The sequence below is a fragment of the Pseudopipra pipra genome, chromosome 1, assembly GCF_036250125.1.
Source record: "Pseudopipra pipra isolate bDixPip1 chromosome 1, bDixPip1.hap1, whole genome shotgun sequence".
Lineage (NCBI taxonomy): Eukaryota > Metazoa > Chordata > Aves > Passeriformes > Pipridae > Pseudopipra > Pseudopipra pipra.
In genome coordinates, this window is record NC_087549.1 from 87,867,204 (window position 1) to 88,011,382 (window position 144,179).

At 41.5% G+C, this 144,179-nt stretch overlaps 3 protein-coding genes across 4 annotated transcripts in view; 1 reads left to right on the forward strand and 2 right to left on the reverse strand.

The window, feature by feature from the left end:
- Window positions 1-3,085: 3,085 nt before the first annotated feature.
- BMP6 (bone morphogenetic protein 6) lies at window positions 3,086-89,464 on the forward strand. The gene is made up of 7 exons (XM_064663971.1): window positions 3,086-4,138; window positions 64,087-64,279; window positions 76,982-77,130; window positions 78,011-78,208; window positions 85,550-85,626; window positions 87,855-87,965; window positions 88,057-89,464. The coding sequence occupies exons 1-7, from the start codon at window positions 3,709-3,711 to the stop codon at window positions 88,204-88,206; spliced, it is 1,308 nt and encodes a 435-aa protein (XP_064520041.1). The 5' UTR covers window positions 3,086-3,708; the 3' UTR covers window positions 88,207-89,464.
- Window positions 89,465-90,859: 1,395 nt separating this feature from the next.
- On the reverse strand, window positions 90,860-113,598 carry TXNDC5 (thioredoxin domain containing 5). Its single transcript, XM_064663985.1, has 10 exons — window positions 113,345-113,598; window positions 108,922-109,071; window positions 106,136-106,241; window positions 104,743-104,839; window positions 102,755-102,870; window positions 100,467-100,553; window positions 97,404-97,544; window positions 94,525-94,607; window positions 91,580-91,709; window positions 90,860-91,003 (listed from the first exon to the last, which is right to left on the reverse strand). The coding sequence occupies exons 1-10, from the start codon at window positions 113,554-113,556 to the stop codon at window positions 90,881-90,883; spliced, it is 1,245 nt and encodes a 414-aa protein (XP_064520055.1). The 5' UTR covers window positions 113,557-113,598; the 3' UTR covers window positions 90,860-90,880.
- A 29,706-nt stretch (window positions 113,599-143,304) lies between these two features.
- Window positions 143,305-144,179, reverse strand: part of BLOC1S5 (biogenesis of lysosomal organelles complex 1 subunit 5) — a 17,089-nt gene continuing 16,214 nt past the window's right edge. For both annotated transcript variants that reach the window (XM_064664006.1, XM_064664005.1), the window contains exon 5: window positions 143,305-144,179. This exon is cut by the window's right edge and continues 1,195 nt beyond it. The gene's annotated coding sequence lies outside the window, so the exon portion shown is untranslated.

Here is a 144,179-nt window from a genome sequence, read left to right on the forward strand (position 1 = left end):
TATTATCATGTTAAGCCCCCAAGACTCTTAAATAAGCGCTTCGAGTGTTCAATAAAGATTCCGGTTTTTACCCCCATATCTGGGATCATGTTAGCTTTATTGGACCCTTACACCCAGCGAATCCTTCTTGACTGGAATTAGGCAGTCCAGCCTTTAATTGCATACAACCTAAACACTGTCACTGCTGAAAAACTTAACTGCTGCAGTTAATCCTTGCAAGCACTTGGAATGGGTGTACTGTGGGGTACAGGCTCTGTTCAGGGTCACGTGTACAAGACGTTCTTCACAAAGCACTTAGCAGGTGCGGTGTTTTGAATACAGACTAAAGGTTGGCTTAGGGGCAGAAAATGAAATAAGGATTGTTCTGGGTGAGGTAGGAGACCTGTTTGCATTATATAGGGGTTTGTTTGTTTATGTTTGGTTTTGGGGTGAGGTTTTTGCTTGTTTTCGTTTGGGTTTTTTTTTTTAAATTGTTTGTTTGTTTGTTTTGAGAGCGAGAGAGAAAGAAAAAAATGTCTTATTGCTAACTTGCCAATGAAGGAAACTTCTAGGAACAGACCCCAGTTTCTCCACTTTGCCACCAGATGTCCGTCATGAGCAGGGAAAACTGATGTCCTGAGCGATATCCAGAAGCCTGTATTCGCAGCATTTTTGAAGATATGACAGTGAAAGAAAGTTCGAGGGAAATTACATGTTACCACTGAGATGGCAGATACGCTACGGAGGCTTCTTGGCAAGCAAAAAATCCTACCAGTAGCGCTATAATATGTGTGTAACTAACTCTTAAAACGTGTCTCAGCCTGCAGCAGTTGTCAAATACACATCCTTTTTTTGCTCTCCTCCAGAGAATTAGGCATGCAGCTCTTATCCCAAGTCTTAAAATCCTTTGGAGAAACTAGTCCTTTCAGATGGCAGAAATATTTGAAAGCTGTCACTGCAGGTGATGTCTCTAAGAAGACTTTAGTTCTTTTCACCCTCAGTGAGCTGCTGAGTTGATGCTATAACTTTCCTAGGTCTGATAGCGCTAGCTGAATCCCACAGTGAAGCATTCACATCTACAGGCAAGAGGTATTTCCAAGCATAAATAAGGTACAACTCTCTAAAGCACCGCTAAAAAAAAAAAAAGTGAAAGACTTAAATTAAACTTAACAAAAGGTGCAATGACTTCATAAGGAGGGTACTAGCTTCCTAGTTACACAAGGGAACTTACCTCAAGAATAAGGTAACTTAACAGGGAAGTACTGGAAGGTTTGCTGTGTGTCCCTGTATGCAGACAGCATCAAAATTAGGTGCCCAAATGCTGCCAACTGTTATCACAGCTGCTGTTTATTGCACTAATCCCTATGCAAATGGCAATATTTCAAATGTTTTTCTTTCAGATTAAAAATGTAAGGGTGATACACACTTGAGCATCAGAGAAGCAGGAACACCCAAGTGCTGCCCTGGAGTTTAACACTGTCTATTGCTAGATGTGCATCATCTCTTCCTGACTTCAAGAGGAGCAGGGGACACTTCAGATGGAAGGCTTCAGCCCTCAGCGATAACCGTACAATGGGGCACTTCCCTCTCTTGCTGTCCAAACAGAAAGTGGAGGCTACAAAGCTCTTCTGGAGACAGCAACGTGAACTACAGCCTAATAGGCTCAGAGATTGGGAAGCGAATGGCTGTGGGAAGTGGCTGCTCTCATCTCTCACCACCTGCAGGGTAATTACCTGCCTGGGAAATAACCCTCACTGTCAGGGCTCCTGCACTTCCTCCCAGCCTCCAAATGTCCCTCCTAAGAGGCTACAAACTGTTCTCCATCCCTCTTGGCCCATCAAGGGGACAGCTTGTGCAACAGGCTCTCCTCCTGGGATCCTGGGTTTTCCCAGCAGGATCCCACACTATCTTGCCGAAGGAGAGTTGTGTTGCTCACCTTCTCTCCGGGAGTGAGCCCTCATCTCTCCATTTAATAAAACCAACCTCATTGCTCTATGCTGAGCAAAGTGGATAAATGAATAACCAGTGCGAAGGTTTCCATAGACATTGCCTTCCTGAGTCCCTGGTGGGTGACACAGACCTCTTTCACGAAGGTAATGGGATCCACTATAGCAAAAGGACCATGCTGAGTCTGTGCTGGCACATACACCCGCATTTTCAAATTCTGAGTGTCTTCACAAACTGAAAAAAGAGTAGTTGCAAAAGTAACTTCCATACTCTTCCCTCCCACTCCGTCCCCTTTAAGATGCCTTTTTTCCTTCCAAAACAAGCTTTAAAATACCCCGTATTACAGTGTTCCTTGACTGGTGCAGTTAAAACAAACATCTGTAACCTTGCTTTCACAGAACTGAACACTCAGTGTAACCTCCACTTTTGAAAATAACATATTCTGTCTTGAATATTCTCAGCTGTGTCTCTGGGAAGCTGAATATGAGCTTATTGCCAGATTCTGATTCTAATAAATTTAATGGAAATTTTGCCAGTAACTTCAAATGGTCCAGATATTATTCTCAGGGCCAACTCCTCTGAAATTATCCCAGTTCAAACCTAGAGCAATTGCACTGATTTCAGCGAGACTAGTCTGGATTTAGTCATCCAACCTGAGTGAGATCCATGAAGTCAGAGATCAGGATATGGAAGAGCTGCTTCTCGCTCAACCAAACTGCTCTTATTATAGCATTGGGTGACAAGTTTGTTCCCCACCCCAACCCCTTTGATTGAAGTAATGATATCAGAGTTGCAACCCTACTGTAGAAACGGGTATGTTCTTTTATGGCAGTATAACCTGCCCCACAGTATGCAGACAGGTACTCCATCGATCAGGGCTGTCAGGGGGTACCTGTGCCTAGCCATTTACCAATATTCCATGATCAGTTCTGCAAGATACTCCAGAAAAAGCTGTGTGGGATGCTGTAACCTGTTAAAGAGAACCGTAACGCTTCTTCAGATTTAGAACAGGTAGCACTCCACCTATTTTCAGGACAAATAGCCAACACCCGCTATATACATATAGCCAACACCCTGGGGCCAGGAGGGGTGGCCGAAATCCTCCCTTTAACAAGAAACAAGCCGCCAGAGTCGCACGGCAGAGGCGGCTGGTGCCGCTGTTCGGCGGAGCGCCGCTCCAGCGCAGCAAACCGATGACAACCGACGGGGCCGTCGCTCCTGAACCTGCTCCGCCGCCGCCCGCCCCGCCCGGCCGCCCCCGCGGGGCCGCGCTACCTGCGCCCGCTCCCCGCCCCGGAGGAGCGGCCGCCCGCCCCGCCGAGAGGCGGGCGCGCTGGTGATTTGCCTTCGCCGCCAGCAGCCGCGCTCCGGCCAGCCCGCGGGGACCGGGGCTGCAGCCGCAGGAGCCGCTCGCTCGCTCTGCTCCCTGGCAGCGGGAAAAGTTTGCAGCTCTTCACCCTGCTCCTTCTCCCCCCACACGCAGCGCCCGCGGCCCGGCGCGGATCCCCCGGGCAGGGGCATGGCGAACTGAGCGCCCGGACCGGGCCGGGGGCGGCCCCGCCGCACCTGAGCGGCGGCAGCGGCGGCAGGGGGGTCCGCACCGCGGTGCTCCGCGGGCGGCCATGCGCGGCGGGGGCGAGCGCTGAGCCCCCTTGGCCTGGCCGCCCCCCGCCGGCCCGGGCGATCCCCGCTGCCGCGGGGGGGCAGGGCTGGAGGGCGCTGGGCAGCCCCCGGGGAGAGCGGGGAGCGGGGACCTTGGCTGCCTGCGCCCGGCCGAGCGCCATGCCGCGGCGGCTGGCCTGGCTGTGCTGCTGCTGGGCGCTGCTGAGCGGCGCCTGCCGCCCCGCCGAGCCCGCGCTGCCTGCGGAGGGCGGGGAGCCACCGCCGCCCGCCGCCGCCTCGGGCTTCCTCTACCGGCGGCTGAAGTCGCACGAGAAGCGGGAGATGCAGCGGGAGATCCTGTCGGTGCTGGGGCTGCCCCACCGCCCCCGGCCGCTGCCGCGGGAGCCGCCGGCCCCGCCGCCGGGACGGCTGACGGCGGCACCGCGCTTCATGCTGGACCTCTACCACTCCTTGGCCGAGGGCGCGGAGGGCAGCACGGGCACCGAGCGGGGCGGCCGTCCGCCGCCCCCCGCCCCGCCGCCGCTGCCCAGCCCGCAGGACAGCGCCTTCCTCAACGACGCCGACATGGTCATGAGCTTCGTCAACCTGGGTGAGTGAGTGAGTAAGTGCCGGGCTGCCTGGAGCCCACCCAGCCACCCACCCGACCGCCCGTCCCGCCGACACCCCTGTCCCGGCGAGAGGGGGCGGGCGGCTGTTCCCTGGTGGGGCGCGGCGGGGTCGGGGGTTTGCTGGTCGGGCAAACCCACCTTGTGCTGCACGGGTTTCGGCCAGGAGGGCAGCTCACTTAGGGGAAGGGCAAAACCTCTCGCAAACAGTAAAAAAAAAAAAAAAAAAAAAAAAAAAAGCCCCAGCATACAAAACCTTGAAGGGAGGGGGAGGGTGGAATGGAAGAGAAAATAATAATTATTTTTTTAATAGTCTCTTTGACCCTGTTCTGATTGTAGTGGTCAGAGTACGCCGTTCAGACTTAAACTCACCTTGCTCTGGTTCCTGGGCAGTAGAGCTGGGGTCATGCCAGAGCGCAGGTTGGGCTCGCTCTGTGCAAAGTCCAGCAGCGCAGAGATGCCTTTGTGGCTTGAACAAAGTACGTGTACCCTACTCCACGATGTCCTCATCTTCTCTTTTTTGTTTTCTTTTTAAGGGGTTCAGAGCTAGTGTGGCGATGAGTATGTGACTCGGTGTAGGTTATTCTGGTGAGTGAGCCCAGGAACATGATAAAATTTGTATCATGTGGAAATCTTGAAATAAGTTCTGTTAGACTTCAACCTGCTCTTCAAAACATCCTGTCAGCGAGATACTGATGTGAAGGGCTCCAGGGTGGGCATTTCAGTAGGAAAGCCATTAAGCTTTTTACTTAGAGGAGCCCTTAATACTATGCAATTGTAAGGAAGCAGTGTAATTAGATTCAGCCTAATGTGGAGAATGAAAATATTTCAGTTGGCAAATTGCAGTTCTTTTTTTTTTTTAGGGAATTCCTGTGAAGCTCAAATGTCTTAGCTGGTCAGCTGAAAACCGCCTTTTCACCAGTGCTGCCAGAGCTGTGTGCCAGAATGACACCACCTGTGAACAGCTTGTCTCGTTTTAAAAAAAATACAATTTGTTGTGTGTTTACTCATTTTGAGCAGGGATATGGGACTGTAGCAGGAAATTTCTTTGAGCTCCCAGCATGGGTACATGTGTTCAAAAACTTTGTGAGTGCTGTATGTATCTAGAACGAGCTGGTTGATTTTTTTACCTGATGGAAAGTAGGTCAGAAGTGCTACGAATAGTTGTTGAAGGATTTGTCTACATTGAAACCGAGGTGATTGCAACTCGTGTGGGCACAGCTGAACTGTCTTAGGTGCTCAGCCCTTACAGGAGTGCAAAGCCCTGTTGGCACCACATAATGCGGGTGTGTACCTGTCAGGGTCTCAGTTGCCTTGTTTAAAGTTAGTTTGGGTATGTTTAGGTGGTGCTGACATCTCAGAGCTCTGGTGCTTTTGAAAGAGACATCCTGAAATCATCCATCAATGAAGCCAGCGTGGTCTATGCTTAGCTCAGAACCTGAGAATATTGTACAGGTTTCAAGTCCAAAGGACACCTGCCTCTATTCTTTTCCTCTCCCAACTTCATCAAACCTCTCTGTCCTTTAAATACACAGAGCTGTTGCTGCTGTCTCTGTTCTTTGCCTTGGGGACTTTTAGTACCTATACTTGGAGCTGTGAATTTAAGAAGTGTGGTGCTGGCTGTAGCTGTCTGTAAGCAACCCCCACAGCATGTTTTATTTGAGGGATGTGAAACAAGGTGCTTGCAAGGGGCTAGCTGGTTCCCAGAAGAGCTGATTTCAGGGAGAAGTGTGAGCATGTGGTGTTTCAGAAGGTATTTAGCTGTCTATAAAGTGCCAGGAGAGTAGTATTAGATGGTAGACCTAAAAGTATGTGTTTCTTTTGAAAATACACCCCCCCATATGATTCAAATCAGTTCTGATAGTTTGGATCTAGACACTTATGTAACAACAAGGAAAATTTTTTGTGTAATGTAGTAAAATAGTGTAATTGAAATGCTAGTTATGAGTCTCAGGAAGCATGAATCAACTGCAGAAATTTCTCATCAAACTTCCAAATTCCAAGTCATAAACCATAATGTCATTTAGTGTGATTGTTTGTTACCAGAGTGTTGGCAAATTGATGGGCTGAGACTGAACAGCTGTTTGTCTGTTTTCTGTAGCTTCTCTGACATGTCAGGGATTTTTTGGGGTCTTTCACTTGTGTATTGACATTTATTCTTCTATTAAACAATAATTCATGTCAGGAAACTAGAGGAAGCCTAAGGTTATATTCCAGTATAGAAACCGAAGTTGTGATGGGAGAAAGCCAGCCTGCGATCTGTCAAAGTAGCTTATTAGATGAAGTCAGAAATGCAGCAAAAGATGGTGGGATCACAGCAGACAGGGAAGACTTCCTGATCTTGAGTACACTGACTATTCCCATGAAGTATAGGTCAAGCAACTCTGAAAACCCACAGCTGGGGTCTGCTTATAAGCAGACCTTCCAGAATTATTTTAGTTGAGGTTTTCTGCACGTGGCCATTCCTATAGTTATTTCTGTTCATTTCAAACTGACTTCTGAAGAACTTCTGTTTCCATTACTGTTCTCTCAGGATGAGGAGTGTGTGGTATTACCTGGGTATATCAGGTGCAGGTGTATGAGGCTGTGTAGGTGTTAAGTCAGTGTGGGTGACCTGGCCTTCAGGTACTGATACTGCTTCTGCAGCACAGACTCAGACAAAAGTTTGATCCATCTCGTTGCACTGGAAAGCCATCATCTAGGTCAGCTGTGCGGAGAAGTCCTACTTAGTCATGAAAGTTTGCAGGTGTTGATGTTCTTTAATTTTTCCGGCCCCGTAGCCCAAAAGGAATCACTAGCTTGTAGTCACAGCTGATCTTAAATGCACAGTGCTCCAGCCCTTCCTGACCAACATACATCCTTCAGTCTGGGGCTGCAGCAGATGTGTTTTCTGGCTGGGGAAGGCTATATTTCGTTATATGCTCAAGGTATGAGTCCTGTTTGTCAAGGTCTTGCAAAGCTGAGGGACTTTAGTGAGGTCTTGAATTATTCAGGCTGTGCAGGCTTGTCTCGGTCTCAAAGATGGTGATGTCCTTGGAGAGAAAATACAGTCTGTCCTTGGTAACCTGGTCCCTATTTTGGGAAGATGATCCTAGAAGTGTCTGTTTTGTGTATTTTCACTAGGATGAGGCACCTAAAAAGTGCCTGTTCCTTTTCATTTATCACATAGAAAGTCTGGATAGCTAGGACAGATGGAAACATCTGCATGTTAGATCTCTTTAGTTGATATTCATTGACCAAACAGGGTACCAAGCTTCTGTGTCATGGCAATGGCTTTATGGCAGGGTTGTGGGGCTAAGGGCAGGAGGCAGGGGAGTGCACTGTGGGCCAGCAGGTGTTTTTGTGAAACTCTTCAGCTCTCCTTGTAGGAACAGCCTTGGTATAAATGTGTGGCATGTCTTGACGCAGTACTATAAGTGTTTCCTGTTTGGATAAGGTACCTTCCTCATGGCACCAGACAGGGTTATCTCCTCTTGGTGAAACAACCCAGGGTCAGTATGGAGATCCCTCTTGAGGCGGTGATGCTGGATTGGCAGATGGATTGTCAAGCATCCTTATATTTTACTACCATTTTAGTGAGAGACGTATCAAATTCCTCACAACCACCTTTCCAGGGAGGTGAGGTTAAACCCAACTGCAGACTAGGGTCAGGGGCTGTGGCAGATCTAAAGTCTCCCTGGTCTTCTTAGGCACATCAGTGCTGATATGAAGGGGATTTGCCCTTCATCCTCTGTTTTGCTGGCTGATGTCTTCAGAGTAGTGCATGCCATGGGTAGCAGCAGAAAATAAGACTCTCTAAGACTTTGCTACTTTAACTGTATCCAGAATTATTCTTGTATAATTAAAGGTGCTGTTGAACAATTGTGCGTCAAAACGGGGAAGAACCTGTTCTGGTCCTCACCCATGCCTTCCTCTCCTGGCATCCACACTGAGGGGGAAAAAAAGCCATGTGCTTCCCACAATCAAAAATGAGGAATTCAATGGCAGTCTTTGGGGGTTTCTGCCATGACTGAAATCTGGGGCTGTTGGCAGCTGGATAGCTGTGCAGGAAAAGTCTGAACCCATCAAACCCTCCAGAGATAAGGATCGTAAAAAGTGTGCTTTTGGGGTGTGGTGCTTAGTTATTCAACCGAGTACCTTTTTGCAGGAGACTAATAGCGTGGATTCACTGTATCTCTGTACTTTTGGAGAGAGAGTATTCCTTTTTATCATAAGACCCACAGGTCTCTTGGGAGGACTTCATGCAAAAGGTTGAGGGGAAGCTCACCTGTTTGCCACAGCCCTGTAGTGAGCCCTGAAGCTTTTCCACAAGATTTGAGTTGGGGCCATGGTGAAAAGCCTCTTTTATTTTTGAATTTCCAAACTTTAGGCAATCACTATCTTCTCTGCAAGACTTCAAGTGTCTGCTGGGGCATGGGTGCTCCCTTTCAGTGCAAGGGAGCTGCTTGGAGGTAAATGTAGGACTTGCTGTACAAATACTCTCTCTCCCTTTGCCTATAAAGGGGCACCTCATGGATATGATGTCTTCCAAACAGGCTTTTCATCTTTTTGGCAGCTGTCACCTACCAGATTTTCCTCTAGGAATGATCTTGCACAAATCCGTAGCACCTTAGGCGCAAGCAATAAGCCTTTGTTCTGCATGGCTTTTCACAGGAGGGAAGAAGTGCTTCAGGATCCTGACATGCATTTCTAAAGCAGGTGAATTTTTTCACCTGAAGGATTTGATTGGCCACCTGTCTTTTTCTGGGTACAATGCTTGTTGTTGGAGGATATGAAATTAGGTGACCAAGATGTATCAGGGACGTTGCATGATTAGATTGATGGGACCGTACCATTCATACTGTCATCCCATCTGTTTATACTCTTGGCCACGTGTTGTAAAGGTCAAGACATCTACTCACAGGGAATAACCAGAGTGTGTGATGCTGCAGATCTGGCTGTGCTGCCAGCTGGCTGTGTACAGCCTCGCTTGCTCGGCATGTGAGCAGCATCCTCCGCATGTGTCCAGAGCAGGCCAGTATTAGAAATCATGAAGCTGATGATGGGAATGAGTTTTACTGACTTCTGCAAAACTGTGTAGAGTAGGCTTCAATGCCAAGACAGATTCCCAAGTGTCAAAGAGCAGCCTTACTTTTGCTGTTCAGCTGATGCAGCTTGAGGTCTTTGTTTATGTCATCTCCTTGAAGTAGTTGTTGCTTGTGAGCTGCCTGATGACACAATTTAAAAAAAGGGAAAATGGTCTTTTGGAAGTCCTCAGCTCCTCTGGACTTGGAATTTGGGGGACTATGGTCATCCTTCTGCCTTTGGCCAGCTGCCCTGGAAGATTTGTGGCTCCTGGAGAAGCTGCTCTTCAAAACCTATACTGTTGAAATGAGTGGAGGGTCATGTTTGTGTAAGCAATGTATCCAGGTCTGACTGCCATCTGGACTAAGCTACTGGAACCAGACTGTGTGGCATTAGTAGGAGTATTCTCTGTCTTGTGAAAGCTTTTCAGAGCTTGAAAATTTACAGTATTAAATTTGTGTGAAATGTTCAAGTCTTTCTTACAGCAACAACAACAAAAATTTATTGTAATTGTAAAAAGCTGGTATTGCCAAACTAGTCTTGATTAATTCAAGCTGATTTTTTTATCTGTAAATAACTGAAAAGTTGCATTTTGAATTCGAAACCCAGGTGTGTTGTTTTTTTTTTTTTAAATATGAGCAGAACTTCCTAGTTCTTTTCCTCAAACAAAATTGAAATTAAGTCACTTCTTTTAAAAAGGTTTTCTTTTGGCAATTTTCTTCCAGCTCAACACAGCTTTAGCAGAAAATCCCTTGGGCAGCTGTCATGGATGTCTTGTGCTGAGCTCCTGCTGACACTGCTTGCTGCAGGTTTGTACCTCTGCCAAGGAGCTGCGGATCCTTGCTGGGTCTAGCCTGGTGCATTGCAGCGATGACACTCTCATAGTTTTAAATATAAACTTTTAAGTGGTGTTTGTGATTTAGGAGGAAGGAAGGTGGTGTTTAGACTTTCCATGCCCCAGAGGCATGATTCTTTTTAGGTCATCTTGCCTCATTGCTAACTTGTGGTGGGTTAAAGGAAGGTATGAGTTACTTGGGATGTAAACAGTCCCATTGTGTGTTTCTGCTGTATCCCGGCAGATGCTCAGTTATGCAGTGAAATACTGTCCCCCTACTAATCATTTAGCATTTATGTCTGACCATTCATATAGCAGTGGGAAACAGAGAGAAAATGCTATCGCCCCAACGAAAAAATGGCTCATGGTTGAGAGATTCCCATTTCTTTTAGCAAGCATCAGACCTCAGAGCCTGGGAGATGGAGGACTGGGAAGTTGTCTTCTGTGCACCTGATTCTTGGAGGCTGGTGTTGGGTCACAACTGTTTGATGAGGCAACAGTTTCATACTGAAAGAGGGTAAGTTTAGATTGGATATAAGGAAGAAATTTTTTACAACAGGAGTGGTGGGATACTGGAACGTGTTGCCCAGACAAGCTGCGGATGCCCCATTTCTTGGAGGTGTTCAAAGTCAGGTTGGATGGGGCTTTGAGTAACCTGGTCTACAGCTCATGGCAGAGTTTCAACTGGATGATTTTTGAAGGTCCCTTTCAGCCCAACCCACCTGTGATTCTAGTGTCGTTAGGGCACTTGGGACAGGAATTCTGTAGAAATGATATGCTGAGAGTGAGGAGATGTGCCTGAAAACCCTTCAGCAGGTTGTTTCTTTTCTCCTTTTTTCCAGCCATGGTTGTCAGAGGATGAGGAGTGTTGCCTTCTGTGGGGCTGCAGGACATGCAGTAGGGGTGGCTGGCAGCAGCACCTCCAAGAGGCACCTGTGGCCCCGTGCTTTGCACCTGGAGAAGGCTCCCAAGGCAGTGGCTTTGGGAAGGGCATGGGGCTGCAGCTGCCACAGGGCTGTTTGAGGAGAAAAAAAACTTAATTAAAGGAACTGAGTCCCTGTGGGATTGCAGGGGTGTTTAATACCTCGTAATGCACTTTGATTCCTAAAACCTGCAATGGATTGGGACTGGCATTTCCTGAACTTTCAGTTACTTAAGAAACAGTCTCGTAGTGTTGGGTAGAGTTTTGGAGTGGCTTTTCTTGTTTGTTTGTTTTTTGGGTTGGTTGGGGATTTTTTTGGTGATGTAATGAGATTTTTTTGTTTTGTTGTTAAGGGCACAAAGATTTTGACAGTGCTGCCTTCAGCTCTTTTTATTTTATGTTGCAGTGTTCATCATAGTACAATGACAGAATTGAATCAGTGCTAGCAACAGTGGGAACTTTTGGCAAAAAAAGGATAATGTAGACAGAGCCGAAGTGTTCTGCTAACTAAAATAGTAGCTGTATTTTCAGAGACCTAGACATGACTGTTTTGATCCAATGTGGTGTTAATCACAAGAATACATAACTGCTTTCCTGTGAACTTTCCCCTTAAAAATATCCAATGATATCACCTGATGTTTTGCACGAATGCTCAGTATAACCAGAATTTAGAACAGCTGGCTCCATATAAACTTGGAACATTCATAGGTCAAATATTAGTGTATAAATAAAAACGTTTTGAAAATGAAAACAGAAGCACAGTATTTGAAATATACTCGATGTGCAGATGTACTTCATGGCTTGAATAGCTTTACAAATTAATCAAGACTGTGTTAACACTTGTTCTGAAGAGTCGAATTTCCTGATAGTAAATGAGTCTTTTTCAAACAGTATTCCAAAGATGTGTTATTCTGTGTATTTTAATGGTTGTGTGCAGTATGAGAAATGTATGAATCGACTATTTGAAGCCCTCTTTTAAAGAATATATATATATATATTTGATCAACCCAAAATCTTGTCAAATAGAGAGCCACAACTTCCTTTATCAAGTGCAGGCTGTAAAATATGCCATGTTGAAAGCATTCACACAGATGTTCATGGTGAGGTACTACTGTATGCAGTGTTCTTATCTTGTCGCTTACTGTGTTGTGTTCATGTGGTGTATGTGGTCAAGGTATTAGACACTCTGTTTGTACAAGGGCTAAGGGGTGACATAATGTCTATTGAAGCACAAGTGTTTAGCTCCACACTAGGCAACAAAGAGCACTTAAAAAAATGAGAACTGTTTAGAGCGCATGGGCAGGTTGTGATAGTTGGACCCATAAGCCAAGAGGTATTGGAGGGAGGAAAGAGTCAGCAGCTTTGGTGTGAAACAGATGTGTCTTCTTGCATCCTTGAATCTCCTGGTCTTTCCAAACCATTTGAGAGAGAAAGATTGAAGAGTAAAGCTGTTAGCAGTCAATTCCAGTCCTTTTACAAGGAATAAAATTCTCCAAATAATGTTGAACCTGTAACAAGCACGTACAAGATGCAAAATATTTGTTTGCCTCTGTCTTTGTAAGCCCTATAATAATACAAAGTTGTTCAGACATGAACACTTACTGCAGCCTAACTTCCATATTTTTCAAACTGTGTTAAAAGTGTCTGGATTAGGGTTCTGTATCAGGGAGTAGAGAAGTGGTCAGAGCTTTAATTCCTCGTGTCACAGAGGCGCAAGCTCCCTCCGGCCAAATCCAGATGAGCAGAGGTCGAATCACCAGATGCTCTGCAAGAAAAAAGGAGAAAGCATTTGCTCTATCACTTACCACCATTTCTTTGCATCTTATGCCCACACTGGTGGTGTGGTCCAGATCAGCTGTGATAAACACACTTCTTGATGCAGGAAGAGGCCTTTTAAGTTTTTAATGTAGCTGAATCTTCATCACAATGCCTTGCCTGGTTCCTTAAAACATTTGCCTGCAAGCAGTGAGAGGCTTCTCTGTGAGCCTTGACTTGTGTGCATGATTTTGATGCAAAAATAGTAGGAGCATAGTTCTAAAATTTAAGCCTGGTTTGAAGTTCATATTTTGATATCTGCACAAATATTTGATCCGCAAGTACAGACTCCAGGTGCTCATCTTAAATGATGAATCTTGGCAAAAAACCCTTCATTTTAGAGAAACAGCAGCCTCTCTTGCCCACAAACTGTCATCCTGAGACAGTATTTCAAGCATGCAGACCCTTTTGCTTAATTATTGTAACATCAAACATCTTTGACATGAAAGGGACCAAGCAGTGGCTATGCAAGATAATGACTTGTTTATAAGAATAATTTAAACAGCATATGAAAAGGATAAACATGCATGTCCTGCCAAAATTCACTGTACGTTCTGCAGGCTTTGGTGATTGTGAATCTCTTGGCTTGCTCTTTCTTTTTCTTTTTTTTTTTTTTTTTGTAACCCACAAAGGAAAAAAGGCAGAGGGGGAAGGGATTGAAGAGAAAAGAAGGAAGACTGGAAAAAAAAAGTTCTCATATTTTAAGAAAGTTCCAACTTATTATATTATGGAAGATAGCTGGAGAGAAAATACATTTGTTTAACACATTACAATAGATTTTTGCTTTGCAATGTCTGTGTCTTGTCTCTTGCATCTGATAGTTTTTACACTTTAATGATTGTAGCAGCTGTCCTGTCCAAAAATGTTCCATTCTGGAGGATGTGTAATGCTCGTTACTTGCTAGACTACATAAAGATACTACCCTGTCTCTTATTCAGAACCTCAGAACACTTCATAAGTGTTGAAGTCTCCCAGCATGCTCTGATGAACGTGAAACACTATTATACTCATTTTCCAAATAACTAAGCTGAGGCTCGGAGGGCATGACAGGATCTGAAATTCTTGCTTCCAGTCCTGCAATCTAACCGTGAAACTGTGTGCTTTGTTACTGACCTGGCAGGTCCTCCAGTGGTTTGTGGAGTTGGTGAAACAGGAGGGTCTTATTGGTTGAAACCTGTCTGTTTTCAGGTTGCAGTGTGAATCAGCTGGAGACTATAGGTTCTCACCTTCTGCGACCATGCTCCATTAGGGATTTGGCTCTTCAGACATGCTTGTGAGCAGCTGAACGTCAGTAATGCCTCTATCTCTGTGGGTGCTGTCTGAACACGAATAACCACCAGACATCCATTTCTGTATGATGTCCACTGCATCCTCTAAATTATGGCTTTTGCAGCTCTTCTTTTTGGGTCTCCGACTGAATGGCATAAGAGACACCCAGGTGCAGTAGTATGAGCATGTGCACAGGCTCTGGTTTTAATATGTGTGTTGAAGTGTGCCTCTTGTACATGCCTGTGAGCTGGCATCCATGAGGACCTGAATAGGAAAAATGAAAGTGGTCACAGGCTAGCACATTTCACTTGAAACTATGGGACAGCCTAGTAAAGGTTTGGTTGACTTTTGGTAATGTCCGTGCTGCAGGAAAGCTACTAGTAGATGTTCTTTTGAGTTAACTGATAGTTTTGTTGAGAAGCCCCCAATAAAAATGCAGTGTAAGGGCTGAAGTTGGTATAATGACTCCTTTATGTTTCATGAGCTATTGGGATTGGGTCTGCCTGATACTTTTGCTATCTCTAGTCTCAGTAAAAACAATTTTATGGGGTCCCAAAACAGTCTGTTGCTTCTGGCAGCCAGAGAGCTGGCAGCTCTGATGCACTGAGGCTTGAAGAGATAGTTCATTAATTCATGGCACTTTCCAGAATAAACATGGCAAACCTCCTCTGAAATAACAAATGGTAAATCCTTCTTGTCACTCAAGACGGCACATTTGTCTTCAGAAAGGGGTCATGAAAGAAGCTGTCCGTCTCCTAACGAATGAGAAAATAAATAGAAGAAGAATTGTGCATTGTGTCGTACTTGACATGGCAAAGCTTTGGGGTGGAATAGCAACAAATTATTCCTCCCATCTCAGTCTTGTAAATTGTGGACCTAAACCAAGCAATGCCCACCGGGCAGACTATCAGATGCTGTAAAGTATCATACCTCTTTGTCGGGGATCCTTGGTGGGAATGACAGCCTCCTTTACTCCTTCTTTGACTCTTTTTGGGAACATAAATGTTAACACCTCTCAGCTTCAGATCCTCAGGGGCAGGAGGACCCTCTGGTTTCTCTGTGCTGTGAGGCTTGTGAAGGTTGCTACAAGCTGGAGTTGCTCAGAGCGCACAGATGTTTTGTGCAGCTTGTTATTTTCTATGTTGGAGGTTATGAGTCAGATTACTGTTACCAAAATGTTTATGTGAAATCATTTCTGAGTCATATATTTGCATCATATACAACCTGTCTGACAATCAAAACATTCAGTGCTTTGCTAATGATTATACTAAGTTTTCCAACACTCTGCTCCAGCATAACATAATTACATGGCAAAGTGCAATATATTACTTTGACAGGGTTCTTCATGCGTCTTGTGATGTCAGAATATCATCATCACTATTATTTTAAATTATCAGAGTTCACTGCTCAAAACAAAGTTAAAAGTAGTGAGAGGCAGTCCCTTGGAACCAAAATGTCCTGTGGATGTTCTCGGGCTTTTTCAATCCCCAATAAAATGTGTAGTTTAAGAAGTTCCATAGTACTTTTAACTTGATTTTCTCTAGAGAGGTACTTGATCAGAGCTTATTGGTTTAATTGACAGAATAGTTGTGATATTTGCCTGAAGAGATTGTTTGGTGCCCAGGAGACTGTTTGGTAGCTTTTCTATAATACTTTTTTAAAGATAGAACCAGTGTATGTTTAGCAGTGGGGAAGACATAAACAGTCTCTAAACTACAACTTAATGCATGCTGTGTTTATCTCTTGTGTGAGTTCTAGCATAAATAGGGGTCGCTTACAAAAGTATTCTGAATAACTAGGGCAAACATTTAAAATTATGCTTACCTTCAGGTGTGTGAGAACTCGGGCAGGAGTGTTTGCTGCCATGTCCCAGTGAATTCAGTAACTTCGCTTTAATTGTTTAGTCTAGATCAAACCAAAGAATGCCCCAATGCTGTGCTAAGGAAACGGTCAAGGAGATGAAAAGTTCATAGGGGCATAGGGCTGCTCTTTTGTTGGTTTTAAATACCTGCCTATGAAAAAGCATATGAATGTTGAAATGGAAAATGATATTAGGGCTGACTTGCCTGAATTTGGTTTACAGTCTTTTGGAATTGGCTTTGGGAGCTTGATTACAAGTGTGAAGGGCACTGGCAGGTCCCTTAAATATAAAATATCATTGCATTTCATCACTCTTACTGAACTGGCAGGGTGCAAAGTGCAGGATGGATTATGATGACATTCCTTATGTTCCTAGTGAAAAAAGTATGGACAATACAGTAGTGGACTTTGCTGGCTACAAGCATCTGAACTGTGCTTAGTTATTAGGGAGCCTGTGTTTGGAGCAATAAAAAAGTATCCCTGTGCAGTATTAGTGAGTGCCATCTTTGCTTATGCACTCTCCTTGGTCAGCGTCAGTGGCAAATACATAAGTGGTCTATAAGGACCAATATATTGTCAAATGCAGTGGAAAATGCCAAAATAAAATTTCAGTTGGATGAAGTCCATTTGTCCTGTGCTAATTTCTAGCCCTGTAAACAAACACAGCTGCTGAACATAGAATCAGTGCTCAGAGTGGTTAAAAACAGTGATGCATTGCTGGTGAGATCACGGCAGAAAAAAATATGTAACATATGAGGCTGCAATAAGGATCAAGTCTATCCTCAGCTCTGATTAATTGTTTCTGTTTATATATTTTCATCTATTAATGATGTCGTAGGGTAAGTAGAATGTAAAGATTGCTTTTTGATTGCCAGACCGTTCAGCTGAGACAGAGTATTAATGAGCCAGTTGTCATGAACTTTTTCAAAAAGGTCTGAATCAGTGACCAAAGGCTTGATGAATATATATGTATTGCATATATTTTATATTTCTCTTTTTCATACCGATGTGTCATTGATTTGGTCATCTGGGCTTTGTTGTTATGCCTTTATATATATAAGGGATTCATGCAGGCAGGTTTGCCTGTCGCTTCATCTTAATTAAAATGTCTTTAGAAGTACTGCAATACTGAACAAGGAACGTGAGACTGCAAACATTAGAAATCTTGGGGCCAAGCCTGTTAGGTCATTGGCAAAGTAGCAGCACTTATGCTGTAATTTGTCTTGTGGCCCGGTTATGTGTTTTGACATCCCTGAGCTGACTAATTGCTCTGGGGAAAAAAAGAAGTAAAGAACGATCTTGGTTACTGTAGTAGAAAAGATGGTTTCCAACCTCTTCTGTCCATCGCATCCATTATTTTGTTACTGCTGTGTGGTCATCCCTGGAGCTAGCAGAGCAGGGCTCCTATGGCTTGCCACAACGCTGCTGAGTAATGCACTTGACATCGTACTGTGCATCACCTGTCCAAGGGTTAAAGAGATTTCTTTTTCCACTTTGGCTCTGACAAAAGAGAAGGCTAAAGGTGCTAGATAGTTCAGGTGGAAGATAGTGGAGAATAGATGAGACAGAATATTAATCACCATGAATGTCTGATCAGAGGAGTTGTTGTTAGGGAACCTTCCAGTGTGACATGCTTGTAACGTATGTAGTGCACTGAGGAGAGCTGAGACAGCGGGGTCTACACGCTCCGTGTGAGGGTTCACTTCTGACAATGCTGTGAAGGCTTTTTGCCAAGCGATTTGCTTGGTCCTTGGCCAGCTTGGTTGCACATGTGTTGCTGGGAGGTTATGACACCAACACAGACAACCTGGCTTCTCTGCAGTTACAAGGCACGTTTCCATGAGCTCCTGGCTCTCTGCCACTCGTCCTGTCCCAGGGGCCTTGACAAGCTGCCTAGAAGCTCTGAGAGGTAATCTACATCTGCTGTGTAATATAAAATTTTTCTATGAGATAGAACCAATTTTTCTATTGGTCTTTTGAACAGCTTCAGCTTGAAAGTTTTGGATGTTTTGTAGCCATCTGGGGCTTTGAGTTGTGGTAGGTGCTTCACTCTGTGCTCTCGGGCAGCTCATGTTTGTGCCACCCTCTTCAGAAGCCTCTTGGGGCTTGAAAAATGATTGGGTGTTCATGTTACCGTGTACTGGACTAGTGCCATCATGGATTTTGTCGTGTCTGCAGGGCACAACCAGGGTCCATCAGTGGCCCAGATTCTGGAAACTCTCCTAGTCCCTACCCCAGCTCAACTCTCGCTGGCATGGAGAGTTTAAATCTCAAACTGTCAGTCTGGCATGTTCCATAAACACTAAATTGACTCAGAGTGGCTAGGTCTAGTGCTATAAAACATATCGTTCAGGTATTATTGCCAAGAAAAAAAAGTTACCTGTAAATTGCAGACTTACAGCATAGGGGCTTATTTCTGTGCTTATGCTTTTTACATTTCCATTTTTGCACCAGCTTGGCAAGAAGTTAACTTAAATGTCAAAACTATTTTTATGTAAATATATGCATTATTGAATCTCTTACTCATAATGCAAATAGTACTTTAAACCCACACAAAACAGTTGAAGCTATATATATTTTCTCACTACTGAATTTGGCTTTTAATAACTTGTAGTGAACTGTCCAAAATAAAGTTAGGAATCAAGGGCACTTTATTTTCCAGCTAGCAACATATGTATTCTTGGCTTTGGACTGTACCAGTTTGAGATGGAAGAAAACCTGGATTTGTACTACAGATCCTCCCAGCAGTTAAGGAGAGAAATATCATAGTAAAATAAACATATTATTTTGAAATTAACAACTTTTCTAAAACTCTACAAAGCTACCAAAAAAAAAAGAAACTGTTAAGAAACTGTGAAGGCTTTGATATCAAACAGTGGCTTTCTAATGTGTTTCTCCTGCTGGAAGTGCCGCCTTGTGCCAGATTCAGAGGCAACAGTTATCTAGAGAAAAGGCTGTAGTCTGCAGAGTCCCATAGATTTCACTGATGCTATTTGAGGAGTAAGGACAGCAAAACCTGCCCTTAGCATGTATAAACAAAACCACAGCTGAGTTTAGGGACTGTGTACTGAGCCCGGGTCACAGTGGCCTGGAAGGAGATGCTCAGTCTCTCCTTCCTCGGATTCATGGTTTGTCTCCACGTCACACATTTTCTTGCCCTGCTGCCCTCCTGCCTGTGGGAAGTTACGTGAGGTTGGTATCAATTCCCAAAGATAAGGTGGGAAGAGTCACTTCAGAAAATCATGGAAACAAGAGCTTGTTGCTGAAGAATACTTTACCAGTGCTCTGCCACAATCTTCTGATGGGATTCTCCTTATTGCTGTCTTACCACTATCTGCCATGTGCTCAGTGTAGGAGCTGTCACAGCAGAGGTGTCCATTGATTTTGCCTTGCCCTCTGCTGCAGGCAGGGCTCCTCTGAGCATGTGGGTGTGTTCAGGCTAATTGAGATGCAAAGAAGCAAGATAAAGAGGGGAATCCGCATCAGAATTGCATGCGTTCTGCCATCCCAGGTTTCAGTTCAAGATTTTAAGTCAATTGTCCAGCAACTCAGACCATCTTCGGCTGGGTTGCAGGGTGTTTGCCTGCCACTGTATGTAGCATTAAGGGCACACATTGCTGCCACTGTATCTAGCATTAAGGGCACACATTGCTACTTCTGCCCTTTCTGCTTGAATAAACCCAAGCTGTACTTGAGGACAAAAAAACCATGGGAGTGCTTTCTGAGGCAGCTGGGCTGTGGAAGCTGCCTTGATTATGTGAGGCTGAAGTTCATGTGAAGCACAACTGGGGAAGACCCCTGAAAAAAGCCAACTCTTAAAATGTTGGATACAATCACAAGCAAATTTTGGAAGACCCCACCAGTGCTGTAGCAAATGCAGCAGTTGATCACAGGTGGGTCACATCCAGCCAATCCCTAAACACACCTGACTTCATGGGCATGAAGGAGAGGAGAAACACTGGGGAAGGAGGAATGAACTGCACTAGGGAGAGGGTCCTGGCTCTCGCCTGTGCAGGCAGGTGAATTTGAACGGTGATGACTAAGAGATTCTAGTTTTGTAAAAATAATGCTAACAGCTGACTGAAACCACAGCTCTTGCTGATGCAGCTCTTGATTATTTTACCTCTTATTCCATCTTGCCTAGTTTGCATGATTCAGACTTATGTAAACACTAGTAATGGTGCCTCGTTGCTGTGAGAGTGGAGCTGTGTGGATGTACGTATGCTGTGCTCACACTCTCTTCCCCTCCTGCTCAACAACATCAGCTTTCTATTATGAAAATCTAAAGTTTGCAGTACGAAGGTGTTGGAGATAGCTTGTGAGAGATGCAAAACACAGGTACTGTGTATTGGCTGAAAAAGAAAGGATCTGCTTTTGTCTTTCTGGTCTGACTTGTGACCTTTATATTGGTATAAAATATGTGCATTAATATTTGTTGAAGCAGTGACTCAACGTCATTGTTCAGTGAACATCCTGAATGTGACTGTTGGTTTAGATGAAGTTTGACTTTATATCCTTATTATGTATATAATGGAGAACGGACTCAAGGATCTCCAAATCCATGCAAATTATTTCAAGTGGTATGTGGCCCTGTGTAAGTGTAACTGGTGTAATTGGGATGTTTTTCAAGAAAATGAGACAGTTTCATGATAGCAGGGAAAAAACCCCTGGAGTTTAACTGAAACAGCATTAACAGATTGTCTCTTGGAATGCAATCAGCAAGCAGTGAGGATTGTTAAACAGATACAAAATTTAAGTGACTCTTAATAAAGAAACAGCTAAATAAATATTGCAGGAAAACAGTGAATTCAAATTGCAATAAATTTTATTATTTAGTGCACTTTTAAGGCCCCAGGATAGGAATATATCTGCATTCAGGAAAGCACTTAAACATGTGCTTTCCTGAATAGGGGCAGTCTAAGGCTTATACTTAAGTGCTTTCCTGACTGTGGGCCAAAACCTACTAAGAGTTTATTTTAAAGACACTCTTCCCTTAATTAAAAGACGTGGTTGAATTTAACAGTTAGGTGTCAGCTTGCTTACTGTCACACAGCAGCTTTCTGTAACAGCAGGCGGTAGCCCTATACAATGACTGAGGTCAGGAAGCGAAGACTACTTCATCACTTGACAATATGAGAGGAAACTCAATTTTTATGGGCCTCTCAATAGTTCCCTCTGGCGAGTGCCAGTTGTTTACAATAAATTGAAGAGTTCTGCCAAGAAGTGGCCCAAAACTATTTACAGGGTCTGTATTAGAACCAGCCTGAGCTTGAGGCTTCTCCCCACTGCAGCAGTGCTGAGCAGCACTGGAGCTCTTGCTGGTACCCATCAGTACGTGTGGCCGGACCACAGTCGTTCTGCCAGATGTTCTGTTCTGTTTATTCAGACATTAAATTTTTATTTGATCATTCCTCGTCAGCATCCAGTTGCTCTTTTTTTCACTTTGGTGGCTGGGAGCCAGTTGTGCTAATGGCACTATCAGATGTTCTGGAGAAAATGGAGTCATTGCAATGCTCCTTCTCCCCTGATCCAGGGTCCTGGCTGGTCTCTGTGGCTCTGAAATGTGGAGCAGTGATGGCTCCTCCTGCCCTTCTCTGCATTTAGTGTTTGCTGCTTCCTACCTGGAGGAGCAAGAGTTGCCAAAGCAGTTAGGAAGTTGTTTTGCTGCGAGGCAGAGGTAGGACTCGGTCACACTAGTAATGGTGAAAATGAAGTTGTTCTGGAACGTGTTGCCAAAAAGTCCTTGTTCCCTGAGGAGGTGACCTTCAAACATCTCCTGCCGTGCCAGGAAACTTAGAAAAGTGAGGGGTTTATTCCAGCACCACAGGCAGACAAGGAACTTTGATGAGAGGGTTTCTATAGAGTCCACCTGAGGTCCTAGGCTTTGGGGATGCCTGTCCAGAAGTCATGTTGGTGTAGTGATGGAAGTGGTATTTAATTCCTACCTTGTAGCAGCCTCAGCTGTCCTATAGAGGAAGAAATTCACTCTTTGGTTTTCCTGAGGAATTGGACTTTAAACGAGGTGTATGTGGTTTGAAAGCCTGTTGCATTTTCTTTCTTTCCTCTTAGGTTTAGTGTGCCTGACCTTTGCCTCATAATGAAAGCAGTTCAGTGTGTTCCCCACTTCTGCTGCCTGGACTTGGCTCTGTTGTTCGCATGGTTGTCCTGTCTCACTTACTTTTATATTCTTTGCTCCATAAATTGTAATCTGTAATTGTAGGATAGCTCACAGCAATCTAAGCCATTGCCTTTTTGTGTGTAGTTCCTCTCAGGGACCCCTGCATAGGATATTCCTCAGGTTTCAATAACCTTGATTTTTAAATTAGCATTTAATTTCTGGAGTTCACAGGTGTTAGCTGTGGCCAGGATTTTAAAGGTGAGGTGAGAGCAAGTCCATGCCACATTCAAAACTACTACTAAAAGATTTTGCCATACAAAGCCTCGCATACGGTTGTCTACTCCTTGTCATTTTGGATGTGGTTTCTACTCGAGCTTGGGAGGACCTAAGGTTGCTCTTGGCTTGTCCTGGCAAGGAGGCAAGGAATGAAGGAGAAGGAGGAGGTATTTTTTTGTGGGAAAAGGTGAAGAAGGATGTAAGGTTTGGTAAGGAACGACTGTAAATTACACCCCTGATAAGTTGAACTTTCCATTTGATGGAGAATGTGCCAAAACACTACAATAAAATACATAATGTGTTTCCTTTGCCTTCCCATTGTAAAACTTGAGAGTCATGGCATATTAACCAAAACCAGATACATCCATTGAGTTTCCATATTCTGAAGCAGTATAGGGTGGGGTAAAGCTGGTATTAATAGGTCTATTCATCACAATAAATGTTCCTGGTAGATGTGGGTGGTTTAGACTCAGTGAAGAAATGGCTCAGAAGTGATCAGTCTCCACCCAGAGAAGCAGGAATTTGTAGCAGGGAGTGTCCTACATACCGGTAATAAAAAAAATGATGGCTAACTAAAGAGTCTTTTCTTGAAGGGTTTTATTTTAAGTTCAGGTGAGCTGAGGTTTCGTTAGCACCAAGACTCATTTTGTTTCCCCAGCTGTTTTCTAATGTAACTTGCTAATTATTGGTCTGTGCTCCATAGGTAAATCTGCATTTGGTTAAGAGCTGGCTTTAAGCTGTCATCTTCTCACTTCTGTCCCAGCGCACCATAAAAAGCCCTATAAAATATGGAGGTTCTCAAGGGAGTTGGTGTCTGTAGTGCTGACTGACACGAAACCAGCATTTTTGTGAATCTGTGTCATTATGTAAGTTGTATATTCTCTTCAGAAATTTATCTGTTTATTCGTGGGTTTAATTGCTATTTCTTTTAGAGCAGGGCTGGGAGTTCGTAATGAGAAGTCTGTGTTGGGCGTTGTACCAATACATAACAGAGAAGGCAGCTCTGCCCTTCAATGCTAAGAGGACATGACAGGATGACAGGAATAACAAAAGGGGTGGAGGACAGAGAAACAAAATGCACAGAGATTACCAGAAAAATATGTGGCTACCCACATTAAGTAAGTAATTTAGAATACAGTGTGTTGTGCTTCAATTATGCAGGAATATGCATTTGACAGAATTTCAGATCGCATTTAGGGATCTATATGGGTTTTTTTCCTCTTGTAGGAAAAGAGTTGGACAAAGTTTATTTGTGTATATACGGAATAGTCTTCTGTACCTAATCTTGCTTCCATGTCCCTGGAAGGCATGTGTACATGGAAATAATTTCTAGGTTGGTGAAACTGAAAAGTAAAATGAGACATTGGTGATGTCTGGGTTTAGAACTTGGATATCTGCTCATGAATGGATGTTTTAAACTCTCTGCTCAGTGGAGAACAGAGGGATCGTTTCTGTTGTCAGTTGATGGACTGGTACAGATGGTTGATCTCAGCAGAATACACAGCATGACTCCACATTTTGGAGAGCATGGGGGTAGGGGATCCAGTTGGTCAGCTGAAGGGGAGAAGAGCAAGGAAATCTTATTTCAGTGCAGAGCCCAAACATGGGCAGAAAGGAACCTTTCCCCTTAAAGTTATTTTTTTGGGAGGATGACAAGAGTTCATGTGGGGTTTGTGACATGGAGTCACTGAGGTGAAGGTAACCTGTCATTTCCTGCCCACAGTGTTTACTGTGGCCATCTTCAGAGGCTGTAGGGATGGCTTTGCATTTGGTGGTATATTCTGCAGGGGAGCTTATGGACTCCCTGCAGGTGAAAGGAGCACATTCTTCCCTCATCTGCTAGATGGGCTTTCTGTCCTTCCTCCTATGAATAGTCATTTTGATGTCCATACTGTGAAGTCACTGAGACCACGTGGATTGAACAATGGACAAAAGTTGCCTGAGAAGCCTGGAAATGAAAATGCATTTCCATTTCTTAGAGTAATTCTGATGTTTGTCTCAGCTCCGGGTTTCTTTGCTGAGGGCTTTCTGCAGCAATTGAAGACAGTCTGTGCCTTAGTGGAGGAACATTGTCTGTTCAGCAATGCAAGGGCTTGTAATTTGATCAACTAATTCTACGATGGTTGTGTTTTTGTGGACGAGTGTGGGAGGTTGTGTGCCACGTCACATCCTTACTGTCTTGGGTTTTGCCATTTAAGCCTCCTGTTTGCTGATTACGTAAATGCTGAGGTTTCATTCTGAGGCTTTGTTTTTGGATCCTCCTGTTCTTAACTTTGAAGAAAGCAGTTCATCTCCACCACAGTCCAGCCAATGTTCACAATGTGCCTTCTCGGTTAGCTTCGTACACACTGTGGTTCGCACTGATGAACTGCTAGCCGTCATGGGTGAGAGATGGAAGGTGCCAGGGCAAGCGTGGATGCTTGTAGATTCCTCTGAAATACGTGGCAGTGAGAACTCAGATGGTAAATCACATTTATGTTTGGTGCTGATGAGAGTAGACCAGTGGTAAGCCAGGCTGGAGTGGGGAAGGTGGCCAGAGTCTGGGGCCAGGACCCTGGATCGGTCGAGGATGGAGGGAAGAGAAATGTGGGGCTGGTGAAACAGGTGAGTCAGATAACAGTAGGTGGGAATATTTCTGCACAGATTCCTGGGTGGATGGGATGAATTGGGTGCCAGTGTGGTCCCCTCCCCTTCCCAGCAGCAGCCTGAGCATCCCTGCCATGGATATAGAATTATCCAGCTGCAGCAGGTGGATAGAGGGCAAGGGCTGGGCTTGACCTTTCCTTACCTCCTCTTCTCCTGGAAGTGCTGGGAGCCACCAGCTTGGAGTCTGAGTTAGCAGTAGCTACCAGCAGTAAGCAGATGCAATTTGGCTTCAAAATAACCCTCCTCCTTCTAACTTTTAGAGGTGAGAGGTGTCTTTTTGATTAGTTCTGATAAATAACAATTTTGGTATTGCGTGAGTATGACTTGTCATGAGTTGCATTGCTGAGTTTCAGCATTATTGTTTATCAGTCTTTTTTAAAAAATTAACATTTTAGTTTTTTAACAAAAGAGCTAAAGTCCTATGGTTTGGACTTTTTAAGGACATTTATTCTTCTTTCTATTGAAATAGAAATGAAAAATGGAAGAGGAAGAAAATTAAAGAATAAATTGTCTTTTCCATTAAGATTCTTTTTTCCATCCTTTTACTGGCATATGTGGTGGATATTTGTAAAAGTTTCTTTCATTTTTTAAGAGCCCCCAGACATTTTTGCTTGAAGAAAATGTTTTAAATGTGGAAAATCTCCTTTTTCATTAACTTCATTTTGGAGGTGTTTTCTTGCTGTGAGATCAGCTTACCAATTGGAGCTACCTAGTTGGTCTCTCGAATCCATTTTTTGTCAGTGGATTTCTGCATAATCGTTGCCCACTTCTTTTTTTGTGAGAGTAGGATTATAATGAAAGAACCAGAGTGGGCATAAATTAAACTGTTTAGTCCAGATAAATTATGCAGAAAACATGCATCTCATGCACTTTGAATAATATCAGGGGTAAAAAATGTCATCTTTTGAAGGTTAGCTTGTAGAGTGCAAAGGAAATAACCAGACTGTAGTACTTCGGAGCAAATTTTAGAAAATAATAGAAAAATCAGTTCTTTTCATGCAGTTGTGCGTAAGTATTTTATGTTGCTGACCTTGCCTTTTCATAACTTTTTCTTGCACAGTTCTTCAAAAAATTCCTTCACTGTCTTTCTCAGATTTTATCTCAGAACATGTTTTTGTCATTAATTTCATTCTTATGCATTCATTGTTTTACCAACTTTTTGTTGACTTTCGGTCTATCTGTGTGTGTCTTATTATCAGTCCCCATTCTGTTTGTCCTATAAGTGTGATTTCTTCCCCCTCCCTTCCTCCCTGTTTTCCCCCCCAAGACTCCCTCTGTAGTACATCAGTGTTGTATTATTGAAGCCATTGCCAAAGGATTTTATGGAGGCCAGAGGGATGAATGATTTGAAAGAGGATGGAGGTAATACATCTGTTGGTAACTGATAAATGTCATGTTCTGCGTTGCCCAGGAAGCTGCTGTGTTTCTGATGGCTGGATGACTGCGTGACAGGGCAGATCCTTCCGTGTTGTCTCTCGTCTTATGTTTGTCCCTAAACAGTTCTTACTTGCCACCTTTGGAGACAAGATGCTGGGTTGCCTGAGTCTTTGGTCTGGTCTATTAAAGCTGTTTCTGTGGTCTCATGAATCTGACTCTGTCTGGTTAGGGCTCTCCAGTTTGTGGTGCAAGCAGCATGTATCTGATCAACAATATGATGGTGGAAACCCCTGGGGAAATGCTGCTCATCCCTTGGCTTCGTGACAGCGGGGTTCATACGTTTAAAAGCTGAGGAACAGAGGTAACCACAGGTGAAAGGAATGATGGTTTTCAACCTAGAGTAGGCTCTGAGATTACACCTAAAAGGACATCTGCTTGCGTCCAGGATGAGCTCCTGAGTGAATTCATCATGCAGACGAGCATGTAGGTACCATTAACTGCTATTCAGTTGGGCAGATACTCAAGTGGTAAACTACAGACCTGTAATAAAAGTAGACCTGTTATCAATATGGGCTTTAAGTTATGAGAGCACAGACAAGGGGTAACCTTTTGAGGCAAGGTTGTTTGATTTGGACATACCTACAATTGGGGGGGCGGGGAGTGCAAACATCTGTTTCAAGGTTTTCTTTTGTTTTGAATAAAAGTATCCAGTCCTAGTTCAGGGTTTTTTTATGCCAAGTTCTGGTTCAAGGCCGGAGGGAGATCTTACAACTGACTTAGAAAGTCCTGAAATGACTCAGAAAGCAACTGCCAGCATAGACTGTAATAATACCCACGGTCATCAGTGACCCATGGATGCAGGGCAGACAGAGGAGCTGAGCACCTGGCTGCACCATGCAGTCCTGACACCTTTGCGAAGAAGTGGTCCTGCAGTGGGGCTGCTTTGACTGACACTGGTCCATGCACTGTGCCTTGTATTTTGGGGGGTAATGCTATGTTTCTGTGTGCTTTTTAAATCCTGCAAGAATTTACTTGGTTTGTGGGGATTTTTTTTGTTTGTTTTTCTTTTTTTTTTTTTTTTGGTTTTTGCAGTCAACTGAGTAGACAAATTGGGAATCTACTTACATGAGAGACAGATACTGAAACTGGCATTGCTGGGACCTGGATTCTAAATATTTGGAAAATCTGAATCATGTTGATGCATGCTATTACTAATAGAAGTGCTTTTTAATTATGTTGACAAATTAAATAGAAGGATGTGGAGTTGATAAAAGGAAAAAAAGTTTCACAGATACTTGTTCTTATAAAATAAATTTGTTTGACTGTATTTCTGCCTCCTTTTAAAGTGTTGTCCGCAAACAAGTGAGTACATTGGCAGGATATTGGTGAAAGGGTTAAAACTTGACTGAGTATGGGATAATGAAAGGGAAATTTGAATTAGAAAGTATTTGTATTGGAAAACTGATAGACAAAAACACGAGAGAGAAACAACCCTATCCATTAGCCTATAAAATGTCCATGTTGCTGATGCTAAGCCTAAGAGGCACAAGATTTTAGTAGAGTTGTATATGTGAATGAAATTGAGCTGCAGATTTAGTGTCCATTGAACAAATCAATGGGATGGCAGTGAACTGCTGCTGTGAACTGCCTGTTTGCAGCTGATAGGCCTTGGAAATTAATTGCAGAAAAGAGTGGAGTCAGTTATTCCAATTAGCACATCTGGGGCATTCACAAGCTACTCATTGACGACTGAAAAATGGAGTAACGTTGGCTAGTTGAATCCTTGAAGGATGACTAACGCTGAGAACCACCGGGCACTTCTTGGGTGGGGGAGTACTTCAGCCTAAATAAAGAGCATTAGTTCAAGAGGTTTTTGTTGTTTTTCTTCCTTTCATTAGTTGAAAATTGGAAAGACACCTTTCATAGCAACTGTCAGGAAAAGAGAGTGTGATATGGATTGCCTTCACTCTCTCTGGTTCACCTTGGAGCTGTCTGCAACATATCATTCCTCTTTACTCACTGGGTGGATGGGATTCCAAGGTAGAGGATTTACTTCTTCCATACACACTTCTCTTAGATACTTCTGACAGTTTATCTTGGACTCTGAGTTTTGTTTTGACTGTTTATTACTTCTGTGTGTTCAAAACATAGATGATACAAGTTTGGTTTGCAGTTTATGGGATGTGAAAGGCACTTTGGAGAGAGCTCAGCAGAGCCCTCTGCTCTATTCAGGACAGCAGGACTTTATGTATGGATAAATTCTCTGTCAATCAGGTGTATTAGCTGGAGGAAATACTTGCCAGGAGCAAGGAGGACTTGCCAGTTAGCTGACACTAAATTGTTTTACTTGAAATATCTTGGGCTGCTGAGCTGCTGCTAAATCTAGAGTCCAGGCGAAATGTGTTGTATGGGGCAGCTCTCCCCCATGGCAGGATGTGCTGGGACTGTTGGTGTTCCCAGTTCCAGCACAGGTATTGCTGGAGGATCTTAACCATGAACACCAGCTACAGAAAAAGTACATCCACTTTAGCCCAAAACCATGCTCAAAAGAAATGAAAATTTCCTGACAACTGGAAATCCTGTTTTTCTGCCAGCTCTGTACCTGGCTCCAATTTCATCTCCTAATGGAAACAACCTGCAAGATCCTAATTACTGGTTGACAGCTTGGGACAGAAGAGGTAATGGTACTGTTAAATGCAGGAAGGAGATTTCATCGAGGCTTTGTGAACTGTCCTGCCTGCTCATTTATGTGAGGCAATGACTCAGCTGTGGATCTGTGGTCTGACCCCAGGTCCCTGTCTCAGACCGGATCACTCTGCAGTATGGATGTGATCTGGATCAGCTGTGAACAGATGACATGGGACTTAATTCTACCTCGGTGCTTTTATGTTGGCCTTATGTTGCCTGTGGGAGGCATAGACTGACAGATGACTTGGCCAGTTGCCTGCCAGTACAAAGTAGAATAGGTAGCAAGGAGTGGAGCAAGCTTAAACCATCAGAGGAAATTTTTTCTGTATCTTGGTTCTTTATCACATTTTTTTTTATATGGTAGTAGGAGTTTTAAAGCTGGATTCACCATACTGGAAATCCACAGCATCAGCATTAATACTGATTTTCAACCTTTTTCCTTCTGTTTTATTAGCTAGATCATTTTGCAGATCTGACCTGGAGCTTGGCTTCACAGACACTTCACTCAGCACAATGAGGGGCCAACAACAGCCACTGAGGATGTGATATCTAGAATGACATACTGGAAGCAGAAAGGCAGACAGCAACTTCTAAATTCTCTTCCACCAAAGGATACAGGTTGTGAGACTCCCTGTCAGAGCTAGGATGGCTTCAGAGGTTCTTCTGGTGCTGCCTGTCATTCCCTTCAAAGTATGGCTTGTCTTTCCTCTTCTTCTTTTTTTTTTTTTTTTTTTTTGTAATTTTTTTCCTTTAGATGCTTAAAAACAATTTTGTGTGTTTTATTTCTTGGTGGAATTCTTGACAGTTTATCATTAGTCACAAATTACGTATTTGGTTTGAAGCCCAGCCTATGGATCCTTTCTTGTTCTAGTGAACTTAAAAGTTAGCAGAAGCAATTTAGTAGTATGATGTAGAACTTTTAAGTGTTTTTTTTAAATGCTAAAATGTGTTCATAAACAGTAGCCCAAAATGTTCTCTATTAAATCTGTGCCCCAGAAAATGGTAGGAGGGGTTTGCCTTGCCCTTGCCAGAACTCTCCATCCCTGCCTGTATGTACACAGGTATACAGTCTACTGATGTGCCTAGTTTGTGTGGCAGACAAACGGTTACATGATTTCATTCCAGCTTGTGTAAGATGACTTGTCTCTCTTGCTTTCTGCATTGCCAGAAAACTTTGGTTTTGTATTTTAAGATTAAATGTAGGTAGACCTAATGTAGATATTGCACATGAGAATGCATATGAATGCATGTATATATAGAAAAAGGAATGAAGTACAGCTGTGCAGAAGGCAGAGCATTGGTTTTTTTCTGTTGAAAGGAACACTACAGTATCGATACATTAAAAAAAAAAAGAGAGAAAGAGAAAAAGAAAAAATCCCACAACAACAACAAAATCCTAAATCCTCTCAATCTTCTATGCTGTGAAGACCCTCTGGGTTTCGGTCAATTCTCACCTTCAGGTCTGAGTGAGAACTGGCTCAGAGATTTGTTGTCTCTTAACTTCTTTTAAGAGGGTTTCCTTTAAAAATCTGTTTATGGTTGGGGAGGACATGCCTGAAAAAATATTTGCACATAAAACAGCTGTTAAGTGAATCTCCACACACTGAGATCAAGAGAACGTGAAGAAATATGTACTTCCACAGACCTCTCTGCCAACTTGGAGCCTCCTTCAGAAAATAAATACAATCTCCCTACAAGTCTCTGGTAACTTAGTTACTGAAAAATAAATTGAGCTACTTAGACCCTTGAACCTTCTTAGTTTTTTTTCTCCCCCTCTGGCTAAGTCTGAAGCAAATGCATAAAATTGTGTTGGAATGATATGCACCAAAGCCAAATAGATTGATTTTAATGTTTCTTTGGTATGTTGTCAGCTAGTCAAGTGCAGGCAGCGAAGTTCATCTCTGTGTGAACTAACCACTTCCAGTAGTGCAGCTGCCAGCCTTCCAGCAGCAGATTAAAACATTGCAAAGCCCTCTTTAAATCTCCTCTTGATGCCACTCGCCGAAAAGATCATCACCTGCGAGGGGCTGTTGGAGGTGTAGTACAGTGTTATTAAGGACTTTTCCTTATTTTTATTTGAACTCCTCTTTCCTTCTTTTGCCTAGCCCTGAAAGCAGAGGGCTCACATGGTGGCACAGCTCTATTTTCCTCTGTTTCTGTTTGTTTGGGGGTGCCGTTTGGTGCTGGTGTGCATCTGCTTGGGCTGCCTAGTCCTACTCCTCAGTGCAACTTCATGGCCCTTTAAAACCCTCTGCGGCTAAAGCCAGAAGCGGTCGGTGGTGCACTACAGATGTTTTTACAGTTCGTTTCCCAACAGCTGCTTTTCCCTTCTTTCGTCTGTTTTTCCTTTATTTATCAAGTCCCTGAGGAAGGCTGCCGGCTCACAACCCTGGCAGGGACTCCCTTGGTAACAGCCATTGCACGGAGCCCTGGGCAGACCCCCGGGCAGCACCTGCTACTGCACAGGGGGGCTCACTTCAACAGGTTGCAGCAAGCCTGGGCATGGGGCCCTGGAGGCTTGGCTATGAGTGGACAAGCCAATGTACCTGCAGCTTCTCCTAAAATGATCTGGGAATAAGATGGAAAAGCACTTGAGACAAGGGTCAGTCATGCCAGGGTCCCTCTGTGGTGGCTGGAGCCATGCTCTGCCTTGAGCGCATGCCATCTGAATAGCTTTTGTCCAACTAGAGGTCTTTAAGTGAGCTCCCCAGATTAAAACATCGAGGCACATACCCTGTCTGCCATCCCAGAGAGCAGTGCACACTTGCTGCTGCCGTCCACCCCTGGTGTTCCCTGGTGTGCTGAGATTTGTCCTCTACTGAAGTAAAACCTTTTGACTGCAGGTAGTGGGAAGAAGGAAGAATGAAAACAAGCCAAAGTGGCCTATTTGGCCAGCTGACAAAAATCCCCAGGTGTTTGCAACCAATCCTTGACTCAGAAGCCGGGCATTTTCCCATGCATGTTCCCTTTCAGCAGACAGATTTCTGTGGATTGTTTCGGGGTGGAAAGTCCAAAGATGAATCCTTTCTCCACTTGCTCTCTAACAAAGTTGTTTGTTTCTTAACTTGTTCACAAAACCATTAATATGTTCCATCTGCTGCTTTGTCTTTTAATTTTTCTTTATGGCAGTTCCTTTCTTTGTAGGAGTGCAGGGCAAGCGAATGCTGCCAGTGGCCCTCTAGGGTTGTTACAGCCCTGTTTGCTTCAGTTGTGTGAGGCCAGTAAATGCAGGGCTGCCTGTTTTCTGAATGCTGTTTCGAGTTTTATAACAGCAGGTTTCAGATGGCTCCTGGACGTGGGAATGCTTTGGGAGTTGGTTGGTTGAGGGTCGGGCCTGGCTTCGTTAACCTGGGGTCCTGTCAGCTCTTTCGTCATCGTTTTGTCAAGTCTGGGCTGGGTAGATAATTGCTTGTGACAACTTTACAGCTCTGAGAAATAAGTTTAAGTTTTTTCAGTGCAGGCTCTCAGAGCAGCAGCTGGAAGGTTGGATGCCAAACCAAAGGGTTTGCTGGATAAAGAGATAAGTGATAAAACGATTTTGTATTTTGTGCGATTCTTTTGTAAAAGGGCTCAACTGGTTGCCCCTAATGCTGAGTTAAATTAACTGTGTGGTCTTGCAAAGTAAATACCCACCGTGCTCTGGCTTCTTGTTGAACATGTGGAGTGGGGGCAGCTCTGGCATGGAAGTAAGAAGCACTGAGAAACCAAATTTGAATAGAGTGGATTTTATGCAAGCTCACAGGGAGCTCTGTGTCCTGGAGAGAAGTGACAGGGAGCCTGAAGGGTAGTCTTCTGCTTTGGCTTATTTCTGGAAATCCTCAGCAGAGGGTGCGGCAGAGGTTGCCGTGCCTTGTGGCAGAGGAGCAGCAGGGCCAGAGGGCAGCACCACTGCTGGCGGTCCTGCCTGTCTAGGGGCAGGGGTGAAACGAGTGGAGTGGAATGAGTTGGGTTGGTTTGCCATCAAATGTGTGTGTGTACTTGTGCAGCAGGGGAGTCAGAGGATTGCAAGGATCTCTGATAGGAGGGTCGAGGCAGGAATGTGGTGGCACCCACCCTCTAGTCTGGGGTCAGAGTGCCTGTGAAAGAGAATGATGTGTAAGTAGTCATTGTGGAGACATCCACATCTTTCCTCCATGCCTGCTGTCCAGTTTCCTCACACAGTTGGATCAGAGATGGACCCTTCCTCTCTTTCACTTGTTGAGCAGGCTGCTGCTTTGCAAGTGGTTGGGGGTGATTTCTCATGTGAAATATCTTTCCTCTAAGCTGTCAAAAATGAAAGTCGCTTTTTCTTGGCAGTGGAGATGCATCACTTCTGTTAGGGCTCCCCTTTCGATGTCACTGTCAGTGACTCCCATGCAGTATTAAGTGGATTCAAGCTGAACATGACAGAATTGCATGGTGTCATGCAAAATGAAATGCCATTACTTTGCCTGCTGAGTCTAGAGGGCCAAGAACAGGGATGGCATTTGCTAGTTAACTCATACTTTGGATATTTGGCAGTAGCTTTGAGCTCTTTTCTGTTTCTACTGTAGCAGTTGGTTTGTTTCATAGCTTATCTGTTGTTGAAGTAAACTCTTCAGAGTTAGCATGGTGAGAGGCAGTTTGGCAACAACAAATAAGTTATGCAGCATGTTTTTCCTGTAATTTCTTCACTATTACAGCATTTGCAGTAATGTGACAAGAAAAACATTATAAGGCTAGAAAGGTGTGTTTGGCTTTCACATTTGTAAAGATGTTCTTTAGGACAAAACTGCTTTTTAAGGTTTATTAAACACTAAGAGTTGGAATTTTTTTATATCCTAAAGTGAGACACCTTTATTCCTAATAAATAAGAGATCTGATTTCTTTTTTGAGTTCATGTAGACTTACGAGTCCTGCCCAGATGCTAACTTAGATAGAGAGCTACTCTTTGTCTTGGAAACCTACTTGCTTCTGATTTAGGTTTGAATTCCATAAAACCTACGTACTTGGGAAAGACTTGTTGAAATTTGAGTGGAATGTATACAAGTTGAAAAACCATGCATGTGAATACCATTTTGGAGGATTGACGCATTCATGGACTGATGAAGCATTTAGGTTCAACTGGATGAGAGCGCTGCTCTGTTCTCTTTAGCTTGAGAAGCATAACCATGCATCTTCCTGAGAGCCTCTTTCTGCAACCTCCCCTCTTACAGAATTGTTACTGCTGACTTCAGTGAAATATCTGCACTAAGAAACTTTGTCGACCACGATGGTTGTGTTTCAGTGACTATTTAAAAATACTGTATGGAACTTCACCCTTAGAGAAGATGATGGGAAAGCAATTGTTTTCACTTCTGTTTAGGATTATTTTTGGCCAAGGTTTTTTACCAAAAAGGGCTTAGTTTCAGAATACTAAATGTGAAAATCTGTGCTGAATGACTTCGTTATTAACAACAGAAGAACTGTCCCATATGCTTTACTGGCAGAGAAAACATATTTTTACATAATAGAATTAGAGCAGAAAATATTGTTCCCTCTTGGAAACATTATAGCATATTAAATATGAACTTGGAAGCTACATTTCCAAACAGTTTGATTCCAAAAGCTTATTAAAGCTTGATGTGTGCTCTAGTATCTTTCATTTATGTTGGTTGTATGCATCCTAATTAGCTAAGAAAATTAAGTGTATCTTGCCACTTCTGCGTCATCAAGCAATTCTCAGGGAGTACCTTCGCTTTTATGGGCTTAAAACTGGAAGTGCAGTTTTCCTGGCTAAATAGATGAAAAAAGTGCATACACAACTGACCTTTTACCCCTTAAGAGCTACTCCAAGCATTGACATTTATGAACATATCGTTTTGTTTGGTTTATGTGACATCTGGAAGCCTTGATCTGAATTGGTCCTCTCCTGTTGTGCAGGGCACTCTACGTAAGGATCAATCCTTGCCTAGGAGAGTTTACCATCTAATTAAAAGTAGATACAATAAGTAGCTTTACCTAAAAGTCAAGAGGAAATGGGAAGATGGAGATGGTAAAGTGCAGTGGGTTCTGTTGTCTCTGGATTCACATTAAAAAAAACCCCAAATTCATAGAAAAACTGTGAAAGCAGTATTTTAAACTATAAAATTTGTTGTTTTGCTGCTACACTTTGTATTTTTTCACAGTTGGATTTGTACAACTATGTTCAGATGAAGGTTACAATGGTAGAAAAATCTCCTGGTGACAGCCTGTACAAGTGCAGAGCTCCTGGAGAGATGTCTGATGGAGTCTTGGACCTAAATGCTGCAGCCTCAACTGTCAGCGGCTCAGTCTGCAAAGAAACATAGGCAGACCACTAATAAAAAAATTTCTGCATTATTAACGCTCCCACTAGGCATCTTTGACCAGACTTAATATATATGCTTTGACCTGTTGATGATTCCAGGTTGCTACTGGACCTCCCTCTGCCTTTGATTAAAAGCAAGTTACAACTTATGTCGCTGGCAGGAGTGAGCCCTGTAGGAAAAATGAAGGTGTTGTGTTGTAATACAGGAGTGTTACACCACTACCTGGTCCTCTTTAGCAGTCCTGTGAGACAGATTTGGAATGAGCAACAGAAATGCACACTTTGCTGTGCTGTTCCTGTCTCCACCTGAGAAGATGATGGCTGCACCCCTGCTGTCTATTTAGGAGCCTTTCCTCTGGGGCTGGCAAGAAGGGACTCCTTCTGAGATGGCTTCCAGTTATTGAGTTTCTTCCAGAACCTGAACTGGGAACAACCACTTCCCTTCCCATCACTGTCCCTCTTGAGAATGAATAAACTCCTGATGAAATGTTTGTAACCATTCAGGGCATGCTTCAGCACAGCAGTACCAGTAAGGAGAAATCTTTGTGGAAACTGCTGGAAATGCATACCTGCATCATAATGAAGTTACTGTCATTAAGAAAAGGAAGAAAGTTTTTGCAACTCTGGATGTATGAACTAAATCTTACATTCAGTTTTTATATTTAAAACCCCACTATTTTTAACATAGAGTATTACTGGAGATGGGGAGGAAAGAACTCTTCAGAGAGATGCCTCCAGGCAGTAATGGGAGATCAGCAAAAATATTTAAAAACTGGCATAAGCACATTTTAACAATGCTAAAAGAAACCAAAGCAAAACTCATGGTGTTTCTTTTGTGACTGCCTTTTTTTATTGGTGTGTTAAGTGAGCTTTTTCTATCATCCTGATTGTCCGGTCAGAGAACGTTTTATATACACATTCATCAGGCAGAGCAAGTTGGAATATTATTTTTTTTACTCTCTGTGTTGCACTGTGTGTGAAATGTGCATGTGCTTTCATGAACATCGAAGACAGTATCTTGGGTCACAAGTAAAGTAGGATTTGAATTACGATTTTTGACATAGAACATGCACAGGTGAGAACTAATGAGTGCTTTTGTCAACTGGGATTGCAGAGACCTCATTGGAAAGGCTTCAGGTGTTCTTAAAAATCCCACCCATAAATAATCCTGCAAAATACCTCTTCCCTCCACCTGTAACAGAAATCTAGAAAGTGGTGTGGTTTGTCTTGGAGCTATTTCAGTCACAGGCTCTCTGTGACAGCAGCCAGCTTGCAGGCAGGTGGGTGCTCCTTTGCTTTGCTTCACTTACCCAGACTTCAAATGAGAACCTTTGTAGAGTGAGATTTAAGAGAACCAGAAACTGAGCCCATGTGGCTTGACTTGGAGGTACTGGGTTCCTGTGATCATCCTTGGTGGCAGGGGTCTTGCAAGTGGCGAGGTAGGGAGACACCCCAGGCGTGCGTAACTCAGCCCTCGCTAAGGCTGCCATCAGCATCTTTGTCCAGCAAAACTTCTGTTCATTTTCTTGGCCTTTGGGTTAGACCCAGTGTTTTGCAGCCTCTACTTAATCATGCTGTCACTGAAGGACAGCACATTTGTTCTTACCAGTCTTCCCATTACCCATGTTTATGGACTGTCAGCAAGTGCCGTAGGCTGTCAGCTGCCTCTCTGTGCCCACGCTGTCTTCATAACCAGATATTTCCACAACAGAAAAGGGGATTAGTCACAGGAGGAAGCAGGTGTGTCACGTATAGGAAAGAGCATGATTAAACAGTGGTATTTTCTGCTTAGGCTTCTCCAGTGAACTGAAGGAGTCATTCTCAGCACAGCATTCCCCGCGGTTCAGGTGCAAGGCTCGGGGAAAGGAATACCACCAGGCTAACACCTGCCTTTTGTGCAGGAACATGCTGCCTTTAACTAACCTGTAGGAAGTTGTCTCATTTCTGCTTATGAGCCTTTGGAGGAGGAGGAAAATAAAAGACTTCTTCAACTCACAATAAATATGCTGTGGTATATTTATGTGTTATATTTATATATTTTTGGTCCTTCTTTAGCTAAAAGGTTTTTCATGCCTTTCTCAATGAAACTGTTGGTTTTACTTTTTTTGCTAAGTTTTGCCACCCCCATGATCTGTGGGGATCTGAACACCCTTGTCTGAAGATAGTGGTGTGAGGGGAAGAGGAGAAGTTTGGATTTGCTGCTGTTGGTACCACCAAGAGCAAGTGGAAAGGTGTGCTGCTCCTGCTGCTCTCCTGTGCCTACGCTGTTTGTTCCTTAACTGTCTTGTTGGGACAATAGCCAAATCTGGGGTTCCAGAGAGATGCTGTAGTTAATGGGGTCATTTTTCCTTTGCCTTAACTGTAGCAGGCCCTTTTTTTAGCAATAGTTTTCCTCATAGGTCAAACTGCCCCCACTTGCAGAAGAAAGGTGTGTACCTTGACTAAGGCTTCACCTTGTCATCCTTCTTACTTTACCTATATCAGAATGGCCAGATGTTTGTGCTTTTCAAACCTAGGTTGCAGTTCCTATGGAATGCTTTGGTTTTGTTTTCTTACATCCCTAAAAGCTTTGGTTTTGATTGTTATGTTGCTAGACCTAAGTTGAGCTCTTTGTCATTGGTTTTTGAGATGTTGAAACCTGTTAGGGAGAAACCTGTGAGAACTCACACTGTGAAACTGGTTTTTACCTAGTTGGGTCTGAGTGCTTCTTGAGAAGAAGCAAATCTAGATGAAGGGAAAATTGTTTCCCCTTCACCAACATTTTAGGAGTAAATTTCACCTTCAGATGCACCTGCACAACTACCCCCGCGGCAAAGAGGGACAGAATTTGGGCTTTGATGCTCTGATCTACTATGATTAAATACTGAGACAAGGTACAAATGGATTTTGCCCAGCCACAGGTTGCCTACATATTTATTTTTCTAACATACTTGCTGATAGTTTTAAGAAATGTCTGAAAAGGTCCAGCACAAAGCCAGAATGTAAATTTATTGTTACGCTACTGTTGTTCAGGCGATTTAGAGTAAAACATTACATGTATTTTGGAAGAGACAAAATAAATATTAGGACTTTGTACCTCACTTCCCTTCCACAGCTGCTCTGTATATCAACAACAGTAATGAAGGAATAACACAAAAATAGTCACCTCCCTGGAGTGGCTTCTAGCATGCAAACAGAATTTATGGATGTGCATTGTTCAGGAAACTTTTTCTCTGTGGCAGATACTGGAACCAAGTTATGAAATGGTGATATGTTGCTGAAAAATAATCCCTATGTATTTTGACAGCAGCTTCCGAAAACCCCGATCTAGTTTGAGGATTATCTTAATCTGGATCAAGAGATACTGATGAGAACTTGCAGGAGACAAAAGCATTTGGGGGGGGGCTTTATTTGCTTCAGGCAGCTAAAGAGAGGTCATGGACAAATTTTGCTGATAGCCTAATTACAGAGGGTATCCAAACCGAGTAAGTGCAGATGCTGTGTTTGGACAATGTACTGGATCCTCTGACACGCATGGACGTTGCTAATAGGGTCACTCTTCTTCCTGGTGGTCATCCTGGGAGCACTCTGCCATGCACATGAGGAAAGAAAATGGTGATAGAAACAACAGAGAATCACAGAATCACAGAATATGCTGAGTTGGAAGGGATCCACAAGGATCATCGAGACCAACCCTAAGCCCTGCCACCAATCTCCACTCACAAGACCTGCTCTGTTAACAAGCAGAAGATCAAGGAGGGCATCTTTCCTAGGTGGCTGTTTTAGAACCTGTTCCATAAAGTTGTCATCCAGGTTTTTTAGGAATCTTTTCGCCTGGGAAGCAGCACCTGGGGATGGAATTATGTTGGGAGGTGTAATTCTTGTTTAGAGGAGGTGTGGGAACGTGGTGCGTTCAGAGACCTACATGTTGCTGCTGTCTCTAACCCCCGTGGTTCAGAGATCGTATCATGAAGATGTGGCCAAAATATTAGGTCATTGGTAAATGAAAGATGATTGTGAGAAGTGCATGGCAAGACACAAACCATGTGGGGAGGTTCCGATGTGAGTAGCCTTTCAGATGCTAGTACAAACTGGGGGATTTGGTTCATACGCAGGATTTTGTTCATAAAGCATAGTCAGTCAGCAAGTGGGATGGATGACTTTCAAGGATGCTCTTGAAGTAATTTTATATTCTTTCTGTCAGGGGCAGAAAGGAGACCTTCTCTGTCAGTAAATTTTTATTCAAGAAAGAAGAGCCTTGTTCCAACTGGTGAAAGGGTCAGCATCATCCCTCAAGTAATTGTACCCACTACAAAAGGTTTTTTTGTGTTGAAGGAGCCTAACCTGATTCATCAGGTGGGTGAGGGGCTCCTTTAATTAGCGTGAAATGATGATTTCAGTGATAGACATGGAGAACAATGATGTTAGGCTTGGCTAATTGGAGGCTTTCTGAGCAGCAATTAACATGTCAGAAATGTAGTTATACTTGAAGGAAATGCTGAAACTTTCCTTGCCTCCTATTAAAAAAAAACAAAAAAACAAAACCATCACAAAACCACAAATGGCAGTCTCCTGTAAACTAATGCAAACAATCTGGTATTGCTTCGGGAACCTGTTTGTCAGTGGTTTGTCAGTTGCTGGTCGGGTGATGGCTGTAAAGTGGGGCTGCCAGCAGCTCTAGCTTTGCGTTTGCTGAAAGTGGAGACGATCACGCTGTGTGTATGAGCCTTGTTAATACCCCTGGCAGCTGTAAGAACTGCCAAGTCTATAAAAGCTGCTTATCTCCTGAGGAGGAGAGCCGCCTCACCAACCCCCTCCAAAAATTAGACAGATTAACTTCCTAAGACATGGAGAGTTATTCCACCCCAAACCTACGCTGCTCATTCAAACTAATCTCTGGAGAGCTGAAAGGCCTCTTGTCTGTGATTGGAATCATATGATAAAGCCTTACTTGCTTTCTCTTTCATTGTGCCAAAAAGTTTGTCTTGCTTTTGATCTAGCTGAGAGCTGAAGTGGCATTTAGTGTGTTTATATGTCATGTGGAGCATTTTGAGACAAGAACTTTGGGTCTTGTCTCTGGGCTTCTGGCACGGTATCTCCTCATACCCCATGTGGTGCTCTCTGCAGGCATCAGCTGTACCTTCCCCTTCCTAGTAATGGTTAAGAGCACATCCTGGGGGGGCTTTTCCTCTAAAGTGGTAGGATCTTTCAGACCTGGGGCAGAATATAGGCTAAACAGGGGGTAAAGCTGTTTCCATTTGCCGTTTATATTCTGCAGATTGAGAAGGAGAGAATGCGGCAATACACCATGGTCACACCTCCTCTCCTGTGTCCTGGCCCCATGCTGGGGAATGACACCTGTGTCTTCTGCTGTACTCAGGCATGACCTCTAAAAATACTATTAATAAACACTGAATTGTACTAGCTGCATAGTAATCAAGAGATGTAATGAATAATCTTTGCCCCACTCTTCCCTATAATCTCCTAATCCTTGACTGATGGACATGGAGTTTACTTCTGAAGAGGTCTAGCTTTGACACAGATGTGTGAAGGCCATAAATGTTGTGGTTTTTTCTCCCAAAAAGACTAACTTTCCACTTTATTAAATGCTCAAGAGTCTTTTACATCAAAAATCTGTTACAGATTTTTTCCTAAGAACAAGCACTCTTTCCTCCTCCCACACAAAAAGTCCCAAGGAAAAAAAGAAATCTTTCCAATTTTCAATACATCAGGGTTGTAAAAAGGCAACTAGCCCTCAGCACATGGGTCACTTTTATGCTCCTCAGGACTGGTACTCATTGCTCTGCAGAGCTATAGCACACATGCTTTGCTTGGACATGCTAAGATCACATTTCAAAAGGAGGAGGACTTCCTCCACACCATGTTTTCAGTGCTGATGCCAGATGCTGATGTTGAGGTATCCCCTGTACTGCTGTAGCTGTAGGTGTCTGTTACAACCTGTCTTCCCATTTTGGCATGAAGAGCTTAGGTGGTGGGTTTATAGCAGAGCCTGAGTACGCTAATGTTAGGCTGGTGCTGGGGGAAGCTTAAGGTCATGATGTGGGCTACAGACTACCCTCATAGCTGGTTACTCTGTGCTTTCCCAGGGTGCAATAGATTGGTACCACTCCTGCTTTGTTTATTGATGGCTGGGATTGAGGTTCCTGGAAAAACTTGTCGCTGAAGGGAGGAGGAAAAGAGAAATTGTGGGACATGTGGTTAGTTGAGCACTTTTTAATTTGGGAACATCAAGGCAGACTCCCAAGCTTTCTTCTGATAAGATGAAACACTCTAAACTGTGTCAAAAAAGGAGGCTTCCAGAAAAACATCTGAATTTGGATTGTGGCTCAGACCTTGGCTTCCCTTTTGACCTTAATGTAAATCATATAATCTCCCCTAAGAAACATAGGGGACCTTGCCCTTTGAACCTGTGGTTCTTGGCTCATCCCTCTTCTGGCTTTCCTGTTGAACTCCTAGAAGCCATATCTGTTTGCTATCAGGTTGGGGAGCTGACTGCTCTGTCTTCTGAGTGTTTCACAGAACAATAGGCAAAGATTCATTAATTCATCTGAAAGATAGTTCTTGTTTCTGTCACAACAAAATTTTTGCCTTCCTCCTTTTTTTGGTCTGCCTTGCTGGTTTAAACTCTGAATGACAATTCTAAGCCTGCTTAGCTAACGTTGTGTGAAGCAGGGAACATTTTGGAGTAATGGAGGGAGGATTGGCAGTGTTTTCCCAAACTCTGGGAAAATGTGTGATTTTCAGGGCAGGGGAGCCTGCTATCACCCACTGAACATCCTGAAACTCCTCTCTGGATCAGGAGAAGAGCCTCGCTCGCTTCATTTTAAAGAAACAAAAATACAATGGAAACCTTGTCCCGCACAGACTGTATTATGCCACATGCACCTATTTGTAACATTCAAAAGCACTGTTTTTTAAAAATATTCACTGTTTTCAATTAATTGATCAGAAATCTGTTAATCAGCTTCACTCGCACTGGGTTTTTCTTCCTCCATCACTTCTGTGTAGGCCAACGTGGATACTATAGTGATTGTGTTAGTGAAAGCTGTCACGGAGGGCTTCTTTTTTTTTCTTTCTGTGATGATTATAAAAACTTCACGTTTCTTAAACCATCCATGGCATTTAGTGCCCTATTATTTTCCTGCTTTGCAAGCAGGAAGGGAGAAGTGTATATTTTCCTTTACAACAAACCAACCTTTGTCAGATGCTGACTCACTTTGCCTTGGTGTGCCGGACTGCTACAAATGAGTTCATTGTAAATGTCTCTAACAATGTGTAGTTCATGCCTCATGTTTTTTGGATTATGAAATCATATACTGATATACAGGTATGAGAAAGGCTCTGGATCCATTCAGCAGATGAGATAATTATCTATGCAGTAATTAGCTTGAAAAGGAGACTGGGCATAACTGTTTCCCTGTGATAACTTTACATAGTTCAGACATTGAGATGCTAATGTTTTTTTGCATTACACAGGTTCCTTCTCTTCTCATAGCTTATCTCTGTTTTAAATGGTTCAAAATAGATGGCATTTTAATTGTGCAGATGCATCAGATGCTCTGGAATGAAACCAGATCTTTCCCACTGAGGGTCATGCTGAAGTTTTCATGTAATGAGAATGAGTATGAATCAATTACTTGAGACTTCATTATGACGAAAGAAAACAAACACGGCATCAACAGCGAGTTTAGCAGTCTTTGTTTCAAAAAGGAATTTGCAGAACCATTTAAGGCAAAATAAAATCCCAGAGAGAATCATCAAAGGGTTCAAATGAGAGCATAAAATACTGTACAATGAAAAATGTCACAAGAGCTTCAATGCCTAAGATATGTATGTGAAAAATTCCAGGCTGAGCCTTCCCACACTATGGGAGGTCATCAAGTAAAGCAGAGTTAGCTCTGTTTGTCTCCAGTCAAAGCGACACATGACTTCATTTGGGTTTTAGTCTCATTACTGCTGAAGTGTGAAGTGTCAGGTTAAAAAGACTACACGCTTTTCACCCATAGGGATTGCTCTGTTTTAATGGGTCAGGTCAGCGCTATGGCTCAAAACATTGCAAGCCCTTAATGTTTAATACTTTTTAAATTGAAGTCCTTGAGAATACAAAATTAACCCTGTGGATGTCTGTAACTGGGACTTCTTGATATTCAGCCATTTCAAGGAATACAGTGGGCCATTACTGCTGGTGATGGAGAGCTCAAAAAAACCCCAGAAGAACATATTTTTCTCAAATGCTGTTGTTCTTTACAAAGTGGTCCTGGCAGTCTGTGCTCTTGCATCCTCAAAGGTTGTCAAGTTGAATTATATTACACAAACATGTCAGTCTTGGGCTATGAGAGGAGAGCAAGTGTCCAATTTAAGTCAGGCAAGAAAGTGCTGCTACTTTTCCCCCAGGAACTTCCCATTTCTGACTACCTTCTACATTCCTCCTATCCTATACTGAAACTGAAAAAAACCCATTAAACAAAAGCAAAAAAACCCCAACCCAAACAAAAAACCCCCCAAAACCAACAAAAACCTCCAAACCAAACCCCTCAATAGCCCTTACCCAGAAGGATGGAGATTTCTACCCCATATTATTGCAATTTTAGTGGCAAAAATAGCAGACAGAGTGCACCCCTAATGCCCACAGTTTAAAAACCCTTCGTGAGCTTCTCAACATACCACACAGCTTCTCTGGTGACTTTTGGCATTGGTGGATGTCTAAAATGTATCACTAAAAGAAATTGGTGTCTTCTTCTATATTGTCAGCAATGTTACTTTTGTAAGGGTCTATCATGCCTTCTTGACTCTTAATAATTCAGAAAAGACTGGCTAAGTAACTGCTTAATATACTGCCTTTTTTGGAGTGGCATGAGCACAACTTGCCTTAGTCATAATTTTAAAGGAATGCAATAGTCTCTGCAGTATAAAATCTTAAGAGGAACAAATTTTTATGATTTTAACATTCTTCATTTTTTTAACCTGGAGTACTGGCACATTTATTTCAGAAAAGCATAGATTATGTCTGCGTTGAGTTTGTGGCTGTATAAAACAGTGGGAAGATGAGTTAAATTGGTGTATACTGCTTTGTGGCTTACTTTTTAAATGATTTAGTAAAAGGAAGCACAGTTAATTAAATGTCTTAAGATTTAAGATCAGTGTTCTTCTAGATGTATCGTCTGTTGAGGTCCTGTCATGGTTTTTGTTGTTGAATGTCAAAGGAAGTATTCTGATCAGCAAGGCTTAATGGAGGAATGTTTCTAAAACACGATTATGAATGTTGTAAATCTTTATTTTGGATCTTTTCAGTGTCTTGAAGCTTAAGAGAGTGTGTCACAATCTTTTACTCTGAACTCAGTACAACAAATACCTCAGCTGAGACTCTGGGTTTGAATTTTATTTCTTTGTAATTGAACATTGGTTCTTAGGAAACAGAAAGACTAAGAAAGACGTTGATATTTCCCCCTCACCACCAACACTAGAGTTGTCTATTTTTATTTACTTTGGGAGACAGGGGAAATTGGACAATTGGCTGAACCACAATAATCAGTATCACCCGCTTCTCATTATTTCTGATGCTTCCTTAAACTTCTGAAATCTTGAGACAGTGAAGAAAGCACAGTCTTTTTTTTTTTTTCTTTTTTTTTCTTTTTTTTTTTGAAAACCACATATAATCTGGCAAAAATTCCAGTGCTTTCAAGCAATGACAGGATATACAGTTGTCTTTGATCCATACATTGGGAAGGGCTTTGCCCCCTACCCCATCCCTACCCTCCTCTTCTTTGCAGTTTAACTTGGGCTGTCAGAAGTGGTTTCAGTTATAATTCTTTGCAGACAGAAATAGATCGATGTCCCTACAAGTGCAAATTCGTCTGTCAGTCCCCCCCAAAAAGGTGGTGGTTCTGATGTTTGCATCTCTCTTTCTTTGTAGCAGATGACCTGTCCTGAGGAAAAGTGGAAGAGTAGCTCTCAATTTGGGAAAAGAATATGCAGCATGGATGTTGGTTTTGATTTGTGGTTAGGTGCAGGCAGAAAAGAATGAAAATGTGGTTCAGAAATCAAATGCAGACAACCACTGTTCTCCTTGGAGGGCTTCACAGAAAGCATGTATGTGCAGGAGACACTGCTGACCACTGACCACAACCCACTCACCACCCATTAGGGATTTTCAGAATCCATAAGCAAGCCAATGGCAAGAGATTTGTATCTTTTTTTTTTTCCCCTGAGGAGGAATTTATTGTATCTCTTTTAAGCTTTTGCAGCTGGCGAGCTGGGTTTATATCTGAACTTGAGGCTTCATCTGAGCTGGGAAAAGCTCAGATAAAAAAGAAAAGGTTCAATAGACAAAGAATGGGGAGTTTATGCTGGGCATTTGCAAGTTCTTCCTGGGGATTTAAACTACTTGTAGATCTAAACCTCGGATTCAGCTGCCCTATGGAAGGGGATTTGTCTTCTCTGTTTTCACTTCACCCCCAGCTCTTTGAATGTAGTAACATAAAGCTTTGAAAATACTACACTGAACAGTCTCAGTCTTAAATAGCTTTATTTCAAAGCTGGCTAAGTCTAGGCACGTGGCTTAACCCCGTTCAACTCCAACACGTCATATGTGTCTAAGCTTGCTTAAAACTTGCGTTCAAAAGTTAAGGATGCCCCCCTGGGATCTGGGCCAATGCTCCCAGCCCATGTCCTGGCACTCATAGCACGCTACGGGATTGCACAGAGTTGGCAGAGTTGTGAGCACCTCCCAATCACCCTGAGCTTGTGTGAACACTAGTGTGGCTAGTCAAACTTCTCTGTCTAGCATCAGTCCTCTTATTAGCCTTGACCACGTGTAAAAGAGGCCAAAACTCGCATTTTCACTCTCAGAAGCTTTTCACAGCTCTGTTGATTCTGTCTGATGTGCTTTTCAACTGAGTTTGTATATAACATAAAAAAATTTATATAATAAAAATGTATATAACATAATAAAAAAACCTTTTTCTCCTTGTGCAACTGTTCAAAGCTAAATTGAACATGCAGAAGAAGTTCATTTTTTCCAAAACTCTCATTCCTTGCCACTGCTCTCCTGGTGATGCAGGTGGATATGCTGGAGATGATGAGGGAACCCAGTGACTTGTTTCTCTTTCTGACTTTTCAGGGTGCTAGAGAGAGAGCCACAAATCATCTCCTCTCAGAGACCAGTGGTCTCTGACAATGTAGTATGCAAATGTTCTGGTCCATGTAACTAGAAGGAAGGAAGATTTAACTTTATGTGAATTTATTTTTTTAAAAATTGTCTTGATCTCTTATGTGAGAGGCAAGAGACGTGAATGAAGTATGTCTGCCATGGTGGTGCTTCTCCCTTCCTGATGGAGTTAGTCTAGCACTGTTTGTGTTGGCTGGATACAAAGCTGTGTCTCTCCCTAGATAATAGCTGGTGGTATGGAGGACCTGAGAGCTTTATGATGTGAATGCAAGCTCGACATAGAAGAAAACAGTGAATTCAAACTTCTGTGTAGACATGCCTACTACCAGTCTCTCATCACCAAACTGAATGTGAGCATTTATGCCCTATCCTACTGCTTTTGCTTTAGTGAGTGTGTGTGTGAGAGCAAGGGATCATACACTTGTAAGGAAACAACTCAGTTGGAGGGTGCAAAGCCCACATGCACATGACATTTTGAGTCATGGCAAAGATGCAGCCAGTAGGCAGGAGAAAGAAACATAGGAACTGTAGCTCATCTGTGGTTATGCTATTGCATATGCTGATTGAATGAGAGGGAACATTTCACTCCTTTATTAATTCACCTGCATTGGTACTTGATTATGCTACCTGCTGCAGAGCCCTTTCCTTGTTATAAAACACAGTTACATCTGCAGGAAAAATTAGGAAATGGCCTGAAAACACATTTTTTACACTGTTACATTTGTAACCTAGATAAAAATTTAGCACCTATACTAAATGAACAGTGGAGAGTTGAAATAGATTTTGAGCTAAGTAGATTATGCAGTATTTGATCATCTATTTTCTAGTCTTTCTGAATGCCTATTGCTGTACCTTGTGAAGTGAATGCTATTTTCTGCAAATGCAAAATTATGTTACAGTTTTCTGCTATCTATAGGAATGCAAAATGAACTCTAAATATATGGAAACTTTCTATTACCTACATAGACCAAAAAGCAGATGTCAGTCGTGAGTTAGTCCAAGTGAACAGCCAAATAAAGTTCAGCCAATGTTATTGGGAAATGAGGAAAATTAAGTAGAATATTTTCCAGCATTAAATTGCCTTGCTTCTCCAGCATGCTACTGGTATTAAAAATATAGATTTGTTACGCATGCCAGCAAAATATTTCATCCTGTAGAGAGAAGAGCATTGTGAGGGAAACTGCAAAATAATTTAGATTCTGGCTTCTCAAGGTCTTTCCAAGGTATTTATTGGGGGGGGGGGAGGAACGCAAACTGCAGTTGGTAAAATAACTCGGAGAGAAGTCTCTTTGTGGAAAGGGGTTTTCACAAGGCTCTTAACAATGGCTTAAGAATGGAAAGAGGTTTTCATAAGTCTACCTATTGCAGTTTTATGAAACACGTGTCTATTACATCACTTAAATAACTTGTCCTACAGAGCTTTTAGTTTGGGCACTGTTTTGACTGCAGTACTTCAAATAACTCAAGAGTGTCAGGTATGGTTTTGATTGAGCCTTCTTGCCCAAACGGAGGCAAAACCTTTTGTGTTTCTGATAACTGTTTCAACTCAGCTGAGTTCTTTGTGAATTACCTGAAATTACTTAAGTGCACTTTTGGATTGTACCTGATAAAGCAGAAACCTTTCATGAAACTAGTCGGGTTTCCCTGACCTGTTTCTCTTAGCTTGATCTGCCCTCTGTTATGGGCAGTTTTATGCAACATGATGCAAGCGCTGTGATCCACCCTCTTATCATCCAAGGTTTTGTGAAGCTGGGCTTAAATTGCTGGAAAAACCCTACCTGTGTCTCTGGAAAGGACTTCTTTTGGGTGTATCCATAGGAAGAAATAAACATGGTGCTCCATGCATCTCAAAGGTCTAGCCTGTCTCAGTGGTGGTGATTATATTTCTACCTGTTGTGATATCAGTACCTGGAAACTACAATGGTACCACCACACAGCCCAATGCTGTTAATTTTTTGGACAAGGGATTGGTGCTGTTTTGGAGGAACTGACCTCTACAGATCTCTGCACCTCTGGTGATCTGCTGACCTGTGGGGGTGGGACTCCCCTAAGGACAACAACCTTAGGGAGCACCTAGCACCAGCTAGGGTCACAGATGGGATTGGCTGGGCATTTTGGGATAAAATTTTGTTTTCTGCTGAAAACTACAGTTTTGTTTGAAACAGAAGTATTTCTCAGGAGCAGGCTGATTTAATTAAACAAATAATCAGTTACACAACTTCAGAATAAATGGAGATGAAATTAGGGCATTCGTATATTTTCATCTACTGTCTTCTGTTTTCTTGCAAGCTTGAGTTTTTATCTACTGTTAGCATGAAAGCTTTTGCTTCAAAAAACCATAACTTCAGTATTTTTGGTTCACTTTGTGATAGTTTGGTTCCAGTCTGATGTTAAACAGCATCCATTTGGAAGTGTTGAGGTTTTGGAAATGGAAGCTCAATTTCTAGCCCTGTCATAATCCCAGGATCCCAAGGTCACTAGGTGTATTCCTGTGACCTTCATATTTTAATGCTTCCCTGTAAGGCATCTAAGCTGTGATGGTATCCATAAAGTTTGTAAAGTATTTCTAATATGAAGGAAAAACAAACAAACAAAAAAACTGCTTATTCAGTAATATTCCCTATTGAAGCTCTGCTTCTAGTAATGTGGAATTGAAGCAAGACCATAACATTCTTAGCAAAGGAGGCTGCACTGGAAAGGGGTTCTGAGGGGCAATTTCTTGCTGTTCCTTAATGCCAGTAAGTTTAGACTTGTATGGTCTATGTCCTTGGACATGAAGGAATGAAAGGTAGGGATAGAAGTAATATTTGCTGTATTCTGAATATAATATATATCTGTCCAAAAGTCTTTTGATTCAGCCCATATTGGTTATTTAAGAGTGTGCAGCCTTTCAGAAACTTTTTTTTTTCTTTAAGAAGAAAACTGTACATCAGAAAATGCAACATTAAAGCTGCATGTACAAGAAATAGAAGTTTTTGAGGAAGAATATAGTGAAAATACATCTCATAGACTTACCTGAGCCATATAGAAATGCATCTTTAGCCTCCTCTGCAGGCTTCTGCATACAGGACACCATGAATATGGAGCACAGAATGTTAACTTGAGAGTTGGCTATTTGTTTATATCAGCAGATAGTAAGTGCAAAGGCATTTAACTCACATAAATTTTTCTCAGTTTTTTTATTTTGTATCCATTTTCATGTTTTGTTTCTATTTCTGTAGGACTCCTGAGGTCCTGCTGTAATGTGGGTAAAGTTGCTCACACTGAGACATCTATAGATGTATTTTATTTTAAAATAGCAAAACTGTTTTTTATTCAAAGTGAGTCAGCTTGTACTTGATTCCACCCTTAAATATGTATCAGTTGAGAAACTTTATCAGTGCACATTTTACTGTTAGCAATGTAACCAAAACTAAAGCGCCTTAGCAAATTCATCTAAACTTGTATTTATTTATAGATAGACGGGCTCATATTTGTCTTTTCTCCATGCCATCAATTCTGAAAGCAATGTGACTTTTAAAATGGATTTTAAGAGGGAGGAGGCAAAATCTCAGAATGTTTGGAGATCCCTTGCAAACTTAAATGTAAAGCTGCTGTATACAGAATACTAGATAGAAGAGGGAGGTTAAAAGAGACTCTACCTTCACTCTGTTCCTTTGCATCTTATCCAAAAAAGTGAAGGAGTGGGCTTTACAAGGGGCCATGAGACCAGTGACCATAGGCTTTGGCAGACACTGAGATTGGAATAGCATTTGCATGGTCTAGCACTACTGTGGAGTAAAAATGGTGGTGACGGCCTGAAGGACAGCTGGGAGCTGGGACTTACTGTAGGGGCTCAGGAACTTTATATTGAATGAGGAAAGGAAAAAGGAGGTGGTTTAATTTGCAGAGCATTCAAATAACCCGACTGCCCATGGGAAGGTTGTTTCCGTGGAAGGTGCTGAGCAGCAACAGTCCGTGTGCTGAGACGCTCTTGAAGGCAAGCAGAGACAGGGAAGGGGAGCTCTCATGCCAGAAATCACATTTGAATGTCTCTTAAAAGGCTTTCCGTCACACTTTTTTCTGTGTACAGAGGACAGTTGACTTTTTTAAAAAAGTAAATAATCCTGCTGCTTCAGGTACCTGTCTAAAGACCTTGATGTTTACGCTCAATAATCCCACAGTACTTAAACAGGATTGATTTGCGACACTGAGCCAAATCAACTATATGACTGTAGTAAATCACAGGTGGTAATAACCTTATCTCAGGTCAGTCAAGCTGTCAGTTATCAGACCTCTGCCCATGCCTAGTGGCATTTTGGGTGAAATGCAACTCGGGTAGGTCCTGTGACAAGCAATGCATTAGATGCAGGGCAGCTAGCTCCTCTGCTGCTCTGCTGAAGAAACTGCAGAAAGGCAGTAGCAGAGGAAAGAAACTTTTCATAAAATTAAGCCAGAAATATGAGGTTAAAATATGTACTCAAAAAGGTTTGTATAATTTTTGCTGTTGTTGAGCATCAGCTTTTTTTTTTGTATATAGAATAAAATCTTGTGTTTGAATACAAGTATTTCTTCCCACTAAAAAAAAATCTTATTATTCAGTTTTTGTTTTCCCTAATTGGAAAAAAAAAATCAAAAATCCAAAATATTAGGAGCATAAATATGAGAAAAGTGTTTCTAATGGAAATACTTATTAGAAAACGTTTTTTCTTTACTAACATTTTTTTAAGTCCTCAGCCTTATCTCAATTCCTACAGTAGAAGCTGAGAAGTCTGTTTCACCCAGATGCTTTCTGGCTCAGCCTAAAGCAGACTTGCTCAAGCTATTGATTTTTTCCACATGGTGAAGGCAGAAACTTTTGTCTTCATCCCATAGACAAAGTTTTTTAATGCAAGATGGAAAGATCTTCTAACAGTTTGAATGGATGCTATCCCCAGTAAGATAAACCTTCTATCTAAAATATCTTCCAGCTCAGATTTTCCTCTGATGGAAAGATATCAAGTGATTTTTTCCACGCATTTGAATACCAGGGTGAAAAATAATGTGGCTAGAAATTCTTCAGGATCTTGAAATACAAAGGCATTATTATCTAGGTTGGGGTTTTTTTAATGTCTTCAGATGAAAAGCGTGGGGCAGAAAGAGTCTGCAAGGTTATATACATCAACACCTCACCAAGACATCAAGCATGTGGAATTCTATATTGCAGTGATTATGTTCTAAAGAATGCTCGAAAGAATTTTCTTCAGCTACCCAAACAAGTGCACATATATCAGGTAGTCAGTTCTTCAGAAAACAAACAGAAAAGTCCACAAAATAATCCCTTCTTTAGGTGGCCTGTTTCCTGTAATTTTCTATCTAGTGTAAAGTAGCCAAAATCTGTGGTCTAGACTGGTTTGTTCTGCAAGTTTTTTTTTTTCTTGGGGATTTACAAACCACAGAGAGTTGGAGTGGATCAGAATAAATATTTGCTCATGCACCTACTGATGAGAGCTTTCAAAGTCCCCAGTCTTGTTGCAACACACATGTGAGCATTAACATTCACACAGGTTAGGTAAATACAAAAACCTACATCTCCCCCCCTCAATTTAAGTTTAATGGAGACAACACTTTAAATGTGGTGTGTTTTTCTTTTCGTGTCCTGCAGTGTTTTCTGCCTGGCAATTCTCTAAGAGATTGTTATGTACCAGAGAGCACATTTTTTAGAATATTTTTTATCCCCCTCCCTTAATATCAAGCATATTATTACTCATCTTGGAGCACTTTGTCACTGCTGTTTCTGAGTTGGAGATTTCTCTGAGTATGATAGCAGCTGCAGCTAATAACATCAATTATACAACATCGAAGTTCCTGTTCTCCTGTTTTGACTGGAGGAAGTTCTTCACTAGGACATGCCATATAATTAATTGCCTTTTTTTTTTTTTTGGCATGCAAACGTTAGATAAAACTTCAGTCTTGCTGTGTCTATGAGAGAACAGCAGTAAAAAGATTCACTTGGGCAAGCCACAACCCCACTTGCTAGGGTGGCTTAGTGTGCAAGTATGAAAAAGATTTAGTAAATGTGCATTAAAAGGGTCTGATGCTTGTCAGATTTCCCTACTGTCTACATGTTTGTAGAAAGAGTGTTTAGGTGTGCTAACATGATCCAAACTTTCTTATGGTTGATAGTTTTCGTATGAAAATACAAAAAATGACTAGGTATGGCAGCTGTCTCCATGGAGTCTTTTCAATACTGTCAGATCTATAGCATTACCATCCTACAGTAACTTTAAAAAAAGAAAAATATATTTTAAAAGACTTAAGGAAAAAAAAAATTTTAACTGATGTGCATAAAGTCATAAACTAAAACATAAACTGAATCATAAACTTAAATCTGTGTCTGAGCAACTTAGTTGTTGACAACATTAAAAACACTTCAGGCACAACAAAAGATAAAAGATGTATTTTAAGATGAAAATTTGGAATTTGTTGTAGGTATTTATTTAAATTGATTTCTCTCTATATATTTATCTATCCTTAGAGTCGTAAGAGGTTTGATGTTTTTCTCCAAGGAGTGCATGTGACCAAGGGAAGAGAGGAGGGCATTACTAAGAGAGAAGGAGTGGAAAAATAAAATCAGTGATGACAAGGCTGGATTGGGTGGGGCAGAGAAATGCTGGGATGGCCAAACAGCCAGGACATGATTGCAAAGAATGAAGATATAGAAGCCAAATGTCTAAAAGTTAATTCATGGGCAAACGGCTCTGCTGAGAATTTTAACACATTCTCTTTGTTCATTTTAAATTCTGTCTCCAGGAACCTGGTAACTTAAGGAAAAGGGTCAAGATAAACTGAAAGCCAGAAATGCCAATATACCAGCTTGTTTTTTTAAACTAATGAGGTTTATTAATTTCCTATTTCTTAACCTGAGGCCTTTTGGAGTCAATTTATATACTATTACTTTAAGACCGTTTGTATGTAACTTTGATTTTTAAATGCCTATAGCCCAAGGATTGTTTTGGGTATTTGGTGAAAGTGAGGGGGGTTGGGGAGAAAGGGGAAAAAAAAAAAAAGTAGTACTTGGCAGAGTCTGTCCCTTTTCCTGCTGGATGTTTTTCAGGTGAATTACCCAGCTTTGCTACTGTATTAAAGTCAAGCCAGCTATGTGGAACTAAGGATTATTCCACAAATCCTCTGTTAATAGTTCTTTTAATAGTTCTTTTAATGGTACTTTTCCTCAAGTCTTACTTTGTTCCCTAAGATTTCCTACCCTGACTGGGAGTCTCCCATCTTTCCCAAAGCATTGCATCTCCCTGGCTTTCGGCCAGGCTGGGTACTGTGCTCTGCAGCCAGGAAGAGGAGCTGTGTCCCCCGCAGGCCTGGTGCAGGGCTGCAGCTGCAGATGGCTTTATCAGATGGACAGAGACATTCCAAGTATGCTTCTGGTCACTGTGGGATATGGGAATATAAAAAATAATGAAAAAGGAAGGCTTGGAGCAAAGCTGTTAGTCAAACTAGGGCTTTTTGTCAAGGTTTTTTTTTTCTTAGTTTAATTTTTTTCTTAAAGGGTGAAATTCTTTACTCCTAAGCAGACTGTTAAAGCTGTGTGATGTCATTTTCTTTCCTTTTTAAAGTTGTGTTTTGTGCAGCTGAAAGGCTGAAAGGTAAAACTATTAATGACCATTTTGTGACCTCTGCTCCAACCGCCCACAGCGCCCACAGCGGCTGCAAATTTTTAAATGCCTGATGGCTACTTGGCTCTCTGCAGCATTGTTATGTTGGTCAACAGCAGATGATATTTCAGAGATAAAAACGTCACCTCCCAAATTGCACCCGGCTGGCATGGACAATGGACAGATTAAAGAACGGGATTTCAGTGGTATGGTAGAGCAGGAGAACTCTGTTTTTTTGAGCAAGGCCTGCCAGGAGCTCCCTCTGGTTGACTCTGTGCATGGTGAAAACAAAACATGATATAGGGCAAGTGTGGGGAGAGTGCTTTGCAAGATGTTACTGCCTCAGAAAGAGGGACACTTACATTGTTGTAATGGCTGTAAAATATTCTGGGATTTCTGTTTCTTGGTTTTTTTTTCAGTTTTCATGGTTGCTGCTCCTGAGCGCTCCCCAGCTGTGTTGGGGTTGCACAGTAAGAGTCCTAAGAGCCTTCACGGCCCATCTGCCTTTGCTGGAGAAGGCCTTTCCTGGAAGTGGCGAGACTTTCCTTTTCCTTCTTCCATCTCTCTTTGCTCATCCCTCACTCTCTTTCCCAACTTCTTGGGCCTGAGAGAGTCTTGCCCAAACCATGTCAAGATGGCCAGGACAGAAGGACAGGGAGGAAGGAGAGATAAATAAGAAGAGTGGCAAGAGAAATAGCAGGTTTAGCGGGGGTACTCTGGTATTTTTGTGTAGCTCAATGTCTTCCAAGGCTCTGTTTTTTTCAGTTGGCACAGAGAGTTGTCCTAATGCTCTGATGATGCTCAACCCTAGAGGTGGCTGAGAGTCCCGGTGACATGTTGGAGGCACTTCCTCCAGATCAGTGTGCCAAGCCGTCACTTAGTAACTGGATGCAGTGAGGGGGTGTTCACTTCCAAACCGTGCTGCTCCTTGAACAAATATACACGGTCAGGAGTGATAATCTTTAAAACAATTCGTGTTTCTTCAAGCACTTCATGCATTTGCTCTCCTCAGTCTTCAGATCTGTGGTATCTTCTCACCTTGACTGTCCCAAAGAACATTTGCTCTGTAGTCATGTTAAAGGTTGGGGACTTATGGCATCTCCAGACCATGATTTTACTCTTTTTATCCCTGCTGTCACTTTCCGCCCTCCTTAGGTGCTTCCTCCTTTCTTGTCTCTTCTTTTCTCTGGGTGATACCAAATCTGGTGTCTTTCATGCTCTCTCACAGAGCACCTTGCCAGGTCCCCAAAGCTCTTTGGTGGTCTTTTGGCTGGACACTGCTTAATGCAGTCATTTTAAATTGGAGCCCTGTGTAAAACACTAAACAATAAGTGAGGCAACAGCATGTCATGGTGTCTGCTGGAGTCACAAATCCTGTCAGCAATGGCAATACCATTACAGTGGTGGTGTAGGCTCTGGGACAGCATGGAAAACTTTGAAGCAGGGCTGATTTCTTCTCTGTATTGGTGTCTTGAGTGTGCTGGATTAAACCTTTTCAATAATTTATAAAACCTTAAGCACTCTGGGCAGTATTTTTACAGGGAGTGATTGCATTATGTTCAGGAGATATCTTTCTCAGCTGGGCTATTAAATGAAAAGCTGAAACCTGCCTGTGATGCCAAGAGATGAGTGCTCAACAAAATGAAAGCATGCAACTTAAATTACAAACATTCTTGTGTTGCCTGCTTTCCTACTTGCTGCTGGTTGTTTCACAGTCATACCAATAAACATAAAACCTCATCTGTGAGAAAAGCAGAGGTAAATGCCCAGAAATTAAAAAAAAACTTTCCCACTTTGCACAACCTGCATTTTGAAATTTGGCTCAAGCTTGCAAGTGAATTGATTTGTACTGCCTATAATTCCTGCAGAAGGACAGCTAATTTTGAGAGATGATACGAGATATGCTGAGCAACTGATACACCATTTAAAAAATCCTGAAAACATTTCCAGACTGAGTCGGTGCACCCAGGGCAGCTGTGCTTCCAGGGAGCTGCTTGCCAGTGGCCATGCCTGCAGGAAATGCAGCGTGACCTGTGGCAAACCTGGAGGGTGAGAAACACTACCAGAAGATTTCCATGAGTGGTTCTAAGTGTCCCAGGCGGTTGCTATGTGAGCAGGACACAGGAGTGAATGTAGAGCCAAGGAAGCAAACAGGAGAGGTAAGAGGACCCTCTTCCCACCATGTGCAGAGATGGCAAAGCACTTCTGATCGTGTGTCCCTGCCGATGGGCCGACAGCATCGCCTTCTTCCTTGCTAGCTGGCTCTGCATGCATGAAACCTGGCTGTGAAATAGAAATGTTTTTTTGGAAAGCATAATATTATTCTAATCATAAATTATTTGGGAACACAATACAGAAATAGTTTTAGATCACTTCTTCCAGAGGGATGTTTTTGCAGTCAGGGTCTTTATCAACTTCTCAGTGGGAACTGCATTAAATATTGCCACAAAAATGCAAACAGTAGTGCCTTTGATAAAGCAATTTGGCATCTCTTAAGCAGAAAGATGTTTTGTTTTCCTAAGATACGACACTGTTTTCAGTGCAAGGACCTGCCATATGTGCCAGCATATGGAAAGAAAATGCTGGTTTTGTTAACATTTGTGTTCGTAAGCTGTGGGGAAGGAGCGAAGGAGGTGGCTGTGGTAGCAGTTGCAAAGTGATCTCTTATTGCTTAGGGGACAGCACAGGAAGCCCAAAAGTCAGTGTCGGTGGCAGAGATGCTGGTGACCTGCAGTCAGCCTCATGGGCTTAGCTCCCCCCAGAGCACTCTGCCAAGGGCTTTCCTTCTCCTCAGTTTTGCTTTAACTCTTCCCCTCATGTGCCAGAGCAAGGCTGGTCCCACTGCTGCCTCTTCCCACTGCAGAGTGGATAAGCTTTACTGGCCATACAGTAGGCATCTTGAAAATGTGAAAATACCTTCTTAGTACTTTCTGGTGTCCCATGAGTATTATATATTTGATTAGTGCATTATTTTGATTTTTTGACTGCCTTTGGTTCAAGAATCCTGAAAGGAAGCTGTTGTGCAACTGTTTTAATCTGATTTTACAAGCCGATTCCAGTTTGATTCCCAGCACAAAGAAACAAAGAAGAGCTCAGTAGTATTTTTTGTCCAAAAGTAAAAGCCCCTCCTCCTTTGAAGATTTTCTGTAGAGTGTTATGTTTAGAGAGTGATTTGCTATTGTTTAAATTTAATCTCTGTACTTACATTGGGATTGAATTAATGATGGGTTATTTTTCTGAGTCATTATTTTCTGGCACTCACAGCTATGGAGCATAAAGCCAGGTCTTCATCGGATGTAAACTGGTATCACTCCACTGAATTTAGTGGAATAATTCCACTTTAAATTATGTTGGGCCAGAGATGATATTATAGCTGTTTTGAAGAAAGCACTCTTTTGGACTTCGTTGGCCTCAAATCTTCTAATTATTTTAGAAGTGTCTAGGCATTAACTACCAACTGCATTAGATTTATGGTAGCATAGCCAGTCCTTGTCTCTAGATCGCCTCAACTGGACCCAGAGGCATCAAGAAAAGGTGCAATGCCAGATTGAACCATAGGTATGACATTTTTTTGTGGTTAAAAACTGTATGTGGGAAAAGTTCATCACTAAGGGCTGGCGACCTTTTACATGCTCTTACCCATGAGAACAAACTTTGATCTGTTTGTTGGGGGTGCTGTACTGCAAATCCAGGGGACACATCTGGGAAGCAGAGGGGCTACCCCTTTTTTGGAAGTAGTTATTTTTGCTCATTCTGCTTTTCAGAAGTGGGTGAATCTGGGGAGACCTGGCACGTAGAAGGGCAGCAGCAGGAGCAGTAGGTAATGGACTTGATGTAGGGGATGAATCTGTCGCCACAGCTGGGGTGATGGAAAGAAAGAGGCTTTTCGTGGAGAGTCTGAGAGGCTGTGTAGAGTTGCTGTGATCATAGAAGGTAGTTGAAGTTGCTGGGGTGAGAGCAAGATGGAAAGAAAGGATCTCCCCCACTCTTGTGCATGTTGGGCAGGGAAGGGTTTGCTTTCACACCTTGTATTTTAATGTGTTATCTCTTTAATTCTCTTTTAAAGAATTTCCTTACCCACTACTTGTGAAATGGCTTGTTAATAAAACTTAGTTTTGAGAATGGGAAAGTTTTGCTTTTTTTGGGTGTTTACAGTAAGGAGAAAATGTTTAGAGGTGGGACTGTTTAGGAGACTTATCTTTTTTTAGATTGACCTGATGGATTCAGAAAATACAGAGAAGCCTTCAGGTATATTGTGGGTATCTCTTCAGAGGATGTGCTGCGGACCCCATTCATGTAAATCCATTGTGAAATAGGAGGCAAATTCTAAGACCCAAATGAGGACTGTGTCTTGCACTGAAGTTGGACATCCCTCAGCTTGGACGTACAAACCCTTACATTCTTAGTGTCTTTTGCTTCTTTTTACAGCAACTTTGACCAAGGTTGAGGGGTTTTTTTTAAGCTTACATAAATTTTGAATTTTGTTCTGTGCGAAGTATTGTCAGCTACTATTGAAGAAATTCTGATGATGTAAGGTCACAGCAATAGATCAGTCATATATGTACATGGTCCATGTATTAGAGGCTACTGCTGGAGCTGCAGTAATGTTTAAAGTATTTGAGGCCTAATCCACTGCTTCATTGCTCCAGGTGTGATAAACGCTGTTGACGTAGTGCAGAAATTGGTGACATAATACAGAGAAATTGTCTCTGCGCTGCTTATGTAGCTATTGTGGTGAATCTCCTGTTAATTCTAGTTTTCAGGTGCTTTCTCATTTTATTAGAGGGGGGGATCAGGTATGAAGGTGGAGAAGAAATAAGTAGGAATGGCTTACATTTGCGCTCAAACTGTATTCATGAACACTTATGCAAAACTCACTTTGCATAAGCAGGGTATGAATCCTGGTTACTTTTTCTGGAGCATGGTAGCAGTGGTCCTGCAAAACCAAGTCACCATTGAAGATCTTGGCAAGCAAAAGATTCTTCAGAAGTTTCACCTGTGCTGGGGTCAGGATGGATACAGAATGTACCATTCTAAATATTCATCTCTCATTTATTTGCGACCCTTCTCCTCTGTGCCCTCCAAAGTAGCCAGATTGTCATGGAAATCATAATTATTTATATAGAAAATTTATTTTAAAAAATTACTTCTGGAGCCATAGGTTACGAGCCTACCTGTTAATTTTTTTGGCTTTATTACCTAGACTGTGAGCTAGAGACTTTCTTAAGCCACCATTTTGACTCTCATGTGAGCACCTGACTTAACACTTTTCTTAACAGCTGAGAACTGGAGAAAATCACCAAGTATCATGACGGTGCTGCTGTTCTGAGTGAAAACTGTGTTTCCACAGGAAAGGCTGTTGACCTGTTATTTCTTTATACCAATTTACTTTAGATCCTAAAAGAAATGCTGAAAATTCCTATGCAGAAGAAGAGTTTATTTCCATGACTGTCATTAGGCTTACATTTCCTTTGGTCCAAGGTGTGTGCAACATAGTCAAATGGAAGTAGAATGGTATAGTTACCAAAATAGATGTGTTAATTTCTTAATTAATTTTTTTTTCTGTGCAGTGTTTTTAAAGTAACAAGCATTGTAAGCAGCATGTTATTTTTAAACCAAGGACATTTTGTGCTGAAATTGGCTGTTGCAACACTGGGTTAGAATTAGAATACACAAAATTCAAAACCACAGTAACCCTAATTTTGCCATTCTTGCATTTTTAACTGCTCAACAATAGTGCTGTGTTTGTATAATATTTAAAAATATTTGTTAAGGAGAATGTAAAGAGCTACTGGCAGGCTTTTCTGTTAACTGTTTCTGCACATTGATCCACTTTGCTCAGAAATAAGCTGTAATGAAAACTCAGGGGTGAGTACTCCTGGTGTCCACAGCTCACACCTCCTTTGCATCACAAGCAAAGGAGCAGCTGCAGCCCCAGCCAGGATGGGGGCAGAGACCTGCATGGTGGAGTGGACAGTCCCTTTGGCTCAAGCCACATACACCCATGATGGGCTAAAATCTGTTTGATATTTCCTTTCTGAACTCCCCCCTGATACATGCATACCTGGTTTTGTAGTCTCCAAGGACTTACTCCAGCAAATGAATAGTAATGTTCAGGATAATGTAGTCAAATCATGAACTTGAGTTTTATACGGCTATAGTTCGTGTCATGACCCTACAAACCCCAGTTTTGCCTGGCTTGGTCCTGACGTTCCAGCCAGCACTGTGGGGAGAGGCTGCTTCCTTCCAACCTGACCCAGCTGTGAGCTGCCTGATTCTCCCTGCAAGAGCTTTGCACAGTTGGGACATGCATATGTCCACCTTCAGACGGAAATTAGCTTTGGATTTCACATGTCACTGGTCAGATTGACCTGAAAGAATTCATGTGGAAAAAATAATGATTGGAAAGCAGCTTGAGAAATGATTTCTGCTTTTTGCTGTTGCCCTGCATTTTGGTGTATTCTGTCTGTATTTTGAATATGAGGTCATCTGATGCATTGTAACGCGATAGCAATACAGACTGGGTAATCCTGGGAACCAGCATCTTGAATCTTGCCTTTCCAAATTTTACTGTTGTAAAACTTGACTTCTTTGTTAAAAATGGACAGTTTCCAGGGAGCAAAAGAACTCCCAGAAAAGAACTGTTGGCATTTTATATTTTTAAGCTGTCTTGCTGAATGAAAACAGTTGATTATTAACTTGATGGTGTGACAATGAGTATATAGAACTTAAATATCTCACCACTCCCACAAAGAAAAAAACCCCCACCCTCCATTGTATCATGGGAAGATACATAGCCAGAAAAACTTTCCAACTCGTTAAACTTTTATACTTGCTTCATACATGCTTAATGTAGTCTTTTTTCCATCCTATGATGTTGTTGGGCTGCTGCTGGACGGATCACAGTGGAGGACGACACCATCAGTTTAACAGTATTTCTTTCTGAATGTGCTTTTCTTATTACAGAAAAAGCTGAATTGCTTAATCTGAAGGATTAAAAAAAGGTTTCCTTGTTTGTGCATTTCAGGTTGTTTATTCTGCCAAGCCTGATAACGAAATCAGTCAGAATGTTTCCCCTGTAATCAGTTTAGTCAGCTTCTGTGATTGTGTGGCATATTCGGACAAGGGCAGGGATAAAGGAAGAAAGTTTTAAAAAACAGGAAAATACTATTGTAAATATATCAGGCAAGTTATAAACTGGGAAAGGGCAATTGGAGTCAAGCATCATACCTACTGCTATTTGTCATGCTCTATGGTAGATGTTTTGGTCGGTTTTTCTTCCTCTGTGGCTTGTGTTTGACTTTTTAGACAAGGAGTATGGGAAAATACTGATTTAAAGGACTAGAGTTTGGTTAAATCACTTTTAAACTGTGTATTTTTTAGTGGAGATGAGTGGAAATTAGGTCACTGTAGCTGACTTGAGGTGAGAAAGGAACAAAAAACCAGTGATGTTCGGGCTCATTTTGAACCTTGTGCTGTGTGGGACGGCTCCAGGCTCTCCCTTCTCTGCACTTGGAGAGGCCACATTGTGTCTTGATGTGGGGCAATAGCTGACAGGAAGCATCGACTATTCCTTTGCTGTCTCTGGTGTAACTTTAGTTTTCTGGCGCCCTGATGGAGTTCTGTTGCTTACTCTGGTTGTGTCCTTCCCCTTGCTCTTCCTGCTTCTCCTTAATCATCCTCATCTGCGAGCCTGGGGAAAAGCTGCCTTGCTGCACCTCGCCCGCAGGTCAACTCATCCCCGTGACAGCATGGGAGGGGATGAGGGTTTCAGCTGGTCATTGCACTCGTAAGTGAGGATGTAGCAAGTTCTAAATTGAGAACTGTTGCTTCATATGTGTGCCTCTGCAAACCCGTGGATTTAGACATTCCCTCACCATTAATTACATCCTCTCGTCTTTTAGCAGCAAGTAAACAGGCCAAGTTGGGCATGTCATTCTGCTGCAAGCAGCCAAACGCAGTTTCTTGTTGGTTGGATGCTTGCAAGTTTCTCAAAGTATGTGGCTACTCTCTTTTGGGAGATGCACCCCATGGGACTCTCCTCAGGATGGGGAATAACCGGGCAGCTCAGCCCCCTTCTTGGAGGATGTACGTGCAAGTGACGACAACCAGTCTGATGTTGCCAGAGTTGTTCCCTATTAAAAGCAGGGGCGGGTGCTTCAAAGGGAGGCCCAGATCACCCATAACTGATAGGCAGAGGGATAATTCCTAGGTGGCACTGGAATTGAGTGGTGCCATCATTTGCCTTGGTGCAATCTCTGACGAGATGCTGGGTGTCACCACCTCTTTTCTGGAAGCTACAGGGTCCAATCACCTGCATTTGTGAGTTGTTTGGCATCTAAGCTGCTCAGACAGATGCAGTGCAAGACTGACAAAATTGGCAGAGGCATCTGACTCTGGCAGCAGTTTGAGCATTTGCCTGTTTGCCTTGTGGGAGCCCTTAACACACCATCTCCAAGTGTGGTGTCCCAGAGAATGCTAAGCAGCAGTCATGCAGAGGTGAAAAGATTTCCAGGCGAGCTTCAAAGAGAAGGATGTGACTAACTGTCTTGCAGGGAGCCAGGATGTGGACCCAGCCAGATGAGGCAGCTCACATGAAAGGGCTGCCAAAAGAAAGGGAGAGGACAGACAAAACAGGGACTGAGGAATGAGGAGGAACAGGCACTTGAGAAAGGTAGAGAGGAAAGTCTCCACAGGCTCTTTCCAGCAGCTGGGAGATGTCTGCTCTCCAGGGAGGTAACCTGTGGGTAAAGTGATGAACCTCAAGCACACTGGCTGTCGTTCCTGGCTCCACTGCAAGCCTCTGCCACTTGCCCTTGGACAAGTCACTCTCCTGGTGACTCAGTATCCCAGCTGTAAAACAGAGATTGCTGCTTACCTCACGGGGATGTTGTGAGGGTAGGCTCGTGGATGCCTTTGCAATTTGATGTATGAAGTTGGGGGGAACAACAAAATGTGACCACAAAGACAAACATGAAAAGGGATTTCTTCTTCCCTTGCTGCCTCTGAATGTACTTATGTTCCTATTGATAATATAGTGGTGAGTTATTCGTCACTGACATATATGCCTTCAATTGCACTAGTGGGAACAGTTTTTTGGATGCAATTTTGTATGTTTTAATAATATGTTAACGTTTTAAGCAATTTCTAATAGAAAATTAGAAAAAATAACAAACAATTAATCAAAGTCAGACTAACCAAGATGTAATCAAGTAATATGAGAGTGGAACTAGGAGCAGAGTTTTTAAAGCGAACCTCAAAAAGAGAAAACACAAATCCTGAGGCATAAAGAAGGAATTCTGTTTTGCGTCCGTCTTAAATCCTATAGCTGAGAATGTACCTGAGGAAGTCTAAGACCAGAAACCAAATGGGGTCACTCGTTAGCTCTCTCAAATAAGCTTCTGCAAAAGGAAGGGGAGCTCTGGTTAGCTTTAACCCTTAAAAATAAATGTCATGTTGATCGTATTCACCCACAAGGTGGTCCAGTGGCTATTTCTGGCTTTTCAGGGAGCCAGAAAACAGCACATTTTAGGGCAGTTAAGGTATTGGTTGACCTGGTGCTATGGCTTAGTCTGTGCCTTTATGTGCTAAAACAAAATGGAAGTACTTACCTCCTCTGTTGGAAGAGGGCTGTGAGACTTACGGAAATGCTGTAAAGAATGTGGAGATCTGCAGGTGGAAAATGCTGGGGGCGGTCACAGCGTCAGAGTTTTACACGGGCAAAATTCACGGTTATATTTCACCTGTCAAAGCTGGCTTTTCTCTAAAAAAACCTAAAGGAATTGGCTAGAGAAGAGGAACATTCATCTTCTCTTAGTACTGTATTTTTAGGGCTTTAATTGCATAAGCTTTCCTGGCACTTGCCAAGGCTATCTTTGGAGAAAAAAATAAGATTCTTGGTGGCAGCATGTGGAAACCTTTTGTTGTTAAATTTTAGTCATGGTTCCTTTTTTTCCTTTCCTTTCCTTTTCCCATCTGCAGTTGAGTACGACAAGGAGTTCACACCTCACCAGCGGCACCACAAGGAATTCAAATTTAATTTGTCTCAGATTCCTGAGGGGGAGGCCGTCACAGCCGCTGAGTTTCGAATCTACAAGGACTGCGTTTTAGGAAGCTTTAAAAACCAAACCTTCCTTATCAGCATCTACCAAGTGCTGCAGGAACATCAGAACAGGTATGCAGGAGGGCCTTGCTCTGTGCCACCAGCTGCTGTCCTGGAGAAGGCTGAGCTTTGCACTAATGTTGAGAGGACTGAAAATAAATATCAGGTTTGTTAATGTTAACAGGGTTATGTTGTTGCATGGTCCTTTCCTTGTGGGAAATGGGCATGGTAGAGTGCAAACAGACCCCAGCCAGAGAAAGTCCACAGTATTGTAGCCTGGGGTGTGACTTAGCTGCAACCTTTGTGTTGTCTTTAAATAGAGAAAGAATCTGACGAGGAGCAGTAGATTTTTAATACCAATGCTGGCATTGCACTTGTGTACTGAAATACACATTCCGCCTTTCAACTTAATCCTACCAGCATAAAAAGCATAGCCTGTTTGAAAAATACTGGTAATTAGTTCAAACTTGACCTACTCGCAGCTGGACTTAAATTAAAGTAAATAAAGCAGAAGAAAATTCAGCATGCATTTTGTATATGCAGGTACAGAATCACTCCTTGACTTTCAGTGGCGTTGAGAGAGGCAAAAGTGAGAGAGGCACAGTAGAAACTTGGACACAAAAAATCCAAACAAGTGTAAATGGAGTGATTAATTTAAAACCTGTAATGTTTCAGATGGAGGAATCATGTAAGGCTAAAAGATGGAAATACATGGTCAATTAAATGTCAGATTAATGCGGTGGTACAAAAGGGTTTCATTACTCATTAGTACTGTAACTGTTCCTCTGCTGCAGGCATAAAAAAAAAAAGAAATCAGCAGTGCTAAAAAAAAAGCTCCATTTGTTTTCTCTGTGAAGGTTTCATGGATGTTTTCCTTTCTGCTCCTTCTTTCTCCAGCCTTTCCATTGGTACCATTTGGGGCACCATGAGCCTTTCATGATTGGCAATTGTGAAGGCAAGATTAAATAGCTTGTGATTGTTCTATGGGGAGTGTGGCCTCTGGGGAAATGGAGAGAAGTACTTGGGTGAATAGGTGATGGGGAAGAAGGTGTGAGTTTTAAAAGATCAGTGTTGTGCTTCCCTTTGTGCTTCGAGTTGCAAATTGATGGAGTGCCTCCAGGAGTAACGTTCTTGCTGCTTAGGATGTTAACATCAATGCCCACTTGTTACATCAAGAGCTGATGGAACTCCAGACGGTCATGCAGATTTCATAGGTGTTAGCTGTATTGTTCATTTAGAGCCACATTGAATAAAAAATGGCAAGTGTTGGTCTGCTTTAGATTCCATAAACAGAGATCCCACCTCTGGAGCTGGAGGAAAACCTCTGCCAAGTGTCTGTGGAAGCAATTGATACTCTGCTCTGTGACGGTCACCAAAGCAGGGCACAGAGTAGGAGAACTGTCAACTTTTGTGTTTATATAACATTTTTTTCAGAGTAAACTAAGCAAGCAAATAAGACTTTGCAAGAAAGAGAATAAAGTACAAGATATGGCCCCTAATAGATCCCATTCCTAACAAGTTTACAAACTCTGTTCTGAAAATGACTGTGTGCAGCAGTGATGCTGCAACCTTGTGTCTTTTTTTAACATACCATACCAGAAGCATGCCAAAATCAGATTGCTCTGTGAAGCTGTGATGTGCATCCTTTGGCACTGGGCACTTTGGCACCTGCATGTGCTGGACATCACTGGGTGCTAGAGACTTGCCTACGGACAGAGTAGAGGCAGCAGCTTGGGTGGGGACTACCAGGGTGGTCTCTGTCCAAAGCTGGCAAGTATTTTGGGTCTTTCAATTCCCTTCCATCATGTTCCTTCTGCCGTTGCTGGCGGCCATGCTGAGGGGATCCCACTGTTGGGACTGGGAATCATAAAGTGGCTTCCTCCAGATCCAGACTGCCAGCAATTCACTGTCCCTCCTGACATGGGCTAGGCGTGAACCACTGACCGAGGGATGAGTGTCTGTAGTTCATTACTAACCTCTGACTCATCCAGTCCCTCAAGGCTCCCTTTTTGTTTCTTTTTCTTCTTTATTTATTTATTTTTACTGGGGGGAAGGAGGGAGATGTTTGGCTAAAGCAACTTGTGCTTCAGATGAGTCTGTGGGAATTGTCACATCATCTGCACAGAGGTGGGCAAGATATGGCTCAGAGAGTTTTGCAGCTGTAAAAAGGACATGCCCTTTTCTACCCTTTTTTCCTTTCAACTTAAAGGACTCTCTAATTTACGGGTAAAATATAAAAGCACATATGAAAATGTATGTGCTTCTGTATAAATACATGCATAGGTTTGTATTCTCTGTATATATATGCATATATGTTAAATATATGTAGGTGTTAAAAGACAGTTAAAATGAGATAGTAGAAGCTGCTTATTGCTCAGTGTTATGGTCAGTTGAGGTCTGACTCCATAGGCTACTGCTGCTATAGATTCAAATGTTCACCCTCATTGGTGTCCTGCGTGGACTTTGGCCTGTAAACGTTCTTGAAAATAAATACTAAAAAGTGGTATTTAGCTGTTCACTAATATCTCTGCATGGAGAGGAAAAATGCCTCAGATTCTTCTGGTGTGCCTTAAGGAACTGTATTCTTCTGAGTCATTTTGGGTTTTGATCATCAATTCACTTACTTGCTTTTACTGGGGGGGGAAAAAGTCCCAAATGCTTTTTTCTCCCCCTTTTGTCTCAGTGGATTAATTTGAATGCAATGTTTTCTTTTCCTGTTCAGAACACTGGAAGGTTAAATTATAAGAAAAAGAGTGCACTGGTTTTTGAAGGAACTTGCTAAATATTTGTAAGTCTTCCACTGAATTTTACCAGACATCTTCTGAGCCAGAAAATAACAGCTGCCTTTAACTTGAAAAAACTCTACTAAAAAAGTTGTGTCATGCTTCCTTTGGGCTAATGGTTTTGAATAAGAGCCTGATATTTCCTGACATTTTATGACATTTTATTGCATAAGGAAGAGTCTGTATGGATCTTGAAGTCTAGCTGGTGAATAGCAGGTGAGACAGAGGAGTTGATGTAGTGCCTTTTTTCATCTTTTTCTGCTTACAAATATTCCTTCTGGTCAGGAAAATTCATCTCTAAAGGCTGCAGAAGGTGCCTGTTCAGTGAACATCTGCAGTCTTCAGAGAAAGTTCAAAGACACCATGTTAATCTTGGATTTTATGAGGTTAACAGTTGTCTGAGGTGGTTATTGGTAGCTACTAAAATACTTTTGGGTGCAAATAATTTTTAATTGGGCAGCTTGCATGTATGGATTTAAACCAGCAGTCTACAAGAGAAAGGCAGCAGCAGGCACCTCTGAGGGAACATATATGTAAAAAAAAGGAAACCTGCCTGCTTCTCTCGAAGAAAAAAGTTTGGCAGGGCAGGAGATAAGAGAAAGCTTTAGTAAATACAAATCTTCACCAAAGCTCAGAGCCTGGAAGTATCCCTTGGCTCCAGTTAAGTGTAATGAAGTGGCTTAATTCAGTATTACTTGAGCAAAGGGAAAAAAAAAGCTCATCTGGACAGTAAAAGCATGAGCGTGTGACTCTAGCCCAGATGTGCGCTGCTGCACGGAATTGTGAGGCTGTTCCTTGATGGCTAAAAACAGAACCAAGCCTGAGGCTAAAATTTCTACCAGTTGCTGAATTATCAAACTGATTTTTGCCACTTGTAGAAAAAGCTAGAAGCAAGGACCATGGGCCCATTCGAGACTGTCTCCTAGACAGGAGTGTAAGCAGAGAGAACATGAACAATCAGAGATCAATGGTGATTGAAATAGCATAAAACCTCTGGGTAGAAATTTGACCCTCTCCTCATTCAAAGACATCAGAAATAAGAAAAAAATATTTGTGAGGACTCCAGGCAGTGAAACTCACATTGAGGACAGTGTGGTCTAAGTACATTCTCTCTTAAAAAAGAAAACATTTTTAATAGTGACTCACTTGTGTCAGTAATATTTTCATCTCCCCATTCCTTCCATGCTTTTGTAAGGTAAGAAAAATAGTGCCTAGAAACTAGGCTTTTGTTTTCTAACCAAACCGCAGTTAACGGCCACATTTTGTCATAACACAAGCTGCTGGAGTTGTCAGTGGGATGATGCAAAGAGATTAATGAAATCCTCAGGATGGGTCAAGCTTGTGGCCAGCCATCAGTGGTGAGCATTTCGGATTGTGTGGAAAAGAGGCTTCACCAAATAGGGCTGAGGTGACATCTGGTTTGCTCTGAGGGGGATGACTCTGGGTTTTGAAACAGGCTGTGGGCTGTAGGGGCTGACGCTGGGAGAGGGAACAGGCGATACATCTGCCGGATGTTGCTGCCCTTCAGCTTCTGACCGCCCAGAGTTTTAAGAGACTAGGCTGTTTGAACACTAGGGTGGGATTTTTTTCTTCTCTCTTTTTTTTTCTTTTTTTTCCCCTTTGAAATATGCAGAAAACAGGGACGTTTGCCAAAGCACCAATTTAGGAGGACAAGTGGTATCAGCTTCCAGGTGCTTGTCTCACCCTGGCCATATCTGACAGACTGTTTAGTTTCATCAGGCAAGAGCTACACAGACAAGAGCCTTACGCAGTACCAATGCACAGCTAAGCCCTGCAGCTTCCCTTGATTCTAAAGTGTAGCACGGATTTTGTGGAAGAATCAGCAAAGCCTTCTGTGATTTCTGATACCACTTGGGAGTGGTCTCAGAAGTCTCACTTGCTGTGTAAGTGAGACCTTTACAAGGGAAGGGAAGAAATGAGTTTGTCCCTGAAAACAGCTCATTATTTAAACAGTTTTGTTCTTGAAACTTCCATGTTCTCACCCAGAGAGGTGTCAGGTCAGGACTAGGGAAGGCAGTTTATGGTTGATCAAAGATGTTAGTCCTTGGTTTGGATCATCAGTATGTTTTCAAGTGTAAATATCCTGCTAATGCAGACCTCAGAACACTCCCACACTGTCCAAACAACTGATCTATGAAAAACACAGTGGCCTATGTTAGTGATCAAAGGAAGATACGGTACCTTAATGGTCAAAGTTTATTAAACAGTTTCGTTTGCACCCAGAATGAAATATGAGGACATGATGGTCAGAAAGATTCCTCCTACATGATAAGACACGTGTGGACAAAAGTGAGCCCTGCAGAGCGACTGCCTGGGGACCATGTTCTTCTACTGAACACAATTCCTAAAGGGTTAAGGCACTCATTGGCTTTTAGCTGCCAGTTATAGTGGTAATAAAGTCTTCCTCTTTGCAACAGGATATTTATACAAATGTGGTCCGAGCTTCTAACCTAAAGGGCAGATTGATTCAACAGCAGTGTTTATAGCTTAGAAAATAAATAACCGTCCTCAACTGGATTTTGGAATGGGTTGTGTAATACAAATGACAAAGATAGCATCAATCTGTTTCAAGTTGGGGTCAGATTTGTATATAGTGTGTATATATTTGTATATGATAGAGCTGTTTCCATGATGCTATAGAGAAGTGTCTGCCCACATCTCAATTCAGCTTCCACTGTGGGTGTGTGATTTGTTGTGGTTTGGGCTGGTTGGTTTAGAGTAGTTTGAAAGTCAAAGTTATTCTGGATGAAACTCTGAAGTACTGTAGCCTTCAGTACTGCTAAAATATCCCTTTTTCTTACAGAATTGTAGTTGAAAAAAAAAGAAATATATCTCCTATCCCTGTGACTTAGGATGATTTTTTCTTTTTTTCACTGCTCCTGTTGGTAAAATGTTCATTCCTCAGATCTGTGGAGCTCAAGACCTTAAGCTGTAAATAGGGGGACACCTTTGCATTCAAATATCTGTATTGGCTTTTCTGGGGATTATCACAGACCTGTAGGCTGAACTTCCCATAGTCTTGGTGTAGGGAGACCACATCCTGTAGGTCTAGGCTCTGATTTTCCAGTCTTTGCCACATTCAGCCTTAAAACCTATGTTTCACCCTGCTACTCTTCCAGTGAGTCTGGAAGACTTAACCTCCTGCCTTTGCAGATTTTGCAGCCAGGATGAGGCATGCAGTGATACAGGGCAGCCTTTTCAGCCCAGGGCAACTCTTTTCAGAGGAGAGAAGTGGAGGTGTGAGGTTGAGCGTATCTCTCCCTTCTTGTGCGTCCCCATATCTGGATACATCCAGGATGGCTTTCCTCTCTCTGTCCTGAATTGCAGAACCCCCTCCAGAGTGTCTCCCAGCATCTCCATTCTGTGCTTTTTCCTCTGCTGGCTGGCAATCCTTGCAAATTAGTGCCCAGCTGATGGTCTTCTATTCCACCTTGGAAGTAACTTTGTTTGTAAGTTGACATTTCTTTGTATTTCCTTCCTGGTTTCTAAGAAGCTCTTATAGGATGCGCATGTCTCTCCTGGTCCTCTGGCCCACAGATGGCATAACTTTTTCAAGACAGTTGAGCCTTACTTCTCATGAAACAATAGAGACTGCCTTTGCTTTCCAGTAGAGACTGCCTTTGCTTTCCATGGCAGCTCATTCCAGGGGCTGGCATTTCCCTGCCCGTGGGTCTCTGTACAAAGAAGCACTGATTAATTAAATTTTGTATGGTGCATTTGAATCTTTGGACTACTGGTCATTTAGTTGTTAAGGTTTTGTATTGCATCTCTTGGCAATACCTCATCCTGTGGGAGCTCCACATAAAGTTAATTCTGTAAGTAATACTTTTAAACTTGAAGTAGGAATTACATCTACTGCAAGATGGTGGACGTAGAGGTTTGAAAAGGCTGCGATTTCAAAGTTTTATCTAAGTGGAGTTCTGTTTAACTCTCTAAGACTGAGTCAGTTGCGAGTAGATTTATTTGTCCTTCGATAGTGGATAGTGGAATAATTTTGCTAGCTTGCTATACACAGGATAATTTTTACAGAAAGTTGATGTCAGTGCAAGCTAAAGATTCTGATCCTGAGGCGGGCAGAGGAGTATTTAGAAAGAGCGTTAATTAAAATGTAGATTCCACACTTCTGTGCAAAATTCCCTTTTGAGAAACTGCTGCTAGGCAGTCTAGACTATTATGTCAACTTGTCTTTGAAGAAAAGTAAACAAAAAGGTTCAGCTGAGGAAAGTTTTAGAGACTTATAGTAATTAATGCTTTGGTAAATGGCTGTTGATGCGTAACAATCCTTTAAACACCTGGGTAATTGCAGGCTTTGAAGTTGGGCCAAAAATGTTGTTCCAAGATATGCAATTAAAATGCGAGACCTTTAACTTAGTCATTTTGAAGGTGAGATTTCTGTTTGTTCTCACTGTCTCCCTGGTAAAACTTCTGCCTGGTCAGGGAAAGAAGGCCAGGGAGGGTGGGAAACTAAAAAAACTAGTTCAACAGATACTTCTTTAAATTTAGCTTTTTATAGCTTTGGTGTTTTTCCTGTAGCAAAGTTCCATGTTGTAATGTGTATCCAGAACAGAAAAATTATTTTAATGTGAACATTTCACTAAGTATAGTAAGTAAGAGAAACCACTTGACCTGGTTACTAATTTGACTGAATTCTAATCTAATTAGTGTTCAATTAAAGAGAATTAACACCTAGAGACATTTTGTTGAAAGGTTTACACAGAGGTTTCAGTTAACAAAATATTTATCTTAGAGGGGGGAAAAGCACTGAAGTTAAATGCAAGCTTTTTCGCCTATAAATGCCCTGAGTACATGGTTGGGATGCTGGCGTTAAGAATAGTAGCTATATTTGATATTTATATCTGACAAATCGGCTCACTCTCTGAGGACACTGGAGCTAAATCCTGCCTTCTGAATTACACAGGCCATATTTCTCCAGTAAACTGTGTTCTCCTTTCTGTTTATTGCAGCCACTTGTGATTGCTTTGTTGACCTTTGCTTTTCCATCCTTCTCCAGAGTCTTCTGAAGGCCATGGAAACACTCCCATTTATTTCTTGGTACTTGAGTCCATACTTTAGAGCCTTAATCCAGAACAAAGAACTCCTGTTTTGAGTTGGGAGTTTCTAATTTGCATCTTCGTATTTAATATCCTCTCTTGTATCAGGAAAGTTGTTTAAGCTCACGGCCTCAGTTTCTCCCATTCACTTGTTTCCCTTTAATAATCTGAGATTAATACATATTATGCCTGCAGCAGCCTTATTATGGAAATCATTAACTGAATTCATGCAGATGGTTAAGCACACTGAAAAGAAAGATGAGGCTGTTGGGCACCTTAGTGACAATGAGATGGCAGTAACTGTGTAAAAACCCAGAAGCAGATTTAGGCAGAGAGAGTGTTAAGAAACTGCCTGTTTTGGGGATGAAATTTATCTTCTGTACACTGAATTTTAAAGACCTGTGGAGGTGCTAGAGGTCTTGTGATGTCTCTGACATCTGAGGTTGCTTGGGCATGCAACCTTTGGACTGACTCTGCTTTATTCAGCCTATGCTCCTTCCTGTCTCCTCAGTGATGCTGGCTCAAACATTTCTTCCAGCCTTTCTTTTTCTAGTTTTTCCTGTTCCTCATGTTCCCTTCCTGTTTCCCTCGGGTTCCATCTTGCCTCTGTTTTTCTCAAATGCTGAAGTTTTCAAATATCCTTCCATTAAGATGACCATGTCCTCAGTTGCATGCTTCCTCTTGGAAGGTCACTGCCTGCCTCACTGCACGGGATCAATGTCATCACTTAATGACTAGAAATTCAATACTTTGTTTTATGTGGCTTGCTCAGTATATGATCCGTTTCTCACCTTCTTGTCCGCTCCTAGATTTTTCTTTCACTGTGGGCTTGCATCTACTTGTGTTTAGCGCTCTTCAGCATGATGTCTGACTGCTTCCTAAACTATTTCTTTTTTGGACATGGCTGTAAGGCCTCATTCTTGTCATGCATGTACTGGTGAGGATCAACTTCCTCCAGTAGGTTTGTTGCCACTTTCAGATGTTTATTTTTTCCTTTCTCCAGCACTGCCCTTTGGCTTGCAGGAAACCCCTGCTCGTCTGCTGTATGCGCTTCAACTTTTGTAATAGGTTGGGCCATAGGGTGTGGACCTGCTAAGCAAACACTGTTGGCAAAAATGGTCACTGCCAAAATCAGCCAATAATCCAGCATCAGGACTGGTAATAAGTCTGTGCAGCAGCTTTAGCTTTCATGTTTCCTGTCTTTCTTTTGCAGTCCAATTAGGAGAGGAATGGAATAAATGGGTTTTCTATAGTCTTCAGAAAGCAGAACTGGAGGAAGAAAAAAAGTGCAGTTGCGTATGTGTGTTTCCCTCTGAACATTGGGGAAAGAGTGGAAGTGGTAGATTCTCATCACTGACATCTGTCAGCATGGTTGTTGGTAGCTGTGTTGCCACAAATGGCAGCAGTAGCCCTCTGGGAGCCATCAGTGTAGGAAGATACCAGTAGTTTCCCAACTGCTAGAAGCAGAGAGATGCTGAGTTGGGAATAATGGGCCTAATTCACAGAGATGTGGTGGCCATCTTTCTACTCCCTTTTCTCTGCAGAATGTTTCCTTTTATTCAGGGTCTCTCCATCCATTCCTTGCATGTGGTGCAATGATGACTACAAAAAATCTTCCATCTTTCCCCATCTAATGAAATATTCTTTCCCTTTGACTAGAGAGAGAGATATGAGATATTCTTTCCTTTTGACGTCCTTTCCCTTTTCCCTTTGACCAAAGGCTAGCTTGGGGGATCTCCCAGTCTCTGTTCCAAGATCAGACACCATACAGCTTTTTTTGCAGAAGTAGCAGGGATATCTCTTCTCAGACACATGGCTTGTAGGAAAGAGCAGATTCCCCTGAGGTGATGCATGGTATTTGGTTTACCAAGGGGGAAAGAAGGGGAAAGTATGTTCCTTGAATACAAGAAGTCCAGAGAACTTTGTTGCTAAGCTCTGAATCTCTATTAAACCTTTTTGGGCAGGAATTTTCAAGTACTTACTGCTTGGCCAAATTTGAGGTGACTTTCTTAAAGGGGGAGGGACGTACAAGATTTCTATTCTTGAAAAAATAAAGGAAGTACTTAGAGACTCTCAGTTAAATAGTTGGAATTCTTTCTTATGTGAGTAAATTCTTTCTTTCCTCCCTAATTTTGTCTTTGGAAATAGATGGCTGAATATTCTTTTAAAACCTTCATGCCAAAATGAAAACTCGTAAGAAACTATATGCAATTCTGTGCAGCATGGTGAGGTTTGGGTGACAAATATTAATTAAAAACAGGCTTAAACAGAAAGTATTCAGATGTGTTACCTATACATCTACTGTGACCTAAAGTACTTGTGGGGTGAACCTTCAGCATTGGCTTCATCCAGTCAAACAATGCAAAAATCAGTTGAAATTTTTTACAGAGAGATTAATCAGACATTGGAATGGGCTGCCCAGGGAGGTGATGGATTCACTGTCCGTGGAGGTTTATAAGATGAGACTGGATGTGGCACTTAGTGCCATGGTCTAGTAACCACGGTGGTAGTGGATCAAGGATTGAACTTGATGATCTTGGAGGTCTTTTCCAACTCGATTGATTCTATGATTCTATGAATAGCAGAGCTGATTGAAAATCAGTCCTGTATGAGACTTTTTGCAAAGAGTTAACTGGACTGGAAAACCCGGTTGTCCATTTTTCTTCATGCTGCAAAGGAATTGAAATCTCTCCAAAGTAAATGTGACAGACTGGGATAAAGTGGATCATTCTTGTTTGGTACGATTGTACTTTGGTTGGGCAGTCTGCTTATTATATTTGTGGAGGACACTAAAATGGGGGACACCGAGAGAAAGGCAAGTCTGTGTTTTAAGTGATCTAATAATGGTGGAGGTTCAGTCTGGGGCAGGGGAGGGGGAAGTGGGAATGGAATGTGATTTGGGAGAAAGGACAATTTCATTGGGACATGAAAAATCAGTAATGTAAATACACCCTAGGAAGTGACTGGGTCCTTTGTGGTTCAGCAGCATGAATCTAAGGATTATAGTAGATCACAAGGTGAACGTGAGTTAACAGTGTGAGTTTTGTGAAGAAGCCAAAATCATATCCTGAGATGTATGAGTAGAGGCACAGTCTGTGAGACACATCAAGATTATCCTTTCACTGTACTCAGCATCAGTGAGATCTTGATCTGAGCTGGGTCGATAAAGAGCAATGAGAATAGTCAAAGTCTGTAAAACATGGCTTGTAAGGAGAGACTGAAGATATTGTTTTAATAAGAAGGGGGTATTGTTGTGACATTTAAGTTGGATAATAGAGGGAGAGGGGAAAAAAAAAAAGAAAAAAAGAAAAAAAAAGAACATGAAATGTTTCAAGTGAAACCCATTCAATTTCCTGGGGAAATGATGGAGCTCTGGAGGCTGGCGACCTGTAAGATCAGGTGAGACAAATGCCTTTCGGGAATGATAGGGATGCAGTTGACCCTGCCTGGAGTTCAGGGGAATGGGCTACGTGATGCCATGTGGCCCATTTTGGTTTTACAGCTCCCCCCTGTCCAAGTGCCTTCCCAAAGGGCAAGGCAATGGGAATATAAGCTCCCAGCCTCCTCTTCATGTTTTTGTAGACCTGATTACTCCCATGTGTTTGAGTGTTCAGGAGCATTTACTCTTACAGAGCTCCCTGTAGAGAGGAGTTAGAGTAGCTCTGTCACAGAGTTACCCTGTTACAGAGATCAGAAAGCAATTGGTGTGAGGGGGAAGGTCAGAACAGGTGCTAGGAAAACCCCTTTTCAGATATTGTCCATTGGAGAGGCCTGATGTGTAAGTCATGTTCAGAGGTGGGAATGATCTAGCAGTTTATTCCTCTCATCAAACTGGAGAGGGAACGAGTGGTTGCAGCTGCTGCTTGCAGTTGTCTTTAAGCAACACTTCAGTTTATATACTCTGCCTGGGAAAGCCCAAATCTCTCAACCTTAAGGTTTCCAAAACATGTAGCAGCTGGCCAGCCTTAGCTGCTTGCTGCTGCTGGAGGTGAAGGTCAGAGTTGAGCTTGAACCCTTGTTCCATTGGAGGAGTGGTGGCAAAGACTCCTGTGGGAAAGGCTGTTGAGTCAACCACAGAGTGTGCAGCTACCAGTGAGGTGGAGGAAAGCCTTCATGCTGTAAAAATAGCTACACTAGGAGCCCTGATATACTTAAGTGCTTATTTTTCCATGTGTGATCTCATGCAAGCCAAGCTGCTGGGCAGCATGACATAGCAATTGGCCAAAAGTAAAATATAACTCAATCAAAATGATTTTTTTCTGAAGTTAACCTTTGATGAGTAGGAGGGACAGGTACTCTATTTTCTCATTTCCATTGTTCCTGTTAGAAAAAAAGGTGCAGGAGGGAAAGACAGATGAAGATGGGATTGACACCTGGTATCTGTTTTGTGATGATAGCCACAGGTTAAGGATAGGAATTGCAGCTTTCTTGACAGGAAACTTATGCCTGTAATACAGCAAGAACATGTACATGGGATTTCTCTGTGTGCTTCTGCAGCTGACTTCACTTAACTGAGTTTGGGTGAGTATTTGACGCTGCAAAAATGGTTTAGACCTAAAAGCATTTGAAGCTGAAGTACATGCTGGTAGTTTGACCACTGTCTTGCCAGGGTTAGCATTACACTCTTCAGGAAGAAGAGAGCCTTACTAATCCCTTGCTGGTGGAGAAGTGGACAGACCTGAGGAGTAGGGTAGCTTTCCTCTTAGAAAATGTAATCCTGAATTTCATATGTGAACGCATGTGCATCTCATGGCAAAACTCTGGATACACACTAGCAGATTTGGGGCATTGTGGTTTTTTTTTTTCTCCTAGCTGTTAACATAACTTATAACTACTTCAGGTTTTGTTTCTGTAACGGCAAAAGCCAGGGTAGAAGATCGCTGACACCACAGTCTTCTCATTACGCTTCTCCTCTGCAGGGCCTCTGACCTGTTTCTGCTGGACACGCGGGCAGTGTGGGCATCAGAGGAGGGCTGGCTGGAGTTTGATGTCACTGCAACCAGTAACATGTGGGTGATGAACCCTCAGCACAACATGGGACTGCAGCTGAGCGTGGTGACACGTGATGGTAGGTTATGGGCCAGGTAACACTAGTCACCTCTTGAGTCCCTTGGATGTTGTCTAGAAGTGGTGCTAACAGAACCCAGTTGAGATGTGGGGGGGTGGGCACCCTAAGCAGCTATAGCCAACACCACGAGCAGGGCGTCTGAGGGCATAAGTGGTGGGCTGTCAGTTATTGGCTGTCCCATGATGGTCATGTCTTTCCCCATAAGTGAGGTCAGGTATCTCTAGACAGTACCAGGATGAGCTGGTGGAAGTGGGTTGCGGTAGTCTCCAACTTTGTTTTCTTTCTGTCACTTCATGCTGGAGTTTGGTACACCTGTGATGTGAAGTAAGAGTAGAGGGGCTGTCCCCTTTTTTTCCCTGAGGAAATGTTAGTGCCAGCCTCTACCTTCCCAGTTGGGCTGAGAGCCCATTCCTCTGCTACTGACAAAAGCACACCATCCCTTTGCCGTCTGCTTTCCCTAGAGGTCTCCTAATCTCATGTCTGCTTCTTGTGTTTCACAGGCAGCAGAACTAATTTCGTGACACATCTGGGCATTGTGTTGTATATATCTATGTATATAACTCTTTATAACAGAGTAGAGAAAATAGAGAGTTTATTTTTTTAACTTTATAGTTATATAGAGTAAAAAAAGCCTAAACTGGAATGGAGATGCCAAAGGGATACCAAAGAGCCAGATGCTGCAGTGAAGTCTCTTGTCCAGGATGGAGTGCTGTCGTAACAATGCCCATAGGCCGTGGTGGCAGGAGAGGAATGTTTAGTGTTTAAAGAAGAGTATGAGCAAGAAGAAAAGAGACGCTGCTTATGGGGATGTTGCGATGCTGAAAGGAGCAATCCACCTGCACTCTTTTTTCTAACATTCACTTTACTGTTTGGTTTGAAGGTTTCAGTGTAAATCCTAGAGAAGCAGGCCTTGTAGGGCGAGATGGCCCTTATGACAAACAGCCTTTCATGGTGGCCTTCTTCAAAGTGAGCGAAGTTCACCTACGGACCACTAGGTCAGCAACAAGCAGGCGCAGGCAGCAGAGTCGGAACCGCTCCACCCAGACTCAAGACGTTTCCAGGGTGTCAAGTGTCACAGGTAATCATGTAACACAGGTAATCATGCAGCACAAGCTGGGATGACTTGTAATGTTTTCATTTGCTTTGGAGTTGAAAGAAGCAAGAAGAGGGTTGTAAGGTGGGATGCTCTTCCCTGGGGTAATAGGTTACATCTGCAAGGGGTTGGAAGAGGAGATCTCACGTAATAGACTTACAGGAGTCCTCCTGAATCCAGGGTGGAGTCCAGACCCCCATGTGAAGTTGTGCCCATTTATTTCAAGGGGATGAGATATTTTAGCCACAACTCTTGTGCTTGTAGGTTGTTTGCTATGCAGTATTTGTCTAGGATTATGCCCTAGAAGTGAAGTGCAATATTTGAAAGACTCAATCTCTGTGTACACTGAGATTTATGGTATTGCACATATGCATTCCCAGCAGAGTCCTCTGTCAGATTTCTTTGGAAAAAACGTGGTAGAACAGCTCGAGATTTTTTTTTTTTTAACCTTGTGAGAACATCAGTGTATACATGGTGAAGCATATTTCCAGACAGGCAAAGAAGTTTTCCTGTTTACTGTGGAAAGGTTGCATGTTGCAGGTGTTTTACAGCAGCCTTATGACTGCTGTTGTGGGCTGGTGGGGCAATACAATAACTCTGAAATTTTTATGCAAATTGAGAGAGTCTTCTCTCTTCTAAGTCTTACCTGTTTTCCAGCCACTCTGCCCTCCATCACAGTGCTGCAAGTCCTTCTTCGTTTAATACCTTCTTTCCTTTGAAACATTTTAGCTCACTCCAATTTACTTGATTAATTTGCTTATGCTGCCCCCTTCATTTTCAATAGGATCCCTTCCCGTCTCTAGAAATGACTATGCCCCAAGGAGGAGAGGCAGTTGTATTTTTTAGTCTATATCCAGATGCAGCATAGGGAGATGAGCCAGCACTGCCAAAACGTAGCTGGTGTGAATCTGTAGGCTTTCACTTGCTCCTGAATGCTTGGGTTGTGGGTGAGCCATGCTGCACCTGAGGTTGCTCCATGTTGGCCATGGTACTGGGAGCCTGCAGAGAGCAGAGCCAGGATGGGAGCCCTTCCAGGGCTGGTGGCCAGGGTCTGTGCATGGCCATGTGTTGACTCAGCCAAATTGCTCCAGCCCATCATGGTGAGGGACTATGGGCTCCCATGCCATGCTGTGCAAGGGCCAGTGTGAGTGTGAAATAAGGCTTCATGGATTTTAAGGGCAGGAGAATAGACTCAGTCCTGCAGCCTGGCCTCCTCAGGGGAGGCTGGCCACTGCCAGCATGGCATTGCTGGAGGAGTTACCACCTAATCTGGCATGAGAGCCCTCTGCCAGCACCTTCTGTGGGTCCAAATTTCTGAGACCTGCTTTGGTCCTGATTTCCTTCAGGTCTCCAAGCTGCAGATTTAAAGCCTGGGCATCATGGCTGCTTACTGAGTTACTTTCCTGTGTGATGAGTTTGCTAAAACAAATTTTTCATATTTTTAAATCAGGCAAAGTGACTCAAAGCTCCAGAGGGAGCAGATACATTGGGCAAAAAGGGACATTTTTACATTGCTGCTTTCTTGACTACACCACACATCAGGTCATAAAATTCTAAAATGACAAAAAAGGGAAAAAATAGCTGGCATTCTTTGATCTCAAGGGTTTTTTTGGGCTCTTCGAGCTCAAAGCCAGCTTTAATTTAAAACCTGGAATTTGGCATTTCAGTAGACAATAAGGTATAGTTGAGACTGTTAAGGGCGGGGGAAAGGAGTTTAAAGTTAAGATGTATATTTGGTTGGTTTCTGTGTTTAGAAAAGAGAGACTACATCAGCTTGTTTTCCTTTGTAAGTATATGACTCTCAGACTCTGTTCTCCTTAAGAAGTGGTTGATTTGACAGCCCAAGAGGCACCAATGACCAGTAAAGGTTTTTAGCATTAAATAGATCACAGGATTTTTTTATAATTCTTTTTTAAATGTGAGGATGTCTACATCTATGGCCCTGGGATTACCCTGAAGGCTGCCTAGTTCTTCTGAGGGTGCCCTGATGCATCTGGACCCAAAGCGGGTGCAGAACTGGGTTGCATCTCCCCATGTGTGCATCTTCCTCTCTTGCTGTATCTTAGGTCTTGTCAAATTTTTGGTCTGTGCTCTTCCTCAAGCTAGAATTGCTTCTGCCTACCAGGGCTTGAGAGTAGTTTCTCTCCTTGAGAGCAAGGCAGTGGTTTGGTGTTGATGGTTTTTTTGGTAGATTAAAACTTCCTTTCTCTATGTTAGTGAATGCACAGGGATTTATTTTTTCAGTCCAAAAAGGAACCCCTTTTCCTAAAGATCCTGTGAGTTGTTTTGGGGCAGTATGTTTTAAAAAGCCCCATTTGCTGTCTAAATATGGCAAGAATTTCAAGTCCTGCAGTTTGAAGTGCCTGAAGTGTGCTGCTGGGCTGGTACCAGATCTGGTGAACCGGGGGTTAGGTGCTGTGTGTGGGAAAGGGACCCCACTATGCTCCCTTTGACATGCAGTTGTTGTCCTGCAGTCAGTACCAAGAGCTCAGATACTAAGGCTATGGCCGTAGCATAAGATTCTCAATGATCTGTATTTTTTTGCCAAGAATAATTATTTCCCTGTATTACAAACACGTAATTATGGTTGGCTTGTATAAAGCAGAACTGAATAACCCCCACGGTTATAAACTGCTTTGACATAGAGTCCTGCATCAATACGTTCCTGGAGCTAAGCTCAGTTCTTCTGTAGAAGGAGGACGAGCAGGAAGAAAAGGAAGTATTTTCACCTGCTGAGGCAGAAGATCACATGCCAACTCTGGCCCAGGACGTGGAGGAACGAGGTGGGTGGGAGGAGTGTGCAGGTGTTTCTCTGCTGTTGTGTGCAAGATCTGGAGCCCCTCACTCAGCTGAATCTTGCAGTGGATTGAGCTTGTGCTCTCAGACTCCACACTGACCCTCTGGTTAACTGAAGAGATGTTATGTCTTCAGCATAACAGATGGTGACCCTCTGCCATACAGCCACCTCCATGATTTACGGTTTCTGCACAGGCCTATCTCTTTGTCTGATGGCGATAATCCTTCTCTTCTGCAAGTCAGCCTTCAGGCATATCTCTTCCCATCAGCGCTTTCTGATGGAGAGCATTGAAACGCCTGACTTTGGGCTGTGCTTGCTGCTCTGAGTGAAACTCAAGCAAAACTCCTTTTCATGTCCTTCTCTTTAGCCATCCTAGGGCCCTTGCAACTGGTGTGAGGTGCTCCATGAGAAATGAAGAGGCCCTCCAAGTGGCCTTTCCTTCCAGCAGACATGCATAGCACCACACAGATTTCTGCACGTGTACGGGAACCAAATATCGCAAAGGGCAGTATGCACAAACACTGTAGTCAAATAAAGCCAAATGCTTTTGTGATGGCAAGGATCTTGTTAACAAACTTCATTATCTGGCAGCCAATCTTCCCTTCAGCACAGTGCTTGGATGCAGACTGGAGCAGTGTGGCCAGCATTGCTGTTTGTGCCTTCACATGGGGGTTCATGTCAGCCCAACATCTCCCCTTCTTCCCACCCAAGCAGATCACTTTCATGTGAAGTGGGCTGTTATTAAGTGTGTGATCAGTTTACACCAGCTTTATCCGGGAAAATCACGAAAGTCAAACACCAAGAAGAAGGGGCTGGCCTTAGAGACCTCTGTCAAAGCTATTTTGAATCACGAAGCAATTAATTACTGTGTGGAATTTGGTAAACCGGCACCTGGGGAGCAGCAAGTGTTCTCATTCGGATCGACCTCAGTAAATATTTATATGTTCTTTACCAGCACTTAACGTGGGAGAGGTTATAGGAAATCTAGGGTTAGTGCATGAGCATCTGTAGGAGGAAGACTATTAGGGTCAGGCTATTCTCTTGCCCTTTTCAGCAACACACATGCCAGTGTCCAGCCTTAAGAGAAACATCTGTGCTCGCAGAAAGTCAGACTTGGGGCCTGGTGAAAGCAGACAACATTCAGTGCAAACAAGCTGCAGAGACAAACCATCTTAACTGTGCTGTTTTAACTGTGCTGGGAGTTATTTTTAAGTGCAGAACTAGGGGTTTGGGTTTTTTTAAATCTCTGCTTTAGACAAAATAGTTTGCAGTATGATTAAATGCAGTGCCTTGTAAATGCCAAGCTAGTATTTCTGAATTGGTATGTTCAGAGGAAAAAATAGAGATGATTTTGCTAAACCCACAATGAGCCTATAGGAACTCCCAAAGCAGCTCTCTAAACTCTCAGAGATTTTAAGGGTTTCTGGCAAACAATCCTCATGAATTGTGCTGTGGCAGTGTAAGCCGGCCCCATGGAAGTTGTTTGCAGCATCCCCCCTGCTGCAAGCTGCCTGCTCTTGGCCCTCCTGGCTCCTTGCTGCAGGGCTGGTAGGAAGAGACATGAACCCTGTTGCCTCTTGCCAGTTGGATCTTGCACTCCTGAACCACCTCAAATGGCAATTTGGGCTAAAACAGCTGAGCATGCTGGCCTGGGGTAGCTGATGCTGCTTTCCAGGCTTTGGAGAAATTGTGTCGTGGAAGCCAACTTCAGTAGCTCAGTGAGCTTTAGCTCACTGCCAAAACCCCTTGACTGTGTGTATTCTTTTTTCAGGCCCATAACTGGATGCACATTCAATGTACGTGGCTCTAGAGCATATGCTGAGCTCCTAACTGTAGGGAGTGGGTCATGACTATGTGGATCTGTTTTGCTGCATTTTTTTCTCCAGTTCAGAAAGCCACTGCTAAGGTTGCTTAAACCTTAAGGTTGTAAAACCCCTGAAGTTGGGCTAAAGTAGCTTCCATGAAGTAGACAGAGTAGGCAAGCACATAACAAGAAAAGAGGGCAGGGGATCTTGGGGGTGAGGGAAGAGTGCAAATCCAGGGAGAGGGGATGTTTGGTATACCGGCGTTTCAGAAAGCAAAGGCTCAGTCTGGGCAAGTGAGAAGATAGAACTGTCTGCATCTGCCTTGGATGGAGAGCAGCCAGAGCTCCATGCAGAGTGTGAATCAGGTGACTCCAACCAGTGAGCTGAGGCGAATTTTTGGGGGCAGTGTGAGAGAGGACATGTTCATAACATGTTCTGCTTCATGTAGCTTGTTAAGCAGCTTTTTTTTCCCACCCCTGTGTTTTCTTAAACTTGTGATTGCTTGCAGCCTTCCTTCCTACTCCTGTTTTCTCTGCCTCCCTTGCCTTCTCCCCTTTCCTGTAGCAGATTTGGGTAAATTGTAGCTGGATTTGGAATGTAGCATCATTCTGCCCACTCAGTTGTGAATAGATCAACTCCACTGTAACTCCCAAATACAGATGGTTTCCTCTAAGAAAACTACATATTTCCCATTGAAGAACAATGAAGTTGTGTTTTCAGGTACTTAAAGGAAAGCCTTTGATCACTAAAAGTATCCTCCGCTCATTTTTTTCCTCTCATTATGACCAGATCATTTCAAAACATCTCATGCTAGAAATTTGCTCCTGGGCTGAGCCAGGGACTGAAAAGCTTCATCTGAAAAAAACCCACCACACCCTGTTTTCTTCTGGGTATGTCTGGTTTGAAAATGGAAAGCTCAAATAGAGAGACTCTCCTCCGTCCTTGCTACCGCGTGCTCCTGAAAGAGTGAATGTTTATACTGCAGCAGGCTGTTAACCAGCTCTGCTCACCTGATTAAATCCGTGATTGAAGCGAAGCTATTGAAAGTCTGAAATGCAATCCTTAGAGTTTAAAACCCAAGCTGCTTCTAAAAACAACTCTCTAATCTTTGGTGGTTGGGAGGCTGGGTTTGAGGTGTAGGGTTTTTTTCAGCCCTCAGTGTTAACTGTACCCAGCTGTACCGCTGTGCTGCCCTTAATGTCAGTTGGATGTGCTTTTAGTATTATAGTTTTTCTTTTGAATAAATATTTGCATTTGTAGTTCCCAAACTTAGGGGGGGTGCTGGAGGGAAGCAAAAGAAAGGCTTATTCAGAGCCAAGGAAAAAGTCACTAAAAATATTTTTCTATCCCAGCTGCTGCATCTGGGGGAAGCTGCACTGGAAGGGTGACCTTTCAAGCCATGTTAGGGGCACCAGGGGGCTGGTAAGCCAAAAGGTCCAGGGCAATGGGAGGCGGGCACATCAGCCTGTGACGTCTGCCTGCTGACAGAAGCGCCTTTAATTGCAAATGAGGTGTGTGAGAGAGGAGGAGGCCCCTGTGGAAAGGCATGGGAGAAAAACATGGACAGGGAAAACATGGGCTCCCACACTGCTCGGCTGAATTTGCTGCCATCTCTTCCTCTTGTGCTTCCCATCGAGTGCACAGTACGGGTTCAGCAGCTGTAGCTGGTGGCCAAGCTGCTCTGCTGCAAAGGTGGTTTCTGTGGCTGCTCTGCTGAGGTCCAGCAGCCACCTGAGGTGTGACAAAATCAGCAACCACCCGTCAGGGCTGGATTTGTGCAGCCACATGGAGGTGAAAGGCCCCTCTGTCACGGCTCAGCTCCTCTGTGGTTCCAGGTGTTCACATGTGGAGCCGCCTCTCTTTCCAAATATAAATGGGAAATTCCACTCTCTGTCAAAAGCTCCACTTTGTGGGGTCATCAGGAGCAGCTCCTGCATGGTCGAAACATCTTCATATATTGCGTCATGGCAAGGGAGAAGGTCTCTGGTCAGGGCTTTGCACCCTGCTTTCCCACTCTGGTGAAGTATTGGCACTAAGGAGCAAGTGAATGGTGAGAGCATGTCAAGTTCTGTGTCATCTGCAGAGAAGCAGCTTATGGAAAGGAGAAACAGGTTTTTCAGAGCATGGTTTGTAAAGGTCCAGGGGTGGAGGTGGTGCATGGGGTGATGTCTGGGGAAGGCTAGGGGTAAGACACAGAGAGAGACGGGGACTTCCCTGCCTATGGGACACCTTAGCTGTTTAAGGACTCCTGCTAACTGTTACAGGGAAACAAGGTGACTATTAACCTTCCTGGGGCTGTAATTCTCTCAGTAAGTGTGTGCGGTTTGAGCTCACCACCTAGGGTGGCACACATTGGAAACCGCAGCTGAGGAAGTGGGGTGAGTCTGAGCACCCAGTGGGGATGTCACCTATGCCGGGCTGAAGGAGTAGATTTATTTAAGAAGTCATTTTACTGGAGGTGTTTTACAAGCACTTTGAAGGCAGCTGAAGTAATTATAACTGAGTCACTGTTACTTGGGTTCCTCCATTCCCAAAGGCATCTTAAAAGCTTCAGCCCTGCTTTGGATGTCCCTCAACACCCTTATCCTTTTGGCTGCTGAGGGAGCTCATCATTTCTTGCTGCTGAGCCCACAGCACGCACACATTTGGCCAGCTGTGCCCTCCAGCAACGCTCTGCCTGTTTTAGTTTCTAAATTCTTGTTTTTGTTCTTTTTTTTTTAACAGATTACAACAGCAGTGACTTAAAAACAGCGTGCAGAAAGCATGAGCTTTACGTTAGCTTCCAAGACTTGGGATGGCAGGTGTGTAATGTTTCTCCCTGGGTAAACTAGACATTTTGTTATGAAATGTTATCTAAACAGTGTCACAGTAATTCCACTTGAGTCTGCCATTGTGCTTTAAAATGTCCCTTGTGCCTCCTCACTAAAACCAGTGACAGGGCAAGGCAAATAAATATTGATAGTTGTGACATTTGATAAGATCCAGAGGAAGCTTGATACTTTATGAGATTCAAGTATACAGTCTGTCACTCACGGGAGTCACAGTACGGGCAAGGGTTTATATCTGTGAATCTCTAATGATAAGAAAAAAAATCCGATGATAAGCAGTGATTTTAATTAAATTTTTTTGTGTGTAGTGTTTAGCCACTGTTTGAAATTGGCCATTGTTTGAAATCCTCCATCCCTGCACCACCATTAGCACTGCCTGTGGTAGGTAGTCTGAAGACTGGGTTTAGTTGCAACACCATGAGGCCAAAAAGTTGTTTAGAGTAAGTTATTTAGGACCAGGCCACTGTGTAATCGAACATCACATTTCAAAGAATGCCCTCACCTTCTCTTTTTTAAAATTTTTAAATTTTTCTTTCATTCTTTCATTCAGCCCTTTTGTGAGGGGAGATCCCATTGCTGTCAGCTAATGTTTTTACCTGGTTATAATTCAGAATGCCAGGGCCGCCCCTGGTGCTGCCCCTGGACATGGAAGTCCTCTCAGCTAATGGGACAGTACTTTTTGTAACTTATGTCAACTCCAGCCCACTAGCTGCAACTGTGGGTGCCTGCTGACTCCGTTCTCCATTACTTGTGAGTGGCATTTCTTTTCACTTGTGAACAGTTTTTCCACCTGTTCCTTAGCTTACTTGCCCTGCTTTCAGGCAGGAGGCAGATTCCAGTTGTGAAGTTCCTGATCTTGAAGGCACTGCTTTCATGTTTCTAGGTGTAGAAAGGTACAATGCTGCCAAAGACAGGCCACAGACCAGCAGGGCTCATTGCAAGAGTTGGAATCCAGGTCCTACTTGTTGCAGGCAGATGATCAAGGCAGGGCAGCAGCACCCTGCAGTTGTTTGGCACTGCCACCTCCTTTAGAACATCCATTAATTTTTTTTTAGCAGAGCACTTCCCTTATTCTTACAGCCCATTAAACCACAAATTAAATTACACAGTCTGTACTGGCATCTCTAGCAGAAGGGTGATTTTCTTATGAAAAGGAGGTTGGTTTACCAGGAGCAAATTATGGGTGAACTAGTACAATAAAATGAAGGGGAGTTTTTGTGATGCCCAGGTATCCTCGTGGGAACAAACCTGGCTAGCAAAGCTACAGCAAGTGTCTGGCTGCTCAGGCCTGCTGTAGCAAAATTCAAGCAAACACAGGTAATTGTTGTCAGGTAAAGGGGAAATTGTCTAAGAATTACATGCACGTGAAGTGTACCAGTATGTTCTTCTACAGGATAACCTGCAGAGCCTGACACCAAAGGAAGCAAAATATCTCCTGCTAATTATTGCTGCTTTTAGTTTTCCTTTGGCTCTTTTGTGTCAGCAGCAGAGAAGCTGTAATTTTTTTATGAGCCCTTTGTTGAAAAGTCACCTTCTTCTTCCCTACCATCATGGGACTCAAGAGTGCCACTGGGGCCACCTGTTTGCACATGCAGCTCAGGCTGGCTGCCCTGCCCCTCCTTTAGGAGTCTGGCAGATGTGCTGAAGCTGTTACACAGCTAAGACTTCCCACAGTGGGCTTAGCAGGCTAGTGTCCCCGTATGAGGGTGAATAAGATAGAGTGTCTGTGAGACACCACAGCAGTTTTTTATATTCCTGTTGTGGAGCTCCCTCAGGCTTGAATTGTGCCTGTGTGAATGCATGGATGTGATTTTTTCCATGAGGGGGCACCAGCTGTGGCTGTGACTCAACCTAGGAAAGGTAGTTCAGCCAGAGGGCCTAACCTGCAGGAAATGTTGGAACATAAAGGCTTCCAAACCACAATCCCCACAAGGCAACCCAGCAAGAGTTTTAGGGATAAAACTCTCTTAGTTCATGGCAATACATATATGTGCACTGTTCTTTGGACATTGAAATCAGTGTGTCCTTGTAAAAGTGATGGCTCAAGAAAAACCAAAAAACCAAAACCCCAATCAAAAGCCTAACAGTTTCAGTGAAAACACATTTTCACCCTCAAGAAAAAAGTTAATGGAAAATTTTCAGCTGCTCTTAATTGCATGCAGTTGTCTGTTGAATCATGTTCTGTTTGTTTCCCTAAAAAGGACTGGATAATCGCTCCAAAGGGCTACGCAGCCAACTACTGTGATGGAGAGTGCTCATTCCCACTCAATGCCCATATGAACGCAACCAATCATGCCATTGTCCAAACTCTGGTAAGTCTCCAGCCAGCTCGATGCCAAAGCACCAGGTGAATTTGTAAACAGGATACCATTGTCTCAGTTGTGTTTTCTTTCTTGGCAACAGGTTCATCTTATGAATCCTGATTACGTTCCCAAACCATGCTGCGCACCTACCAAACTAAATGCCATATCTGTTCTTTACTTTGATGATAATTCTAATGTAATCTTGAAGAAATACAGGAATATGGTAGTAAGAGCTTGTGGATGTCACTGACAAACAGTCTTCACATGGACTCTGTGATGCTACCATGAACTTTGATACAACCTTCCCTGCTTTCAGGAGCTTGGAGAGAAAAGCATGTGATAAACCACCTTTCAGAACACCACGTATGTGCCTTGTGGGGGGACAGGGTGTGGGGACCACCCCCTGGGGTGTGAACAAACTGCTGGACTTCTTAATAGACTGACCCTACGCCACGGTGGCTGCTCAGCTCAGCGGCAGCAGCAATATGCCCACACATGCTTTATTTGGCTGGGATGGTCTTAATCTCACATAGCAGCTTGGCCTTTAGCAGTTGCTTGGACATCTGCTGCTTTTTATCAGATGGGCTAACAACACCCAAAAAAAGTGAGGTCTTTTTCTTGGGGGTGGGGAGGGAAGACGAGGGGGAGAGGCAGAGAAGCTAAAGTAAGTGTTGGCACTTTGGTCGTAGAGCATACGTCTCATGCAAGATCGTTTTGCCCAGAAGAACCAGCTACTATGCCTAGGCTGTTAGTCTCCTCCTGACAGCTGTCATGACAGTAAGCATCCAAAATTGTGCCAAAGTAAATGTTTCAGTTCTCTTATGCCCCAAGCACTGTTTAACTCTGATCCTGCAAGCATAAGATGTCTTGGCTGCACCATGTGTTAGAAACACTACCATGAACTCAGGCCCTGGCTGGTCTTTCCAGTTCACTCTCTGACTGAGCAGTACAACTTTATACACTTGTTCTTATGCAACTTCCTTCCCCTCCCCTCATGAGGTGGCCTCATCTACTACCAGTTGCCCAGGAAGGAAGTCAGGACACTTCTAAAGCTGTAATTCAGATGTAAAAGTTTAGGAGCCATTCATTCTCTAGCTGGACAGTTTGTTTACAGGAAGACAATGTCAACAGCATTTGCAACCTTTTCCATTCAACTCACACAACTAACAAACTGGTTTAAAGGATATGCAGTGTAGCCATGCTTTGTCTAGCAGAAGCTAATAGCAAATTGTTTTGATCAATATTAAACTTGTATTAAATGCACTTACCTCTACTTGCATTTAAAAGGCTTCTTGTAAATACAAGCTATAATTTATTGCACTTGTCACTGTATATTCATTGTTCTGTATCATTTATAGAAAGACTGCTTTTTTAAAAAGTTTTTATTTAGAAAAATCTCAGTGTAAACAATTGTACCACTTTGATTTTATACAAGAAACTCATGAGATTGTGCTTCACTAGAAAGTTGTTAAAAACGTAATAAAGGCTTCCTGTAAGGCAGAAGTATACACATTGTTCCAATACATCTGCCTGTACAACACTTAGCTTTCACTGTGACTTTTTCACCTTCACACATTTTTAGATTGAACAGAATCAAAAGTTCTGGACAGACAGTGAAGTACCAGGAGAAATTCACTGGTTTAAAAGTTCATAGATGTTTTGCCTTTTTTTTTTTATAAAAAAGAAAAACAACCCAACCTACTCCATATGATGGACAAAACCAGTATCTTGACAGATTAGTCAAATTAGCCTGTAGCTATCCTCATTCCATGAGTTTCTGTGCACGTGAGACAGCAGAATTCAGTCCTTGGTTTGCTGTTGCCTTTGTATCATGACAGTCTCTGCAGTGTAAATTCTCTGGCTTTCATTAAATCTAGCATGGAACACCTTATGCACCAAAGAATAGATTCATATTATAATACAAGATACCACAAAGTGCGTGGCCCTAGCATTCAAACTCATCAATGCTTACTGCTTGGAAAAAGGTTAAGGCTCAAGAAGAGGGGGGGACTATTTTACACTACTATAGACCAGCTGAATGGAAAAAATATTAAATATTGTACTACTTGTTGTTCTCTAAGTACTCTGAATAAGGAGCAGGTCAGCACAAAGTTTGGATTCAGGCGAGGAAACACATTATCAGCTTGGAAGTCTAACTGATCATTTACTATTAACGGAGCAGGTATAACAGCACCTATTATTCACTCTGGCTCTATAGAAGTAGAGCATAGTTGCACCTCTGGAGCTGGATGGCAGCAGCCTATAAAAATCCACCTGACACGTGTACACTGTGGCATCAGTAATGTTCAGGCACATGTTACAGTACCATCACTTTCATTATGGCTAGACCTCCCATGCTGAGAGGATTAACAGGAAACAACCAGCTCATGGGGGCCTGGTATCTTCCAAAGGTGTGTGTGTTTTCAACCTTTCAGCAGCTATATTAACACAAATAGGATTTAAGTGCAGTTGTAGAGGCAAAAGTCAATGCAGATGTAGCTTTTGCCTTTCTAGTAATGGTGAGCAATTTGTAGGGATTACTTTTTAACCAAATCTAACCTGAAGACAGAAATATTGTACTGCTGCCCTTCAGTTGGTTTTCTTAATGTATTTTAGTCTCAAAGGAAACCATTTACACTTCATTGCAGGAATGCAGAAATGCAGTAATACTATCAATGCTGAAAATATTCCCAATTTGCACAGTAGCTACTTGTTAGTTTTCCTTCACACACAGGGTAGGTCTTTAACACACACACAAGGGGAAGATACCAATATTTAATACATTCAATATCCTAGAAACAAAGAAAAAAAAAAGCCCCAATCCCTACCCCCACCCCCCAAATACACTATTTGAAAATTAGCAAAGATAGAAATCCCTCAGCCACTGTACAAAGACAGCCAGGGGCAGAGCATCTAGACTTTTATTACAGTTCATCCCTTGCCTGACGCAAGACAAAGCTATGCAGTGATTCAAGGTCTCTCGTTCCATTGTGTTCACTGACTTTCTTTCCGCCTCGGAAAAGCAGAAGTGTAGGATAACCACGTACCTTCAAAAGACACATACAAAAAGGAAACTTCTTATTAATGTTAAGACTTGTATCCATCACTCATACATACCCGACTATGAAAAGCCACTGAAGCCCTCTGAGACAATAGGCCATTTTAATTTAAAAAAACACAAACCCAAACCAACAGCAGAACTTCCAATGTCAATCTGAAATGTCTGAACATTTTAAGTGAATAGGATAATACATGTTCCTCTAGGCTCTTGGGATAGCAGCTCCAGCTCTGTCTTCAATTGTCTGCCTACCAGCACCGAAAGACTTTTTTTTTCTAGGAACAAAACTTTCCATCAGATACCACAAGACTGCCTTGGTGCTTTCACAGAGGGAGGCTTCTTAAAATAGGGACTTCTTCAGCTTTATCCAATAATGAGAATGACCAAGTCTGAACAAACAGTCCAGGAGAGAAATGGTGTCAGCAGGTGCTGTTCTGAACTGCCTCTTTTTGGCTGACAAACAGCACGGTCACCAGGCACCTGGACTGCAGCAGCCAGTTTGGCTGGAGCCTCCAACATTTGGTACACCATACTATCCCATTCATTTCAGATCTTCCACACTTACAGAAAATCTGTTGCAGACGTTACGTTCCACGGTGCAGTCTACTTCTGCTATTTTGACATCAGTCAAACCTGGAAATTGCTCTTTGGCAAGATTCTCCCAAGTTGGAGCCAAGTTCTTACAGTGACCACACCTAGAAACAAAAGAGGGAGATTTGTTTAGCAGATACACTTTCCAGTTTATCTCTACTGTCTTACTGCAATTGCTTTAACTAGCTGCCTTTCCTATCTGCTAATGATTTGGCCCTCCAAGTCCCTTGCACTATTATGTCAGTAAATGAGCTAAGAAAACAAGTGATTTTATTTAAGTTAAGCACTGAAATACTTTCTGGCCTTTGTTAGTCTTGCCTAGAATGGTATTCTAGATGTCGGTGCATTAACATTTTACCCCACAAAGAAATATGAAGCCAAATAAAGACAAGCACAGAGAATATTTAACTGGAACAAAAAAAAAAATAAAGGGATCTCTTGGAAACAAACATGCTTTTAGGAAGGCACAGAATGTCTGTAGTACAAATTAAGTTTTCAGGTAGCATATGCCAGTTATGCTAAAGCTACGTAGCCCGAGTTTAATTATTTAAATGATATTTTAATTTCCCTATTAAATTTCTTCCAGTTTTTAACGGCCTCCTTGACCAATGCATAGTAAAGTATTCACTTTGTTTATATTTTGAACTTGGCTTAGCCAAGTTCCTAACGTGAACTTCTTACTGCCTTCAAGAAGAATTCCCAAAGCACTTTAGATTTTAAAGCTGCATTGCTCATTCTGTTCTAACCCAGCTGCACCTTAATTGGATTATTAAAACAGCCCCATAATTGCCTTGAGGCCGGATCAGGGCATTTACAAAAATAATGAAAGATGTCTCAGCAAAAGTTTTCTTAATGCAAGCCAGTGTATATTTAAACCACCTTGTAAATACACAGTGACAGTATGAAAGCATTTCTGACCACGCACAAAAACTACTAGAACAGGGTGATTTTATGCTTACTATGCAAGTTAACATTAATATTTATCCAAAACTAACTGAAAGACAGAACTAGCAAGCAACATAATAGTGTTTGCTGAGCCCTACATAAGTTAATCCACTTGGAAGAGAATAATTTCATTTATATGGAGAGTACTACAACTGTATACATAAGCCTGACTTTCGGAGCTAAAACTGGGATACCAGCTATATAAATATAGGAAGCATTTTGCTAAACAGTAGCTTTCTGAGCATTGCAGCCAGGGAGCACACACTGGTTTAAGAACTTGACTCTACATTCTGAACCACCACCGTTTCTTAGCCTGCCATCCAACATTGATCCTATATGGCAGCATCCCATGAAAATCTCATGAGATGCGGAGATGGTATTATTAATAAAAACTAATCAAAAAGGGAGCATTTTTTATCTCAAAATTTTCCAGAAAAAGTTTCTCAGATAATGAACTCCTAGATATGCCAACAAGCCCTAGGTTCAGAAATCAGACTGGAGTTGCTTTGTGCACAGGTGCAAACTGAATTTACCAGCCCGTTCTGCTGGTGGCGCAGTAGCAGCACAGGCAGAGATTCAATCCCAGTCCCTCACTGAGCACAGAAGGGATGAAGGGAGTGAGGAGAGAGCAGAAAACATGAAGGGGTGTGTGCACTGTGGGTAGGATATTTCTTAACCAAGTGGTGGAAAATCCTTGCTCACATCCAAAAGCAGATCTTTCAGATGGAAGAAGGCATAGAAATGGCTCTCAAGCAGCAAACCACACTGTGGTGAAAAGGGTGACAACACTGGAAAAGACTGCATCATTGAGCTTACATAAAATGAAACATTCCTGGGTACTTCTTGCCTACATGCATGCCTACTGTCAGAGTTAATATCTTGATAAGCCTGAGCACATTTAAATATGGGTTGCATTTGCTTGTGTTGCTTTGTAATGGGGCCTTTTACCACCCCAAACAAAAGATTTTTTTATATTTTATATACTACATTAATGGGATGGCTAGTGATGAAATCAGAGATGTGTTATCTTCCACACAGTGACATACAGCTTCATTTTAATCTCTTCCCCTACACTAGGCTTCCTTCTGTTGGCTAAGAGACCAGGCAATGGATGAGCAAGATGGCATGCCAGTTTCATTAAATTCAATGGAGGCACAAATAAGATGAATTCTATAAACCAGAAAGAGAACTGTTAAGCTTTCTTTTTCTCTCAGAAAGGGAACAGTAAGAAAAAGGCAGAAATATTTGTACTACGAGTTTGTAATACTGAGGTCTTACCCCAGCTGGAGTCCCAGGCTCTGCTGTATATAGCAGTAATGGCAGATGTCAGATAGGACATTACTTAATTTCCCCTCCAGTGCCTTCCATTGGGTGTCTACACCTACGCCATCTGTATTGGACACTTCTACCTTGGGTCACTGTAAGAACATACTACATGAACCTACACTCTTAAGAACATCTTAAAATTGTCACATGTGCAAATTAGTTTTTTGGCAGTTGTTTGAAGAGTAACAGGAAATTATCCATAGCTCAACAGCCTGTATCAAAACTCAGGTGCTTAAAGGAGGCTTCCAAGAGAGGCTGGTTGTGGCAGGAGAGGGCCCAAAAGCCAGCACGCTTTCCTTTCTCAACACTGGAGATACACTCCCCTCACCTTATCCTAATCAAGGGATAGGAGCATGCTGAGCCTGCACAGAAAGCTTCACTCTCCTTGTTCCCCAGAATTACCTTGAAGCTCACACAGTAAAGCATCTCTGTCAGCCTTTCCACAGAGAGGCATCCCAAGAGAGCTAAAACCAGATTGAGCTTTTCTGCTGTAACTCTTGCCAACACACACATTCTTCAGTTAATTCACAGTTTAGATTCCAACAACAAATACCGTACTACACACAACTCCCAAGACCTACAGAGACTAATGCTCTCACAGCTTAGACCAACAATAATCCTGAACAACAGCAGGTACAAACTTCTTACCATGGAGCATAGAATTTAATAAAGGTGATCCCTCTAGCAATGGTTGCATCAAAGTCTTTTTCAGAGAGAGAGAGCACTGCAGCCTGTTTAAAAAAAAAAAAAAAAAAAGAGAAAAAGAGGTCAAAACTTCTTGTGCATACAAGATCAGCCAATTTAGCTTTTACCTACCTAAAAGGGAAACTGAAATTGGAAAAGATAATATTATTAGTAATATAAACAAGAGTAGCAGCAGCAGACCTCACTTTTACCTCTCAGCTACTTTCCTACCCTAGAGAAATGTAGAGAAAACTGTATTTCACACTGAGTCTCAACCATAACTGGAGAAACAGAACTTCCCTATTTTCAGGGGATTTGCCTGTATCCAAATTTTCAGTTGTTGTAAAAAATCACCTTCATTTGAATACACTGTGTTTCAGGGAACAGCCCTTAGAGAAGTTGGCTTCAGGCACTTAATAGCCACCTGAGATTTTAATGAGGTATTCAAGGCACATTAGTGATGTCTCAACAGCTGTTCTCCCTGTCCACTACATCTCTGCATTGCATACACAGAAAAAACTGTTACCAGAAACACAGATTTGCCTGTCAAGAGGACGTCATAATATCACACTTCTATGGATGCCAGGAACAATTTTTTCTCCTGATAACATCAGGAGCAAGGGAATGATGGGAAGACAGCACATTGCTTACAGTCTCATATGAGAGCACAGAACCGAAACTTCATTTTTTGTGTGAAACCCTTAAGGGTGGGAGGGATTAAAAACAAGTAAATAAATGTCATGCCTATAAAAGTTTCAAGTTCAAATGAAAGGAGAAGAAAAAACAAGATCGCATCACCCAGTAAGTTTTATGAAGCCACAATGAAATTTGACATTACAAATTATCCAGCACCTTTAAACATTTCTCCAGATAACTGTTTGTTCATGAAATTATCTCATTAAGTTGAAGTGTTATTGCCTCTAAAGAATTATTTGGAAATTAGAAATTATACTTTCTAATTATTTAATAATTACAAATAATTAAATGAAGCAAAAAGTGAGCAGTAAATAAATATTCTTCCAGTCTGAATTTTCTAAATGGATATCTAAAACTGATGTTCCAAACTTAATTTACAATATAAGATATGAAATCCAAAAACCCCATAAGTAACATCTTCCCCATGATTCACACAGTAAAACAAATTTTAAAAATCTGTAGATTATTAGCAGAATATTGATGTGAACTATATAACCACAAAAATAAATTTAATATCAGAAAGCTCAATTTTAGCTTGGTTTCTTCAAAGAAGACATCTTATGCAATCACATAATTTGAGCATCTGCTGGTCACACTACCTTAACCCACCTGGATCATTTTTGAATGATTTTAGCAATGTCTGGAAGAGAGTTCTCATGGACATAAAAGTACAGCTTCCATAAAAGAGCTGGCAAGTACTTGGCCTATGTAAGACATGGGGGATCTATGTAGGGGCTCAACACTGGGACACAAATTTAGGGTTGGAACTCATTCTTTTTGCTGCCTGTGGTACCAGCTCTGTTCAGCTGATGGCAAATGCGGTCAGTGTTTGCTGGCTACATGGGCTGGCCCCTTGTTTCAAAATTCATGAAAACAAAACCAGTATCAAGGAGTCTGAAAATGAGCGACCAGGCAGCTGTGGCATCCAAAGCTGCTATGTGAAGTTGTAAGGACAAGCTGAGTCCTACACTGTGTCTGTCTACTATTATTTGGCAGAAAAATCCCTCCACAATCCTTTCCTGTTTGTGTGTGTGCTGGTGAATGCAAGGCATAAGTGGGAATTTGCGTCACATGTGGTTTGTGTTATTTCTATAAAAATAGACGACTAATTACTTTCTGCATTGTACTAACACCAGCTTGTTAGGATCTTCCAACTATGAGGTCAACTAAAAAAAAAAACAACAAAAACTGAAGGGTACAAAAATTACAAATCTATGTGGTCTATAATGTTTGGTAAGCCACTTTATACAAGATGGGTAATGCTGCTGGAAAAATCAACTGGGAAAGGTAATATTCTCCTCTAAGAAGCTACATATAAATGGTACTTATGTTAATATTATTGATGCTTAATTACTTAAGTTCATTCTACATCAGAAGGGAGTGTAAATCCCCGTCCCTTATTTTCTAGGCAGAAAGTACGTTTTTCACACTTCATGAAAAATTACGCTTGAAAATCAGCCTCACCAATTTTTCATTCATCTCACAAAATGGCAGATGAAATGCCAAAAGGATTACAAAAGACAGAAAATTACAAGAAGTACAACTGCGCAAAGGTTATTCCTGGCAATGTCTTGGCAACTTTTATAAGCCTGTAGCTCCTACAGCCAAGATTAGAGTAAGTCTCCAACCTCAAGGACTTTTCTTATCACAGGACGCATTACCTTACCATATCTAGACTGGTCTTCATAATCTTTGCTTGTTCGTTGTTTTTGCAGATAGTCACTAAGTATAGGACCCTGGCTTCTTTTAGGGGCTTAGCAGCATGCACCATATCCCTGGGTCAAGTGAGAATCTTGCAAGAAATGTTCATCTCTATAGTGATGAAATATGCTGTCATAGAGACCAGCAGTTCCATGGACCAAGAAGACCACATTTATGCCACTCTATCTAAACAATTTATTGCAACCATAAAAAAGGAGCCAGATTTTTTTTCCTTCTCCAATTCATCAGTTTAGTAAAAGTATCCCTAGGATTTATGATCTGATTCCACTCACTAACAACTAAAAAAATAACCAAGAAAATATTTGGTACAGTTTACATCCAGAAATTGTCAGTCTACCAGAGAGAGAAAAATGCATGGAAGACTTGGACAGGTTGCTAAAACAGTCTGAACACTTAACATCACTGCAAAGTACTGGAGCACTTACCTCAACATGGGTGGGTTCTGCAGGTGGCTGTGGTGCTTCAGCAGGTTTATCTGCTGGTGGCTCTTTACCAGAGCTCTGTAGTTGGGAATCCACATATTCTTTTAAGGAATCGAAGTCCCTCTTCCCTTTGTACTGGTCACCCTACAATTATCAAATAGTTTGTGCAACTGTGTATATGCAATTAATCTAGCAAATAAATAATTACCAGAAAAACATAAGATTGCCAAGTATAAGCATAAATATGATTATCTAGTTCTTAAACCTCTCCATGACATTCCATTCACTCCATGTCTTTAGGTTTTACCTTAGATTCTTCTGTAGCAAAAGGGAACAATCTAAAATTTCCTTGAAGTGAAAGGTATTTTAGAAATGTAGAAGCAAATTTTTGACACTTTTCCACTTTGACCTTCTCTCACTGTAGTCAGCTTTTTCAAGCTTTTATTTTTTTGAACCTAAAGCTACTGCAATGAACAATAACACATCCATCCCTGTTTGGTGGTGGTCTCTGTTACCACGTGAGCTCTGCCCGGTGCTTTGACAGGGCTGAAAACCTTAACTTGCATGTTGCCAGACTGCAGTTAGTCCTCTGGCCTACACACTTGTCACACATCTCCAGAAAACCCAAACAGTAAGGCAGTACACTGTGGGCACCTAAGTTCACCTGGAAGCAAGAGACAACAGGTGCCTGCTGCTGGCAAACATTTCCAACACCACCACTCTCAGGAAAGTTAAGTCCCATTTTTTAACCTGCACATAAAGCAGTCAACCATAAAGCCAGATCTCTGAGAGGCCACAGTTTGCTTTAGATGCTTCCCCATATTTCAGGTACTTTCACAACTCTAGAGAACAAGAAATCAGAACACTTGTGAGCAGCTTCTAGTCTCAAATCCACTGCTGGCCCTCTCGAACCTGGCTCTTGTGTGATTGCCCTCAGGGCTCTCTGTTACAATTAATACTTATTTCTTTGTTCAAGATCTATCTGTGAGGTACTGCATATCCATTTTGGATAGAACTCTTGAGATGTGGTCCCAGGAGGCATGGGCGACAAGATGTATCTCCACTTGCAGATGAGGAAGACTCAAGAAACAACATACAAGCTTCCATACACTGGAAGGAAGAACAGACATCTCAACTTTCCTATACCTTTGGAGCTCCTTCTACACATTTTTCTTTTTTTGTCATTGATAATATTACTTGTAACTATGGCCTCTTTCCTTGCACTGGCTCTAAGTGACTAAGGAAATAATATAAGCTGATGCAAGAAGCCTGTACCTTCTGGTTTGTATCCATTTCAGCAGGGCAGGGTCAGTGCCCATTGATTCCTCCCAGGGTTTCTGCGCCATCTAACCAAAAGGGATGGCGTCATACCAGACTTCAATTATGACAAAGGGGATGATGGTGTCATGGACAACAAGGCTGGATGACTGAAGCAGTTCTCCCCCTTACTTAACAGTATCACAGCAGCCAGAGATTTTCGGGAATTTCTGGGCCAGACTGTTGGAAAGTTGTTGGGGTTGTTTTGTGTTTTTTAAAATGTATTGTATCAGGCCATGGAGGAACATGTGATTGCTGTGGCAGTATGTCACCAGGGAATACCACACTGCCAACGGAGAAAAGACAGTTCAATGTAAACTGAAATACATTGCTTAGACTAATGGCTAAGCTTCAGTTTTACCAAACACAACAGCAGTGATTTTTTTTCTTTCACTGCATTCTTGATTCAAATAACTCTGAGGAACTCAAACGTCAATTATTAGAAAGGGTCAGAAAATTGATCTGGCTTGTCAAGGAAAAACTAACTTTTCTATATCAAGAGAGTATTGTTCTGGCAAAGTATCTTGCCATCTGTAGCTGTCTGAAAAATAAAAATAAAGCAGGTGGAAAACCATTCTGAAAAAACCAGCAGAACACTTTACATTCTTCCAACTCACATCATACAAAGACAAAAGTTTAATTAACTGAAAACCTCTTGCCTTGGACATGCCACCATGCTTGATTTGAGCACTCCCTCAGCTTCTAGTTCTGCTTCTGACATGTGCCAGGCACTGCTGCTTGAGAGGTAACAAGGCCACATACTTCTTATGTGAATCAGGCTGGGATTCAAAAATGCAGGTGCTGCTTCATTTAAATTCCCTAGAATGCCTCATCTTGCAGGGATGCTCATAGCAAACCTCACATGCACTGGTATGTGCTTGCAGCCAGTTTCTCTTTAGAGTGCCAGAAAACTGCCACAAGCAACAGCCACTAAACTGGATTAAGTAGCAAAACTTACATCTCCAATACTGTAAATGTTCAAAAATGAATGCAAGATGAACGGGACAAAAAGACAACCCCCCCCAACTTAGCAGGTAAGAGCTAGTAATGTCCTGGGCTCTCTTGTGGACCTGTTTTTAATATCCATTGAATACACTTAATTAATCTTGAAACTGTGAAATACATTATAAATAACACTACGATTTATATTTAGCTTATTGACTGCTGTTCATGTACATGGTATTTATAAATATTTTATTTCCCCATAACTTCAGAATATTGTAATTCTTTGAATTGCTGCAAGGAAAAATGTCAAGTGGGCCCACAGGATTCTCACTCACAGTGTCATATGAAGTGTTCAGATTTATTAGAGGGAAAATTTGCATCTCTAGACATCACTCAGCAAATGGGCAACATTTACAGAGGGCAACCTTCTGATACACATTGTGAAAATTACATACTTTATTATTATTTCTATTTCAGTTATGTTTTTTATGTTCCACAGGAAATAAAGTATTAGAATAAAGTAAACCCAGAATTCTCTCACACAGTAGCGTAACTGGAGATACTGCTTTCAGATTTATGAACATTATACCAGTCATTTGCAAAACACAAGGAGCAAAAATCTCAAACTTTTATCTGCAGACAAAGTCTACCTCTTCTAGTATCCAACTGAACCTTCAACATTATTTCTCTCACAAGCAGACTTTCGTATATGCCCACTTGATCTTTTTTTTCCAGAATGCAAGTACAGTCTAAGTATTATTCAGAAAAAAATGGTGTGATCTTTTGCTGAACTTGCAGACTCACCTTTTCACCATTCCTAAACCAGAGGAGTGTGGGATAACCACGAACTTGGGTTTCAGAGCAGACTTCATAATGCTGAGTACAGTCGACCTACATTTTGGGAAAAAAAACCCAAAACTATTCAGTGCCTAAAATAAACATACAACAAGCATCACAGTCTCCCTTGTTTAAAATCTCAGAAAAATACAGGAACAAGCAATACATGGCTTGGCAAAACTCAGTACCAAGTACTGTCTTGAGAATGATTATGTCTGCCTTCCAAACAGTGGCTTGGTTGTATAATTGAGAGGCTCTGTGTGTGTTTGATTTTTTTTTTTTTAAGGAGAGATTAGGAGAGAGGTATGGCTAGAAGGAAGTAATAGCAGTTACAAAGAACAATGAAGACATAATTAAAGATTTCAATTAAAAAGTACTTGGTATTCTCAGCTAATAAAATCAGTGCATGGACAATGAGACACAAAACACTAATATGAGAGAGCTTTAAAGCAAAGACATATTGGCTCATCCATTTTTTGAAAGACTACTCTTTAAAGACTTCAGAAGACATGTCAACTACTAGAAAGTTAACTTTACTCCAAGGGAAGCTCCAAGTGCATAGCAACATTCAATTCTAATACGTCATAAACCAATCTGTAACATTATTAGTTTATAATCCTTTTTGAAGCAGAAAAAAAAGATAACTTAAGCATTGCAGCCTTTGCTCAACACAGCACTTGTATTTTGAATTTTACATTAGAAACACTTTGCTCCAGATCACTGAAGATCAATTCCAAAGATTAAACAGTGTTAAGACACTATTCCTGCAGATTAGATGAAGGTCATGGTTCAACCTTCTTAGAAACAGCTGTGTTTCCTGTTTACTTACAGACTTACAATCTTAGCCAAGACATGTTTCAAATATTTTCACAAGGTATACAGTTACATAAAATTGCCTAGGCATCAAGACAAATCTTGGTGGCTGCATTACATAACATCTCTCCATAATATGAACTGTGAACACGACAGACAACTAAATAAAACAGAAATTTTGAAAATTCTTTGTTTATTTTTCTCCAGGTACCAGAGAATGGTAACTTCAAAAAGATACTTAAGCTGAGCACAGATTTCTTAGGACAGCAAACAAAGGTCTCAAATAAGGGAGAAATAGCTTCTGATACCTTATTCTTTAATTTTATATCCACCAGGTCTCAAAATTATATATATATACATATATATATGTATATATAGAGAGATGTATGTATGTATGTATGTATGTATGTATGTCTTCTCTGAAGATCAACTGTGCTTATATATATATATGTCTCCTTTAAAGTTCAACTGTCTGGACCTGCTCTGTACATCTACAGCATACCTGAACTGACAGATTTTCAAAAGTATTAAAAATAAAGAATAAAAAAAAAGTCAAGCTCATCACCCCTAATACAGCTGAAAGTGCTGTGAGGGCAGAGGCAGGGGAGACAGCAGAGGGAGAGTCCCTCTGCAGTACTGAAAACACTGCTATTATGCAGTCTTTCTGATCAGTGGAACAACTGTGAAAGCTTAAGGACATGGAAGTTGAGCACAGTCAGATTTCCACTGTGGGCAGAGGGATTCCCATCATGAGCCACCTGGACTTAGGTATGGGTCAGCAAATAAAGTCAGTAACTACAATTGCCAGACCACCTCCATACCTCAGCACAGAAGTCACTCCACGTACAAGTAACAAGCTCCCATGGTAAATACACCACAGAACCTGGTTATCAACCCTAAGAGAAATAGTAAAGCAGGACAAGATATCAATTTTTAAGGTGTAGGACCTTCTGAAACCTTTAAAAATTTTATGGGCATAAAGAGTTAAAAAACCCCAAACCAACAAAGAAATAAGTCATCCTAAGGAGCCCTGTAGGGCTAAAGCTTGCTAAGGAACCCAGTGCTGTAAAGAACAAATAAAAAGTCACTTTCTCAAAATAAATACTGAAGTCTATCAAATTCTGACAAAGCAGACACAAAATAAAAAGCAACTCTCAAAATATTATTCCTAGCATCTGAAGTATTAGCCTCATTCCGAGCTCTCTGAAATACAGAGAGCAAGCTGTGTTTGTAATAAGTCCTTGCTGAAAATGAGGAAGTCCTGTCAACAGTAGATGTGCAAGAAAAAAACCCTCAAAATTAAAATAGAAACTATGACTATAAAAGGATTTAAAGGTTGACAAAACAGTTGCTATTTGCAAATCATAGCACAAAAAGCATGATCCTAGGCTGAAACATTCATTGACACAAACCACGTTTTCAACTAAGAGCACTTCACCTACCTTGCCAATCTTGACAGTTTCCGAATGCTCAAAGGCTTGAGCCAGCTGTTCCCAGGTAGGGGCCAAAGCCTTGCAGTGACCACACCAAGGGGCAAAGAATTTGATGAAGTGATTACCTTTTAGGTTAAAAAAAAAAAAAAAAGAAATATTTAACTCATGTGGAATGAACTTGGCTGCAATTAAAGACTAGCTACTAATCTCAGCCTGCAAATTTATCATGGTATTTCCTGAGTTAAAGATAGGAAACACTGTGAATCAAAGGCCAGGACAAAATACTTCAGCAATTAGGTTTTCAATACTGTATGCAGTCCCACAGCATTGCCAAATTTCCCGAAAATCCAAACAGCTTCACAATCTCAACCCAACAAATGAGATATTAAAACTGATATTTTTAGCCTAACCATTTACCTCAATGTTTAATTCTACCATGTCAATCAGTTGCCCTGTTACAGCATAGAAAGAACTACCAAGGAATATATAACAGCATAAATGAAAGTATAAACTTCAACTTAACAAAATGGTGTTTCCTAAGAAATGCTTCAGTCTATGATTTACCTAAAAAATTTTGTTCAGTTTTCTGCTCTCCTTTTTCTGTCCTGCTCTTTCTGTTTTCATGTCAACTACTCAGAATTTGCTGCCTTTAGTAGGTTTTTGTGGTGTCTTACACAGAGGAAAGTCTCGGTGCTATCTCCTACTAATGTTTAAATTAGTACAATATTAATTGCAAAGTACCGGAATACGTCATTTCCTTCAATTAAGATTAATTAATTCAAAATGCTGCACATTTTTGCACCCATCAAGACAAGGCTCTGTTAAAACAAATTAAAAGAGCAAAAGTCAACCTTGCAGGTGTAACTGCTAAGCCTCGCGTTAAATTTAGGCACTGAACTTTTTGTAACTGAAGTGAAGAGAGGACAACAGATTTATAGATTATCCTAAACCTCCACAACCATCAGATATGACCATGAGAATGTCTCCTCTATGAAGGCCAATGGATACATAATAAAAATATTACAATAAAAATATTAAAACATTTATATATACACTGAACTTTACAATCTGAGAAGATATTAAAGTTGATAAATGCTTAGCATCTCCCTGACGGCTTAGAGGAAAACCCATTAAGAATTTTGATTTCATTCTGTGTTAAGCCCCACAGGCTGGGAAATTTTAAGTTAGATGCCCAAAATGCTCTTTTACACTTTAAAACATTTCTGATCAGTTCATGGTTACTTTAAGAAGCTCTAGTATCTACCTCACTAGTGGTATCAGATGGGCACAGACATTTAATTTAATCCAGCCTTTGCTTTTTGGATAACAGACAGAGATAGTAAGATCATCTGGTGGTATGCCAGCTCAAAGCTTGAACTGTAAGATTTTGCTCATTCTCTAAAAAACCCACCACATGGGGGTTAAAATTTCCCATATTAGGTATCCCTCCTGGAATTAATTTTAAGGCTTCCAGACAAAATATTTTTTAAAATGGCCAAACAGGTGAAGTGTTTTGCCCATATTAAATTCTGGAGAAAGGAAGCTAAACAATATCAAATAAAGGGCCAGAGTGGGATGGGGGCTGTAAGGAGGAAGTGGGTGGATTATACTTATCCAGAATAACAGTCTGGGAGGAAGAAAAGCCAGCTCCTAGGGAAGGAGGAAACGGGACTTGCAAAAACGCAAAGTAAGTGGCAAGGCTGTGATTGAATAAGGAACTTGGGAAAAGAGACAGTTTCGTTGAGCAAGCCCCACTAGCTTCTTCCCTGTGATTAGGGCCGTGATTTTACTGCCTTCTGAGTGCCATACTTAAAACTTTCTCATGGTCTGTAATATGTAATATTTTTACACAGTTTGTAGTTTCATCCTCTTTCACTTGGTATTATGGGAAAACAATGGTGTGAAGGAGGTCCCCTGAAAACTAACGTTCCTGGTACAGACTTCTCACTACTAATGTCTCTGTAAGCAGGTTTCTCTTATAAAAAAATCCCAGTTACCTTCTGCTATGTGCATCTTGAAATTGTCTGCTGAGAGTTCATACATTCCCTGCTTCGGTTCAGGGGCTTTAGGTGGTTCCACATCAGATTCTGGATCCTATTCATGAAAAAAATTAACTTTTATTTCTCTTGTACAGTAAATACACAACATTTGATTACTGTATCACACTCTCCTGTGACAGTCTTGTAGACTCTGTACCCTGAAATTTTAAATTCCTAAAGCAATGTCCTTATTTAGTTTGATTTAGGTATCTAATGTTTCCTAGCAAACAACTATTTGAAAGCAAAATGTGAAAAAGATTGCCACACAGAAAAGAGCTATCACAGTCAGTGGAATAACAGTCTTTCACTGTGCTGTAGTACAGTCACAGAGCACATGCTATGGCAGTCATCACATCACCACACAGCAATACACTTAAATTACATAACAGTCCCTCCATAGCATCTCACATCAGCCACATCTGCCATGGCACCAGTTTCAGTGTTCTCTGGGTTATTTAAAAATAGCTAGTGCAAAAGCTATTTTCTGCTCCCTTAATGCCAGAAGGAATGCTGTCTACCTAATGGCTCCATGAAGACAGCAACAATGGGAATAGAGCAAACATTTCATAGGTATAACTTACAGCAAACTCATTGGCACTTCAGCAATATCAAGTGAATACTTTGTAGACACTAGGGTTAGAGCTGGAAAGGATTTTTTAAGAACCTCAAAGTACATTTCTTAAAATAGTTTAGCATTTAATGTTTAATTATTAAAAACACAATGTTTGTTTAAATATAATCACATTCTAACTGTGGTTCAGCAATCCATAAAGCTTTATCTTGATTAGAAACAGCAATCACAAATTTCATTTTAGGCAAGGTTTGGCTACTACATGTGAATGCTACCCCTAAACTCAAGGGTTTTCCTAGTGATGGTATTAGCTTATCTTACTTAACCAATTATTTTAAACCTTTTCTTTAGGCTACAACATTAACAGGTAGTAACTGAGCTGAAGAGGGCATCCATGTTTGAAGAGGTAAGTAAGCCCAATACAAATGCAATCTATAATGCGTTACAGGTAAATTGCTTTTCTTATTCTAGAAACATTATGGCCTACAGATGTCAACTGAATTGACACCAAGAACTGTATCTTAAAATGTTAAAATTATAAACATTAAAACTGCATTATGTACTGTAGTTTTAAATACAGGAAACAGAGGTCAGGTCACAGGATGACAGTTTTAATTACTACTCTGACTATTGTGTAAGCTGTTTCATATTGATTTTGTGACCTGACTTCTATTCTCTGGAGCAATTTCCTCCTGGAAAATGAAACCTAACTTAAAGAAGTGATAGATAAGCAAGTCTGCAGAAAAGAGTATTTCCATTTCTTATTTCCTTTTCACTTACAGATGGTTCCTCATTTAGTTTCTCCAACATCCAGTTTTCCAGTGCCTGGAAGTCCCTAGGGCCTTGGTATTTCAGAGGTTCTTGTCCTGGTTTAAGCAGCTTTAGGCTAAAGGATCAAAATGTGAGAAAAGAGTGAGGCAAAAATTTTCACACAGGAAACATTCTCAGAAAGCCAACGTGCTTTGCTAATCCATAGCAATGCAGCTCAGGCTGCAGTAACAGATCTCCTGACTATTAACATCAGCATCAGACATCTCCCTCAGCTTAAAGGGTCATGGGCAGAATTTTTTCATTCCCATGTAAAGGAGATTTTTAAAACAGCAAAAAATAAATACCATGTTAAAAATCAACATAGCTCAATATTACTTTGATCAATAAGCAAGAGCAAATTAAAAATTGCAGCATTTAGTTCTGTGAATCCTATTTCAGTTTGTCAAAAAGCATCCATTTTGTTTTGTTCACCTCTCTTCATCACCAAAGGAAAAACATCTAGCACTTATTTTCCCACAAATTTCTTTCTCACCTTTTGTTCCCCAACTGCTCTTGGAATGTAGGACTTTTCACGTGGTATTAAACTGATTAAAAACACACTGAAGCAAGTCAATAGGACAAGGAGATAAGTGACTGCCTGTAGGGATTCAGACTTCATGATTATAACATTTAATAATTGCTATCAAAACTTTTCCATAAACTACATAAAGCTTCTACTATTAAATATTTAAATTAAAATTTGAACTATATTTGATAAAGGGGTAATATTGAATCCTGACCGAGTCTTATTTTTTATAGAAAATCAGAGTTTCAATTACTAGCCCTCAGTTCCCCTTGCCAAGCTGTCATTTTGTACAGTTTCTTTTGTTTATTGAAATGTTTTTCTCTCTCTTCTTGTTCCACAGTCGGAAAAAATGAACATATGAAAGTGCTGAAAAACCACATAATGCAAATATATGCAAAAGAGATAGGAACTCCCACTGTCATTTCTATTTAAGGTATTCTTGAATGTTCCTTGTGATGACAGAAAGTCAAAATAATAAGCAAACAACAAAAGTTAAACAAAAGAACATCTAAAACACACCTCATGGAAATACTTTTCAAAATAAACAAAAAAAAAAGGGTAACAGCATAAAAAACTATCTGCACCTTTATTTTCTTCAAACAAGGTTAAGTTTTCTCTGGTTCGGTTGACAGTATTTATTTTGCAGCACGAAATAATCCTGAAACAACTGTACTAACAAGTGAGGGACCTGCTCAGCCACTTTGATTCTCAGGGGATGAAAAGGGGATGCAGCCTTTCCTTTGACAGGTGTTTGGAAAAGCAGAGTAGGGATCAGCACATCCTGGACTTGAGACAATACCTCTCTGCCTGAGGAAGCTGTGAAATTTCCCTTGCTGGACGATTTTAAAAACAGACTAGTTTAAAACTGACTCAGACAGGAAGAGAATTGATATCATGAATTCCCCTTCATCTCTATGTTTCTATGACTAGCAGATGACTGCCTTGTTATTTATACTTTTCAAGTAGGTGAAAGCAAGCACTAAGTATTCATAAATATTCAATGACCTTAAAAAGAGAGAAAGGAAAAAAAATGCAGCAATTACACATCCATTGATTTTTTCCTTATTAAAAATCTCTGCCACTCTTTCTGTTTTACATGGAGCAGCACCACAATCTAATCTATTCAAATATGCCAAGACAACAAATGCTCGCTTTTGGAGATATTAAAATAGAGCTGTAAGGTGCACTATTTCTTAGTGAAAAGTTATTTCTTGTGGAACTCAGCCACACACTGCCCTTAAGGACAATTCCTATCTCAACAAGGACTATGCTATTAATAACTCTAAACTTCTACTCAGTCACACTCATCTGCATCCAAGTGGGTGCAGCCAGGAGCGCATGAAAAGTTCAGGCTGTAGCTGGGAGTCGGCAAAAACACTGGACAAAGTGAGCAAAGGGAAGAAAACTGAAAAATACAGGCTATGTGAGGGCTAGAAATTATTACATTCTCCACTTATCCCCACTAAGATGAGTACTTCATAAAGCAGTTGAAAGGATCCCATCCATTTTTGCAAGAAGCTTTAAAGAAGACACAAGTGAAAAAAAAAATATTTTTTTGCTCCTTCCTGGCAGTTAGAAAGGTAACACACGTGTCTAACCCCAAAGCACCAACCTCTCATAGATACTCTAGATCATGTTCTGCCTACCAAAGTCGAGGTAGTAAGGCACACATCCCTTATAACAGGATAAGCATAACAACCTTAAAATACAAATTAATTTCTTCTAGACCAACATAAGAAAACTCACCTAGAAAAAAGTCTGTACAACATCACCACTGCTTTCCTAAGTAATACTATTTATCATTTTATTAGTACTGAGTTCACTAAAAATCTAACAGAACACCTGCAATTATGAATGTTGCAGAGTCTTGACAAACTGGTGACAAATTATTTTTAAAAGTACCGTTACCGGAAACCAGCTCTATCATGCATATCACAGATACATAATGTACTGCTGCTTGAGAAAGAGGTACTCCCAGAGAAAACAAAAGGACAATTCTGGACTTCATTTAAACATAGACATTGTCCAAGACGTAAAAGATTTTCTTGAAAAAAATGAAAGAGTATCACATGATACTTGGCAACATGGTAAAAAGGCTTAAAATGAACATATCAGATCCAAGGGGCTACAAAGAAATCCACCAAAAATACAGCTTAGAAGTTAGCTTCAAGAAATTGGCAGAGGATCATGGAAAACTGAAAAATAGGAGCAGACATCCTTTTATACTTACGTAGGGTATCCTCGTACGCCAAATTCAGAGCACAGTGGAATATCTACAGTACAATCCACTTTAACAACGTAGACTTGTGGTTTTTCCATGTTGTTGTATTTATCTCCCAAGTCATTCCAAGTTGGCTGGAGACGCTGACAGTGTCCACACCTGTGACAGAAGGAATGAGATGCTGTTTAATAGCTGCTCACGTTTAGAGCAAAATGAATTTATGGAAAAGTCATACGCAGAACAGTAATTCTGATAAATTTAAAAATAAATTTTTAAATCAGAAGTTAAATCAGTTAAATCAGAAGTCTTCCATTCTCAAGCCCTGTTACATAAGCAACAGCAAATACTATTAAGAACTTTAGCATGCTGCAAACACAGCTCAAGTGAAAATCAGGAAGATCCGGTAACTTCTTGCTACTACCCTTTTACACTACAAATCCTATGAATACTCCCTAAACTTAGTGAGGCTGTTAATAAAAGCACTGTCATTCTCCCAGCTTTCTAGAAAAATCCTCCGAGGCTGTCCAGTTTTGTTTGGTTTTTTTTTTTTTTGAGTTGCTCCCACTTGAAACAGTTTCACTTATACAAATGGTTTTGAATACACTTATAGAAAAGTTGCATGGATTCACACCTTTCCAGGTATCCTGATACCATTAAGAGAAAAAAAAAAAAAAATCTTGACATTTACTTTAAGATAAAGAATGTCAGTCAGGCACAGTGGGTCACACATGCTCCCACTATGTGGAGGAATACGACCTCCCATGGCATCTTATTCTGAATTGTTATTATGAAGGGATACAATGTATTATTACTAAAATCAAATATTTCTTAAACATTTAACTTCTGAATAAAGTCCCTCCCTAGTCAATTCTTTCACAGAGCTTGAATTAAGAGGAGGATTTCAGATTCCTTGGTTCCTTCCCTGAGCAGATGCAGTGATTCTATACACCGAATGAATACTGGCTGGTGTTACAGAACAGAGCATGGAAAACTAGGTAAGGCAATCTCAAGTAATTAACCCGCTGTGTTTTAAGTGCAACAGAGCTGCCTTGTCCATACATAGCACTGTGATCTCTGATATACACACTCCTTTCCTTTCCTTCTTTGGATTAGAAATTAGAAATTAGAAATAAAGCAGGAAAAATGTTCATATCTGAATCAGTAATTGACTAGTTAGTCATTCCCAGTTTGAAGAAAAAAAACAAAATCAATATTACACAGAAGGAAATACAAGACATTTCCCCAAAATACTTTCTCTGAAATTTGTAACCTGAAAAATATATAAAACCAAGGAGATCAAAACGAAAAAGAGCAAGACCATGCAACATTACACGCCTGTGTGATGGATGCAGCCCCAGGTACATACACAGTCTTTCACTGCTACTACTCTACATTACATCAGCGGGGTTGGAGGAGCTGCCAGTTCCACATCTGGGGCTGGTCCCCACAAGGGGGACGATGGAGAGCTGGGCATCAACGATGAGTCCTGCTCTTCCCTCCCTGCATGGGCTAGAGAGTTGCAAGCATTCATAATCTCTGTTTACAAACACAAATGAAGATCCAAAAGAGACTAACAAGGCCATAGGAAAGACCCATCAAAAAAAGAAAAAAAAAAAAGAACCAAAAAACTAACCCCAAACCCTGCTTCTTGTACACCACTAAGGTCAAGAGGTATGGGTGGAAGAACATTATTTGTAAGAGTTTGCAGGACAGGCCACCCATTTTAATTCCGAGCAACTGTGTGCCACAAGTGCTCGTGCTCAGAGATTATTCTGCTGTAGCAGCACCTACAGAGTACCAGGCTGTTCTGCCTCATACAGGTCAGCGTTCCTCCCACAGTATCAGCATTTCTCATCTGCAACACTGGATGGCAGAGTTCCTGGGCCAGGACAAGAAGGGATGTACAGGTACACAAGGAGCGTATGTATCAAACTGATAAGCCCTCTACAGTCAGCGGGGAGGACAGATATTTCTGGAAGCCACCAGTAGAGCTTCAGCTCTGCACTCAACAAGGGCAGCTCCACAGCAAGGTATAGCACAAATCCTTATCCAATTAAAAATGTGTAACGGTATAAAAAGCACAGGACCAGTCTCGCTCTGGACAAAAGAATCCAGCTAAGGTAAAATCCAGTCAACGGAGTTCAATTCAACAGCAATGAACTCTGGTGATTACGTCTGCTGCAGCTCTGCAGACTTCCAGAGGTTTACCAAGAAAGAATGTATGTTGAAATGATCTGTATGAGTCAAAATAATGTAGTGGAACTACTCATTTCAGATTCCTTCCAACTAAGGAACCAGGAACCTTCTCGCTCCTCTGTAGAGACGCAACTGGCATGGCAAAAAACTCAGTATCTTGTGCCACCAAGATAGTAACCTGCTCATCGTTCTGTCTCCAAGGGTAGCTACCAAGTGGGGCAGCCTTATGAATAAAAACCTTATGACATCTGATGGCAAATGACTCAGAATGCTCTCTTCTTGGAGTATCCTGCAATATTTGGCACAAATGTAGGACCACATGTGTACTGCCACCATTTGGGAGTGAGGTCCTCAGCAACATTTCTTCCAAGAATCTGGAAAAGAAGGGCTTCTCCCCTGTAATTACAGAGGGCAGTCTTTGAGAAGCATTAGGAGATTCGCACATCACCCCAGGGCAAGAGCTCCAGGTCTGTCAGGCTGCCCCCCGATCCCACTGACAATAGAACTACTGGTGTGTATAAGCACCTCTCTCAGGCACTTGGATGTTCCCTTTGTCCTTCTCTTCCCCTTGGACCTGAAATCTGGCCCTGTTGCTGCCTGTCAGCAGCCAGGAGTCTAGACCAAGGGCCCTGAAGCCAAGACACAGAGATTTGGAGGACATTTGCTAAGGATGAAAAGAACATCCAGAGAAGGCTCAACAAGTCTGGGAAACGACACAGGTCTCTCACACTTAACTTGGGCAGAGATCCTTAGCCCTCCCAAAGGCACAGCATGATCCAAGTCTGCAAGGCCAGCACTCCCTTTGATCCAGAGGATGTGCAGCATACACTGGACTCTGCAACAGCCCTTTTGGCACAGGGTCTCTTACAGTGTGGCAGGTTAAAAAAAAACTCATCTGGTTTTAGGGGTGCCCATGAAACACTCAAAGTGTGGACAACCACAGATATCATCACCTGAAAGCAGGAGCACTCCTGCTCTGCATGGGCATTTCTCAGGCCTTACAGCACTCTCAGGCACTTCACCAGCAAGTCAGGCATCCCTCCACTTTTGTGATCTTCTGAGAACAAAGGCTCTTTGAAGCTTTCACTTAACATTTTCACATGGCATAAATAAGTCAATGTTAATAACAACAACAAAAATAGTTCCTCAGTTTTGAAAGAAAATGCTTTTCTGCTGTTGATTTCAAAAGACTCTCATATGCCTAAACAGCACTGTGTAGCAACAGATAACTTTGGATCAAAAACATAACTTTTGCACGTTTTTCTCTTATTTTAGCTAAATTAAAGAAAACTTGGGAGAAAAAAAAATAAACCAACAAAAAGACCCAACCAAACAACCCTAACAACAAAACTCTCCATAACCTCTACCGGATATCAGTAAGTCAGGTAAAAAAAGGTGGGGGAAGAGGCGAAGAAAAGAGACTACGAACAATCATTAGAAAGACCCAGAGATGAGAAGTACTGTCCTCTTAACCAGGAATATCCAGCAAAGCCTTGTTCCCTCATTCCTCTCAACCATTCTTGTGCCAAATGTACCAGTCCAGGACAGAAGTCCAGCAGGTCTCTTGCAAGCCTGAGAATTCCCCAGCTCTCCTTCGGATACCTGCGGCCTTGGGGACACAGCACTATAGCTACAGCTCTCACGTGCAAACTCGCTTTTAAATTTCATGACTGCACAGAGAACATAAAGTCTGCAAGGAAAGCATCTGGGGGGCACAGGCTAAGTAAGTGACGGTCGCCAAACAGCAGCTGCTCTCGGTCTCTTTGAGGAACGGCGTGAAACAGAGCCCGGGGAGGGACCGGGGCTGACCCAGTCTCACCGACCGGCGCAGAAGCTCCCACCGCGGGCCCCATGCGGGGGGCACTGCCGGCTGCCACGGGGCGGCTCCGGGCGCCGATCGGTTGCGCTCGATGACCTCAGAGATCCTTTCCAACCCAATTGACTCTGTGACTCTGTGCAGGGGGGCGGCCAGCGCGGCCGCGGAGGCCCGGGCCGGGCACACGCGAGGCTGCAGCTCCCCGTTCCCCAGCCCGCCCCGCAGCCCCCGGCTGCCATTCCCCGCCTGTTCCCCCGCCGCCCCCGGTCGCGGGGCTCGGGGCGGCGCGACCCCGCCGCCTCCCCGCCGCCGCCCGCCCGGCCCCGCCGCCTCCCGCCGCCACGTCAACGGGGGAAGAGGCGGGCGGGAGAGCGCCGCGCCGGCCGGGCCGCGCCGGGCTCCGCCGCCCCGGGTACCCACCACGGGGCGAAGAACATGACGAAGTGCGGGGCGGCGGCGGCGCCGTGCCGCAGCATCTCCGCGCTGTAGAGGTGCCGCCCGTGCGGGTCCGCCGCCGCCGCCGGCGGGCCTGGCTCCGGCTCTGCCCGCCCCGGGCGGCCGCAGAGCACGGGGCCGATCACGGCCAGGGAGAGGACGCGCCACCACGCCGGGCTGGAGCGGAGCGGAGCCATGGCAGCGCCGTGAGAGCAAGCGGGCAGATCCGCGGGCGGCCGCCACCGCCTCCCGCCCCGCCCCGCCCGCGGCCCCCGCCCCGCCCCGCCCGGCCCCCTCCTTCCTACCGGCACCCCCTGCACACGCACCCGCACCCCTCCTCTTTGGAAATAAAGGGTATTCTGAAAGCCTTAAGGTGTTGTTTACATAACACATGATGTCTATTTTTATATTACATATGTTTTAGACTGATGTACAGATTTATATATAAAAATTTTAAATGGTAACAAATTTTTTTTGCGTACACACGCATACGCTCCTTTCTGGAAATAAAAAATTTTATAAAGGCTTTAAAATATTGTTTTATTTATATAACATACCTAATTTTATATCATTTATTAATTGGATTGATCTGTCAATTTATATTGAATTTTTAAATCATAACAAATTTTATGTTTTTTAATATACGTACTCGTTTCTGGGAAAAAATAATTGTATAAAGGCCTTAAAATATTACTTATATAACATATCTATTTTTAAATCATTTATTAATTAGTTTGATCTATAAATTTATATTAAATTTTTTAATCATAAGAAATTTTATATTTCTATATGCATACACACCCCTTTGTGGAAATAAATAATTTTATAAAGGCCTTAAAATATTATTTATATAACACATAATATTTATTTTATATAATATATTGATTAGGTTGATCAATAGGTTTATATTAAAGCTTAAAATAATTTTTTAAAAAAATTGTTGTATATACACATGCACATATGCTGTGATGAAGCTTTTTTACAATAAATCAGTGATAAAAAAGCAGGCATGGGGTCACCGGCCCGATCAGTACTCGTGCTGTGCCTCTGGGAGAAAGCCCGGCCAATGAGGTCCTCAGTCCCAGCTCCATGCCCAGCTGGGAAGAGGTCTCCATCCCTTGTTTCTCCTGCCCTGCACTTCTTGCCTGCTTCTGGAGGAAGGGTGCTCACACTGCTGAGGGTGTTCAAGGTGTAACAGTTTAACAATAATCAGTAAATAATAATAATAATAGTAGTAGTAGTAGCAAATAATTCTAAAAGATAATCAATATGAGGTAGCTGCAAGCTGATATAACGCAGGAGAGGGGGCTATATTTCATAGAATCACAAAATGGTTTGGCTTTGAAGAGATCCTGAAGAACATCTGGTTGCAACCCCCCTGCCATGGGCAGGGACACCTTCCACTAGACCAGGTTGCTCCAAGCTGACCTTGGGCCCTTGCGGGGATGGGACATCCAACTTACCTTTTGAGCAAACAGACCTCTTCCTCTGCTGTGTGTTCGGGTCTCAACCAAAAGGTTTTGCTTAACTCAAAGCACGACAAGCTCAGGCCAAACCTGAAATGTAGGAGTAGCATACGTTGAAATGAGTGATGTCGCATACGGAGAATTGAAGGCACTAAACGGAAAGCCACTCGGTGAGGTGGGTTATTGCCAAGCTTGTGTGCCTGTGGTTCTGGACAGCTGGAATACGGTGTGGAATGGAAGGAAGCCCCATCCAATCTGGCCTTGAACACTTTCAGGGACAGGGCATTTACAGTTTCTCTGGGCAACCTTTTCCAGTGCTTCACCAACCTTACAGTAAATAATTTCTTTCCAATATCTAACTTAAACCTACCCTCCTTCACTGTAAAGCCATTACCCCTTATCACTCCATGCCCCTGTAAAAAGTCCCTCTCCAGCTTTCTTGTGGGCACCCTCTAGGTACTGGAAGGCTGCTTCAAGGTCTCCCTGGAGCCTCCTCTTCTACAGGCTCAACAACCCCAGCTCTCCCGGCCTGTCTTCATAGGAGAGGTGCTCCAGCCCTTTGATCATCTTTGTGGCCCTCCTCTGGGCTCGTTCCAACAGGTCCTTGACTTTCTTGTGTTGGAAGTTCCAGAGAAGTCCTATAATTCCTTCAACTTTAGTTATTTTCAGTTTAGATTTTAACTTCAAGTCCTTGAGTTTGGAGGTAGTGAAGTGGATAATAGAGACTCGCCTTACTTAACAGGAAAGTACATTTTTATAAAAAAGTCAGGAGACGAAATAATTCGTCATGCATACATACACACAGACACAAGGCTGACCTTTATACCTGCAGAGATCTGTGCTGGTGTAATATCAGGACTTACAACCAGCAAGACACTGGCACTGTTCTGCTCACTGACAAGTTGCTGCTTGCAGCATTTATGTGCCCAGACAGGTAGTGTTCATGTCAAACTGCGTCCTCCAAACTCCTTCCCCACATCATCTTCTCTCTGAATGCTTCACTCTAACATCACCTGTTCCACAGGATTAACACAAGGAAGGACCTGGGTGTGCTGCCCATGTACTCATCGTACAACACCCACCTCATTTCCTGAACCGGTTTCTGCTTAGAGCCTATGCTGGCTCTGGTCGCTCAGCTCACTTCTATGCTACAGTATCTTTTAAAAGGCCATTCCTAGAGCCAACAAGAATCGCTTATTAAAAAAGCCCCAACATAACAATAAAAACTAGAGATCTCTTTTCTTCAAAAACTTTACATTACTTTCAGAAGCTATCTGCCTCAAAAGTAGTCTTCCAAAACTCCTTATTATGTATATGTGAAACAACTACAAAAAACTAAAACTACACTTATTGCCAAGCTAAAAAAAAAAAAGACAAACCTAGAGTGTTCAGAAGAGTAGCTAATCATCAGAATTTAAATACATATCAATAACCTTAAGTACAAAGCAGTAAGATCTTCAAACTAAGTGATTGACTAATCATGAATTAAAAAATAAAAAAAAAAAAAGACAAGTGCAGATTATTTCCTCTCTTCAGCATATTAAAAAAAAAAAATGCAACAAAAGCCCTAAATAAAAAGGCAGTATCAGAGAGAGCGAGAATAACTGATTCTCAGATCTGGGAGAACAGTGACCCGATACAACCAGGTGAGCCATCTAACCACAGAAAGAACCTCCTCTCATTAAGCAAGCTGCTTTCTTTTCCCTGAGTGTATTTTTGGTCTGCTTTTTTTCTCTGTACGTTTCACACATTTAAAAATAGACTTTTAAATTAAGGATCCATTTGCCTTAATTAAAAATAGACTAATTAAAAGCTATTTTGAAATATTTTTTAATGAATATGTGAATTTAAGTCTTCCATCCAAGATACATACTACATAAAAAGGACAGAAATACAGCATCACTCTCAGTAGAAACATGAGTATAATAGTTCAACATTCCTAAGATGAACAGGTACAGGTTACAGTTAAGCTCTTGTCAATTAGCAAAAAGTACCGCTAGATCAACACTGCCAATAAGAATAAATCTTTCTCTGGGAATACCTCTTTCCTCTCCATAAAGTGTTAATAAGATTAATACTGCCTATGTAAGTTACTCTTTCTTGCTTGCTGATTAGCATATTGATTAAAATTCAATTAGTTTGTCCACCACCTCACTCCAGCTCTCTACTTCTTCTGCCTTTGGAGCTGATAAACTTTCTCTTTAGCTCTCCTCCTCCTATTTCTATTAACTGCGTTGGAAATACGGCAAGAATGGGGAGAAGAACAGCTGAAGAAGCTTTGCAGTAGCCTGGTGGCAGTTGCTGTCTCTCCAAGGCCACTTGGAAGAACATCCACAAAAGGTTTCACACAACCCAAGCCATACCCATGTCCCATCACACAAGGTGAAGGCACATCAGATATGGGGTGATATGCAGAAGACTTCAGCCAGTCACAAAGACCCTATTCCCTCGCTCTTGTTATGATTTTCCACCTTGTAATCCTCCTTATCCTTGTTTTGCACCCATACTATACCCCAGTACAACACCCCAACATCACCTGTCCTCTTGCTTCTCCAGCCAAGCAGCCTCTGCCTCCTGTGCCCCACATATGTTCCCCAGGATAGTCAATTCTGGCTCATCAGCCACGGTTTCTGCCCAGATGAAAACGACTGACACCCAGGAACTGAACTTTCCAGATGCCTGTCCCACTATGGAGCAGCTGAGAAAGCAGGAGAGAGTTACTAACAGCAACTACTTATGCTTGCTGCAATCGCTCCTCACTGATCAGAGTTCACAGCAGCTCATTCTGAGTGACAACATACATCTAGGGGAAAAAGCATCAGAAAAAAAAAAGCTGCAGGTGGTAGCTGATGTTTGCAACAAGTGATCTAAACTAACCTCCTAATTGAGAGAAAATTGCCAATCCACAGCAAGTAGCCTGCACTGTTTATGAGCAAGAGAGGCTGATCCTTGGGTGTCAGCTGTCCCAGCTGATTATGATTCCCAGTGAATCCTACAGCCTCTGTACATATATAGCATCTCCCAAGGTCCTCCATGTTCTCAACCTCAGTTTTGGAAGCACAATCTATCTCAAAATCTTTGCAGAAAAATAATCCCGATCACCCAAACCTAGCCCACCTCCTCTTAACTCCCTATGCAACCACCTCCTGGTTAAGAAGCACCAGCTTATTCCTAGTGGATGCTTTGGCTAGCAGAGGTGAAACAGGACAAACAAGTTATTTATTCACATGCTGTGCTTGGCCACAGAAAGTCCTTGGTGGGCAGTATGTACTCAGGGAGGTTGGGCATTGCATAGGTCTGATGTAAACGTTTTGTAGGACAAAGGGAGCCTGGGACTAGAAAAGACCTCAGAGTGGATGGATTTTAGTCCTTATTCTGCCAGATAATAGTATTGTATAATCCTATCTGTAAACTGCCTTAGCTCTATTTTAAAACATGCAACAGTTTGGGGTTTTTTTGCCTACATCATTCTGAAAGTTAGTTCCTCTCCTAGGATTATGAACTTTTTCATAGTCAGACTATATTTATTTATAGTTCATTCATACCACGACAGTACTGTGCCAGCATTGTCCTTTCAATGAAATACTCTTTTCCCCTCTGACAGTATTTAGAGGTAGCAGTGGCATCCTTTCTCGGCCTTTGTTCTGCTAGACTAAACAAGCCAACAGCTCCCATTCATGCCTGAGTACCATCCCACAAATCCCCTGCACAAACCAGACTGGCAAATAAAAACAATCATTCATCTTCTCATCCATTCCCACACAGCCAAGCAGCAAAAATGTTCCAGCACTTTTACATCTCAGTGGTCTTTAACCCCAACATTAAATGCAACTCTAAAACAGGACTAACATCTAATCTAAGAGTTTGACTATTTTGCAGATGTTTCCTTTTCCATTCATGTCACAGACAATTACTTCCCTTCTGTGACTCTGACCTGAAAAGGTGATATTATGCATGCATTCAATTTGTCTAGGGTTTTATAAATGTGATTTTCTTGCTAGAAACCAAAGCAATCTACAACAAGAGACTGCCCTGCTTGATAGAGTTCAGAAACAGGTGCACCGACTTGCACAGACCTCTGTGCCACACTTTTTTTCTCTTCTATACTATCAAGTAAAGAGGACTATTTGCAGACAGGGAAAATGACCCTCAGAAGCATCTCTGTTGCTCAATTTTTCTCAGCTTTCCATTTCTCCCTCATATTTTCCCCTGTTTCAAGGACTTTGCTACAGCCAGATGAAGGGCCAACAAAGACCTTATGCATCAGGATTAAAGGGAAGGCAGGGACAGGTGACATTATAGTGGGGTTCTGCTACAGGCCTCCCAACCAGGAGAACGGAGTGGATGAGGCCCTCTATGGACAGGCAGGAGCAGCCTCACATTCAGAAGTCCTGGCCCTCATGGGAACTTCAACAAACTCAACATCTGTTGGGGGGACAACACAAGAGGGCAGAGACAATCTGGGGGGTTCCTGGAATGTATTGATAACAGAGGTGCCAACGAGGAGTGGTGCTATGTCTGGACCTTGTTCTCACCAGCAAGGAGGGGTTGGTGGGGAATGTGACGCTCAAGGGCAGCCTGGGCTGCAGAGACCATGAAATGATGGAGTTCCTTAGAGCAGCAAGGAGGGTGCACAGCAAGCTCACTCCCTTATCCTTCGGGACGACAGATTTTGGCCTCTCCAGGGTCTGCCTGCAAGTGGTCCAGTCACACCGCCCAAGTCACAGGGACTGGGAGAATGTAGAACTGCCTGCTCTAGGAGGTCAGGTTCAGTCAGCTGACCTCAACTGACCAGAGGGATATAACAATGCCACATGATGTGCTTGTCAATAAAAGTCGTCAATAAAAGTCATCAATAAGGTAGAAGGGAGGAGAAGAGGGAAGTTCAGAGCTAATGGTATTTGTCTTCCCAAGTCACCATTACACAAGATGGAGCCCAACTTGTTTAGGATAGCTGAATGTTTTCCTGCCAATTGTAAGTAGTGAATTAATGCCTTATTTTACTTTGCTTGTGCATATATATTTTGCTTTACACATTAAACTGTCTTAATCTCAACCCATGAGTTTTCTGACTTTGAGCCTTCTGATTTCCTCTCCCATCCCATTCAGGGAGAGTGGACAAGAAGCTGTGTGGGGGCAGCAACCCACCAGGGCTAAACCAGAACAATTAGCCAAAACAAGATGCTTTTCCCAATCTATTTCCTTCCCCCCCCCCCTTTTTTTTCTTCCTTCTTGTTTGGTGAAATTTTTTTGAAATCTTCTAAAACTACATGGGTTTTCCCCTCCAATCACATTCCAAGACTGTACTGAGAATGTTTAATTTAATGCTTGTTCATAATAATTTGCAGGCACTCAGTGTACACCAGTGAATGGTATTAGAGCACAGCTGACTTCAAGATACCAGACAAAACCTGGAAAAACAGAGCAGATTTTATTATATATTGTATGATGTGATAGCATACAAAAGAAAGGAAAGCCTGTTTTACTGTAGGCTGCCAAAATCCACTGGATGGGTGCTGCCATTTGCATAAGCCCTGATTTTGGTTTCCATTTACAGCAAACACTAGTTATTTTAGTGTGTCATTTGTATCTTCTGTGTATCATTTAAGTTACCTTGTAAATGTAGTTGTCTCATTTACATCTAGTTGTTAACTCTACCTATAATCCACAAAAAAATAGACAAAAAAAAAGACAAACACATATGTACAACCCCCTAAGAGACTTTTAAAACTCAGAATAGAGCATGTTGTATTTTGACAGCTGTCCTTTGAATCCCAAACTATAACCCCTCAGGGGACATAGCATTATGTAATTTTAGTGACAGCCCAATTGTCATTCAGCTAGAAAGAAGGATATTGTGATCTCAATGGAAAAGAAAAGCGATACTGCCATCTGTAAGCTTATAGCCCTTTTTCTTTGGCAATTTGTACCTCTCATGAAGGGTTAGGAGTGGAAATTACTACAAGCTGTTGAGTAAAATGACATCATTTTGCCACCCACAAAATGTTACGAGTTTGTCAGCCTAGCAAATGGCACAGCAGTAAGGAAAGAGCAGTCTCATGGCAAGTGAGTGGTCTTTTTTCTGGAGGAAATCTATGCTCATTGTGTCAGCCGACCACTATCTCTGTGGGATTCTGACCACCATAGCCACAAACTCTGGTTTCAATAGTTGTTCTCTCCACTGTTTGCAGTAAAGAAATATATAATTGCTGGGAATGCTACTCAGTCCATGGTCCTCTGATTCTTATGGTTCAGTCAAATGAAACAGAATTTTGTTTTCAGGCAATTTACTCTGAATTGTAAGTCACTATGTGGCAAAATTAATAAGTGGGGAAATTCACTTGTGCAATTAGAAGTTGTTAGGAAGAATAGGATAATATAGATTGAAGACTTCATGGATCATAAAGAAAGAATTTCCTGCTATTAATTCTGCAGCTGCTTTAATGTATTCCTCTTAATGATGGAACACTGGAGGCTATTTTTTTCCATGGTCGAATTCTCTTCCATTACACTGCACACACCCTCTTAAGTAACCTGCAGCTGCTTTTATCTGCCATAACGAATGCTGGGCCATTGTGATATTTGACACATTACAGAGTCCCTGTGATTTCTCCACATACCATAAATAAAACCAACCTGAAGCTCAAGAAATGGGCTGCAGGGATGAGGAGAATTTTAAAATATCCTGAGATATCGAAAAGGTGAATGAAAATTAGGGAAAAAGAAACCAAAAAATTCTGTAGACAGAGTTACTCACTCATAGTTTTTGGCCAGCTCGACATGCTGTAGAGCAAGAAAACTGGTTTTAATTATTTTTTAATCAGCACTTGCTCCCTGATCTGCCCTGCACCCTTCTGGTGGCTCATGACCAGCATACTCCAATATCCACCCAAAGAAATGCTGGGCTCTGATGTTACTCTTTCAAAGCCAGATGAAGTTGAGGGGACCAAATAAGAGCAATTTTTCCCCCCCTTCATTTTTCTCTTATGAACTGCGACATCATCTCTCTTTAGTAAAGAAGACCCAAAACTATGAAGGGCTGTAATTCTAACTGACAGGGCTGCCATTACTTAATGTTTGTTTTATAATTCCAGTGTGTCACATACTCTAATTTGGATTTTTGGAGCACTAATGAACTTCTTTTCCCTGTAACAGCTGATGTCAAATGCAGGACTTATGGTTTCATGGAAGAAAAGAGGAATGTAGAAAGATTAAAAAATAAAACAAATAGCCAACCTTTTAAATGGGGGTTAGCTGATTAGGATTTAAACAAAAATGCCTTCCTTGTGTGCACTTCACTCCCTTCAAGCTTGCTCTTCTTAAGAGCATGAGAGCAGCTGTAAACTACTGTGGCTGGGAGATCCCACCTGAGTCTCCTGTGTGAACCAGGGACCACAGAGCACACCAGGCTCTGCACTGCAAAATGTTACATACCAGGGAGCAATCAGTCTGCAGTGAGAGGAGCTCTCAGAAGGGGCTGTCAATGCTTACACCTTTTTGTTGGTATAGTTTTATTCATGGCAAGTAAGGCAAAGGTTATCAAAGTGGCATATATTTTAGAGGATACTAATTTCTTGGTAAGGTGGATACTTTATCAAAGTCAAAGAAAAAGTCTTGGGTTTTAAAACAAGTGATCATGCCATAACCTAGAGAGTAAAGAATGGTTTTCAGGAGCTTCATAAAGTACTCAGGAAATGTTTGGCTACACACACTGAGAAGGCCAAAGAGAGAACATGGTGGGACTTTTCCCTAGAAATCAAGGAAAGGGAAGGGAAAGCACTCATGGACAAAGAAGATAGAAAAACAGAGAGGGAATGGGAAATAATAAGGTCACAAATCTTAAGAAAAAACAATTCTTCAAACAAGATGAAGTCATCAAGGAGTCCAAATCTAGCAAAGAAACTTGCCATCATTGCCCTGAATACAGAGAGATATCTACAAACTCTTTGGAAATGGGTATAAGTGTATTTCTGAAGAAAAAGAAATCATGAGAGGACTACAGAAAACACTGATTAGATATAACTAATTTGGCTAGACAATGCTTTAGCCAAATTAGGTCTTTCTAGCTCACCCTGAATGATCTGTTCAACTCCTGCTTAGCACAGAAAGACTTCAAAACATAATGCATGTTAAGCACTGCCTTCAACAAATTTATTACTACTACTCCTTCACAAGATGGGAAGAGGCTCTGTGGTAGTATCTTTGGAGGATTTTTTGGAGGCCTGTAACCAGTGCAGTTTCATCAGCTTTTCTGTCATTCTCCTTTTGTGTCCAAATTGTTCCTAATCAGAGACTTCTGTTTTGGGAACATTAGCCATGTCCTTGCCATTTCAGTTTGCTCTAAACTGCTTTAGCTATCAGAGATTTTGAAATCATCATTCTTAATGAGAAAAGTTGCTCTTTTTGGGGACAGAATTTAATCTTATCTCATCTCATGAAACATGATCATGTTTCTAGTGTGTTTAGTTTGCTAGAAAAGTATTAGGTCCCTATATTTCTGATCTAATCCTTGGGTAAATACAACTAAATCAGTGACTGTAGCTTTAGGCATTCAGCCAGGGAGAAATTAATTTTCCGTGCCTATGGTCTCAATGAGAAGCTGAGGTACCTCAAGCAGTTTAACAAAACTAAACATGCTAGTTTTTCTGTGAAAGCTCAGTCTATGTGATAAAAACCAAACCCTTCCTTGATTGCCATCTTGTCAAGATACATAGACTGTATGTGTTCCTACTACTAGAAAGTATTAAATAAATATTTTCCCTTGGTGTGAGCTTGAACACAATTAGGTAAAGCTCTGCAAGTAGAAATATTAAAATATTACACACTACAATATACAATAATATATTACACAGTTACAGTTCTATAAGTTTTGAACAACTTAGACTTTATATAAACTCCAATGCGGCATCCTGCAGGAAAACAGTAGTAACTTGCGAAGAGGCTGGAGCACTAGAAGTTACTAATGGCTAAGAATATCTTATCACCAACCTTTGAACAGTTTAATCTATTTTCTTCTTCCTTCTCATGCAGAACAACATGCCATTTGATCAGGAAACAAGGAGGTATCAAGAATAGCTTGGGAACATTCAGCCAGTGGTATAACCCACCAAAATTCCTACGAATTTCTATAAAGCCCAGTCTCAATTGAAAACCCTTCACCAGGGGCTACTGTCAGTTCTTCATGCTCTGTTGAAGGTCATAAGATTCTTCTCCACGGCAGCCAGTCACCAGCAAACACCTCTCTGAAGCTTCATTCTCTACAAACCTTCTGGGTAAATACCTTTTTTCCCCACCTATTCTGCTACATGACTTTCTGCTTGAAAAGGGGAAAGGGGAGAATTTTGCTCTGTTTTTATAAAATTAAAAATTAATTGATCCTCACATATTGCTTACTGAACTTGCATTATTTATACCGATCAATGATTTCATGTATTCAAAACCAGGGTCTGACTTTTACACCACAGAACTCTCAGCCTCTTCAAACAACAGAAACTGAGCCGTAACTACTTGCTTTTCATGTGGAGTCCTCGATGGGGCAAACAGATCATATCACTAAACTAACACAACGTAGGCATTTCACAGCAATTCCTGCTGGCACGGGGCACATGGGTAAGCACAAACCAGGTGTATGTCTTGCCCGATGGAAAAAAGGAAAGTACCTTTACTCTCACATCAGTAGAGATTCCCTGTGAAATGGGTATATTTTTTATCCAAATTACAAAGTTATCTTCAAGAAATATTAAATTCTTTTGGAAAGACTGACTTTCAGTCACTACCTCAGAGTTTTACACTATGCTCTACAAACATAAGGACAATAACAGACAAGGGTTAAACATGTTTTGGATAGTGGCATGAGAGAGAAGAAACCTGGGGTTAAAATGCAGCACTTGTTCTCTTAACATTTAGTCAGTGTGACACTGAGTTCAGATATAATGAATTCATTCTACATATGTTTTATATGAATTCTAGTGTAAACTTGAAATAACTAAAGCAAAAGACAGAACTGTATCTCCTGCCTACAGAGCATCCACTGTACTTCAATGTGTTGCAGCAAAAACTGTGAAATGATAAACATTTGACATTAAGGCTTATGTGCCAAAGAGTATTTCTACTTAGAGATTCATGTGATGGACTTTCTTTGCTTGGAAATATACACCTCGTTCTAGGGCCTGAAGAAGCTTTCATCAGAAAAAGGAATCTCAGACTTTGAATTAACTACATTAAAATGACAGGGCATGAAAGAATCCATGAAATCACTTTTTTCCTCCATGTGTGAATGAGATGGATCTGGATGAAGGCTGCCTGGAAAAACCATTTTGGCCATAGTATCAGAAGAGAAGGACATTTCTTCTGTACCTCAAGGCATGCACAAGCCATCTACCCCATGTGTTTACAGGCTCTGGATCCTGTTCAATGCAGAGCAGATCCTCCTTGAGCGGGCAGCACCTATGACACGGGAGCTTGTTTCATCCGCCGAGATGTGGCCCTGGCTAAGGTTTCTTTATCTGTTACCTCAAAGTGGGGGCAATCTGGAGTTCTTTAGATAAGGCTCTGTACATAAAGCTTGTTTGGAAATGGAAGTTATTTTTTTAATGGAAGATCCTGCTTTTAAACTGGATCTTTTACTGGCGGTGTATGACTGACAGACAGCTGGCTCAAGCCTCTGGCACTCTCAGAGGATAGGCATTGTCTGTGCAAGCCTACCTCAGTCACCATCAGCTAAAGTATCCAAACCACTCCAGTGCTACCAGCTTTGGTGGGACACAATAAACTCAAGACCTTTCTGATGAGCCACCGCACACTGACAAGTCTGCACTTTTGCTTCTCTGAAAAGAAATTTATACTCAATCCATGAGTGATACGAGGATTAATTTTTGAATACTTGCAAATTACTTCAGAAAAGAGATATAAATAGCAAATATGTTTTATTGGGCACTCCAGCATATGATTAACTTTTCCTTTATTCTTCTTTTAAATTTGTTGTTTCCTGTTCCTTATGCTCATTCAAACTACTGTGAGATTACAGCTATTAAACAACTCTGCTTGGACATCCCTACCATGTAGGGGAAGATGAAAATGTGGATTTTTATGACGTAATTATGAGAAATCATGCTAAAAAATAATCTTGGTAATATCTGCAATTACTATTAACATCTCTGTCACAATGACATCTGGCTTGGGACCTCTGTTTGTGGATAAAGTTCAGGTAGCAGAAGAAGGAAGTGCAGTTCTTTAATAGAACTCCATAAGTCAACACACGTTATCGGCTTTATTGCAGTGAGTCACTCTTCCAAGCCTTTGCATGCTTCACATCTGACGGTGAAAGGAGACTTACCATTTCAGATATTCTAACATAGCAACTACTGCTCCTGGACTGCAATTACAACAATTACTACTGATGGGAAACTGAGTCATAAATTTGAGATGCATGTTCAAGCTTCTACAAGGTTGGAGGGCACACCAATGGCTTTGTGTCACTCCTATCTTTAGAGGGACCACAATGTCTTTAGCTGCTTACACCTTCAGCCATTGTCCAAAATGAGACACTGCAAAGAAGGCGGTGGGGATTTACATGCCACATTGCATGTCACATTTGTCATACTGACATGCCTGGAGTCCCACTGAAGCAGATGGACCTGAGGGATAAACTGTTTGTTTTACATGGTAATATTGTGCAACATTGCATGTTTATAACCATTCTTACAAGGCACCTGTCTGATGTGCCTCATACCTTAAGGCATTGGACTTTCTAACTTCGTCAAAGAAATAGAGAGGAAAAGGAGAAAGGAATCGGTTCATAAAATACACTAAAATTCTGAAAAAGACTTTGACAGAATATGCTCTCAGTGGTCTGTGGAAGGCACTAGCACTGACAGAAGAAGACAAAAAATGTTGTCTTGAATCAGAAACAAAAGAAGAGCTGAGAAAAAAACTTAAAGCCATGACAGTTAGTAAAGAGAAATGGTGGACAGACAGAGGCTTCCTCCTGCACTTATGCATATGTTCAGCATGTGTTACAGATGTGTTAAAGTCTGTGGCCAGAGGTATACAGACTGTAGTGCAAACAATAAGCAATATAAACCACTGGTAAGACATGGATAGCTCAGGAGTGTCAACATTGCAAAGCTTCCAGATAGGACTTTTGAAATAATGGCCTGGAAAAAAAGAATTCTAAGGTGGTAAAATTTGCAAGTGGCACAAATGTTCTTAAAGTAGCAAAGAGTAGAGAAGGTCACATGGAGCTTCAATCACTTGGTTTGAATTTAATTAAAATTTTTTCAGACAAGTGCATGTATTTAAATTAATGGAATATTTTTAATTATCAGGCACCTGGAATATCTCATTTAATGGACTTCAGCAGAATGCTTATTTGGGTATATTGATGTATACCCCAATATTTAACTAACTATATAGACATATATATACACAGAGATATACCACAGTTGCCTTAATATTCAGGAGGGCAAAGCACTGGCCACAAAAGTAAATTTCCATAAAGGATCAAACTAAATATTAAATAAAAGTCTTTCCGCCAATTATTTTTAATCTTTAACGTGTTTTCAAATGCTAGTGAAAGCCGCTTCAAGAGGTGGAAAATTCACACTCTCCCTTTATACTCTGGGAAAGCGAGGTGAAGGATCACAGACTCTGAACTCTGCAGCAGTGTCTCAGAACACCTGCAGAGAAATGAAAATAGCATCTTCTCCCTTACTCCTCAAGGAGCTCCCTCAAGGGAGCTTATTCCCTTCCACCCCATGAGATATCCTGGGAAGAACATGCAGCCCTCACCTACCCACAGTGGTCATTTTCCAGAGAGCCCTATAAATGCAGTCCTAACTTTAGGGATCTCATCTCTTCAGAAGTGAGTGAGACGTTTGAGGTTTTTATCTCTCCTCCTTGCATGCTCAGGTACCACAGCAAGTGCTTACATCCAGTGTCAGAAATGTAACCATCACACTGGCCTCCCACATGTTGTCAGGGCACTAGATTACACATTTCTTGGAACAATGTAGACAGGTTATTCTTGTGCTGAGCCCTGCACAGTCGATGACAATAACTAAACACCTTTTAACTCTCTAAAATAGTATCCTTCCTAATTCTGGGCTACTCGTGGCTTCTGAACTGGAGCCTTCCCCAAACTAAAGGCAAAAGCTCTTTTAAATGAAGCCAAATTCAAGCTGATGTTTCAGCAGCTTCCAGCCACCATCTTCTGCACCATCCCTCCCAATCAAACTGCCATCCCACACATGGGATACTGGGGGCTGTCCTGGTGCTGTGCATGCACAACTTCTCAAACTCTGGGAAAGCCTTTGGTGTCTTCCTAATCAAGAAATAAAATAGCTTTTTCATGAGTGTATTTAGTTATTAATAGGAAGGAATTGTCCACAGGCAGCTCAGAATAGCAGTATTTATTGAGAAGTTAAGCACTCTCTTAGATGTCTAGGTTTCTGATCTTTTGGATTCTTTAGGGGACAGATCCTACAGAGCTAGACTAAATTAAAAGTCCTCAACTTGACCTGTAGCCTGAGGAAGGGTTATTTGCCTTTGCCACTTTCAAATGCTATTTTTAAGTAATATCGTGCTCTTTCTCAGCCAGCTCAGTGAGCACGTTCAGTGCTGTTTGCTCCTCAGTCTCAGAAATGCCTACAGGTGCATTTGCCAGGTGTTAGTAGATTAACACAGCAGGGAGGGGAGAAAAACCACAAACAGCTGTGTCTGCCTGTGTAGAAAGGAAGTGAGATGGCAGCTGAAATGTTACCCAACTTCCAGAGTCCCTAACTCTCTAAAAAAATAGATGGCTACTATCTGGTGTAGCTACTAGTTACACATTTTGGGTGTTTTGTCTTAACTAATTTGTGGTGAGAAAGGGTGTGAAGAAAGATGAGCTGACTGCTTAGAGTCCTCTGTGGTACATGTGGAAGACACTCGGAGAAGAAGCTGAGAGTTCCAGTGGAAGATTCACTGGTAGCATTCACCAAAATGAAATACTGGGATGCTGCCAATGTTAGTAGTGACAAGAAGAGTTTCTCAAGTTCTTCAAGATAAATCTGGTATGAATACAGCACAGTCATCTAGGAGAGGATAAAAAGTGCTATCAGCTACCAAATGTATCCTGAGGGTACAGATGGAGATATTATAAACTACTGTCCAATACGTTGGTAATCACAACTGCGGTGGAGAACACTGATGGTCTTGGCACCACAATGCCAAATCTCTTCCATCTTGAACACAATTTCTCTTGTGGTCTCCTTCCTGCTGTCACTTGGGACTGACTGGTGTTTTGTGGCATTTCCAGGTCAGAAAGCTCGCAAAAGCATTTTGGAGCTCCAAGCATGCTTCTACACAGTCAGAGTCCTGCTGCACCTAAGGTAGCCATACATTTTGATGTTTTTCTAAAAAGATGTTTTTGACAACACTCTCTTCTGATCTCATGAGAAGGTGTTTAACTTCCTCACTTCCTACATTTGTCCTGGGAATCCAGTGTGGTTCATGTTCCTTATCTATATTTTGCTACTGATAAGACAAGAAAACTACAACACTTAAAAGAATTAGATCTTAGGCAAAGTTAATATGATATCATAAACAGGAAGCTTAAGTAGGTATTAGATGGGAAGGAAAGAGGCACAGTGAAAACTCAAGGCAAATCAAATCAATAGCGCATCATTAAAATAAAACTAGTTGTTTTACATCAAATGACAAACAAGTTGCAGCAGTGCTAAGGCTTGTACGGCTGAATGCTTAGAAACACATCAGGTAAGATTACGAGCTGAACACCCCAATACCTTAAGGGGAATGAATATCAACGTGTTTTTAAAGTCATTAAAGCTGGTGATATGTTGACTCTGGGCTAACACCGGGAACAAAGAGACGATCAACTACCACTTACCTTGCTGACAAAAGCAGAAAGTCATGATGACAGTGAGCAGCTCCGGACCCACCACTCCTCTCTGCTCCTCCCTTTCCTCTTGTGCTGGCACAGCTGTGCATACCTTCATCTAACAGAGCCCACTGGGGCACTAACCCTGCTGGCAAACACCCAGCACAAGGGAAGGGCATCACAGCAACAAGTAGTTGAAGGTGGGGGTCACCACTGATTCCCATTGGGAGTTCTGGCAGCCCACAGAGCATCTCTAGCCCTGGCCCTGCGGGCACTGCCTGCCAGCGACTTGCAAGGTGGCTCTCAGCCCATAGCACTAGTCTGCCTCATCATTTAGGTGCCCCAAATGCCCTTGCATGGCATAGCAGCCTCTTTAGTCAGGAACAGGGCTGCTACAGTGAAAAGGTCGATTTCATTCACAGAACACTGGATGCGTTGATTTCTTCCAAGAGTGGTTGCGTTTTGTAAAGGAAATATTTATTTTTAAGTTTGTTGATTTCTTATTTTGCCCTGTGATCTAATGTAGCTTTTTTCTTTCCTTTCCTGGCACCACACTAGCTATTAGTTATTTATAGGGCAAACAAAAATAGGCTAAACTCTTAAAAAAAAAGAAAAGAGATATGTGAAAGGTGTGATCTCTTCCTCTAGTGCTAACAGTCTAACTTTAGATGTGATAGGATAAAGTGGGAGTGAGAAGACAGGAGGTTGAGATAGGCTCATGGACAAAGATTACAGTTTAAGTACATTTGGGATGTTCAAATTTTATAATAATGTTGTTGATTCACAGGAAGTCATTATTTTCCCACCCTGAACTCATACCTCAGAAATCAGTAACTTTCTCATATCTTGGTCTAGTGGTTATGAAAAATTTTATTGCAAGCCATCTTCATGTTGTTTTGTACCCCTGTCCTTTCTGTCGTGAAACAAAAATAATGTTAATGGTTCAATAAAGCCTAACTTTAGAATTCAAAATACCAGGAAATTTAAAGTTTAAAAATCAGCAGTAATTTTGTGTCTTTGCGTTGAAGGACCTAGAGCCCTAAATTGGGTATGACAGTGCATGAAAACCAGCTCTGAGATCTGAAGTGAGAAGTGAGTGGCATGATGAAATTTATAAATTGTTTGAATTAAACCCATTTTAGGGGGGAAGCATGTGCCTCTGTGACACAGGCATGTTGCAAGAGCTAAAGAGCAACACATGGTAAAATAAAAGCTAAAATGAGAGATTTGGATGAAGTTATGGTAAAGACAGCTCTGCAGAAAAAGAAGTGGAAGGATCTTAATACAATCTAGCTGTATAGACAGGGAAGAGGAAAGAATAACAGAAAATAATCTCTACCAAGCCGGACTAGAAAGGCGGTTTCTGACACTGAGCCAGATCAAGAAGCAAATTTCATTTAAGACATATAAAAGATGCAGAACAAAATAATAGGTTCCAATGTCTCCTTAATCTTAGTATGAAGGCCACCTTTAGTGGACAATCCCGAACATACCATTTCCCACTGCTGCCCACTCTAAAACCCCAAAACTTGCTAAATTCCTTTGTTAAATTAAACATATTGAGTCATATTTCATTAATCATGATGAATTTTGGGTCACATACAAATTTATCTTTAGAGGTGTTTAAATTAGATTCAAAATGCTATTTAGTAAGATATTTGTTTTGTCCAAAAAGCCATGTAAATATCAGCTGTACAGCTGTAACTTAGAGTTATCACATTTGTGAAGTCTGAGTTTCTCTGACTAGCTAGCAGAGGGATCTTCTCTCAAAAAGAACCACAACGCAGTCACGAGGTCAAATTTTGAAACACTTTTTGTAAGAGAATTTGCCTCAGGTGATCCTACTTTTTTTACTCTCGAGCAAAAGAGTCATCCAGATCAAACATAGTAGCACTGATATGAACAAGTGATCCCTATTTTGCAGAATAAGACTGGAGAGAAACAGGCTGAACTGTCAAATGCAAACTGTTGCAAGCTCATTTCACATCACCCATCATATGGGATCTTACTTTTAAAAAACACAATGAAGACCTTAACCAACTCCAGGATGTGCTTGCATTTGTGAGCAATACTTACCTCAGCATTGAACTCTCTTCAGGGTTTTGTCAGTGTGGCTTTGGCACTTTAAAAAAGCTTGCTGCATTAGGCTGATACTATTAGTAGACTACTTAAAATAACTGGCTGGCTACCACAGAATGTTACATTAACCAATGGGTGCCTGCCTCCTCCTCCTCCGCCAGGTAAAGCCTGCAAAGCATGCCTGGCTCTTGGTTGCATCCTGCTGTTTATCTGTGGCAGGCAAGCTGCAACCCCTGTGCTTCCAGAGCTTCAGCTTCTCCTCACCCTGGTGATAAGTTACTCCTCGAGTCCTTTCTGCCAATTGTTCTTGGCAAAGGGACCAGGGAAGACTATTGTTGTTGCTGGCTGTTATCTCTGCCTCTGACTCCACTTGGCAGAGGTGCAATTCCATCTCTCTGGTGCGGAAACAAGCTGCTGGACTCTGGATGAGTCAACTCATTAATAAACAAAGAGTTACAAAGGAAATGGGGATCAGTCTTAACAAAATAAATGCTTTAAAAGTTATTGGATGCTAGGGTGTTTGTCCTCCCCAGCATGACACTGCTTTATCTTGGGCCCCAGCCTTCCTATCAGAAAACATGGAAGTTAGTATTTTATCAAATTTTAATCAGCTTAAATGCTGATATATTACTTACATAGCATGGAAAGTATTTTCCTCTGTTGTTACTGGTGAAAGTGGGTTATTTTTAATTATTAATTTATATCTGTTTCTGTACCTTCCCTGCTTTGTGGAGTATGCCAGTGCTAACTGGAAAACCTTCCATCACCTACTGCTTACCCTGTCTCTGTGAAGGAGCCCAAGCCAGCTGCCCTGTGGGAAGCTCAAGACCGAAGTATTAAATTCTCATGGAATTCTCTTATGTGCTGAAGCAGAAGTATGTGATCAGATTCAGGAACATGAGATGGGACTTGGAGGAGGGGTGTTGCTGCTTTTTGGCAGAGGGGTTGGTGGGGTTTGCTCTGTGTGCTTTTTTTTTTTTTTTTTTTTAGGAGAGGATGTTTGTGTATTCTCCTTGTTCATAGCTCACTGTTGGCCAGAAAAGATTTAATTTGAATTGGGCCTTAGTGTTAGTTCAGCACTACCGTTATAGTGGTAAAAGAAAAGCCTGGCTCAGCTTTCTTGGTTCTCCTTATACCACACCTAAGGACAGCAATCCTGCTTTTCTTGGGCCAGTACCAGAAAAACCTCACAATTTCCTCGTCTGCAAGGTGTCCACAGCCACATGCCCTTCTCTCACAATCAGAAGCTGATCTTTCTCTCCAATAGACACTTCAACAGTCAGTCCCCACAGAAGCACGCGACTATTCCAGTGGTGTTAAAAGAAATCAAGATTACACGTCAGAAAATCTAGAAGCAAAACTAGATGTAGGCAAACATGCTGCTGGACTATTAAATTCCACATAAAGCAAAGCTATTTAGATAGGAAGCTTATTTACAGTGAACTCTTAATAAGCAAGAACAACAAATTATTACAACTTTGCCACAGACAGTAGCCACCTTGCCTTTCAATACCTTTGCATAGTAAATTTATTTTAAAGCCCCATAAGTCATTCCAGTGGCATGGATGTATTTGATTTATAGGAAAGGATGTCATTCTTTGTATTTTCCTAATAAAAGCATGTCCTCTCTCTCTCTCCCCTAAGTCAAAGCACTTCATAGTTTCCCCCATGGCACCTTGCAAAGCCATGCAGGATCCAATGTAACCCTGCCTCCCACAACATATTTCTAACAAACAGCACTGATAGTTCATCCTGGCCAATATTCACTGTTTAAGCCTGGAAATAAACCAAAGATGACCAGCCACATGCATGCTCCTCATTGAAAATTTTGTGAAATGCACATAAATCTTTACCTACCCAGAAAAAACAGCAAAGTGCAATAGGATGGGGGAATCTTAAATAAAGAAGAATACAACTTTTTTTTTTTTTACTTTCAGTAAAACATGGGAGTTTTTTTATTAATGTATTCCTAGAGCTCCTTAACTAATAAGAATTAAATAGCAATTGTTACATAAAAAAAAGTGTGAAATAGATTGTTTGAAGAACTAAAATCCATCGAAAACACATACCTAAAGATTAGTGTCTGATAAGATGCCTTCCTCTGTATTAGAAAGTGTTGTGCAAAGGGTAAGTATTCAAGAGTTAGAAAAGGTCACGATGAAATTTACCCAAGAAAGCCAACAGAAAGTTTCCTAAGTGGAGTCCTCCAATGAAGTGCAAGCAATTTTCCTGGAAAGTTCACCTACAAAGCAGTTGGTCAACAGCAACCTGTACTGTGGACTACAAAGTAATTTGTGTTATATAAAAAAACCAATTTCTTTAATCAGTTGTAAAAGTCCAATAGATTTAATCCCTTTTCTGTCTACTCTTAGATAATAAAGAGATGTGAATAGAGGTGTGATTTATTTTCTCTGTACTGTTTACTGTACTGAAGACTGCACCCTCCGCTTCAGACCTCTAAAAGTTTCTCTCTACATACATACTTCTCCAAATTTCATTTGATTTTCACTGTCCTTTTCTTTTCCCTTCTTAGTCATATCCCTTCTAAGATGAAGCAGACTGTATTTAGTAGTCCATGTGAGTACATACTGTAGATCATTGTTTATTTATTTATAGTACTGTTCTTTGTTCTTCTCTTCATACTACCTTATTTCCCATATATCTATTTGCTTTTCAGCCAACAGTGCATGGAAAGATCTTTTCACTCAGTTCCTCACAGCCACATCTGTATCTTTTTCCCAGCTGGTTTCAGTGAATTAATATCTACTATATATAAATGGTCAACATTGTTCTCTAAATTACATTACATTTCAGTTGCAGCTCCATCATTATGTCAGATTGCCTGATCTTTGTTAAGTCCTTCCACATTTCCTTCACCTCCTTTCTAAATGTAACTGAGTAATTTTTGGGGCATGTGTTGATTTTACCATCCCACTGCTTGCGCCTTCCTCCAAATTAAACATTAGAGAGCACCAGCACAAACCTTTGGGGAACCCACTTAACCTCACTTAAACTCTATGAAAACAACTTGCATCCACCTTTTCTGTTATAAAGTGTTAGACCTTCTACCCTAAAGTAAACCAAACTGACCTTTTCGTGTTAAAGAAAGAAAAAAAGAAGGAAAAAAAAATTGAAACTGTGTAACTCCTAATACAGGCTTGTTGAGGAAAAGCAAGGTCAGGGACAAGGTTGGTAAAGACAAATGCTAGAGTTCACAGGGCATCATTGCTCATCAAGAAGCCAAACACAAAACAGAAATCAGACGAGGGAAATCACAGAAGTGAATGCGACCCTCGGGAAACAACTCTTGAGGGCGAGTCCCATATCAGGTAAGGAGGCTGTACACATATGTCGGCTCTCTTGGTCGCATCACCAACACATGACATGGTGAAAGAAGGGAACTGATCATTGCTGGAAACCTATGTGTCCTAGAGGACCTCGTCTCATGCAAGTCCAAAGGCAGCTCTTGTACCCATTGCCAAGGGTTTATGAAATGCAAAAACCAAGTCATAAAAAAGAAAAAAAAAAAAGTGAGGGAAAAAGTGTGCTAAAACTCTCCAGTCCTCCCAGGTATAATTACAGAAAATAACAACAAAAATAAGGTGGCTTTTGGCACTTTTGGTGTCCTGAGGTGTTTACTGTTTTGAGACTCGACTGCGGTAACGTGTAGGACGCATAAACAGTGAAGTTGGCCAACCAGAACGGGCACGCAACCTGCTAATTGGGGAAAGTCTGCCTGAGCCTCCGGCCACTGGTTGACAACACAACAGCCTCCAGAAAGTCAATTTTTATTCTGATTTTTTTTTTAATAATTATCTTAAATGCTGGCTCAACCACCGATCTAAAAATTAAATGAATATCCATTTGATAGGCAAAAGAAATGTTTTTTTATGATTATGTATAACCTTTCATCCTTTCTCTGTTTATAGGACTTAATAGCAAGAAATACAGGAAAATAATATAACTGCAAGTGCTTTATCTATCTGCATAGTACTCCTATCTCTACAGTTCTGGTTTTCTCCTTTTCCTAAGTTACACAGATCCCAGGAACAAGATATTGTACTTATCACAAAACACAGTTATTCCACTAACATGCTCAGGAAAAAAACACTGCAAAAACAATTCCACAAAAAAGCCCGTACTACCCTTGGATGCACAGTATAGTTACCTGTTGGCAAGAAACACAATTTGAGACCTTTCCTTTCCCTTTCAATTTTATAGAAAATAATTTTGGAGCCTTTATGACTCAATTACTTGCACAGTAAGAAAGGTGACAATCCTGTTTTCTATAGATGTTAAAGAACCAGATAATAAATTCCACACTTCTCTAATAAATTCCATGTTTAAAAAAATGTAAATAATAGATTGCCTAAGGTTCCTAGATGATATATCCTAAAATACATGTTGTTTCCAAGCAAGCTGACACTTCTTATGTCTTTTCTAATCTTTAGCTGTTTACCACTCAGTTCAATTTCTCTAATCAAAGGGCTTAGCAAAATATCAATATAGATATTATAGAATACCAAGACATACTGATTTTAGTTTGCTTTACTCAACTCTCTGTGTTTTTTTCACTCTTTCTTCTTTATGATCCTATAATGGAGTGAGGGTCTGATTCTCAGGCCAGGTTTTAGATAATTGCATGGAGCCACAAACACTTTGAGTATTAGGTAGGTAAGCTACATACTACTAATTGTGAAAGGTGGCAACAGGAATAACGTTTCCCATTGTAAATTATCTGACCTTTCAGTTGAACATCTGTTACTGACTTAATGGCCACTAATTCTAGTAACAGAAATAATTTACTGCCTTGTACTCCTTTAGGATTACATTGCCAGCTCAGCAATGAGCTGAAATGAAGCCAAAGGGACAGCACTGGTGAAAAGCAGAGCATCAAGTCCTATGGCAGGCTTGAATCCTATCACCAGTGGCAGCTATCAGGCCATTTGAAAAGGATGGGAGGTGAAGCCTGTTGGGCTCTACTAAAACAATTGTGGAAAGTATTAGCTTATCATCTCTTTACCATGAGCCAAGAGCAGAGAAAGCAAAATGAAAATAAGAAGTTCACCTTTATATATGCCTGTTTATGCACCCAGGGCTGTCAGGTAGGAAAAAAAAGATCTATTAAAGAATAAACTAATTTTAAACTTTATTATTTTTGGTTCATGTGCAAAATCACTGTGACATTTTGTGTAGAAGACAAGATAGTCTTACTACCTAACCTTTACAGGCAGCACAAACCAGTCTAATGTTCATGAAACATGTCATGAGCCATGAAACATGCTGAAGCTGTTTGACCTCATTACTGATGAGATGCCTTCCAATTTTAGATGCTTGAAAAAAGCTAGTTTTGAGTATATATGTATATATATATGATACATATATATATTCTCAATAAATCAGAACTATCTCTTTTCTTAATCAGTTAAAGAGAATCTATACCTTTCCCTTTTAAGAGTATTTTCTTTGAACTCCACCCAGATGCAAGAATGAGGGGAAGCTCAATGAAGAGCTTCTGGTTTAATACTATTTGATTTTTGATTTGCATTGACTTGCTGTTTTCTTGCTATAACATCACAAATTTAATAGTGCAAGGTTCGCCTTGCTACTTTACTAAAATTCTTCACTTTGGATCCAAACAAACACTTATCAGATGTATTTTCCATTTGCTTGATTTTTAAACACCTAAAATGAGTTCTTCAGAGATCCAGAGCATCAACTCTTTTCCCACGAGCAGCATGTCACTTTTTTTATATGCCAATATAATGCCTATCATACAATCCAAATTGCAATCCCCTCTAAGAACTATTCAATCACAAATTAATGAGTAAGCTGAAGATTACTTTGACAGAGAACTTGCAAAGGCAGTATCTGAATCCTCTTCCATGTATTCACTCTTCCTTTCTTTGCCCTAATAAAACAATATAAAATGAAAAATTAATACAGACAGCAGATGTAGTAATTTCAGAGTGACAGAAATGAGAGCAGGATAATGCTGGTAAAAATTGCATTGGTTGAGATACATGAGAAAGAGGTAAACGTGCTTTTACACCACTCATTTTTTCCCCCATCTATTTTCCTGTTACAGTACATTTCTCAGAGCCTGTTACTGGTTTTCCTTCACAGAGGTAAAATGGAAAAAAAATAATCTCGATGATACTTTCCTATCTCTAAATAAATTTGATTCAAGGTACTTTGCTGTCAGGTTCCTGTTTCTCCTAGGTGTAATACATGTGATTGCTAATGAAAGTCTATTAAGAAAGAAGCTTTGCTTTACAAAGGATGTAAAAGCACTTCATTGTTCCTGCTCTGAAGAAAAAACAATTTGCCACAGCCAGACCCCACTCCCAACAGTGCCAAGCACATGGTAATTTATTACCTCTGGATGTCTGATTCCAAGTGAAGGAAACTGAAATGTCATACCTTCATTCACAACACCGTCTCATGGAATTATTTTTTCCGGATTCCTGGGAAGTTGAAATATTTGAGAAGAATATCAGGAACTGTTCTTTTAGCCTGTTTGGTGAGTAGATAATTGCCTTCCAACTCTATTCTTTCAGGAAATGATGTGAGTGTTGCATTGTTCCTAGACAGGGGCAGCAATGTTTTTTAACAGGACACATACATACATATTTTTAAAAGAAACAAAACACAATAAAAACATGCAGTCTAAGCCACTGTACTGAACCAGACTTTTTGAATCTGGCACAGATAAGAGGTTGGCCCAGACAACATGTCCACATTTCACATAACTCAGAGCATTCCTTAGAAGGGATGTAAGCAACACTTTTTGTTGAAGGAAGAAAAAAAAAAGACATTTCAAACAAAACCTTTTATGATGTGAGAGTAAAAAGCTCATTATGTTAAGTGATATCAAACATGACCAGAAAAGACCCTAGGGAGAAATTACACTTTCTTTATTGGATTCTGTGGGACAAACCAGCCTGGGAACTTAAAAGCAGAAGGAAGGTGCACGTGGAAATCACATCATATATGAAGAATAATTCCTTACCGTGTGAAAATAATTGGAAATAGTTTTCAGCTAAAGCTTCTCCTTATGGCAGCCTTTTCAAAGGGATCATACTGAGGCAATGACCTACAGTAGCACTAATTCAATAGCTGCTGGTTAACCTCCTTGCAGAGGTATGTGGTCTTAGTCCAGTTACGTGTCAACAGGCAAAATATAATGAGGACTGAAACTCTTAACAATAGGGTCTCTTTCTTGAGCCTTTTCTTATTTTGACTGAAGATAATGGCAAAAATTCAACTAAGTTTTTGAATTTCAATTTAATTTTTGATAAAAGCAAAATTGGACCTGGAAAGGGTATAAAGAGGGGATTACTATTTCTTCTTAGGGGGAGGCTTCAAGGGACAAAGGGGCAGTATGCAAAAACTCTGCTATGACTTTCCATGCTCCAGTTTGACCACCACACATTTCTCTGGGACTTGCATCCTCTAAAAACCAACTGAAGAAAGATTTTGCATTTTTGTGACCTTGTGCTGATGGTGACCACCTCAGTTGCAAACAGCAACACTGCAACAACCTGCTGTGGTGGGCTGCATTGTCCATTTCCTCCCTACTTCATCATCTGGCTAAGAAACAAAAGTCAAAAATTAGACAGTTTTATTACATAAAATTCTATCTGTTATGGATGTTTTAAAGGAAATTGCATTTGCTGTACCATCTGCAAGTCACAGCTGCAAGAAAGGTTCAAAACACAATGCATCTTGGTCACCTCGCTTTTTTTTTTAATATGTATGTAGATATTTTGGAGTTCGAATTTTTTTTTTATTTTTTGTTTTTGTTTTTTTTTTTTCCACAACCAGAGATGGCAGTCAGTGTTTAGGCCCACTTCTCCTGGATACACGGATACACAGAAAGTGTTAAACAAAATGGGAGAAAGATACTGTCCTACACTAGGTATCTGTGCAGTATTTGTATTCTGCACTCAAGGTGCCCTAGACAAAAAATTCATTACATTGGCTGATGCAATGAGGATCTCTAACCTTGTCCAGGACGTAAATATCAAAGTCCTACAAGCTCCAAGTACTTCTTGATTCCAAAAAATGTTTCCACTGTTGCAATGTATTGCAGGCTATTTATTCTGAAAAGATTTTTGAACCCTTAAGAGTCTGACAGTTTAAAGGATAGTTCCTCCTTAGGATTCCAAAAGCTAATTAGCTGTTTGAAACCAAGCTGCTATGTAGGTGTACTACTGTAATTCCACTTTACAATTTTAAACATTGTTTGATAAATAAATTCTAAATTATTTTAAATTTTCTTTCAAATCAGTACATTGGAAGGATGGACAGTATTTCCTATTTATGTAATTCAGCTTAGAAGCTTTCTAGTTGACAGAGTAAATATTGGAACATATTTAGAGCCATCTGGAGAGAGGATTTTCAGGAACCGGAATTTATTTAATGAGGGCTAAAAACATCTGGAAAGGACAAACTTGGGTCCATTAATAAAGGACTTCCTATGGCCTCGAGCAATCCGGAACTAAATTTCCCGGAGCTAAAGCTACTGAAAAGTGCTGTGCATATTCTAGAACACATTGCAGCAAGAGGCATATTTGCATATCCTAGTTTGGGAGAGCACTGGTCAGGTAACACCCTACAAGCTTTGCAAAGCAAACTTGCAAATTTATTTTACAATTAATTGAAAGACAACTAAAAATGCTTATCTGGGTCCTGCAAGGTTTGCTGCAGCAAGAACAAAGTTTATTTTTTTCCAGATTGCAAAATGTTGCAACAATGTGTCATGAAATGCTAGGTAAATTTATATTATGTCCATCTCAAAATGTTAGTAATGAGTACCAAGCCAAAGCCATAAATAGTGCTTTGCTTCTCACTAAATTCCATTACATCACATTAAATGCAATGTCTGTTAAAAAAAAAAAAAAGATATTCAGTTGCAGGTCTCCTTGTATCCACCCAGTGAGTCATTAGTGGAGAAGATTGAGGAAATGTAAGGTTTTATTTTAAATTCCAGTTTTAAAATACAATATCGTCCACCCTTCAGTGCAGCTGTCTTGAAAATTCATATTGAAAGGGTTATCTTTTTCTTCATAGTCAATAAAATGATGTTAAATAAAAATCGGAGCCATCCATGTTCTGATTTGGCCCAGACAGAGCATTTAAGGCAGCAAACCGAAAACTAGGTGGATAGGTCTACACGATTCCTGGTTAGGAAGCTCAATTCTGAGACTGGATTTTCAAAGTGACACCTTTAATCCCTGGCTGGACTTCTGCAAGCTTTTCTTCTTTCTAATGCTCAGCATTGTCTTGAGTAGTTTTGTTCCTACTTTGCTCATTACTTATATATATGAAACTGCAAAGGTGTTGCACGCAATATTGTACCTCTGCACCTCTGCAGAACTGGAAGGTGTGTGGAGCAATGTACTTCTACAAGATTTCTTTCAACCCTTATTAACTACCTTTGTTAAGTGCTTCAAAACAGATTTGACTTCTCCCGTCTCTTTTAAATGTCTACGTTATATGGAATTTTTGAATAATCTTTGACTTAACTATTTATGAAACTCGTGTTTTTCACTAAAATCTAACTGAGCAGCTGCAATTTCATCTTCCTGTAGATTCTGCTGCATCTTGACACACAGACCAGAAGTTTGACTCACAGCACTGAATGTACTGCATCTTTGCTACTTTGAGAAGTTCATTTGATCATAAGCAATAAAATAACTGGCCTATTTTAAAAATGTGTGGTATGATGATTTTGTTCACAGATTTTATTTGCAGAAGATCCCATTTCCTTACTAAGGTGCAATCTCTATCAATAAGCACAAACTTTTGCCTCAAAAGTTCAGAAAACCTGATCCACTAAAACAAACAGCAGTGTAAGAATGCAGCTCTTGAAGTTTTTAATCTCTGACATTGAGTCTAACCTCATATTATAATACATTTTAACTAGAACGCGCAAGAACTGCAGACAATATTGTTCAGGTCAGCACACATTACATAAATAACTTTGAGAGTGACCTGTTCTAAGGTTTTTTGAGCACTAATGGGGCAAAACATTGTTGATAACTAGTGTCACTTTATATTTAAAAGTATGGCTTCATCCATAAAATGTCTTTTACTTACACAAAACATCGTGTTAAACTGAACAGCAGCATTTACATTTCATACCTCGTATAAAACCAGGCTTCCTCACGTTCCTTCTCTGGCCTGCACTGACACCTGCTGGGGAACATTTGTCAATCTCCAGTGCACACCCTTGAGACAATCAGGCTTTTCAACTCGGCAGTGAACTATACATGATTCAATTTACTTGCCGATTATGCCACGTATTTGCTATTTAATTTGACTACGAAAAAACTCCACAGTGACCTAGTGTCACCATAGAAAGAAGCAGAGGAAGGTCATATAAATAGGCATTCTCCCTCATTCCTAAGATTAAAACAATGTGATAGGCCTCAGATAAACATTCCAAGAAGAACAGCAGGTTCATTGTTAACATAAGCCAGTTTAAAAACCCCCAAACCTTTAAGTATCTCTTCAGTTCCTCAGTTTGTTATTACTTCTAAATACAGCAGCAGCAGATTTCATACAGCAGTTCCAAGGAAGATACCAGCTTCTTGCTATGTGTTCATTAGAACAGAAAGACTAAGAAAATATTCCAGTGGCTACATGACACCCAGCCCCACTTTCAGTTACAACGAACAGTTACACCTACGGTTCAGCATAATAAACAGTGATAATAGCTAAGCAAAAACTTATAGGCTGGTACAAAGACACAGAAACTCACTTATACTAGAAGTTAACAATGTTGAGGACCCTTTCCAACTCCTACTGGAATCCAATGCAAACTTCTATCAAGTTTAACTGCGATTAAATAAATCGTCAAGATTTTTAAAACTATGACGTTCAGTCATGTAAAATTGCAACTATAAATTAAAACACTTCCTTCACGCACCAGTGACACAAAGCCAACTTTTAAACTATTTTTTTTAACTACTCATTTTTCTATTTCTCCCAAATGGCAGAGACTGTGAATAACAAGAACTTGAATCTTGCAAAGAAAGTTGCACTGTGGAGAACTATTGTGACCAGACAGACCATAATCCCACCCTGATAAAAAACTGCAGAAGATAGGAATATTTTTTTATCAGTCAGGTATGTTCTGTTTTGACATAGTATTAGACACATCAGGTATTGGTTGGGATTTTTTTAAGCATTTGGACAGAAAAAATAGGTTTTCCTATTATTGTTGGCAAGCTGCTTCAAAGATGATTAAGCATTTCTAGGTACCTCAAAACCTACAGCATATCACACACAAAAAAGTAAGAGTTATGAAATGAAATATTTCAGAAACAGATAGTTTTCACTGTAGTCCCCACAATGAACAGCAATGGACCAAGAAGGAGATATGGACTGAAGAAAACTGCTTTCAAATGACCTTCAGCATAAAAAATTCCTCAGCATAAAACATTCTAAAAGAAGAACACATCTTCAGTGTTAGTACTTAGACACTTTCCAAAAAATCAGGACCACACAGCTCAGAAGGTTTTGGAAATACCACTTTATTTTCTAGTGAATATCCAACTTGAAACACTTGCATCATTGCTTAAGAGCCTTCAAATTGATGAAATACTGGAATCCAGTGCACAGTTAATTAGATATCTAAATCTCAATAAAAATTATCAGTGCAAAAATAAAAATGAATTCAGTATGTAGTTAAATGCATTTTGTTACAAAGGTATTTGAGCTTTGAGCACATATACATCAAATAATCCGGTAAGAGAGAAGCCACTTCCAATCTCTGCTCCAAATGAAATTATTCCACACCTGATTCTAAAGAGAGGCAAAACCTAACTTTTTCTTTTTAAGTGAAAATTCTGAGCTTAGTTACAACATTCACCATGGGTACATAAGCTGAGAAATTCTACAGAAGTCACCTTCTATTCAGATAGGAGTTGTTCTAAAAGAGGCTTTCCTATTTTTCATGTGTGGGATACCTTTGAGACATCTATGTTTTTTCCATCCACAACAGAGAATTAACAACATTCCAGCATGCCCCAGTGTCGGCAAGTCCTCTTTTCAGTCCAGACACACGATGATGATTGATGAAGCTGTTGGGCCTACAGTAGCAGGCAGAGCAGCTTGGCAGCAATTCAGTGTTATTGAAAGAAATCTCAAATACTTATTCCATCTCCTCTACTAACTTTAATCACACTATCAACATGCTGCCAGGAGCAGAGCCTTGACACCAAGCCATAATCTTATACAAGCAACCATTGTTGGTATATTACTGCCGCAATATAGGCAAAGCGTAAATTCTGTTTATTTTTGCCTGTTTCCATTCTACATTGGACACCAGCTAAATTATGGAAAGATATTTCCTGTACTAACGGTTAGCTTGCAGCAAATTTCATTA

Bases quoted from the DNA above. Each gene is read 5' to 3' on its own strand.
- BMP6 (XM_064663971.1), top strand. From the start codon at position 3,709: ATGCCGCGGCGGCTGGCCTGGCTGTGCTGCTGCTGGGCGCTGCTGAGC. The intron at 77,131-78,010 runs GTAGGTTATGGG...TTTGGTTTGAAG, and splicing joins GAGCGTGGTGACACGTGATG to GTTTCAGTGTAAATCCTAGA. The intron at 78,209-85,549 runs GTAATCATGTAA...TTTTTTTAACAG, and splicing joins CAGGGTGTCAAGTGTCACAG to ATTACAACAGCAGTGACTTA.
- TXNDC5 (XM_064663985.1), bottom strand. From the start codon at position 113,556: ATGGCTCCGCTCCGCTCCAGCCCGGCGTGGTGGCGCGTCCTCTCCCTG. The intron at 104,840-106,135 runs GTAAGTGAAAAG...TTTCATGAATAG, and splicing joins AACTAAATGAGGAACCATCT to GATCCAGAATCTGATGTGGA. The intron at 91,004-91,579 runs GTAAGTGTGGAA...TGTCTTTTGAAG, and splicing joins ACGTCTGCAACAGATTTTCT to GTACGTGGTTATCCTACACT.